Source organism: Malania oleifera, chromosome 7 (genome assembly GCF_029873635.1).
Source record: "Malania oleifera isolate guangnan ecotype guangnan chromosome 7, ASM2987363v1, whole genome shotgun sequence".
Lineage (NCBI taxonomy): Eukaryota > Viridiplantae > Streptophyta > Magnoliopsida > Santalales > Ximeniaceae > Malania > Malania oleifera.
Window position 1 is genome coordinate 18,568,837 of NC_080423.1, and position 144,179 is coordinate 18,713,015.

At 36.6% G+C, this 144,179-nt stretch overlaps 3 protein-coding genes across 5 annotated transcripts; 1 reads left to right on the forward strand and 2 right to left on the reverse strand.

Moving 5' to 3' along the window:
• The first annotated feature begins 4,234 nt into the window (after positions 1–4,234).
• Positions 4,235–23,952, forward strand: LOC131159412 (26S proteasome non-ATPase regulatory subunit 12 homolog A-like). The gene is made up of 12 exons (XM_058114297.1): positions 4,235–4,556; positions 4,703–4,897; positions 6,040–6,147; positions 6,238–6,342; positions 6,451–6,507; positions 6,693–6,889; positions 19,850–19,949; positions 20,015–20,127; positions 20,235–20,388; positions 20,488–20,565; positions 23,171–23,411; positions 23,507–23,952. Exons 1-11 carry the CDS (start codon positions 4,554–4,556, stop codon positions 23,387–23,389), a joined length of 1,329 nt encoding a protein of 442 aa, XP_057970280.1. The 5' UTR covers positions 4,235–4,553; the 3' UTR covers positions 23,390–23,411; positions 23,507–23,952.
• Positions 23,953–28,039: 4,087 nt separating this feature from the next.
• LOC131159690 (uncharacterized) lies at positions 28,040–72,062 on the reverse strand. 2 transcript variants are annotated; one of them, XM_058114782.1, is made up of 16 exons: positions 71,724–72,062; positions 64,874–64,918; positions 64,198–64,238; positions 64,002–64,083; positions 62,897–62,941; positions 50,089–50,145; positions 46,255–46,314; positions 46,027–46,154; positions 45,227–45,494; positions 45,072–45,138; positions 43,201–43,271; positions 43,033–43,122; positions 39,761–39,869; positions 31,280–31,371; positions 30,139–30,244; positions 28,040–28,457 (listed from the first exon to the last, which is right to left on the reverse strand). In XM_058114782.1, exons 1-16 carry the CDS (start codon positions 71,841–71,843, stop codon positions 28,369–28,371), a joined length of 1,470 nt encoding a protein of 489 aa, XP_057970765.1. In that variant the 5' UTR covers positions 71,844–72,062; the 3' UTR covers positions 28,040–28,368. The 2 variants fall into 2 exon arrangements, with proteins under 2 accessions (XP_057970765.1, XP_057970766.1); XM_058114783.1 differs by lacking the exon at positions 28,040–28,457 and having other exon boundaries at positions 30,140–30,261; positions 71,724–72,025.
• A 2,226-nt stretch (positions 72,063–74,288) lies between these two features.
• Positions 74,289–82,643, reverse strand: LOC131159819 (uncharacterized). Of its 2 annotated transcripts, none has more exons than XM_058114993.1 (2): positions 81,893–82,643; positions 74,289–74,529 (listed from the first exon to the last, which is right to left on the reverse strand). In XM_058114993.1, the coding sequence occupies exons 1-2, from the start codon at positions 82,467–82,469 to the stop codon at positions 74,507–74,509; spliced, it is 600 nt and encodes a 199-aa protein (XP_057970976.1). In that variant the 5' UTR covers positions 82,470–82,643; the 3' UTR covers positions 74,289–74,506. The 2 variants fall into 2 exon arrangements, with proteins under 2 accessions (XP_057970976.1, XP_057970974.1); XM_058114991.1 differs by lacking the exon at positions 74,289–74,529 and adding an exon at positions 75,403–81,021 and having other exon boundaries at positions 81,893–82,520.
• Positions 82,644–144,179: the final 61,536 nt, after the last annotated feature.

A 144,179-nucleotide genomic window follows, 5' to 3' on the forward strand; every position in this document is an offset into this window, starting at 1 on the left:
GTTGGTAAACTTATAAAAAGTGTGTAAAAGAAAATTAAGTGAATTTTTTTTAATATCCAATTCACCCCCCTCTTGGGATTACACCTTAATCAACAAGAAATTTTCTTCAAAAAAAAAGGGGGGGGGGGGAAGAAAAGAAAAGAAAGAAAGAAAAAAGAAGACCCAATAAGTGGAGTATGAATCACTTCAGATTTTGTTAAAGGTGTACTTGATACTACTTCATTGTTTACAACAACAATATTGTCATCAGTATGAGCATATTGTCGAGAGAGAGTTATGGTTTGAATCATGGGGATATCTCTTTGATTGTTCTTTCCACCAAGTATTTTTCCCAGTTTGCTTTAATTTTCCTTATCTATTTCTTTCGTAGCTCTCACCCAGTGGCCTGTCATTACAACCTTGATTAAAGACCTTTCGATCTCTAATTTTTGCATTTGACTACATTAGTGGAGAGGATTCCTGAAAATTGGACTTATGGGGTTAAGTTTTGAGAGAATTCTTTTGGTTTTAGTTGTTCTACTGTTATTTGAATTTGCTAGTGGTTTAGAGTTAAATTGACTATATCACACACACACACTCAAGGTCTTAGCCTTAGGTTGAAGTAAACACCTAACTAGTTGATGTTGTCTATAGTGGTCTTTTATTTTGTTTTCTTTTGTTTGAGGACAAACAAAGTTTTAAGTTCAGGGGTGTTTGATGACTGACATATATTAGAATAAATTATCACTTCTTAACTTTAAACTTTGGTATAATTTTATTTATTTTTGTCGATTTTAGGCTTCACTGCGGTCATTTAATTTTATTTCAGATTTGAAGAAAAGAAAGACCCAAAGCCGTGCATTGTGATCATTTTAAGTGCATCCGGCTTGACGTGAAGCGTAACCGTGTTTGAAGCTGCGTTGTGCATGGGCCATATGAGAAGCCATGTGATTTTGGATTAAAAAAAGGAGCAATTTTGGACATTTAAAGAAAAATTAAATATATATATATATATGTATGTATGTATGTATGTATGTATGTATGTTAGGTGCTATACACCAAGGAAAAGCTGGGAAGATTAATTTTGAAAAGTCAAAATTAGTGGTTGGAGTTGAGAGAATGCATCTGGGCTTTAAGCATTAAGCTTTGGCAGCCCATGCGTGAAGGGGAAAAGTTGGGGAGTCTCGGGTATGTGTGGAGGCTAGAAGAAAATTAAAATAGGCCCACGAGGTGACTTACCTATGTAGCAAGCCCATGTGGAGAGTGGAGGCGTTGGAGGGTTCTTTAGTTTAGGGTTTTAATTAAATAAATAAAAAGGAATGGGGGGCTTCTGTTTTTTGGATTTTGGAGGCGTCACTGAACAGAAGAGAGACACGCACAGCAGCGTGGGGGAGTGGCTGGCTGCATAAAAGAAAAAAATAATCCTTGGGGGAACAAGAAGGCTACACACGATAGTTGGGGCCGGGTGTGATTTTTCTTCTATTCTCTGGAGAAAAGAAAATATGGTGAATTCGTTTATGTGGAATTTAATTTTCAGCATGAACTAATTTTCTTTATTTTAGGAAAATGATGTAATATAGTTTTAAACTATGCTTACTTTTCTATGCTAATTTGAAGTAATTTTGTTCTACGATTGTCTAATTTATTTTGAGCTTATTGCTTTTAATCAGCTGACCATTAATTAGATGATTTTGATCTTGTGATTTGCTACCGAAAGGGGAAATTATAGGATAGATATTGGATATTTTAGCATAGGTAAATATAGAGATCGAAATACTTGTATGAACCTATGTAGTATTAAAATCGTGGGTCTTATGACATTCTTGTTTTATTAATTTGCATACTCTTATGTTAAATAATGAACAAGAATAGTTTCCAATTGACTATTGAAAGAGGCTTTTGGGAAGAATTGGAAATTTGCTAACAAACAAAGAAAATGAAATCTTATTAGTTAGATTAGTAAAGCATAGTGATAAACCAGGTGAAATCGATTTCCTAAAAGTTTTTTTTCTCATTAATTTGATACTTGGCAAACAATTTTATTTTCCTTTGAATAGTTTCTTTAAAGTGATTTTATTTCAATTTGCATTTACAAAACTCTTAGTTTCTTTCTAAATAAAGTCAAGATTAGTATAATTTTGGTACTTGTCAAAAGTAAGTTACCAATCCTTGAGGACGATACTCTTCTCATCGTTTTACTACAAAACTACGATACTGTGCACTTGCAGTTTTGCACCGATCATTAAAATAAAGGAGAATCTTCGTGCTTAGCTGAAGCCTCCCAGATACTTCCTTTTCTCAAGTAAACATGACTCACCCATCTTGACCACAAGAATCCTTCTAGTCTTGGATATTCCATAGGGTTTTTGTGAGAAGAGCTATGTTCCAACTTTTGAGGTCCATGACCCCAAGGCCACCCTCCTTTTTAGGCAAACACACATCTTTCCAAGCAACTAGGGTCTTCTCCTACCTCCCCACAGGAAAGCCCTATAGAGTTTGACCATATGAGTCATCATAGAGTTGGGAATGGAGAATATAGAAAGCCTAAAACATTCCACCCCTACGCCACTAAATTTATAAGTTCTAGTTTTCCAACATAGGATAAGGAGTACCCTGGCTAGGAGCCTATTAGGTTACCAATTCTATTGATGAGAGGAGAATAATGCATTGAATTCAATCTTGTGGATGCCAAGGGGATACCCAAATATCTGAAAGGAAATTCCCCCATTGGAAAACCAGTTAAACCTTTAATAGATTCCAGGTTGCTTCCATTAATGTCTGCACAGTAAAGGTTAGATCAGCCTTGAACATTCAGAGAACAAATTCAAACATTCCATGATCTTCTTTACTGAAGAGTAATCTCCCCTAGCAAACAAAATCAAGTTATCAGCAAATGCCAGGTGGGTGATCTTTTAATCCCCACATTTTGGATGGAATATGTAATCAGGGCTGTTATCCAAAGACATAAGCAATCTCAAGAGATAATCCATACAAATCACAAACAATAAAGGGGATAAAGGGCCTCCTTGTCTGAGCCCCTTCTTGTCTTCAAATAAACCATACATACCTCCATTTACAGATAGAGAATAGGTAGTATTTCCCACACATTCCATCGCCAAACCCACCATGACCATATGACACTTAAGGTATTCCAACGTACTTCTAAAAAAACTCCAAGAAATCGAGTCATAGGCCTTTTTGAGGTATATTTTAAGCATACATCTTGGAGAGACTCTCTTTATTGCATATTTCATAATCAGCTCCTGCACCAAGTAAATGTTTTCAATCATGTATCTCTAACTAATGAAGGCAGATTGAGCTTTATTCACCAGAACATCCAGCCACAGCTTAATCCTATTGGCTAAGATTTTTGCAATAACTTTGTAGACAACATTGCAATAGGAAATGAGTCTAAAATCCTGCATTGTGTTTGTATGCTATAACTTGGCTATTAGAGCAATTGCAATTTTGCTAATCAGTTTGAGGAGCTTCCCATTAATAAAAAAATCCTTAATTGCCAAAGTGAAGCTCTCATCCCTCTTTTGGAGGGACGCTCGGCCATGACTGAACCTCACTGTGGAGATCTTGATTTGATTTGATTTTGAAGTTGAAACACTGATGCTAAGATGAAATCTTCATTTTAAATTTATTTCTCTTTGGAGTTTCGAACCTATTTAATAAATGGGTCGGGTTTGAGTTGACTTGTTTATAAACGATTTAACTTGTATCAAATTCAAATCTGATTTAAACGGACAGGTCACGAGTTACCTATCAAGTTTCAACCTATTTTGCCCCCCCTAAATAGGAGAATTTTTGTGTAAGGTAATAGATCTACAACATAGATTTAACATGATTATTCTTTCTACTTCTTTTATCTTGACTTAAGTATTGCAAAGATTATAAGAATATACTTGGAACTTTCAACTTTTTCTATCACAGGAAATCAATATTATATATTAGTTTTACATATTTTGGAGGAGGTAATATTATTTATTTATTCGTAATATTTATCATTTTTAGTATATTTATCGTCTTATGAAATAAATTAAGCAAAAATAAAATAATATTACATTTTTTGTTGAAATGAATAAGTTAATAATGAATAGAATAAAATTTTGAATGGATTTGTGTTTAAAGATCTCTTCAAAATTAAGATGATTAAATAATTAGATGGGAGGAGATAGACAATTTTACAATTTTAGTTTAATAACTCACAAATAATCAATATTTATAGTTGAAAGTCTTCAAGACATCCAAACAAAAAAAAAAAAAAAAGAAAAAGAGAGAGAAGAAAAAGAGAAAGAGAAGAAAAAGAGAAAAGAGAAAACAGAAAAGAGAAAAGGAAAAGCGATGTTTCCAAATACGTTAAAACAAAATTCTTTTCTTGTGAGAGGGGTTTTTATTTTCTTGCGGGTTCCACACCTTTCCTCTCTCTCTCTCTCTCTCTCTCTTAGGGTTTCCCGGTTGCAAGTCGATTCCTTAGCGCTCGCAGTATCATCAATCTACTGAATCGACTGTTTGCTCCAAGATTTCTCCATTTTCTTCTGGATTTAGAGCTCATAGTTTGATTCAAAATGGTTATTGACTTCAAACCTTCAATTTGTTTTCAGATCTTATCTTTTTGCTTTTCAACAATTTCTTGTTTGATTTACTCGTAATTTACTGTTTTGTTATCATTAATACTTAGATTTAGATATATGTGTCTGGAATTTCATTTTTTCAGGAAGGTGGAGGCAATTTGGATGTGCAAATAGAGTCCCTCTTGAATGTGGAGAAGCAAATGAGGCTAGCCGGAGATGTCTCGGGCACGAAGAAGGCTGTGACGGACATTCTTCAACTCTGCTTCGAGGCTAGAGCGTGGAAGACCCTCAATGACCAGATTGCTTTGTTGTCCAAGCGGCGGGGTCAGCTCAAGCAGGTACGCTAAAAAATAGCGACTTTTAATTGTTCTGTAATGTTATTTTGAGTTCACAAGGAGCAGCGTTTTGTGGGTGCTGGTTAAATGGAGCATCAGGGTTTTGGGAGTTGGGAGTTGGTGATTGAAGATATAATTGGACTCTATATGTCTAGTTTATTGACGGTGCACGTGATCTGATCGTGCAATATTTATTTTGGCGCTGGGTTATGCTTATGATTTTTTGACTGGTTAGGTATATGGACTGCTGTCTATGTTTGAGCGCAGAAATTGGTAATTGTGCAGGCACAATTTTTTGGCTTCCACTGGTAACATTATTGGACTGTTAGTTTCTTATTAAGCAACTTTGTTCCATGATTATGTAAATTTATGTGAACTTGTGGGCTCTTGACTGTGATATAACAATGGGATTTGTATTTTGCTCACATGTACTCCTGCAATGCTGTCTAAATTGATTAAAGAATATGAAATTTGGGACCTTGAACTTTATTAAGACTTTGGATTGGTAATTTTCCTATATGCATCCACATTAGGGTGGGTGCAAATTTCTTATGGAAACTGAATGTCCAATAATTATTGGCTGTTCAAAGTCCATCATATTGATAGAGCTATTGGGAACGTGTGGTCAACTCAAGAATGATGATGTAAAATTTGAACAACGATTTTATCTTAAAGAAACACATAGACTAAAAAAAAAAAAGAATTTCAAATCATCTAAGTATGATGAGACAATGAATTCTTCCATTTGCGTAACTCATTTCGTTCAATATTAGGAAAATTTCACATCAAATGTTTTTATAAAATTGTATGTGGTTTTTTGGACATCTTTGTAAAGTCCAAACGTGGAAATATTCATTTCCGCATGCTACACGCGTATGCTTGTTGAAGACTTGATAATTGCTCTTGCTGATTAGTCATAAAATTTGAAGTTTTAATTGCTTTTGCTTTTCATGCTTAAATATTGCTACACGTACCATTGTATTGATTATTTTGGATGCACCGTTTCAATGTTTTTAGCAGATTATGTTAGCTATGACTTTGATCCTTCTTGTTCTCAGAAAGTAGTGTTCACAAACTTCTCTTTCTGTTGGTCAGTTGTAATGTTTTTGGCAGTGTTGTTCATGGGGTTATCTTTCCTTACACAGGCCGTTACTGCAATGGTTCAGCAAGCTATGCAATATATTGATGAGACACCAGATATTGAGACTTGTATAGAGCTCATTAAAACGCTTAATAGTGTTTCTGCAGGAAAGGTGAGTTTACTGCTGTTAGAGCTCCTACTTATACTAGTGAATTATTTTCTTGTTTATTTTGTTGCTTCATTCAGATTTATGGTTTTTTAGATATATGTCGAAATTGAAAGGGCTAGGCTGATAAAGAAGCTTGCAAAGATTAAAGAAGAACAGGGACAAATAGCTGAAGCTGCAGATTTGATGCAAGAAATTGCGGTCAGTGTCAACTGTGTAATTTGGCAATGGCTTGCATGGATTTTTCTGTTATTATAAGGAAGCTCAACAATTGCTGCCCACTCCCTTATTGATGGTATTGATTCGCAGGTGGAAACATTTGGTGCTATGGCAAAAACTGAGAAAATAGCATTTATTCTCGATCAAGTAAGGTTCCCCCCTTTTTGAGCCACACACACACACACACACACACACACCTACACCCACCCACATTCCCACTCTCTCTCTCTCTCAATCTATTAGGCTATCATTTTTCTTTAGTGGAAGGGCGATATTTTGAGGCACAATTGGCAATGCTAATTTTGGGCTCATATTTGAAATATTTTTTTTAGGTTCGTTTGTGTCTAGATCGCCAGGATTATGTTCGTGCACAAATTCTCTCAAGGAAGATTAGTCCAAGAGTTTTTGATGCTGATATTTCAAAAGAAAAGAAAAAACCTAAAGAAGGTGATAGTGTTGTGGAAGAGGCTCCTGTTGATATACCCTCATTGTTGGAGTTGAAGCGAATCTACTACGAACTTATGATACGGTACATGAGTGCTTTCCTTTCGTTTTTTTCTTATTTTATTTGTCCTGATAATATTTTAACAGTTTAAGAGGCCAACTTATGCTTTTAAATTTTTTTTTTTAAAGGGGTGAACTATATGTATTGCATAAACCTGCATTTTGATTAACACATTTTTGAAACTATAACTCCAGTGTGAGATTAATTGCATAATTACTCCCTGTGATGCAATGACCTATTGTATTGCACTGAATCTAAAAATACTAATAATTTGCATTTTGAGTAACATGTAGTGTTCTAGAATGCGGATACAGTCACAGTACATTTGAACATGTCTGTTCTAAGAAGAGAAATAAGTTGGAATTCCAAAGGCTCAGTGATCCAGCTATACCAACAATAATCTACTTGCTAGTTTTTCTTAATTTTTACTAGGTTAGTGCATGGTATGAATACAAATCGATAAAATTCAGGAGAACTATAATCAGTAAACAACTTGTGCATGTTAAAAATAAGAAATTCCTTTCGTGGAAGAATTTCCCCCTGGTTCTCAAAATCTCCTCATGCATTTATGAACAGTCATCTCACTTTTTAACTTGCTCTGCATCGTGGGATTCCCATAGGCATATTTTTTCTCAATGTTGAAATAGTATGTTTATGTTTTGCCATTTCAATAGCATTATATTGGTTATTAGGATTTAAGTTATTTAACCACTACCCTGAAATATTAAGATTTTCATGAAGCTGGTTGCTCCATAGTCCCTTACAAATAGCCCATGGCAGGTCTCATATCATTGTCAACAATCCGCAAACCCAAAGAGGCTATATGATCCTTACAATAGCAAACTCATTCCAAAACATTAAATCTAACACTAAATTGACAAAATTTTCCCTCTATTCTCCTTAGTATATGTTGAAATTTTTCACTCTCTAGATGTGATCTAGTTTTTCAATGTCATGGAACATCTAATTAATGGAGTGTGCTGCACATGTAGACCAATAGATTGTGTCAAACTCCTGCTATAGTGCCTCCTAGCAGCAACATAATATCCTTAAAATTAAAATGGAAGTTCTATAGGACAGCTGTAAGACTAGCTATGCTATATGGAGAATGTTGAGCGACTAAGAAACAAAATATCCAGAAAGTAAAAGTTCCAAGATGGGAATGCTAAGATGGATGAGTGGTATAACGTTAAAAGATAAATTGAGGAATGAACATATTCACGGTAAATTAGGCATAGCTCTTATAGAAGATAAGGGAGGAATGTCTAAGATTTTTCGGGCACCTGCAACGGTGGACAAATAGTGTGCCAGTGAGGAAGAGTGAGTTACTGTGAGGTCCAGTAAAAGGGATAGAGGTAGACCTAAAAAACTTAAAATGAGATAGTAAGGATTTAATAGCCTTGAATTTGTCGAAGGAAATTGTCCGTGATTGTGTAAATTGGTGGAAAAGGATTCATGTAGCCGTCTCGACCTAGTAATATGTAAGGCTTTGTTTGTTGTTGTTGCTGGTGTCCATGAGTACTATTTTTTTTTTTTTGGCTCAAAAAAACATACACTGCTTTGAACAATTTTTTGCGTAATAAACATGCTTTGTAAAGGTATCAAGTGCTCCAACAAATTTCAGAAGAACAGTTCCTATTGGATAATAAATGAGCATAAGCATTCTCCTGCATTGATCTGTCCAGCCACTCACTGTGGTTGTGCATCCACTTCCCTTCCATCTTTCACAAAAATCTATCAACAAAGTCCCTTACTTCTTCCACATTTTAGACAAGGCATTCATAACCAGCATCCTTACTAGCTTTTGCATCTGCCATAGTTAATACATGGATCTTATTGCTTCAAAGAGTGTGCAAGCATCGATCATCCACTTTGATACAGCAAGATCACATTTTCCCTTTGCTTTGTCATTTTGTCGCACACTCTTAGCTGTAGGTTGAGCTCTCTTAATTATAGGTTCAGCTCAAGGAGTGGTTCTTGGCATAAAATAGTTATGATAGATGCAGGCAACCTTCCTTTCTTCCCTGTTTGGAACTATAGCCCTTCTGTGCTGATTTTCTCCAATAAATGTCCTTTCATTTAGACTTTTTGGGTGGCATAGAACTTGATAAAATCTCATCATCATCATGTTTCATATGTACTTTACATAAGCTTTCCAGCATGGACAAAATGGGTTCTGTTCATCAGTCAATTTCTGTGTGTGTGTAACGTAGGACAAGTATGGAAAGTTATATATAGAGATAGAATTGGGAGAAGGAAGAAGAAGCACAGCAGAACCTGCGGGGGAGAGAGAGAGAGAGGAAAAACTGCAATATGATTCAAACAATAACTTTACATTGATGAGCATGTCCAGCAGTTAAACCACTAATATAACTAACATATATTTACAAATATGACCCAATTAAATGCATAATTACAATTACTAAAAGAAGTCACTAAAAAAATACGAAGAGGTCCTCCATGCATATATGCCCTAAACCTCCTTAAGCCTACACCTAACTTACGTGTGCCGAATGGGCAGCCAAGGGGATATAGGTGGTCCTCCATCAGTTTGTGTTGCTATATAGTCTACGAGAGCTTTCATTTGGTAAAATATGTTCGGGTACTCTCCTACAAGGTTCTACTTCACCATTTACATTAACTAAATGTTGTTTAAGGCAATGCATGCCCCTACCTGCTAAAAGTTTTGGGCATATCAAACAAGTAAATTTTTTGCCCCTCTTCCACATGCTTCATCAATCTCCCTGCATGATGTTGTTTAAAGCTATTCAATCCTCCACCTGCTAAAATGTTTGGACTGTACCATGCAACTTATCCCCTCTTCCACAGGCTTCATCAATCTCCCTGCAATGTCCTCATGCTGGAACAATTTTTTCCTTAAGAGCCTTTTTGAGGAGATGAACCTGTTGTAGATTCTGGTGTTAGGATGGCTGGTGTAGACATGCAGCACTACCAACACTATTTGTAGTCATTCTTGAATGCCAATATTCTGCAAACTGTCACAACTTAAACTTAAAATTAGTACCATTTGTTACCACTATAATCTTTCAGTTGATAAGGCTAGTTTATTTTTTAGATAACATAAATAAATATGAAATGGGACGAAGGTTAATTTATCAAGCACAAGTTAGGTATACACATATGGGCGTTGGCTTGGTTATTTTATCGAACGCATGGTATTTACTGATGCAGAGGCATAGCAGGTAGAGAGTTGGCTTAATTGTATATAATTTTAAAATCCAAAGAAGAATGAGAGGAGGAAAAATAGAGAGCTCAAGTGTGATAAATGGAAATGGAAAAATGCTTATTTGTTGACATTGAAACACTTGGATTTAGGAAATGCTCAATCTGCAGGCTGCGGCAAATTGATGATGAGCCAACAATGACACGATTCTGGTGTGTTTTACTGTTCGAAATTATTTGGTAAGCTTGCTGTTGCTAATGTGAAAACCCTCTCCGTTGTCTGCATCTTCTGCCCTGGGACATGAAGGTTGCCAAGGACTGATGCTATTCGTGTTCTGTTTCGAGGGTTTTTGTTTCATAATTTTTTTTCTTTTTTTGGTCTTTGTTTTTTCTCTGTTGCGAAAACTAAAGAGTACGAGATGAGAAAACACTTGTTTACCCATCTGAGTGTATCTAATTCAGCCAGGTCACACAGGTTCACCCAAAACTGCTGGGTTGGTCTGGCTTTGACTGGGTTTGATTTGTTTGTGGACTGGGCTGGGCTTGGTTCTATGACACAACTGAGTAAGATTAGTAACTACGGAGTATATAAAGGGTTGCACTGTTTTGATTTCTAATAAATGGGAAAGGAATTTTTAGCATCAATGTTTTCTTTTGGCCATGTGGATTTTGTTGCTGTGAGTGGATGTCGCAAGACCCTTGGTAGGTCAGTTAGGTTCTATTTTTTTTTTCTACTTTAAAATTCTTCTGTTATTTAGATCAGATGCCATTGCCAATTCTTTTTTTTTTTTTTTCCAATAATAAAACCTGAGTGAAAGCCCATAACTTCCTAAACTCATACAGACAACCCTAGAACCTCAAAGCTCTACAAAGTACAAACTAAACTTTAGAGGCTGTTTTCTGCTTTCTATTTTCACTGCTAAAGAAGATGGTGGCGACAACATGCATGTCTATGTTGTCAATTTTGAGTTTTGCTGTTGGTTTTCTACTTTTTCTGGCAACAAAGGACAAATAGAAAATCTGATTTTTTAGTTGTTGCAGGAACCTGCAATTCACTTTTTCCTTGTGCATTTAAAATAAAATTAAAATGAGAACTAACTAAATTTATAAAATTTTGAAAAAATAAAAAATATCCAAAAATAAATTTACCAAATTTTAACCTTATCAAATAGAATTGTTCTTGGAGTACTAAAATGTGAATTTAGAAATGTTATAATTTTGTAAAATATTTATAGTTAATTTCTAGTTTTTCTTACAAAATTTTTGTTTTGCATTTTCATTATTTACTAATTGTTGTCTTATGCAAGGAAAAAAATTTGCATGCACTGTTTTGAATTTGTTTCTGTTTTGGAATTATTAATTTTCAGCTTTAATTTTTTGTTTTCAGTTTTTGTTTTAAGTTTTTTGTTCTCCTAATCTCTGATAATAATACCAAATGGCTGCTTAGGTACTGTTGCTAGTACTGTTCACGGCCCTTATTTTCAGCATGTCTACAATTTTCTTGAGCTCGAAGTTCTATCCAATTAATTTTGATCTAAACCTCAATTAAACCCCTGGTAGCGTGATTGTGTGAACTAACAAGGATTTTAATGACAATTCTTGTCTAGTTTTAGCCAGAAAGTCACTAGAAACCTTCCCAATGGGGCCTGTTTAGTTGTGGAAAACAACTTTCATTTTCCAAATTTCTGAAGAATTTAAAAAATGCCATCTTATTATTCAGTTTTCCAACTTATTTATATGCTGCCTTGTTTTTTCAGTTTTCTATTGTTTATATTTTTTCTGAGCTTTCTGTGCATTTATTGGGGAATTAGAAAAATAGATGATATTTTTATAAATCTTTAGGAAACTGGGAATGAAAAAGAAAACATTTTTTTCCACAGTTAAATGAACCCTGAATTTCCAGATCTGTGTCTTTCCTGTGTTCCCTGCATTAGAGAATTGGGTGTTGTAGAATTTTTGTGATGACTTTTTCCAGTTCCAGTTTTAAAAGTTCATTATGATGAAGTTTTGTGTGCTATTTATTAAATGGCATCTTGTTATGTTCTTCTGTGGAAATTGCGGATAGGGGAAGGAGAAAGAGTATGACCCTAACTATGAAATATATTCATTTTAAACAGTTAACACAGTGTATGGCTTTACATCTCAAATGTATTTATTTTAAAAAGGTAACACTGATCAAATTAAAAGGATTGAGGTTAGAGAGTAACGTCATCTCCACTAAAGTTGTGGATGGGAAGTTACAATTTGTTCTCATGCAAATGAATGATCCAAGTGCTAATATTAAATGATTAAAAAATTAGCTATAACAATCCTCTCACTTTTCAAATTGTAAATCTTGATGGCAAGACTTATTGACTATTAATTCAAGATTTTTCTAGATCATAGTGGTAAAAGACTCTAGGTACAAAATACACTGAGGTGATGAGACTTGCACTTGATAGTGGTTGAGGCGAGGTGACATTCAAGAGGTGCACCAACGTGCAGAGAGGTGCAAAGATGCAGCAAGGCATGCCTCATGTATATCCACCTCATGGTTTGTTTTTGTTCCCCACCACCCCCCCCCCCCCCCCCCCCCCGCCCCCCCACAAAAAAAAATCCTTTTAAAATCAGCTGGAGATTAAAGCTAACTCTCATTCTTTTCTTTGACCATTTTTTTTTGTCCTTTTTCTTTTCTTCTTTTTGATCAACCAAAAACAGTGTTATGCTGCCCTAAATCTGAGCGGCTGTGGCCCCCATTTTTGCTCTTTTTTTTTTTCCTTTTTCTTTTTTCTTGCTATTTTTGGGGAATCTTTGGTACTTACGTTTGAAATTTCTGCTCTGCTGCTCAGTTTTCTTCTTTTCTTCTTCTTGCGGCTTGTTATGCTGATCCCAATCAGAGCTGTGAGGCCCCCCTATCCATGTTTTCTTCTTTATTTGTTTTATTTTTTAAATTTTTTTTTGAAATTATGCCACTTCCCCCCCCTGAAATTTCAGTTCTGCTGCTCGCAATTGTCTTGTTTTCCTCCTATTCTGGACTGCTTGCCCCCCTGGGCCCCCTTTTTGATGATCTTTCTTTAATTCCCTCTCTCTCTCTCTCTCTCTCTCTCTCTCTCAAATTTTAATAATTGTTTTATTTGGAAACCCTGCTGCTTTTTTTCAACGTAGTTCTTTTTCTTGGCATTTTTGCTTCTGTTATGTGGAATTTTTGGCATGAACAGAGTGCTGTGTCCTGGACTTTGTCAGAACTTCTCTGCTGCCTGTTTTGTTCTTTTGTTTGTTTGTTTGTTTTTGTTTTTTTTGGGTGTTTCCTGCTGCTTACTTCCACTTCTATTTTGTGGAATTTATGGCATGAACATTGAATATTATTGAAAATTTGTAATATATTATTCATTTATGTTCTAGTATTGATTATTTTGGTTTTTTAAAATCAAAATACTAGTTCTAAACGCTAATGATTTTACAAATCAAGACTATTAAATAGGGAATTTTACACAATTTTGATAAATGCATGCTTCACCTTCATAAGGTGCCCTGTGCCTAGGTTTTAGGTACATGTTGCGCCTTACGGCCTTAGTATGCCTTGCAAATTTAACTACTATATTCTGGTTGTTTCTAGTTACTATGATCTTTCACACACAAGAATTCTCTAAAGAACTCAAAATTCTTTTAATATTTTGTATTGGAAGATCACATTATGAACGAGAAACTTGAGGTTGTGTAGAGTTATTATGTAGTTTTGTGCACAAGGAGAAGGATGGAATTTTATTTTGGAAATATAATATTTACTAATAAAATTAATGTTAAATAAAAATACAAATACTTATCAAAAGCTGAGGCATGGAAGGACCACTGTCCTAAAAGGTGATCTCGCACCTACAGAGAACATTCTCAGTGCATATAGACATTGTGCGCCCGGCCTCCAAGATTACTCAGCTGGTTTGATTTTGTGTGCACTCACAAACACCAAAGTGATAGGAGATATAGCGTCATTTAGTTATATAACAAAATATAAATCTTAAGAAAGAGCAGAAGATAGTTATTTCGAAGAAGAAAAAATGTATATTGAAATGAAGCTGGATTACAGTTTATATAGATAAAATTAAGTGTAATTTCCACCATCATAATACGAAACTGGTAAAGTAATAGTTAATATTTTAAAAAAGTTATACTAATATATTAAGTTTAATGTATACTTAATTAAAATAAAACTGACGACTATTAAACAAATATTTTTTTAATTTAAAACATCCAACATTGATATGGTAATGCTAACATTTGACACTTCTCATTACTTGTTCTGAACTCATATGTATCAGAATCCCCCTCCACCACCCCCCCCAAAAAGGATTTCTGTTTTCGGGGGTATCTTGAGGGATTAATAGCATTGGGCCTGTGGTCCTACCATGTATTGGTAACAGCTTTGATGTTATTTAGTGCGTCTAGTGTAATGGTGGTTGAAGGTTGGCGTGGCACTACTATAAAAATATGTTCTTTTTTGGGTAGGTTTGAGTTCTGTTGGACCCAAAGCTATAGCATTATGACTAAGCCTAGCCATCAAAATATGATGAAAGCCTAGACCAAGCTTGGCCCATTGTATGTGAGCACACACAATATTCAGAGGGAACTTCATGTTTTTCCCACGTAGCATAATTTTGAAGCCTGAGATAAATGTTTTAAAGAGCCATTTAAAACCTCTCTCTTGTTAATAAAGCTCTAAAACTGACCTCCTTTCTTTTTGCATGCGGGGGCACACAATTTGTTCAGAGATGAGTCTTTGGTTTCCGCTTTGCTAGGTTTTATAACTCATATTGGAAGGAATTCCATTTTGTTAACAAACTCTGAAATTGCTTAAAGTGCATTCTTAAATACCCTCTCTCTCTCTCTTCTGGTCTCCCTCACTTGCCACACGATTTTTAAAGTAGCTTCTCACATCTCTGTTCATGCCTGCTATGCAAGCCATTTCCATTCAAGGGTGTTCAACTCTCTCTCTCTCTCTCTATATATATATATATATATATATATATATATATTTATATATCTACAAAAATGCACAAATATAAATATATAAAAGAGAGGGAGAGAGAGGGTGGAGGGGTTTCAAGTTAGATGATTTAACGACCGTGATTTTTCTTCCTACCGATTTCGCGGTGTGTAACGGTATCGGTAACCCAAAAAACCTTTATGTAACGGTGTTACGTAACGGTCGCGGCCTTTATTTAAAACCATGATCTGGACATCTACACGTTATGGGTTCACTATTCCTTTGTTCCACGATTCTTGAGACTTTCTGAAGGATTTTCTGATGGAAGTGTTTAGTGATTCCTTTCGTGAATGGGATTTAGGGTGAGCATTGCCTTATGTCAAATCGGCAAACTATATGAACTATTTGATTTGGTTTTAAAAATTGTTAGTTGGGTTATGGTTCTAAAAATTTGACAAATTGGTGGTTGAGTTTGGTTTGTGGTTTGGAACTTGCAAAAGCTGACCCAAAAAAATGCCTATATATATATATTAGTTACTTTTGTATATTATAAATTTACATACATAATATGCAGTGTAGTTTGTGCTGACATGTAAGTTTATTGGCCGATAGTTAAGGAAGATTATAACACTTCATATGTTATACACTAAATTCTTTATTATATTTCATTAATTTAATATTTGGAGATATATTTTTATTTTTCATCTTATATTTTTAGGTATACTTTTATGTTATAGTGTCTTAAATTGGTCTTCAATGAGATCTGCACTTTTTTGGGGTGTGTTTTGTCATAAATTATGTTTTCCTTTTGGTCAGCAAAGTGAGAGTAGACTAATATAGCACCAAGGGGATGCCATCCATGTGCAAATTAAGAAAAGAGAATGATACAAACTGTATGTTTGGATATCCAGGATATCAACAATTGTTTTGAATAATTTATTGTTATGTTGTTTTGCTGTGTTCCTAGTTTAAAGCCTGAAAGGTGGACCCAAATTCTAAACCTTCAGTTTGGCTGTAAAATATTTTGGTTTTAGTTTGTAATATCTCCAAACCTCCCATAGCTGGTGTGGCTTTGATATTGTTGTTCCCAAGAAAGATTGGTCTATATTAGGTTAGAGATTTCAGGGCTGTTAGTTTGATGACTACTATTGATAGATCCTTGTGAAGGTTTTGGCCAATTAGATTGAAGGTCATTTTAATGGGAATGATTTTCTTGCTTTTTAGATTGTTTTTGTTGAGGTCACTCAATTTTGGATGCAACTCTGGTAGCTGATGAAGTGTTGGATAACACTAGAATGAAAAGTAGGACAGTCGTGATGTTGCTTAAATATGCAAAGAAAATGCACTCCCTTTGGGGGCTAGGCTTATTGATGAAAATTGGGCTGCAGGAGATAGAGTGAAAACCAGTTTTAAAATTCAAATGGTTACTGTTTAGTACAGTACACAAAGAACTTGCTCATCCACCATTATAACCAAAACGAATAATTTGAAAATATATCTTCAAATTTCAAATATACAACAGCCCTCAGTTAACTGAACTAAAATTGCCATCCAAACTAAAATAGAAATCCCAATTTGTATAGCGATAGCTAGAATATGAGCATTTTTAAAGTTCTCCATTAGTTGTCCTCCATCACTCTTCTTTTCCTTGTATTTGATCCTAGCATCCTGTTTGAGATGTAATTATGGAAGTGTATCAAGTGTGTGAAGAGTATTGTTGAGGGTACTAGAGAGAAGAAGATTAAGAGAGGATGTGGAAGAGATAAGAGCAATAGTGAGACAAAAGGAGATGGATAATATGAGGATAATTAGCAACTATGCCTTTCTTTCATGCTTAATAATCAAACTTGAACACTCTTTTTTTCTTTGGTTGATACCTTAATTGTTTTGGCACAAATGACATTATTTGTTGTTGGAAACATTTTAAATGAGTCAAAATCTTCAAAAAAACTTGTCTAAAAAATCAATCAGTTTTCAATTTCTCTTGAAGAATAAGCTTCTCCTGTTTTTATATGCTTTTTTTGCAATCAATGAAATTACTCGTAACTAAACTCCTCGAAAATTGTGGAGTCATTGCTTTTTCTCTTTGTTATTTGTGAAGATTTTTGAGCCGATTTGTGAGGCTGTGGTTAATGTCACTCTTCAACTTATGTAGTTGAGGAGTAATCAAAAGAATGTACAGAGTAGGGCAAGATTTGGTGGAATGATACCCTCTTTGCAGTCCATACACAGTGAACTTTCATTTAGAGTCAAATCATTTGCAGGGCCTTTCTCTCTCTCTCTCTCTCTCTCTCTCTCTCTCTCTCTCTCTAACTAAAGAGAAGTATAATTATAAGGCATTAGTGGGGAACACATGTACATCAAATAATTTACAATGCAAAAAATTAACAAATTCTATTGTTCTAAATATTGTTGACTGTTACAGCGCTATGTTAAAAAATTAGCATTTAATCATGTCCCTATAATGACCCTGATAGGTAATTCAGTACCCTCAAAAGACTCCTATTCCTTTAACTACACATGTTCCAAACCATGGTCAGATGAATAAGGTTGATTGCTTTTTACCTTTCTTTACCAGTCCTTATTCCTGTCCAGGCCCAAAGCTCTTTACACACTCACTGAACTGTTATCTAGAGCTGTTCTGTCGTATAGCCACATCTCACAGCCCATTATTGCACCTCCAGTGCAGGATGCAAAGGTGGCTTCAATATACCGAATTCTACCCTCTTTTCTGCAGGCTACCTGAGGTTGAATTTCTCTGCTTCGGATGCTGGAAATCACCATGGCTGTTTGCCTTCCAGATCATTTCTGAACCTGAAATTTGAGGATAGATCTTGGCCTCCAGCTCTCAATCATGCGAACACTTTTTAAAATTAACATTCTAAGAGATTCCTCTTTTCATGGTGGTAAAGCAAGTTGTCACAAAGCCTCTACATCCATTGCTGCCTTGCTGACATTGGGAAAGATAGATTTTTAAGATTGATACCGTCACTGCCTATGATGCCAAAAAAAACTCCGCCATCTGTATGTCCAACGTGAAAAGCTAGACATTAGAAGAAGTCTTCCCAATCTTTCCTAATCATTTCTAGGCCTTTCATCCCATATGGTTCTCTTCTTTCCTTGTAGTTTACACATTCTTCTGTTTTTTTGGGAAGATTTTTATGTGGATTAAGGGTTCTGTGGGTGGTAGCTACCTTTTTGATCATGTAGCTGTGGGCAATCAGAAATGTGTGGGGCAAAGGGCAAGATTTTGAGAAGAGCTATTCTCTTTGCAATCCTATGGGCCATATATGAAAAAATAGAACAGAAGAATATTCTGATGTTATGGTTAGTGAGTATAAGATGTAATTAAAGCATCAATTAGTGCATTGGCTTTGTTTTATTTCCATAATCCCATCTAGACTTGGGGATGTGTATATTTGTATTCTCAGAGACTGGGGGATTCCCTTGTATGTTTAACTTATGTTTGTGGTGGTTTAAAAAAGCTGGTTGATACAGAGAAGTTAGGATTTTGATTAGGTGACCGGTGGATGAAGTTTCGGGTGGATCTTGGAGCTCAAGGAAACTATTGGTAGTCAGGTATGGAGAAAACTAAGGGTTGTAAACAGTATAGTTACCAGTTACTGGGGTTCTATTTTAAGGATTAGTTTTTAGGGTTGTGGATATGAAATTGAGAGTTTATGGACTTCACACTAGGATTCTTGTTATTGGAGAAATTTAGGAATTAGGGATGGAATCCTATCTGAAATAAGCAATGGATTGAAAAACAAGAGAGCGGAGGAAGAAGAAGGATAGAATAGGAAGTCAACCTAGGGTTTGTGAGAAATTCACTCATGACTACCCTGAAATTCACACAGTCAAGAGAAAGCATCAATGCTGGAAGTGCTTATTTATTCATGGCTTTGAAGTTAAATGACAAGTCTTTTATATAGACTCTGAATCTACTAATCCTTCTTGGCTCAACTTGCTTTGGAAGCGAGGAATTTCTAAAACCATCCAATGACTTTCTTTCAAGCACATATCTGACAATTAGATTTTCTAAGGGCTTCTAAAAATTTTCCTATGAAAATAAGTTAAAATTTATGAAAATTGCAACTATACCCCTGAAAATACTAAGGGCCCATTTAGTTGTTGAAAACATTTTCTATTTTTCAATTTTTAGTTTTCTAGAGAATTATAAATTTTGAATTTTTTTTTATAGTATTTGAATTATTTAAAATTTTTTCCAGATTCTTATTAGAAAAATAAGAAGTTTGTTTAACCGTACAAAATAATTTTTTATTTTTAGATTTCAAAATAATCACAAAAAAGAAAGCGTGTTTTCTAATTTTCCAAAATTTATGTAAGGTAACATTTATAATCATGAATTTTGGGGTTTGAAAACCACAGTTCCTCTCTTTCCATTCTTGTTGGCCCATAATTTTGTTGGTCCCATGGACAAATATCACTTTCTCAAATGGGTATCGCACATGCACACGCACACCCAGAGGGGGAGTGAGAGACACAACCACAAATTCTTTCATCTAAAGGCTTGTCAGGGGTCCTTACCATTCTGGATATGTCAATCCTGCCATTCTGAATTTGGGTCTCCTTAACGTAACCGGAAGGATGAGTGTGTTGCTCAATTGCATGATTAAGTGAATCAAATCAACTTGTGAAGAACTGTAAAGGAATCATAGATTTTTCATAACTGTGACTCTTTAATGATGCCTACATTATATGACATGCAGTATCTATTGTTTTTGTTTTATAGTTCGTTTTCTGTGGCAATAAATTGGTATCTTCGACTTTTGTTTTTAGCAACAAATGATCTTTTCACTGATAATTTCCCATCTGCATAGGTACCACTCACATCACAATGATTACCTTGAAATATGTCGTAGCTATAAGGCAATATATGAGATCCCATCCATCAAGGAAAACCCAGCCCAGTGGATACCAGTAAGTTTTTCAATTCATTGCATCCTTTAATTAGTTAAAAGTGTCTGATTATATACTGAATGTAGGTCCTGAGGAAAATCTGCTGGTATCTAGTTTTATCTCCTCATGATCCAATGCAGTCTAGCCTTCTGAACTCCACCTTGGAGGATAAGAATCTCTCTGAAATTCCGAATTTTAGGTATGTATTTTGTTTTATTATTGCTTGCATCACATCTCTTCTTCTTTTGTTGTAGGTCAGTATGTGAACATACTATTATTTGATGCCTGCTTTCAATATGTTTGTAGATTGCTGTTGAAACAATTGGTTACAATGGAAGTCATCCAGTGGACAACTCTTTGGGCAATATACAAGGATGAATTTGAGAGTGAGAAGAACATGCTTGGAGGCTCATTGGTGGACAAAGCAGCAGAAGATCTAAGGCAGAGAATTATTGAACATGTACTACCCATACACATTTCGTTTTTCACCTCAATTTCACCACAGACCTTTTTGATGGTTTGGTAATCATTAATTCACAAGAATTCTTTGGCTTTTCAGAATATCCTTGTTGTTTCAAAGTACTACTCAAGGATTACCTTGAAGAGACTCGCAGAACTGTTGTGTTTGAGTATCCAGGTTTGCTAGCATAACTTATTGCGAATTTCTTTATTATTATGATTTTTTTTAATTTCTCCATGTATGAGAGAAAAGAGGGTGGGGATTGATTTTCAATTGTTGAAAATTGATCTAGAAGAAAATTAGAAGTCATAAATTTATTGTGCGTTTTATATCCTGAAGCTTTAGAGGAAATTATGCCGGATGAAGTTAGTTTTTATGACATAGAACGGTGTACAAACTGCCATGTCTCAGGCAGTTGGCTAGGCTTGTGAACTCTGGTGTGTAAGCATCATTGAACTCGAGTTTCCCAGCTTCACTTTGATGTGCTTTATCAGGAAATTCTGCCTCAAGAAAGCTTCTAGGTGTTTGCAAAATTGCATCTGGGAAATATGACAGCCTAATTGGTATCATTTCTGTTTTCTGTTTTCATTTCTGTAAAGTGAAGAAATAGATTATGAAAATGCATTTGTTTAGGTTTTCTTTTTCTTCTGTCCATTCCCAACTGTTTTGGAAAAAAAAAAACTGAAAATCAGATTTTATGATTTTCAGTTGTTTTTGCTAAATTTCCAGAAAAATTAAATACCAGGATTGTAGATTAAATCATTCATTTTATGCATAATTTTTAATTAAAATTAAAATATCCATAAAAATTAAAAAACAATGAAAGCCATTTAAAAATGTTTTTACTATTTCTCCATTCTCATAACATTGTCCTTGTAAAGTGAATGGAATACAACAATTAAGAAAAATAGTTATACTAATTCCTATTTTCATTATAATATTTCTACTTTGAATTATTTTTGTATTTTTATTATTTTAATAATATTTTCAATTGCTATTTGATTCAAGAACAGAAGGAGGCATTTGTTCAATCAAGTTTTTAGTTTCTTAACCTGTTTATCAGTTTTTAGTTTTAGCTTTGGTTTTTAGTTTCCATATCTGGTTTATATTTTCATAATTTTTGGTAGTGATACCAAACTGCCTCCTGACATTTTAGATTTCTATTTTATTTGTTTTAAAATTCCCTCTAAATAGTTCAGCTCTTAAGGGGAAAAAAAATTGCTGCCTCTCTGCATACATTTATGCTTATTACTTGGATTTTTGCAGTATTTGGTTGCTTCCTTTTTCCCTTCCAAGTTCAAACTAACAACATTTCAAATTCCAGATTTTATTTAATTATTTTCTTACATTTTGGCTGGAAAGCTATGTACTTTTTCTCCCCTTCATTGCTTGCACAAAAAATAATTGTATGTGGATATTCATTCTAAATTTCTTGCTTGCAGCCCATTTTGCGAATTCCAATTGGCAACTTTCTTTTTGTTTTAGGTTTATGCTTTTGAGTGATCCCTTCTCATTACATGTTTGTCCTGAAGATTGATCTTGAAGTGTATAAATGATTTATTTTCTTCCTCGCGAATGAGTTCGTCTTATGAGCCACCATTCTACGCCCCCCCCAACCCCCAATCTTTTGTTTCATGACAGTGGAATGCCTCAATCTCCTTAATGAAGATGGGACCGCTGTGAACTTCATTAGTTTTGTTTCTTTCATTTTCTGAACACATTTGTTGTATAAAAACCCCCAAATATGCACAACGGAATATATATATTTGTATTTAAAGGATCAAACAAACAATGCAGCAATCTAATGGTCAATATAGAACAATCCACAACCATAGCAAGTAAATGAAAGTAATAACAATAACAATGACACCAAGAATTATGTGGTTCAGTAATGCCTACATCCAAGGGAGTAAAAGGCAAGGATTCACTATCTTCTTGTCCAAATTACAAGAACAATGCAAGAACCCTCTAAATAATACTCTCAACCACAATTGACTCACCATATACTACATATACTATGTATATATAAGCCTCCTTGGAGGTTTCCTCCCGAAACCCAACCGTATTAGCGTCCATTTTTCCAAAATTCAAAATCTGTGCTGGGTGTCCTGAGCCAAACCGTTGACAGTTTCAGGCAAAATAGATCACTGCCCCCAAACCGTCGACAGTTACAAGCTTACAAGCAAACCGTCGACGGTTTGCCCTGCTGCACTGCTGCACTCTGATTTCCTTCGTGCTTTCCTTTAGAATGTGAGCCATATTTCACAACATCTCTACTATTGACTAAGGGAAGATGTTGTTTTTAATTAACATTTTCCTCATTTTCCGAAAAAGCACCCTTAGTCTTGCAAGTTATCATTTAATTACAATGTTTACGAACGATTGACACAAGTAAACAAAATCATTTCAATTTTAAATTTTTGACGAGTCTCTAAGACCCTATTATGTTCATAACCTCCCAATCCCCATATCTCCATAGCTCATTATTTCCATAACATCCAGTCTTCATTAGAAACTGAGTTTGGGGCTCTGGAACACACATTAGGCATGTGCCGACAGCTCGACTGGGAAAAAAGGCATGCCAGTTGCGGAATCCAAATCACTTTAGGGGTCTGGCAGGGGCACAATGTAAACAAATTGCCTCTGCATTCGGAGAGTGCTTCTGGAGGATTGGGTAGAGCTCCATTGAGAGCTGCACGTGTCTAGTAAACATGAACATTACTGATATTTGTTGATCTCCATTTACGTAAACCCTTTTAATTTTTCATCTCTTTTGGTTCAGGAAGCTGAGAAGCATCTTTCAGATATGGTTGTATCTAAGGCGCTGGTGGCAAAGATTGACAGGCCAATGGGAATAGTCTGTTTCCAGGCAGCAAAAGACAGCAATGACATTCTGAATTCATGGGCAATGAACTTGGAGAAGTTGCTTGATCTTGTTGAGAAGAGTTGCCACCAAATCCACAAGGAAATCATGGTTCACAAGCCTGTTTTGAAAGTTTGAAAATTCAAGACATGAAGTGCAGGCATCTCTCTCTCTCTCTCTCTCTCTCTCTCTCTGTTTTCCTTTGAACAGGAATACATAAATGATCTGAGCTTAAAAATTTACTTCGTTTGGCAGGTTGGCCTCTATCCAGCTGTGTTTTGTGGATGCGTTGATCCCATCAATATTACTGATAGCCTTCAACCGATCAGTGTTCTGGCATGCATTCATCAGATTTTTTTCCCATAGTTCTTTCATTGCAGGTCAAGAATGGAAAGTTGGAATATGTGGTCTAAAATGGACAAACGAATGTTGTATACTACCAGCACGTAGTTTGGCTTCCCCACTATTGACAATATCCTGAACGGGGCTTGTTTTTATGTTGGGAAGAAAAAATCATTGTTCTGCATGCTCTATTCTTTGACCTCCTTAGGATCGCTTGCTTCATTTGGTTTCTTCCTCCAATCTCATGTGCTTTGTACTGTCTACATTTTTTTTTTTTTTAAAAAAATTTTTATAAAGCTTTATTTTTGCACTGATGATGATTCTGAAATCAGCAGAAATGATTTGATGCTTGTTGCCTCTGGACTTTTTCTTGATTCGGATGAATGATTTGTTGATTTGAAATTGAATGAAATTGATCTTTATAATTTACATATTCATTGTAATTTTTTATTTCATGTCACTCCCAATTAATCTCAATCAATCAATCAATCCATCCGAGCATAGCGAATGGCGAGGGAGATACTGACCCATTGTTGAATCCCTGGGGAGGGGATTGATTCACTGAGACTAGGCTTCATTTTGTTGTTCAGTTCTCTGCTTTGGTGGATTTTTCAATGAAACACAAATTTTTGAAATTAGTTCTCAATGATTTTGGTTGGATGGCATAATAAAAATTTATTAACAAATAAATCTTTTACTTGTTTACTATTACTTAATCGTTGAGTATATGTAATTTTTTATTTTAAAATGAAATTAATTTTAATAAGTTGGATTGAGAAAATTGGTCAATATAATGCATTTAAAGTTGCATAAGAAAATTAAAAACCTAACAAATTCTTAAATTTAATGTGTCTGGGAATATTGATGGACATTTGCCTGACGAATCATAAAATTTGTTGAAATTATTTAAAAAATTTTAAAATGCTAATAAATCATAAAAAAACATAGTAATTAGATTACTATAAAACTTTTGTTAGATGGTATTTTTATAAAAAATTAATGACTAAACACATTATAAAACAAATAAAATAAAGTTTAATATTTTTAAATTCAAGTAACTTGTCAAATATGGGGTTAAAAAAAATATAAATTAAAATTTCAAAACTCATACTTTATAAATTTAAATTATATAGTTGAATTTCAAGTCTCTTATATATAAAATATGAAAGCGGATGAAGAAAACTGAAATTTATAGTAAATGGTTGACCTTTGATTGAGCCAATTTACTATTTTTTCTCACATTATCCAAGTTACTATGTTTTTAAAATATGGAATTCAACTACTTAGAAAATAAGTCAAATATCAATAAACTAATATAAGTCAATTTTAAACTATATTTTATTTTTTAAAGATATATTTAATCATTAATTTGCATAAAAAATGAATATAACAAATGTTTTGGAATAATATAATTATCTAAGTAATTTTTATAAGTGGTGGTATCATTTATTTTATTTTAATATACTCTTAAATTTTTTGAAATAATTGTTCAATATCGATTATGCTTATGCCAACTGGTTGATACGAACCGGTCATGCATGTTAGACAAGTCAACCTAAGAATTAAGTGTTTAATTTACTTATAATTTCAATTTTCAAAACATACTCTACATAACTAAACAATTTCCCTAGTTAATTTATAAATTAATTTTATTTTCTTAAATTATTTTATCACAATTGAATAAAAAGGATAAGATTACCATTTTATTAAGGATAAAATTTATGTTCTAGTTGACTATTGATGAATGAGACAATTTTTAATAGTTTTAAAAAACTTAGAAGATGTTATGGAATTTTATCCATAAAAATTTTGCAAGGGGGCTCATTATTGGCTAATTAACAAGTGATCACATGGAAAAATCCCTGGCCTAATTAAGAAACCTCACCTAAATTGTGACCTTAGGCAAAAGTTTTACTCGCCTCATCTTGAAAGCTTTTGGTTACCACTCATTTCAAGATCTAATGCTGCTCAAAAAGGTTCTAAGAAGCATAAACGAAGTCAAGGACGAGGGATCTGTTCTTCCAATTAGAGACAATTGGACAAGGAGTGGTTAAGGGTACTTTAATTAGGGAAAAGAATTGAGGATTATATGTAACTCGAAGTTTGACTTGAAGAGAGAAGGGGGGGGGGGGGAGAGGGTAGTATAATAAATACTTGTTTTCATCAATTTTGGAATGAGCTCAAACCAATTTCATATTAGTACAAATAATCAAAGAGCTAAATAACCCCCACCACTTTATCCCTCTCTTTATTTCTTCTCCCTTTAATCTATTTCCCTTAATCCTCTTCGCCCCTATTTTAATTTGTGTTTAATCACCCACCTCCCCCATTTTCTCTCTCATTCCACAAGTTTCTATAATTTCCTAAGGTCCAATATAAATTATAATAGAGACATGAATTTTTTGAAGTTAGTTAGACTCACTGATATTGATTTAGCAACTATTTAGTGACAACTTGCCAAAGAAAATATCCACTGAACCCTTCACACCTCTCATGAAGTAGTACTACAATAGAGATGATTTTAATAATCTGTGACTGAAATGAGATTTTGGTTGGAAGTCATCATAAAAATATGTTTGAAGATATAGGTCCACAATATAACTACTATTGCAACTCTTGCCACAGTCCTTTGGCTAAACTAATGTCCATAACTATGTGATCAATATAGATTTGGCCAACCTACTATTTGTCAACTAGAAATAGGGGGCAAGTGTTAGTGACTCCATAACTTCCGCCTTGTCGAACCACTGTCTATAATAATTTTTGAACACACTCGACGATATGACCAATAAAATCTTTTTGCAAGCAATGTTGGTTTGTTAACCGATTACATTGGTTAGGAGGAAGAGTCCACGCCCACCATACATGAGACCTTTTGCTAGTTTTAATTAATTGTAAAGGAATTACAATAATTGGTAGAGTAAATAATTGTTATTATAAAGGTAAATCTAGAACCATAAGAAGAAAAAATATTGTAAATCCATTAACTAAGGCCTTACTAGGAGAAAGGATTTGGAATACATTGAGGATGGTCTTAAACCCAATAAATTCATAAACCTCGTATGAGAATACCCAAACTAAGGACCAAAGATCTTGTAATTAGGTTCAATCATAAGAAAGAATCATATGGTGGTTGTAGTCGTAGGAAATGCATTATTATTTTTTAGTTCATCCTTGTCATACAAGAACATTTATTTGGGAGGTTGAGTTTTGTAAATACTCAATGAGGAAAATATGTATATTTCTCTTATGATTAGGACGTCGGAGTTTTAATAATTATATGAGCAAACCTCGATAGATTTTACTTATGTGAGTGCAAAATCTTAAATATGCTTATGAAACGACTATTAACACAAGGTCTAAATGTGTTAGCTATCAGAGCTTGTGTCATTACTCTTTGATTATTATATTTGAGCATTAATTTTTTTTTTCTTTTAAATCACGGTTTAAGTCTAAGACCATTACTGACTATGAAGCATAGATAGTTATTTCACTAATTAAAAGTTCAATACAAAGCCTACCTTCATTATGATTATTGGTTAATATCTTGAGAAGGGAAATTTATCTTAGAAAGTGATACATATGCGCACGCATGCACACACACACACACACACACACAAAATATATATATATATATATATATATATATAATTAAGTCATTAATACAACAATTTCTTAAATTCATGAATTCTAAATATTAATTAATAAAATATTTTTATATCTGTTATCCGAATGAATTCCAAATTGCCAAAAGGCTCCTTTGAGATCAAACTTGACAAATATCATTGCCCGAGCAAGATGAACAAACTACGTCCTAACTTTTGGAATAAGGAACTTATCATCTAATGAACGTATTAAGAGGCTTGTAATCAATGACTAGTCTTTTCTATCCTCTAATCTTTTCTCAACATAAAATGCTTGACATGCCCAAGAAGAGCTGGTTGCTCAATGAGACCTTGTTTTAATAGAGAATGATATTGTTCCCTTGCAAGTTAAAGATCTGAGAAGGACATTCCTAGATGGGAGACTTTGGTAGGACTTATATCTTCATTCAATTTGAAAGGGATATGAATAAAGAATTCTGGATTTTTCCAAAAGGATGGTCATGGATAAACTGATCATGGCTTTTTGTTTTACATTTTTTATTAATTAAATTCACATACCATGAATCCCATCACAATCATATCACTCTCATTCCACTAATCATATCCTTCTCATCCAGCTCATCCACAATCAAAATCCCCAAGTGTTTAACAAGGTGTGAACATATATATATATATATATATAAAGTTTTGGACCCGTATAAATTTGCATAATCAGTAAATCATACAATTAGTGTATCATAAGTGGGTCTAGAAGTGTTATATTCCACTGATTCATAGACTAAACCAACCAAAACCATAGAGGACTTAAATCACGAAAGAGCCAAATTTCCAAGCTTAAGCCTAAATAGAATCATGGTTGTTCTTTACTTTTATTTTATTTATTTTTCTTTTGAGCTAAATTCATTAATTACTACATAATTACATTAACTCGCACTGTTGGATGCCTGGAAACACCATGACCTAAATACCGAGGCTCACTAGATATTGTACATGTCAACAGCACTTGCCGACTTTCGAAGTTCAACACAATGACATAACATGGCAAGACTGCAAAACCATGCTCTGATTTTTACTGAAATAGAGTTGACCGTGCTTGCCAGGCAGCATCGCCCCCATAGATTGTAAGCATACTACAGTTAATTCGGGCTAAAGCCTTCTTCAGTTACCACTCTAGTTGTAAGCAGCATCAGCTGATGAGGTGTCAATATCATTCAGACCAAACTCCTCATTCTGCTCCCACGACCTCTCATAGTCCTCAACTGGATAAAACACAATATCATATGAAACAAAGTATAAAGAAAGATGCAGAATGAATGCCAGCATAACTGCTGGGAGAAACTTGGAAGCATATGGTACAGCAATAGGGAAAATGATGGAGCAAGTGAAGCCACAGAAAGGACCCTCCCCCACGCCTAGAGTTGCATATTTATATACACAAATAATCAACTTTTACTATACAAAAAAATGCAAAAATGAAAATTACGCTAACAAATTTCAGATTTAGCTCCTCCCAACCAAGGAAAAATGATGGAAGATTTATCCAAACACTCCAATATTGTAAAAATAAATGAAACAGGAAACATACTAAAACCATGCAGCACCAAATGTTTACTAGACATGCAGATCGTACGCTAGGCCTCAAAGGTTTACTATCAAGTTCTTAAAACTATTCCTTTTGTGTTAGATGTGTAACGAATATTGTATTATATAAGTTTGTTTATGCAATGGTATCTTAAGCACAGTATTAAATTTGACCAAAACGAAAAAACCTCTAGATGGGCCCACTCTTAAGTACAAAGGTAATATTCAACAAAATTTTATACACTCATGAGTCTATGACCTAACCCCAAGCAATGATGCTATTATTATTTAATGACCTCTGCTAATGAAATAAATTTTGGTCTTTCATGAAATGGACTTCCTAGAACAGCACATCATCAAGCTAAAAAGCCACATTTTAACTGAAAAAGGCAAAACATGCTATAGACGTCTTTTCAAAAATTTTAACTACAAAAATTCTTCAATCCAAAACCATCATATCAAGCTATTGCTCAAATTTTTAACCAAATGACATGAAAACAAATATTTGTGAATGCGTTAATGTGCATAAGTACAGACATCTCCCCAGAAAATTTAGCACCATCATTGAAAAGCATGCTGATACAAAAAGATTGAGATTCATCTTTATCCATATCAAGATTAATTGGCTTCATTCAATCTGCATCTAACCTATAAAAATAACAATAAATAATTTAACTCCAAATAAACACTTTTTATCCTATACCAACATCTAAAGCTTTTGCTAATATTTTTTAAGTCTTATATATATGTAAATGGGACATGTACTTCAGTCAATTCACCTCATTACCGTTCAATTTTAGCATGCATTAAAATTTTTACATGATCTTGACAAGTATAAATAAAAGGGAGAAAAAGTACTTCGTCCAGGAACATTCCCCCCACTCTTTCAGATGGATTTGAAAGGAAGTTGGTTACTGCGCTAGAGATGTGTTTCCATGAAAGAAATATTTTTACTGGTATGTTGATATCCCAACCTATCTTTTTCCTCAAAAAGTTATATGAACAGTAGATTTGAAAACTACAACATATAGGCCTGAAGCAGTCAGAACATGAACTGCTGCTCTATTTGCAGTATGATTCTTGCAGTGTGGGTACACATGAAGAGTTAATACAAAAACCCAATGTACCCATCAACCTTCTTGCTTCTTCATATTTGCAAGCATTGTACTGTAAATTAAAAGACCATCTGCATTACCAACATGCTGTCCAGTGGTGGTTTAGAATATAGAATACACAGAACTAATTCAACAACAATGGTGTCCTCAAGGCACATCAAACTATTGGTCAAGAATCTGCGACAATTGCAACATTATAGTTACACTTCAATGGAGCACTTGCCATGGAAAGAGAGAAACTTACACATTAATTGATTGTCATCTTTAATATCATCAGTGGCCGGTGCGACAAAAGAGTTAGCTAGAGCATCATCAATAATTAGCGTCCAAGGCTCTTCCAAATCCAGAAGCTGGTTCATGTCAAAAACTTGCATCAACATGTTTATCAGAAGAGCCAACCCACACATTTAATTTTTTATTTAAGAAAAAAAAGAATTTGTCCATTTGTGAATATGTCAAAATTTTAAAATTATATATCACCAATATATAGTTCAAAGTATGACAACACTCACCAGGAAAAATATATATGTACATAAATCATGACTGCAACAGACATAATAGACAGAAAATATATTTATGGCAACTTATGAGGCTCTGGAATCAGTTTCTTCTTAAAAACACTTTCAAACTTCATTCAAATGCAACATAACAAATCTGAAAGCTTGGATGTGCACAAAAATGAAGTACTAAAGCCAGATAAAAGTTTTCAAAGTTTTCTGAGAGCTACAGACTGACCAAGCCAGCACAGGAAAAAGAAAGATACAAGAGTACACAGAAACTTCATACAAATATGTGTGTGCATACACATTGTTAAAGCTTTATATACATTGGCACACAACCTAACAGCTTCAGCTTTTTGGTGACGTGATAACCTAACATAGTATCAGAGCTATGATTTCCAGGAGGTCCTGGGTTCAAGTCTTGTTGCTTGCATTACTCTGTGGTGATTATAATTGATCTTGTTCTTCATAATGGGTGTTATTCAACATTTGTTTCTCTCCACATAAAATCAGGTTGCACATGTAGGGGAGTTAAAGGTTGATATACATTGTTGGTCCACAAAGCTCAAGTTTATGAAAAGTGGTAATCTAACACATGAATGGGGATGGAACGAAATCTAGATTCAAAATACAAGTGCATCTCTCAAGCCCAAAATAAAATATAGTTTATTTTATACCAATGTGCACATGGACATGCTATTTGGGCTGACATATTGGAGAGGCCAGAATACACTGAACAGCAATACTTGTAACCAAATTATAATTAAAAACAATGGCATGGCCACTGTTTCACAAAAGTCCAAATAGCTCCACCTCTATATATATACATGCCCATTTACTTTTTAGAATTTATTGAATAAAATATAAAAATTTGAGCTATGATACCTTGGTTAATCTTGTTCTGAACTCTTGCCATTTGGTTCTTTTATTATCATCAACACTATCTCCGAAAGTAAATCCATGTACTCTTTCAAGGTCTGCAAACATAGTTCATAAAAGTTATGATTCATTACCAGCAAATATATAATTTCTTGGCTTCGAAGGCATGATTCATAACAATAAAAGGACAGCAGCAGCATAACAAGTTAATTAGGAAAAAATGAAATAAAGTTCCACAAATTATCCGTACTAAAATTCTAAACAATTGCATCATAACATCTTATCAGGAATGAATCAAATAAAATCAATAGATATTCTCTCCACAGATCACACAAGTACATGCTCATGCCCAAAACTCATATACACCTTATGCAACTTGAATTTAAATAATCACATGCAAATTAAAGAAATTTGGTTGAACTGAGTTGAACATGGACTTATCTTGTTTCCTCCTCAAACATCACCAAATCCAAAATTACAAGACAAAACTATTCCGTCCAAGAAAATTTGTGCTCTAGATGTGTGTAATACATCTAGAAAGAGGGCATGACAGCATGTAATTCTTCTAGGTGTGTGTAAACTATTCTATGTGATGCAGGACAGCACGAAAGAAAGAGGGCAGAAAAAGAAGAAAAGGAGAAAAAGGAAAGGAGAAAGATGAGGAAGAAAGGGCAGCAAAGAAGAAGAAACTTAAAAGGAAAGAGAGAGGATCACGAAAGATGCACTAAGATGAGTGACAAATAGGCGGTGATCTACAGTCCTGGCAGTACTCTTGATAGAAGCAAACAGTACATAGCACAGTGAAACAGGTCTATACTGTGCTAAATTGCTAGCCAATTGTGACCCACTCACCTGAATTGGTGTCCTATGGTCAGTAGTCTTAATATACTTCATGGAAAGGGCCTTTCAGTAGGCATCCTCTATAGTGTCGAGAGAATACACCACTATCTCTAGGCTAAAGTCCTAATCATTGTCAAACCTAGAGACTGTGACATGCATCCTCCACAATGCCACTTCAGAGCATAAGCTCCTCAAAGGTCCATGGAGAGCTAGTCACAGTTGTGGTTTGTTTATGGTACAAAAATGTCACCCAAATATCATATTCCAATAGAAGAAGAAAAGGTATAATCTCCGCCTCATGACATTCCATTATTGAGTGACAGGAGGCTCCTCTGAGTGCTTGAGGTTCTCTTGTATATTTTGTCAATATTTCTTGGCTGGTCCAAACCACTTCATTTTGGTAAAATGACCTTTTCTCCTCCCACCTGGTGTGGTACACCACTCAAAAGTAGTTCTCCACCTCATCTACCCAAAATAAGAAGATGATTGATCTAGTTTTCCATCATATGTGCACACATTAGCCCTAAACCTAGTGTTATCCCTACAGAGACCATGGAGGGTTTGGAAGAAGCCTAGAATTAATTTAGCACTCTATATGGTCAATCACAACAAGAACACCATCTTCAACTCTGAACTCTAGATCCTCTTGAAGCTGTCTAGCTTGAATAAGTCTACTGGATGGTCTAGGGCATCAGTCCCCTACTGAGGGCCACTAAAACTCAGAGAGCATAATTTCTCCCATGGGCTGGCCATACAGCATATGGAGACCCATAGGGTTGCCTAGTACATATCTAAGTCTTCCATTATAAGGCATTTATTCAACAACTTTATGACTTGTAATAATCGATCATTGAGTTGCTCAAATTTTTGGTCCACACAGTCCTTGAGAGCTTCTAATCAAAGAGAAAGCATTTGGATATCAATCAATGTTGTTTCAACGGGAGTCAGTTCATTAGTCTTATTAGTGGCTGCAGAAAAGTGCAATAAGTGCAACTGAAAAATTGATGGCAAGAAACACTACAAAGTTGCCATGTGCAATATGAATCTTAAAATCACTACAATGCACACACAGGAGTAAACAAATTCAATGCACATGATTTGTCACATTGTATATTATGCAACAACAATTGGCTAAAAGTTCTAAAACATGGCATAAACAAGGATGATGTGAAAATAGGGCAGCATTAAAGAATTTTTTCCCTTTTTTTTTTGGTTTCTGCTTTCGGCTCTTTTTTAATGGGAACAAGGAAACAAGGAATTGGGACTGATCATTCATTAGTTCTCCTAATCACAGAGGCACCAATCAAGTCCTTAAATTCTATTCTATTGGCTTGAACAACTGGATGGCTTGGCTCCCACCAAGCCTTCAACCATAGGGCACTAGCCCAGCAACTCTAGGACGAATATAAATTGTTCATTGAGCTGCTCATATGTTTGGTCTATGCAGTCCCATAGGGTTGTCTAGTCAAAAGGTTGGTTATCAATCTATGCCGAATCAATGGGAGTGGGTTAATTGATATAGTCAGTGGCCACAAATAAGTGCAACGAAGTGCAACTAAAGAAGTGATGCTAAGCAAGACTAAAATTTGTTTGTTGGGGGAAAAATAATAAAAATAAAAATAAAAGAGAGAGAAAGAAAGAAAGAAACTACAATTTGCCACAAGTAATAGCAATGAGTACATGAGTAAATGAATTTGATAGTGATTTGCCACAATCATATATTACACAAGAACAAATGGCTAAAGATTCTAAGCATAGCATAAACCAGGACATAATTTGAGTAGAAACTAACTCGTCCACCATCTCTCTTCTTCTCTTCACCACCCAAGCGAACCTTCAACCACCACCTGCTTTTTCAGCCTCAAGAAAACAACACGAAGCTCACAATATTCACCTTTTTCCCTCCTTAACTGGTCAAGTAACAAACCATTATCAGAACCAAGAGAAGATAAGAAAGAAGTCTCATCCTACATCATTTTCAATTCTGATGAGGTTTGAAAAATGATTTCCAGCCCTAGAGTTCAATGCTCCCCATCTCCAAAAGAAAATCACGCTGGCCAGTCACCTGTTCACCACAACCTCAAAAAAGCCATATATTTGCTACTATTTGCAATAGTCAATCTCAATCAGGTCATCTTTCCCACAGCACCTCATCATGCAACAAGTTAATTGGGCAACAATCCAGAAACTCTCAAAATTATCATCCAATTTCCATCAAAACCTCCATCTTCCAATCCTAATGTTCTGTCCCCTCCTTGGATCCAAGGTCTCAAATTTCATTTTTTACTAAAATTTTGAAGCTTCAAAAGTACAAAAATTTTGAAGGAAATTTCGATTTCAATGTCAATTTTGATTTCAATTTAAAAAGTGGTGGAAACCAGTAATAGAGCATGGAATTATTTGGGAAAACGTTAGAAATTGTTAGCAGGCATAAAATTGAAGTTTTAGAACTAATACATTATTGATTAAAATTTAAATACATCAATGACCGGTATGCTGTGTATTGCACCAGCACTAATATAATATTTGTATAATTTATATTCAGTTACTATAATCTCAAAAGCCACTATAACAATATTTTTTTTCAATAAAAGAATTTTAAAAATGGGCAAAAAAAAGGGAGAAATTTTACTCATTTAAATCTCACATTTGAATTCCAAATATACTTCACTCCATGATTAAAATTTCAAGATTTCAATAAATAAGGATGATTTGTTGAAATCTTGTACAAAATTTTGTAAGACAGAAATCCACTAGCATTTCGATTTCAAGGGTGATGGAAAGCAGAAATTTCAACAGTTTTGTGGAAATTTAAGACCGTGCTTGGATCTAGCTCCCAAATTCCTTTGTCGTTCAAAATAAAGTCCTTCAAGCTCGCCAAGAAAAACCACCAAACAGAGGCCTCCTAGCTATCTATAATAAAAATTCATCTCAATAGCACCATAATTTGGAATCATTTTACAGCTCATATCCATTAGCTATAAGACAAAACAAAATCACTTAGATTTTAATCAAAAGGTTTAATCCCTAAGTGAATCAAGAACTGTTCAACTATGAGTCCAACTGCTGTGCTTTTTATGTCAGCAATGCAACAGTCCTCACATGGACTTGATATACATGGGCAAGCATCAACATGACCTAAAATCTTAAGCATTGGGGCTTGGATCGATCCATGTATATTAGGGAATCATCTAACACTCAATTTTCAAATGCAGGACAAGCACATAAGTAGACCCCTCACTTGTGAGTTTCAAGTTTCATCTACTCCCCCTTGGATGGAAGCCATTCTTGATCATTGTGTCATTACTCAGTCCTGGGAAAGCAGGAAATCGTAGGAGTCCATTCATCTGCTGCACTAGCAACTGTAGGATGCACCACTTGTCTTCCACAGGGCCTATGTCTGCAAAATCACATAGATGAACATTCAACCTCTAACTCAAAACTTCGGCTCTAATACTGCATGCTAGCACTAGGAAAGTCCTTATGTGAGCTTGGCATATATGGGCTAGCACCAACTTTACTCAAAATATTGATCCATTAGGTTTTGGCCGCATTAATGTATATAAGCCACTTACCCTCCGCTCAACTTACCAATGTGGGACTCATAGGAACTCCTTGACATTTTCCATGGTTAAAACTTAAAAACAACCAAATGCTTTTTCTAATCACAACTCTTTATAATCATCAAATAGTCATTCCTAAATGAGAAGTTACTGTGAAGTGTGAACCATTTCTTATACATCATCCCTCTAGGACCAACCATGCCATAAGATGGCTAGATCATAAAGGAAACTAAAGGACTCACAATTTCCCTTCAGTAAAGGTTCCCCACACACTCCAACCCCAAAATGTTGTAAAATTCCAAATTCCATCTTATGAGAGAGGGGAAGAGAGAAAATATATGGTACATTAAAATAGCGCTATATTTGTTGCAAATTAGCGCATTGGTGTGGGACAGCATCAAGGTTTTGCAGTCATGGAGAAATTAGAAGAGAAAAGCAGAAAGGAGGAGAGAGGAGATACAAGCGGGAAACTCACATTCACTTCAATTCAAATTCATCAACAACTGCTTACAACATGGCCTTCACACACAATTTATAAGAAAGCCTCTGAACACATGAAATTACACACATACGCCTAAAACCACATTGCATTACAAACATACCCCTAGAATACACTACTACTACAAACAAGCCCCCACCATACATAATCCTAGTACAAGCAAACTACACACACATACTCAAAACAACTAACTTACTAAGCACATTTAGGTTTTTGACCCAATAAACCATTGACCTTATTCTTTGACATAGGCCTCCAAATTCAATTGAAATGATCCATCCAAATACCTACTTCTTGTCCTACATCAATTCCCTCCTTCTGAAAAGAATTCAACTCCGTCAAGTTGGGGGAAGTAACAAGGAGCCCATCACCATGGATAGAGTCATCTCCTTTCATAAGAAAGGAACCAGCAATATGCTTCAACTTGGTGAGTGGAAGAATTTGAAATGGGATCAACTTATACTTCTTGTTGTCAATGGAGAGGGAATAAGAATTCTCACATTCATCATGTTTCACCTTCCTATCAAATAGTCATGGTCCACCCAAAAAGATATGACAAATTTTTAGAGGTAGGATGTCACATTGCACTGTCTCCACAATGGAACCAATGTTAAAGGGAAGTAAATAACGACCATGGACCTTCAAGTTGGTATTACTCACCCAAGCAATTTTGCATGGTTCAGGATGAGATTCAACGTCCAAATTTAACTTCTTCACACCTTCTTCAGAAACTACATTTGTGCAACAGCCAGGATCATTAACCAGAGTACAAATATGATTTTGGCATATCACCTGAGTTTGAAAGATGTTAGTTTGCCTCCAATCCTCTATTTCTTTACCCTTGTGAGAAGAGAGCATATGCCGAAGCACTAAACAAGTTTTCATATTGCCATATTCATCTAAGTCACTTGGAATTTCTGTTTTAGCTTCAACTACTTGAGTGTCATCATAATCATCATCTTCTTCTTTTTCGCAATAGCCATGAATTGATTAGGACATTGTGCAGCTTGATATCCAAAACCTTAACATTTAAAGCATGAGTGATGATTGGCCCTTAGAAGCTATTCCAAAATGCTCAAGCGTCCTCCAAGAGGTATTAGTTTGAACACCTCTACAAAATTGCCCAATTTTCTTCTCTCACACAGCTCCACTAGTACTCTTCTCAAACTGAAGGGATGATATAGCTCTAGGAGTGTGTTGGATGTCCTCCTCAATATGAGTGCCAACCTATACTGTATTCCGAACTGTAATGAGACATGGAGCAAGTTAGGATGTGATATCCAGCTTCGACTTTTTTTTTTTACAAAGATATCATTACATCCTCTTTCCATTCTATATCAGCACAAGTAGCCAAATTATATAATCTACAATTGTACTCCATCAGTCTTTTCTTCTTGCTTCAAATCAAAGATTTGGAGATGAACATGCTGCTGATAACTGGGAGGTGTGTGCTCCTGCATGGCTCACCTCATCTCATCCCCCACTGTTATCTTACTAAATCTCCTTCTTCTTAGGATTTCTCGCTGTTTAATCCACCAAATTCAAGCAGTTCGCTTCAATTATTATTCGGCAAAGTACAAATTTCTAGCCTCATTCATGTCATACCATCAGAAATAGTACTCCAAAGACTACAACCAATCATCAAAATCATCAGAAAAACCATCTCCATTAAAATCAGAAACTTTTAGTTTAATTCCCTAAAGTGATTATTTCAACCCTCACACAACTCAAAAGCATGAGAGACAGCAGCTATTCCACCATCTTGTTTGGTAGGAAATTCCATGACCCTTTTACCTAAGGCTGCAACTTCGGTTGTTAGCCTATTCAAAGCACCGGTAATAGTCTCCAAAGCATTTTCCACATTTTGTACCCTACCAAATAACAGCTCCACCTTTGCAGAAATTCAACATCAGTCGCCAATTGTCATAATGCAATTATAAAATGCAAATCACAAACTTCACCTTCAATTATTTAAGAACAATCTTCAAGTCCCTTTCATCTTGAGTACCATGCAGAAATGAAACAAATCCACTGATGGAACTCAAAAATGCAGCAATAATGATTTCCTATGCTGGCAGCAGTTATTTCTTGCTTTATCATAGCAAATTATTGTGCTTGCACAATATCAAGTATGGAACTAAAATATCAGGCTGCAAATCAAAATCTTAGGAGAAAACACCAATTTTTCTCGTGGATGGTACCAATTTCTCGTGAGACAGGCAAGTACAGAGCAATCTGGCAAATTTCTTCACATGCGTCGACAGCTTGTTGGTCGCCAGCAGTGACTTCCCGGTCTTGACAATAGGGCAGAAAGGAGATCAGGGGATGGGGAGTGCACTGGTGGTGGTAATGTGATGAGAAAAGGTCAGGAAGTTAGAGATTTGAAGGGGACGATGCTTGAATTTTTTGGCCAGATGTGGGGGGTTCTCTGTTGACCAGACGGCAAAGAAAATTCAGGGGCAAGTTTCAGGGTGTTCTAATTTCAGTAGGAAGGGTGGTGTTGAAGGATGGTGGCTGGAAAGTGGTGTATGAACAAATAGGGACACAGCTGGTATTTCAGAAGAAGTTCAGTAATTCACTTTCACTGGTTTTTTTTCCCCAATGAAATTTCAGGGCTTCTAAATTTGTTGAAGCGAATGAAATCTGGGAAAGAAGAAGTAGAAGAAGCAGCAGCAGCAGGAGCACAGAATCAGAACGGAGATGGGGAAGAGAGAAGAAGCAGCAGCAGCAGGGCAGAAGAGATGAGGAGGAGAAGAGGGGGAAGAATTAGAGTTACAGAAGGAAGAGAGAATCAGAACCAGCAAGGAAGAATTACAGAGAGATCGTTGGATAGAACAGAGCAGACATAAGGAGAAGAAGGGGAAGAGAGAAAGGAAGGAGGAGGAAGGAGAATGACTGGTAAAAAATGGGGGGATTGAAATGGAAGAAGGAAGATAGAATTTGGGTACTGATACTGAATAATGCAGGACAGCATCAAGGTTCTGCAGCCATGGAGAAATTAGAAGACAATGGGAAGGGAGGACAGGGGAGACACAAGGGGGAAACTAACATTCACTTCAATTCAAATTCATCAACTGCTTCCAAAATGGCTTTCACACGCTACTTATGAGAAAATCTCTAAAAACATGAAATTACAAACATACCTCTAAAACTACATTGCATTACAAAACATACCCCTAGAATACACAATTACTACAAACAAGCCCCGAACATACATAATCCTAATACAAGCAAACTACACACACATACTTGACAATTAAGCCCATTTGGGTTTTGAACCCAATAAAACATTGACCTTATTCTTTGACATAAGCCTCCAAATTAGGTTGAAATGATCCATCCAAATACCCACTTCTTGCCCTACATCACATATTCGCTCACAATTAAAAACATGTAATAAATTGGCCACGTCAAGAACACCAACCCATTAGCAAGCGTAATCCTACAACAGGGAAAGATTCCAATATCCTAAATATGATTTGAATTTTTAATACACATTGATGATGAACAAGGAAATGCAAATAGAGATTCACAACTGCAAAACAATAAATGAAGCACCATAACATAAAAACAAGAAATACTCACTTTCACTAATTTTCTTCATCAAACCTTCAATAGTTGTAACAATCCCACCTAGGGTACCACTAGCTAGCTCCAAATCAAGCTCTGGGACTTTGACACTTGCACTATCAGACTAATATATCAAATATGAATAGAAGTTAGACAATATTGAGAAGCCTAAAAAAAGTTTAAGCAAATCGAGAAGAGAAAAAAAGACTTATGCAAATTGCTCATTTGATTCTGTGTGTGTGTGTGTGTGTGTGTTACTTCGGAATGCAAAATTAAAGAACAAAGTATAATGCGACCAACAAACAACAAATACAGTGTTACATTTAAATTATACCAGTACCCAGTAAATTTGTCACATGCATTGTACGCAAGTTTTGTAATTAAACGTTGAACTCAAAGTTTCAAACCAAGAGTCTTGACAATCATGGTCTTAAATTTCCACAAAATTGTTGAAATTTCCGATTTCCGTCACCCTCGAAATCGAAATGGCAGTCGATTTCCGTCTTGCATAATTTCCGTCGAAATCTCAATGAATCATTAGAAATTTATCGAATCTCGAAATTTTAGCGAAACTTGACGAAATTTTAACTATACAATGAGATTTCGTCAGAATTCAAATGAGAAATTTAGGAGTGAAGTGAAATTTATATCTTAATTTATTTTATCGAAACAAAAGATTATTACAAGTGTTTTTGAAATTATATGAAAAAATAAACTTACAGTAACATTTTGTTTAACCATTCATGTCTAAATTATCATTATTTGTACAATAAATAATATTTAAATAATTTATGAATTTCATTTGTATTAACTGAATATATTTAATGTACATTATCCTACAAATATGTTTGATACACATACATTTTACAACTTTTCCACTTCATACAAAACATAGATGTATTTAATTTGTAATATATTAGTCCTAAAACTTATAACATTATGTTTGTTAACCATTTCTAAAGTTTCACAAAGAATTCCATGCTTTATTACAAATTTCTGTTATTTTTTCAAACTGAAATTGAAATCGAAATTTTCGTTGAAATTTCCGTACTTCTGGAGCTTCGAAATTTGAGTCGAGATCGAAATTTAAGACCTTGTTGACAATAATAAACGATGAATCATAACACAAATGTGTTTTCTTAGCATTGTGATGGTAACCACTCTCTTCTTTTTAAAGGGCCAGCAATAGACACGGAATGCATAAGTTTTGCGACTTTTGGAACGCATGCCATTATTTTCATGTGAAATTTCAAAAAGAAAACTTCACATAGCACATGCCTCTGACTAGTGAGATTGTTAGTTATTGGAAGGCATTGTTAAGGTAAACTCAAAATTCTTTTTCATGCCAAAAATGCAAATAGAAAATGTTTGATGAATTATTTAAAAAGGATCTAGTTAAAATGAAATTGATAAATTTGAGAGATGATGTAATATATTCATACTATAACAAATTGTACAAGCTAATTTTCTTTAAAAAAAAAAAAAAGACAGCTAGATGCACAAAGCTCCCACATATGCGGGTCCAAGGAAAGGGCGGACCACGATGGGTCTATTTTACTAAAATTTATTTTCCATGTTTAATATTCTAAGTTATCCCCAATTTAACTATTCTAATCAACTTTTTTTTTTTTCCTAATTTCTAGTATAATTCCTTTTTTTAAGAAGCATCAACACATCCAAAAAATTGGAAAGCATGTAACAGATATGTTCATGGCTACTTTGGATAGAAACCGCCACAAGAGGATTGATATTAGGGCTTTTGCCCTTTTGTTTGTTTAGACTCTAAAAGCATAGAGCCTCCGTCTTGCGCAATCGCTTCACTCTTAAGAGCACAAAGCTCTATTCCAAGGGGAACAAATTCTAAAATAATGTTTTGGGGGGAGAAATCTTGCCAACTCCGAACTAGGGCATTCATTCTGGTTGGCAGCCTCATATACAAGTCATTCCAATTGGCTGCCCCATCTGGGCAACATTTCATGTATTCAGCTGCTAATTTTTAGCCTAGGTTGAAAGAAGGATAGGCTTCTCTGAACCAAACAACACAAAGCCTCACTATAAAGTTGAAACTACTTTACAATGCCATTGCTATCACTTAGAAAAGAAAAAGAATTGAAAAGGTTATGAACAACACATTGAGTGAAGGTAAGAACGGTCAGCAAGTTTAACAAATGCAGCACAAGGCCCAACTTTGATACATAATCTCTCATTTCTTAGTGAATTTGAGTGACTAAAATGCCTATGGGAAGCTCATTGGAACTAGTTTCCAATGCAATTAGCTTTACTCAAATGCTCCAAGCAAAGATGAAGATATGATTTAAACACTGCACAAAGGTTGAGGCCAACAATGCAAGATTGGAACCACTCCTCTACCAAGTTTATACACAAGCCAATTGTAACCAGCTAAATGGGCCAATAAAATGGTTTACAACAATATTTGAAATATCAAATGCACTCCAACCTGTTGTAAATAAGTCATTGGACCAATTAAAAGGCAACAATAGTGCTCCTAGGTTACTTTTTGTTCACAAAATTATATTTCTTAGAACATAATGGAGTAAGACGAAATGTAATAAAAAATAATATAGGGATCAATAATTTAGAAAAAAATCACTCATGTAAAAGCTTGTGTTTTCATCCAACATGGAATAGGATGGAAATAGATACTGTGGTGAAATTCAGGAATAGTCATTGTCTATTCTCCAAAAGTTTTCACATTTTGACTCTGCGATGGCAATACTTCTTTCGTAAGCTATTGAATCTTCTTTATATTATGACCATTCTATTCCTAGGAATAGATATTTTGCAAACCAAACATAACCTTAAAAACATATGATTTCAAGGTATTTCTATTGGTTGTGCATGATTGGATGCTTTGATATGGCATTATCTTTCAAGGTTATGTTTGGTTCGCAAAATGATTATAGAATGGAAAAAGATGAATGTAATAAAAATTATATAGGGATTTGATAATTCTGGAAAAAGTCACTTGTGTAAAAGCTAGACAGACCCAGTCCTTGACTAACCCTTACGTCAAGTTTATAAATGTTTTTTTTTTTTTTCAACCAACTATAAGCATCATTATACATGGCAAAAAGGAAACAGACTTTGAAATTTAAGACGAAAAAATCATATGAAAGACAAAATATAATTATATTTTTGACAATAAATACAGTTGTCGAAAGCAAATAAATACCAGCATAAGTATTAACAAGTACAAACGTGAACTTTCATTGTAATACATGATAAGAAATAAACTAAATAATATTCAGAAAAGGATAATAACAAACCTTTATAACATCACGGCTTAGATCATTAATATTCTTGACACATACTGTGATTTTTTTTCCTTTATTAGGAATTCGGCCACCAGGTTTTAGCTGCATAAAGAATGTAATTATAAATACTCAACTAGTTTGGAAAACAGAAAAGAAAATAATAAGCATATTGCCACAAACCTCAGAATTGCGGTAGCCACAAGCATCACAAGAAGATGCCATAATAATTACTTCTTGAAAGTATGGAATTTCTGTCTATCATTAAGCTCAACAAATCTCAATCATAACCATTCCGAGCAGCACACTAATACATATGTTGCTAAATATATACCTTGTTTTACTTTATTTTACATGCAAGAAAAATTTATTAGAGCAGCATGAAATATTACAAAGAAATATCGATAAACAACCCCCTCAACCCACATACAATGATCCCCAAGATTCAATAGGAAATTTAATATAGGGGAGAACTAAGAACAGAGCCAACTAATGAATAGACAAATATATTATGCTTAAAGAAAGACTTGCAAAGAATGGTCACTCCCTGAGGGCTTTGAAGCCCAACAATTATTAATTGCCACGTTAGTACATGAACCCACACAAGTGAGAAGAATGCTCTGTGTAAAACCAATGATGTGAGTTCCATGCAACTTTAAGGGTACCATGAGGCAACGAAAAAAAATAAATCATAAATAAAAAGAATGCCCTTTCGTGTTCCCTGGTTGTAGCAAGGGAAAGATATACTTCTTTTTTTTACACAAGTATTCTTTCGAAATTCTCAACAATTCAATCCTTAATTATTATATCTTTAAACTAGGCCCTAAAAAAGTCCTAGTTAAGTAACAGCCAAGGGAAACATGCCACATCCCAGCCAATCTCTGATCATTTTACTTCCCAATGATCTTGATACTACCAACAAGACTGATGGTCGGCAGTGACGTCCTTAGATCCATTCTTCTTTAGGATAAAAGCAATGAAAGTCCATCGTAAGCTTGGCACAAAAACTCACCAGTACTGTGGACTTCCTCAAAACAGCTCCAAAACAATTTTTTGGATGAGAAAAGAAAATATGAGAGAAGAAAAAGGAACTACAAGAGGAACAAGTCCTTAAAGATAAATAAATAAACAAAACACAAAAGCATGAAGTTCGACTTCAACTAAAGTTTTGAAGCTTAAAAAAGCACGCAAATTTCAAGAATTTTGACTTTGATTTTAATAAATGATGGAAAATTGAAGTAAAACTTTTATGAAACTTTAGAAATGGTTAATAGACATAGTAATGCAAGTTTTAGAACTAATATAGTATCAATTAAATAATCAATGACAGGTATGTTGTGTATGATGTACAGTTGCTGTCATAGTGTAATGTAATATCCATATTAAACATTCAGTTAATATAAATGAAATTCATAGATTAGTTAAATATTATTTATCATACAAACAAAGATAATTTAGACAAAAATGACCAAACAAAATGTTGTTGCTAATATTGAAGTTTAATTTTTCACATAACCTCAAAAGCCCTTGTAATAGTTTTTGGTTTCAATAGAAACAATAGGATAAATTAAGAGAGATATTTCACTTTGTGTTTAAATCTCACAAATGGTTTCCAGGAAAGTTTCATTCTATGGTTATATTTTGACAAGTTTTGCCAAAAATTTCAAGATTCCAACAAATTTCAGAAGATTAGTTGATTTCAAAGGTCTTAAATAGCTTTTAGATATGTTATGTCTATGGGAAATTAAAAACAAAAAATAATTAACTGAAGTGATTTTTTTCAGAGGGGCCGACTGGCAGTCATGCCCATTCCAGGCTTCTGTATCAAATGATACAGGGTATGTCTCACATATCGCACAATACAAACTGTATATTGCCAGGCCCTCTTTAATACTGTGAAAGCAACCCTCCGAAAAACAAGCATCTAGAGATCCACCCCTCGATTCATATTAATAAGCCATTTATGCAGTCACTATCAAACAATACATATTGTGTACTGCAGGATATTAACACCAATGATTACCAAGTGAACATCCATGATTTAAGAAGGATACTGGTAACAAACATTCGAGTCTCACACCTAGTCCCACAAACTCCACATGTCGATGGGAAAGTCATTACCTACCAAACAACAATAGACAATAAGTACCGTACCATAATAGACATAAACAAAGAGTGCATCTATAGAGAAAATTTAACGACTGTTAACCTCTTCTGGTGCTGAGTAATGAAACATAGCTCCGGCAATATCAGTGCTATTACTCTGGGCAATAGCTCGATGGCCAGCTGCCGCCCCAACTAATCCATGTGGTGTATTTTTTAATTGCCTGGATGAACTATCAATTTCCTCTATTGATTCTTGTTCACGAGGACCTGCCAACTGTGATGAGTCAACAAGGTATCCCAAGGAAGACTGTTGCTCAGGAGTACGCTCATAGAGCTTGATGGTCAATGATGGATCCGGAGATGGAGCAAACCTAATTATATAGTAAGGAATAATAAGTGAATGTGTAGAGAAAACAAATAAAAGGACTAACAAGTGAATAAGTAAATCCATAAGTATCCATTTGGACAAAAAAATTGAAGCAGTATGCACTAGCTAAGACAAGGCTAAGAGAGTCGCTCAATTGACATATACCACTGAAGGGTAATCACATCAAACAATAACCTTTTGTAACCAGAGGGAACTGGCAAATCCGATTAAAAAATAATTCTGGAAAAAGAATCAATCAATTTGAAACAGAAGATTCTTTTTGCTTTTTCATGTGTTTCTGCCACACCAACATCACCACCAATATAAGAGGCAGCTGAGCGACAAGAAGCATTTGCTTCTTCACCAAAAGAAAGAATCGAGTCCAGAAATAATTTCTGTTATCTGGATTTTAAGGAGTGTGATCTTCAAACTGTGCACATTCAAAGAAAGGGAAAGCCGAACAAGCCTGATCAAGGGAGCAATCCATCCAATTTACAGAGTCAGTGATTTTAAAGGAATTGTGGTTTGTTTCTTACGGATTCTCGATGAAGCTGTTACCAGCCGGATCGTCCAGGAAGAAAGTAAAAGATGAATTTCCTGTTTTGCAATCCTTAAGTTTTAACAAAAACTGATCTATAGCTTCAGCTGTTTGAGGATCCACTCTCTGAAAAGCCAAAAGATATATAAAGATACAGGTAAAGAAAAAACAAATATATATAGATGCTGCATCAAACAAAGAAATATTGTCATTCTAAAAAATGCACCTTGCGTTCTTCTTGATGCACAAGCAAGTCATCTATAGCTCTCATTAATATTCCTTCCACCTACAATAATTAAGACCAAATATAAGATTGCGCAAAAATGGAAATTCTTAAAACACAACTACGAGAAATGCATAAACCAAAAATTAAGATGCGTTGGATCATCTCCTGATCTAAACCCTTAAGCTATTGGGTCATGGGCTAATGATGCGCATCAAGCTTTAACACTTCTCTGCACATGCAGCCCCTGTTGCATGTGGAGAGAAAAACAAATGACGAACAATGAGAATTATAGGGAATAAGATAGTTATTTTTTAACATATTATTAGATTACCACTTTACCTAAAAGCTTAAGCTATTACGGTGGGCCAATAATGTAAAAATCAAGCCTTAACATTTACAACCTAACAGCTTAAGCTTTTAGGTATAATCTAACACATGTAATAAAGTAATAAACACAGAATTGCAGAAAGCGAGACTACAGCCCAGCTGACACCATTTTGATCTGTTCTCTACTGTATACCATGATGCTCCTATGTTTCCTGTGGTGCCTTGTGTTTATGGCCGCACCTGTTTGGTTCATGTTCAGCCTGCTCATCAATACAAGTTATCTTTTCATGCTGTTAAATGTACCTTTTTTGTTGGGTATTTTAGAACCCAAAAGGGATATCAGTGCTATGATCCTCAGTCATAAGCATTACATGATGTAACCATTTTTAAGGAAGCATCTTATTTTTTGAGTAATGGATATTCTAGGCACATCAGCTATCAGTGATTTACTTCTTGTCCAGATCCACTATTTTTCGCTCTCATTTCTTTGCAGGAAACTTTGCTATAGTTCCACGTGACACATCCGTGACTGCACCAAAGAAACATTTGAAGGTATACAAACATTGTAGAAGGAGAACCAACCTCACTACAGCCGTCCAGTTAACACTTTAGTCCTCCACTGTATCAGATTCTAGTTCTCAACAATCAAGAAGATTTAGATTTGCCCATTTCTCATAAAAAATGTACCAGATCTTGCACTTAAAAATCCTTCATCATACGTCCTATTTAAAATTACGTTTTCCTAACTTATCTTCCTCTTATTTTCTTTTCTTTCCTTTGTTTATTTCTTTTGTTTCTATCCCATCTTCTCACATTGACGGGGTAGCTAATTTTGGGTGGAAGCAAACTATGGACTCAAAGATGGAGGTGTTTACTTCATGAGGCACAAGAGAATTGGCAGATATTCTTCCAAGTGAAGAGTTGGCTTAGCGTCACTGGCATTTACTATTATCTAGACTCAAACTTATGGTGTGGATTACTTTTAGACATTGAATTTAGTTGAATTCTATCCAATTTATAATCCCTTTGGCAGTTAATTTCATGTGGCCCTTGTACCAGTTCAATGTTAAAAATGCATTTTTGCACAAATGTGGAGGAAGAGGTATGCATGGAGCAACCACTGGGAAATGTTGCTAAGGAAGTGTGGCAATGTTTGCTTGTTGCTTACGACCATTTATGTTCTTATCCGAACCCCTAAGGCCTGGTTTGACAAATTGAACAAGTGGTATCTTCGTTCAGCTTTATATTGTGTTATTCTAATCACTGTCTTTGTCAAGACTTAAGATAAATGAGATGTGTAGTGCTTCATGTTGTCTATGCTGATGATATTATCATCATAGGAAGTGATCCTAATGGAATCGCAGATGTCAAGTGTTTGGCTTTAGAATCAATTTCAAGTCAATGGTCTGGAGACCTTTCCTTCAATATTTTCTTGGTGTTAAGGTCGCTGCATACAGAAAAGGCTTAATCTATCTCAGTGGAAGTACACTCAAGAATTACTGGCTAAAACAGGTACTTTTGGAGCTAAAAGAGCAAATAATCCGATTGATCCAAATATGAAGTTGTCCAATGATGACAGAACAGATTTAAAAAAAAATATCCATAAAAAAGGTTGGTCGCACATGAATATCACAGAGACCAACGTATCTTTTATTAAGAAGTTTACGGAGAACTTGAAGCACCCACATTGGGATGCTATTTGTAGAAATCTTTAGTACCTCAAGAGCTCTCATGGTAAAGGACTGGTGTATAAGTTTGATAGAAGTATTTTTTTTTTTAATTATGGGATACTCTAAGGCAGACAAGGCTAGTTTTTGGCAAAAGATTAAAGATCGATGAATGAGTTATTGTTATATTTATTTGTCTTTTCTGGATTGTCCCAGTTTGTCCAGGGAGATATCTCATTTTCCCTCCAGTAAATTCTTTTATCTACTAATGAAATCTTTTTTTCATTATAAAAAAAAACATCAACGATCAGGTGCTGTACATTTTCTGAGCGATAATCATGTCAATTAGAGAACGAGGGGATAATATTGCTGTAGATATTTCTATTGCTGATGAAGGGGCAGTCAATCAGTTACTGTGGTTGACATGTTTTACATCAGAAATGGGTCTTTGTCTGACAAAACCTATGAATATCGTTTCTGATAATGAGGGTACTATCTAGATTGCAAACAATCCTGTGTTCCATGAGAGGACAAAACATATCCACGTTGACTATAATTTTGGGAGGTGCTGTAATGAAGAAGGTTGTATCTACTCCATTTGTGAAATCCTATAACCATAGGAGATTTGTTCATAAAGTGCTTACTACACAAACTTTTATGACCGCTTCTCTTTCTGCAGTACCAAACTGGAGTTGGATGATATTTAGACACCCTAGCTTGAGAGGGAATGTAAAAGTGGGAGCAGCTTATGGTGTAAGGTATTAATATTTTATCTTACTATCTCAGATGTATTTTTGCCGTTGGTGTATATAAAAACGTTGGCCAGTCTATGAGAATTATTCTCTTCAGATAAAAAATACACTCTGAATTTCAATCTCAACTCTTGTTTCTCCTCCTTTATTGTCCTAACATAAACTCACATATGATGTAGAGAACCAAGTTGGATATCTCAAGTTTGCAGCTAGACGACAGGGGCAGTTAAACATCATGCTGCACAAATTTAATGTGCTAAAGAACACACACGATGCAGAAACTCGACCAGTCAACCAGGAACACCATAGAATCAGCTGCTTCAGAACCCCCCCCCCCCCCTTGATAGTCAAAAATGACATAACAAACCATTAACATTTGCATATAATGACATCTGTACCCTCTCTAGCATGAAAGCATAAATCTGCTGAATTGTTGACAGTGTTCTCGTTAAACCTCATTCAGGAACAATATCTGAGTATTTTCAGCATTATGGCTTCTTTCACTAACATATTACAATTTATATCACTGTCATAGGGGTGAACTGCCAAAGGGTATAATTTACTGTATGTGAACGTCAGGAAGCCAATGTTACTTTTTCAATGTCAGAGCAGTCTGCATCTTTTCGGCAAACCTCAAGGGAGTCCAGTCCTCAAGTAACTCAAGGGAGGCCAGTATGTTTTGCCCTAACTATTAATATGAATAAATATCAATGATATCTGAGGATAAAAAATGGAAGAATGAGTCACCAAGCTATCAAGGAAATTATCTATTACAGAGGTCAATCAAGCATATTTTCTCATCTAAAATCATTGACACCTCTAGATGAACATTAGAAAATTTGAGCATCACAAGTCAATGACATGTTATAATCAAGCAACAGCTAATCTTGCCTGTTTTCTTACAGTTGAGTGCAAAATCAAAAAAGGATTAAAGTTGAGATTTGGGAAATTCAGTTACAAGTTATCACCAGGATTTTCAAAGGTGATATCAAATTAACCCTAGTATCAAGAAGACATGTTCCTGTAGTTTAAGTTAGAGAAAAATCTATGCCATATAATGTGGAACAAACAGAAGATCAGAGAGATACTGTTGAAAGAGTTCCGCGATGAGCCTCTGGAGGAATCTCAAAATCAAGCTCAGGTATCTGCAAATAAAACAAAATGGTGAGAAAAAACATTGAACTTTCTCTTGTGATAAAAATAAAAAAAATTACCTTTACATGTGAAAAATTGAAATGGAAAATGTAGGTCATCAATTTCTATTTAAAAATATGCACAAATCTGTACTAGAGAAAATAGAAGGTTCAGGATTATTTTTTCATGCATGACAAACTGATGATCAAACTTCTGAACTCTAAGAATAACAAGTTCTGAACTAATAACGTAAAGGTCTGCAATTTTTTCTCCATGCAGGACAAACTTGTCATCTTACTCATGATTTCTGACATTAACTGAATTTCTCAACAATATGATAAATCTGAAAATCAATTCTAGTTCATGATTATGCTTTGGCTTCCTTGCCATTGGGACTCTATTTTTTATGGCAGAGATTATCTCACTCTAAACAAATAGTTGTCTGGTTTGGGAGATCTTTGAGAATTACCTATAATCTCAGAGGGGGTATCTTCTATTCCTCAATTTGATTATATTAGGAAACTCACATGTCTAATGCCCTCCTTGAATTCCCATTATCCATTGAGGGTGATGCCCAAAAGTCTCAACAAGTACACATGAGGTGAATTGCAATTTAGGATAAAAACACCCCATCTGCTCAAAACCAAATACAAATCGCTCAAAATTGTTGGAACCCCATACACTGACACCAAACAGAAGATCAAATATCTCAACATCTCATTCTATTTGTTGCGCAACTGAGAAGGCTTATAGCATGAATAGATCACAGCATTGTGTCAAGGAGGAAGAGTTGCACAAATGCCCAATCAAGACTTCAGGGATAGTAATGCAGGGTAAACTAGGGTTTCATAAGTCCTAGTAGGAGAAGAAGCGTTGTGTGCACACAGGTGCTTTCGGCTTGATTATTACAGAGGAGGAAAATATTGAGCTTTAATGGTTGGCGATGGCTCAAATACTCCCAAGTTCAAATTATAAAGTCCAAAATGATTTAAATGTTGGTCTTGGGCTTAAGGAATACTCACCACAAAAGTGGAGAAACTTTAAAACAGCCCATAGTCAACAATGAAGCCCAACCAAGGTGGTTTTTTTCTCTTTGGTGACACCACTTGAAGGTTTGCGATCCAAATAGCTGGAAGGGATGCAACCAGGATGAATGGCATTTGCAGCAATCGTCAGACCCAAATCAGTGTGAAGATCAGGTTCTCTCCCCCCCCCCCCCCCAAACTCCCCCTACAAAGCCAGTTGCTTCAGTAAGCAATCTTCAGCATCATGGGGACTCATGCAACGTGTTTTTAAGGAAATATGGAACACCGTTAGAGTTAAGAGGAGACCAAGAGTCAGCTCAATCCAAAAACTCCCTGAAATTAGTAGTCATAGATCAAGCCAAGTTGTATAGAATACACCTGAAGAACTGATTAAAAGTTCAGGAAGCAGTGGAGACTAATCAGGTCTGAAAGGAGAGGAATCTGCAGGCGAGGTTGTCCAATCATGTTGCTGATCATGATGGAGAGGTGCCTTCTACAGCACCAGTTCCTTGTCAGTTCCAAGAGAAGAATCTGCTGGTGTATTTACCAAAACAGGGAGGTCATCAACATGGAAATCAACAAAAGAATGTGATTCGCGGTAGAAAATGTCTAGTCATTGGAGAAAAGAGGGATTCCAGACTTATGGTGATAGAATTAGGGTTGAATTGCACAAAATTTTTTAAGAATGTTGGGTACATCCAGCGAACAAGGAAAATTCATAAAATGAATGGGTATGGGAGCTTCTCACAACTGGATAGCCCACGGAAAGAAAGTATTCTAGCTGAAAAAGCCAATTCAAATGCAAGCGAAAGAGGTAAGGAGAAAGTTAGGTGCATGAATCAAGTGACGACTGTGAGTATGATAGTTATTTTGTTTGTGATAATACTTTGTTGATAGATGAAATCTGTGCCTAGGCACACTTCTACTGTTTGAGAGACCACAACTGTAGATTTGGAAGGGGATCCTAATATTGAATAATGAAGAAAGTATCTTGAAGGTGATCAGCAAATGGGTATTAGGGTATATATGCAGTGGGATTTGTCCCCAAAGTGACAACAAATGATATGTAGTATAAAGACGAAAATCAATTGAATCGGGAGTTTAGAATTGCTAGAATTTGCATGTAAAAGAAGGGTCAATGAGAATTAGATAATTTGAGTGCACTATTAACCAAGATAGAAGGGGATTGGAGAAGAGGTTTTTCATTAAGTTGTTTTAACTAGTTTTATTTTCAGTTTACTTCAGTTATTCTAGAGGACTACATGTCCAGCTTTAATTTGTATTCTTCTCTCTCTCTCCCTCTCTTAATCAATTTTCTTTTTATTAAAAAAAATCATTCCATGAAAGGAAGCACAAGATACACAACGGTGCTCATCTTGATGTCAACCATTGAAAGGAATATAATTAATAAATTACTTCAAATGAGAAGGGTAGTGGAAATTAGACTCACATCTTCTTCTTGGCAAAGAGAAATTTTTTCATTTGACCATGTCCACATTTTTTCACTACTCATACTAATCAACTAATATAAAATTAAATTATGCAAAATATAATGAAACATAAAAAATACGTAGTATTTATATAATGAAAAATATAGTACAAGTACATAAATAATTCATATTCTGTAATAAAATAACAATGTTAAACTTACATATATATATGTGTGTGTGTGTGTGTGTGTGTGTGTGTGTGTATCTATGCATGTGCTTCTATTTGACATCAAAAGTATAATTTAGTAAACTGTCCCCACCCCCACCACACCCAAGAAGGAGCCCACTGGTCATAGGCACATTGTGAGATTTCCCAATAGTAGGAGTGTTGGAAGAGATAGGCTATTTTAGTCATTATGCAGTGCAAGTGGGGTATTTTTCTCTTTCACGTTTTTTATTATTAATAATATAAAAGGTCAGACCTGGAGCTGAATGTAATGCTCCAGGAAACTGCTGTGTTACCACCTACTTTCTCTTGCTTTTTTCTTCTTTTCTTATTTTCTTCTCCTCTCCTCTAGGTATAACTTTACAACATGATTATTGACTTTTTGAGTCCGATCCCTCTTTTGATTATGACAAACCACAGTATCTCATCTATGTACTAAGTGTATGAACAGGTTCATTTTTCTAAGCACGGATGATAGATGAGAAATGGAAGCTGAGAAGTACTTAAACGCGCACACCATTCAGCGCAATTCATGAAATTGCAAAGGAGCAGAGTATGAAGATTTTTGTTTATTCTTTCAAGATGTATTGTAATAGTACTAAGCTTTATGATCTGTAATAATTGCATCTCATGCATGATAAGGATTAGATGCTCAATATATGAAAGACCATAGACTAACCATTAGGACCCAAAACCCTTAGTACAAAATGTTATAACTTATTCACACATGGTTGAATAAGTTCAAGGACAAAAACAGGACAAAATATGCAATTTCAAAGAGCACCGGTCGACCGAACTAAATGCTTAATGCTTTTAAAATTGCTCGCCCGACCGTCCCTTTAAGCTCTATGTGCCTCGGCCACCCAAACTCGTTTTGGTAATTTTTTATTACTCGGTAGGCCGGCCTTCATGTTTTAATTTGGCTAGCCGACCGAACTTGGTCTCTCGGCAAACCGACTCTGACCTACGGTCGACCGAACTTACAAAGGTTCGGGAAATCGCCATGGCTAGCCAACCGGCCATCTTCCACGGCCAACCGGACCCGAAATTCAATTCAAAATATCTGTCTATTCGGCCGACCGACCCTATCCCTCAGTCGACCGTACCTCTTGGGTTCACAATTTTCTTACCGTGATAATCATAGTTAATTTTTAATTAATTTTTTTCAAAATGACCGCCGTGTCCCAAATGGTAATATTTATAGGGGGCTTTCACCATTTGCCCTGATTAGAGATAGCTTTAGCAATTTAATTAGCAAAAACACTAATAAGTTTTTTTATACTCCATTGCTTACATCTTTCAATCAGAAAGCACATTATACATTCTCCCTTGCATTCATTCTTGCTAAAATCTTTTTCAAGAAGAGAGAATCATTTTTGTAGAGAGCTTGATTATATTGCTATAAGCACATTCATATATCATCTTCAAGCTTACTACTCTCTCATACTTACATTGTTTGATCTTGATTTTTGAGAGTAAGCTAAAGTTCTTTTCCCATCATATTTTATTGATAAATATTGTTTGGGAAGAACTCATCTTTGCTGGAGAACTTGCATCCTTATTACAAGGTTCAAAAGCTTGCATATTATTTTTGATAAAAGTTTTTGGCAAGCTTAAACCCTAAATATCAGTTGTGCTTAATATATATATCTTTGAGATATTTGCTTAGGGCTTCTTAAAGTTCCTTTGATTATTCATTTATTGAATATACTATATTGAATCAAAGGTTTCACTCTCACATATATATATATATATATATACACACACATTCTTGAGAGTTATCATATAGCCTGAAAAGGTCTCACTTGAGCATAAATCTATATCATTTGTGAGTGCATTGGTTATATTGTTGTACATCATCTGCTTAACATAGAAGCATTAGTTTTGTACACAAAAATTTATTATCTTTGTATTCCCGACGTGTGGTTGGAAGAAGATTGCACTGGCTTGTAACGTGCACCGGATTGCTTAAACCCGATTAGGAAAACCAGGTACACCTTTCTAAGGTGTGGTCGTAAAGGTTGGGGTCAGCCCTGTGAATCTGACCTGGGGTATTCCCTTGCCCAGCAAGGAGAGGGTGATGTAATCAGTGATGCTCCACTCGTTAAGCGAGCACTTATTGGAATCCTCTTACTTGTTAGCTTGAGGCGGGGACGTAGGCAGTATTGGCCGAACCCTGATAACATTTCTAGTGCCTAATTTTAACTTCCGCAAATTTAGTTCCTGCACTTGAATGTTCATGTTTCTTACTTGTTAGCTTGAGGTGGGAACGTAGGCAGTATTGGCCGAACCGTGATAACATTTATTGTGCCTAATTTTAACCTCCGCAAATTTAATTCCTGCACTAAAATGTTCATGTTTTATCATTGTGTATGATTGTGAATTATTGAGTCTGCTATATGTGCTTTGAATATTTGCTCAGTTAATTGCTTGGGGAATTGAGACTATTTTAGAAAGACCCCAGGTTGTGTATTACTGACTGCGTTTTGAACCTAACCTAGGAAGGATAATTTTTAAATACCCAATTCACCCCTCTTCTTGGGAATACACCAATTCCAACAATTGGTATCCCCAAGTACTTTTTGAAAACATCAAAGGGGGAACATTTTTTTACAGCAAGAAATATTTTCCAAATTAAAATTCATTATCTCTTGCCTCATTATTTATTTTTCAATGCATAACTGGTTCAGTAATTATACATGAAAATACAAACTAGTTAGACTAATTTTATACTCAAACCTACACCTTGCTATCATATGTCGTACATTTTAAACTCCAATCTTTTACAGGTCTTATGATATGTCTTAATTGCAATGGTTTGTGGATAATCCTGGTCTAACCATGTTTATCATGTGTTTTTAATCTCATATGACCAGTCATATTGTTTATTTTTGTGTGTGCATAAATTGCCAAATCTTTCAAAACAAAAATAAGATGCTTATATATGCCCAAAATTCTTTTAAATAAGGGGAGTTCTCTTAAGCTAAGAATTTTTTTTAAATGCTCAAATATTTTTCTTAGCTTAACCCTTTTGCTAATGACAAAAGGGGAGATGTTTTGTGAGAGCAAAATTAGTCCTTTCTCTCAGAACTTTTGTTACATAAAATGAAAAATGATAATTGTACTTAAATGCACAACTTGAAAAATTCTGAAGTCTTCATGCTTGTATGTGAACTTTATTGAATATCATTTTTTTTAATGCATATTGTTAGGGGGAGCCTTGTCAAACAAACCCAAATTTTGCTCTTGTGTTTGTTATCATCAAAAAAGGGAAGATTGTTGACTTTTTGAGTCCAATCCCTGTTTTGATTATGACAAACCACAGTATCTCATCTGTGTGCTAAGTGTATGAACAGGTTTATTTTTCTAATTACGGATGATAGATGAGAAATGGAAGCCGAGAAGTACATAAATGCGCACACCATTCGGCGCAATTGATGAAATTGCAAAGGAGAAGAGTATAAAGATTTTTGTTTATTCTTTCAAGATGTATTGTAATAGCACTAAGTTTTATGGTCTATAATAATTGCATCTCATGCATGATAAGGATTAGATGCTCAAGATATGAAAGACCATAAACTGACCATTAGGACCCAAAACCCTTAGTACAAAATGCTATAACTTACTCACACATGGTTAAATAAGTTCAAGGACAAAAACAAGGCAAAATATGCAACTTCAAAGAGCCTCGGTCGACCTTAGGAGTTCAAATGACCTCGGCCGACCAAACTAAATACTTAATGCTTTTAAAATTGCCCGGTCGACCGTCCCTTTAAGCTCTATGTGCCTCGGCCGCTTGAACTCATTTTGGCTTAATTTTTTATTACTCAGCAGACCAACCTTCATGTTTTAAATTTGGCCAGCCGACCGAACTTGGTCTCTCAGCAAACCGACTCTGACCTACGGTCGACTAAACCTATGAAGGTTCAGGAAATCGCCATGGCCAGCCAACCGGCCATCTTCCACAGCCAACCGAACCCGAAATTCAATTCAAAATATCTATGTCTGTTCGGCCGACCGGCCCTATCCCTTAGTCGACCGAACCTCTCGGGTTCACAATTTTCTTACTGTGATAATCAGCGTTAATTTTTAATTAATCTTTTTCAAAACGAACGTTGTGTCCCCAATGGTAATATTTATAGGGGGCTCTATATATATTCCACCATTTGCCCTGATCAGAGATAGCTTTAGCAATTTAATTAGCAAAAACTCTCTGAAGTTTTTTTTTTACTCCATTGATTACATCTTTCAATCAGAAAGTGTTGACTTTTTGAGTCCTATCTCATTTTGATTATGACAAATACAAAGTATCTTACCTATGCATTGAGCTTCTTGAATAGATTCATTCTTAGCATGCACTGATGGTAGGAACACAAGGAAGTCATACGGTCCATAAAGATCAAGCCTCATATGGCTCTTGAAGAAGCAAAAGGAATAAAGACCACATTTTCTTGTTGTAATTGCATTCAATCTTATTTGGGTTTGTAATATAATATGGTCTGTAATAATGCATCTGCATGCATGATAGGACTTAATGCTCAAGATACAAAAGACCATAGACTGACTAATAGGACCCTAAAATCTTAGCACAAAATGTTATAACTTATTCACACATGATTGAATAAGTTTAAGGTCAAAATCAGGGCTTACATAGACGGTCGACCAAAACCAGATTTTTTGGGCTTAATTTAAAAGTTATACATATGTGAACAGGGGTGATTTTTAAACAAAATCAGGACCTAACTTAACTTTGAAAGAGCTTCGGTCGACCGAACCTTGGCATTATAAATGTATCGGTCGACCGAACCAGCCCAAAGTCAAACTGTTGACTTGGCTCGGGTGACAGACATAGATTTGAACGTATCTTCCACGGTTGAACAAATTCTGGTCTTGACTTTTTCCAACTTCCATGGGCGCCCGAACTTTTAGTTCAAAATCACCTCAGGCAACCGAATTGTGAGGTTTGGCAAACCAAACTGTTCACCGGGCGACCGAAACCACGAAGGGTTGGAAAATCGCCTGGCTCAGCCGACCGGTCGTTGCCCACGGTCAACTGAACATGAGAAATTTACTTTTCTCCTTGTGTATGTTCGGTCAACCGACCCTAAGGGTCAGCGAACCAAACCTCTCAGGTTGCCTTATTTTTACCGTGGTTAATTGAGGTTATTTTTGGTTAAATTTTAATTTAACAATTTCAAAATACCCAATAGGTCCCCAACGGTCATTTTTAGGAAGAATTCTATGCATACCCCTCATTTGCTTAAATTAGCAACTAATTAGCAAAGTGATTAAGCAAATTTTCTCTTAAATTTTTTATACTCCCTTTGCTATATACTCAAACTTTTCAAGTATAATTTCATATACTCTCTTACATACTTATTTGCACATATCATTTTGAAATAGAGAGTTCCTTTTTATTATTCTCCTAACTTGCAAATCAATTGCAAGGTGTATGGAGATTTGATTGTGTTATTGTGCATCATTTCAAATCATTTTCTAGGCATTACTCTCACATATTCACACATATTTGAAAAATCTTTTTGAGAGTCTTGCTTGATTGTTTATTCCCATTATATTTCGTATATAAATATTTGATTGGGAATAACTCGTTTTAGCTTCCTAGTCTTGGCATTCAAATTGCAAGACTTGAGAGCTTGCATTCTTCATTTGAAAAATCTTTTGCAAGCATAAACCCTAAGTATTTGCTGTGATTATACAAACAAAACAAAAAAAACAAACCAACAAAACCAAGCCTTAGTCCCACTAAGTGGGGTTAGCTATATGAATCCTTTTCCGCCAATTTATGCGATCATGGAGCATTTCTTTTGGTAGATTCAAGGATATTAAATCCTTATCTCCTCCCAAGTTATTTTAGGTCTACCCCTACCCCTTCTACTGCCCCCCACAATAACTAAGTCACTCTTCCTCATAGGTGCACTATAAGGCCTACGTTGCAAGTGTTCATACCATCTAAGTCATCCCTCCCCCATTTTATCTTCTATAGGAGCTACACCTAACTTACCACGAATATATTCATTCCTTAATTTATCTTTCAATGTTATACCACTCATCCATCTAAGCATCCTCATCTCGACAACTTTTACTTTTTGGATATTATGTTTCTTCGTCGCCCAACATTCCGATCCATATAGCATAGCTGGTCTTATAGTTGTCCTATAAAACTTCCTTTTCAATTTTAAGGGTATTCTACGATCACATAGCACACTTGAAGCACTTCTCCATTTTACCCAACCTGCTTTAACTCTATGCATTACATCATCTTCAATTTCTCTTTCAGCTTGCATAATAGAACCAAGGTATCGAAATCTACAACTACTATTTATTTCTCCATCATCAAGTTTAACTTTGTCTCCAATATTCCTCATATCATTACTAAAATTATATTTCATATATTCTATTTTATTTCTACTTATCCTAAAGCCTCTAGATTCCAAAGCTTTTCTCCATAATTCTAACTCAGCCTCTATTCCATCCCTAGTTTCGTCAATTAATACAACATCATCTGCAAACAACATACACCATGGAACCTCCTTTTGAATACTCTTAGTCGATTGGTTCATCACTAAAGCAAAAAGATAAGGACTCAAAGCAGAACCTTGATGTACACCTATGGTAATTGGAAATTCTCTAGTTTCTCCATCTATAGTCTTTACACTAGTCATTACTCCATCGTACATATCCTTAATGACATCAGTATACCTACAACATATACCCTTTTTTTCTAAAACCCACCATAGAACTTCCCTAGGTATTCTATCATATGCTTTCTCAAGGTCAATAAATATCATATGCAAGTCCCTCTTCTTTTCCCTAAACTTTTCCATTAATCTTCTTAAAAGATAAATAGCTTCTGTGGTAGATCTCTCAGGCATAAAACCAAATTGATTTTCTGAGATCTTCGTTTCTAACCTTAATCTTTGTTCAACTACTCTTTCCCATAGTTTCATCGTATGACTCATAAGTTTAATTCCACGATAGTTATTACAATTTTGAATATCTCCTTTATTTTTGTATATAGGTATTAAAGTGTTTTTCCTCCATTCATCTGGTCATTTCTTAGTTTTTACAATTGTATTAAATAAATTAGTTCACCATATAATTCTGTTATCACCCAAGCATTTCCAAACTTCAATTGGGATGTTATTTTGGTCCCATGGCTTTCCCATTTTTCATCTTTTTTAGTGCAAACTTAACTTCGTTAACTCTAATTTTGCGAATAAATCTTATATTTTTTGTGATACTTGATTAGGGTTTTAAGGTAAACTTGAATATTCCTTTGTTGAATATATTATCTTGAATTAAATTTTCAAGATCTCACTTGAGCATTAATTCTCTACCATACTTGAGTGCATTGATTATACTGTACTGAATTATGGTACACATCTGCTTGTATTAGAAGCATATTTTGTTGTATAAAATATTTTATTTGATTATCTGTTGTACTCCTGACGTATGGTCGGAAGAGGGAGACTAACCCTATGAATAGTCCCGGACTTGCTCAGACTCGGTTAAGAGAGCAACAAGACTGGTTTAGACCTGATTAGGAGAACTATGTGCACCATCCTGGTAAAGTATTGTAAACGGTGTCGCTCCACCCGCAAGTGAGCAACTAGCAGAATCCTCTTACTTGTGAGTTTGAGGTGGAGACGTAGGCAGTATTGGCAGAACCCTGATAACATATCGTGTGTCTGCTTTTAATTTCCTAGACGTTATATTCTTGCGCATGTATGTTATATTCAATATATTGTGAATGTTGCGCATGATTTAATTTCTGCATATTATATTTTTCTGTACAATTAGTATTTGTTTAGACAAACCTAGGTTGAGCTATACTGAATGTGGATTTAAATTAAACCTAGGAAAAAAATTTTTAAATACCCAATTCACCCCCCTCTTAGGAATTCACCAATTCCAACAGAAAGCATGTTATACATTCTCTCTTGCATTCATTCTTGCTAAAATCTTTTTCAAGAAGAGAGAATCATTTTTGTAGAGAGCTTGATTACATTACTATAAACACATTCTTATATCATCTTCAAGCTTACTACTCTCTCATACTTACATTGTTTGATTTTGATTTTTGAGAGTAAGCTAGAGTTCTTTTCCCATCATATTTTATTGATAAATATAGTTTGGGAAGAATTCATCTTTGCTGGAGAACTTGCATCCTTATTACAAGGTTCAAAAGCTTGCATATTATTTTTGATAAAAGTTTTTGGCAAGCTTAAACCCTAAATATCAATTGTGCTTAATATATATATCTTTGAGATATTTGCTTAGGGCTTCTTAAAGTTTCTTTGATTATTCATTTATTGAATGTACTATATGGAATCAAAGGTTTCACTCTCACATATATATATATATACACATATTCTTGAGAGTTATCATATAGCCTGAAAAGGTCTCACTTGAGCATAAATCTATATCATTTGTGAGTGCATTGGTTATATTGTTGCACATCATCTGCTTAACATAGAAGCATTAGTTTTGCACACAAAAATTATTATCTTGGTATTCCCGACGTGTGATCGGAAGAGGATTGCACTGGCCTATAACGTGCACCGGATTGCTTAGACCCGGTTAAGAAAGCACCGGATTGCTTAGACCCAGTTAGGAAAACCAGGTACAACTTTCTAAGGTGTGGTCATAAAGGTTGGGGTCAGCCCTGTGAATCTAACCTGGGATATTCCTTTGCCCAGTAAGGAGAGGATGTTGTAATCGGTGACACTCCACCCGTTAAGCGAGCACTTATTGGAATCCTCTTACTTGTTAACTTGAGGTGGGGACGTAGGCAGTATTGGCCGAACCCCAATAACATTTCTTGTGCCTAATTTTAACTTCTGCAAATTTAATTCCTGCACTTGAATGTTCATGTTTTATCATTGTGTATGATTGTGAATTATTAAGCCTGCTATATGTGCTTTGAATATTTGCTCAGTTAATTGCTTGGGGAATTGAGACTATTTTAGAAAGACCCCAAGTTGTGTATTATTGACTGCGATTTGAACCTAACCTAGGACGGATAATTTTTAAATACCCAATTCAACTCCCCCCCCCCCCATCTTGGGAATACACCAATTCCAACAATGGTTCCAAAGCTGGTTATCAGGAGGGCCTGGGTCTAGTCTTGTTGCCTGCATTTATTGTATGTTATTTAAAAAATTATTATATTCCCTGTAATGGGTGTTATTTATCATTTGTTTATCTCTCTATGTACTATCAGGCTGCACATGTGGGTAAGTGTTAAAGCTTGATATACATTGTTCGCCCACAACCTAACAGCTTAAGCCTTTAGGTAAACTGGTATTCTTACGAGGAGATCTCAGGTTCAGTTCCACACTGAGTGTGGGCTGTCATGCTGGCGTGTGTGGCTCCAGTACCTCTTCTTTATCCTATTATACCCAGGGGCAGGAGGTATATTATCTGAGTTTATAGATGGTTGGGTCCAGCATGGCTCTGGGTTGGATGGGTTCTCAGTTACCAATATATATATAAAATTTAGAAGACAGAACCACTGGCCACTGTTCACAGCATCTGCTGATTTTGCGAGGTGCTGCCAATTGCATTGGCAATGTTAACAAGATCTGAGATACACCAATTACGTAAAGATCACAATCCTAGATGAATCATCTCAGGAATAAGGAGCTACATTGTTAATCAAAAAAACATATCACTGATGAAAATACGTAACAAATATACCTGTCTATTTGATAAATGACCATGTAAATTGTTCTGGATAAGAAAAGATAGATTAACAGAAAAAAAAAAACAAAGTACAATGAGATGAGAGCAAGATATCCTCCCGAGAAGAAAAAAGAGAAGTTACAATCGATTACAATAGAGCTGCCCTCCAATCAAGACTTGGAGGGGCTGCTTCTGTGACTTTAAACACATAAGATTCAGGTTTGGATGTAACATTCCTACCATTGTGTCAAACCTCAAAATGTAGACAGGTATAATTAAAATGCCAATAGAAGATAAGAACATTTACAAAATGAATAAAAATATGGAAAGAATTTGAGCATGGAAAAACCTCAGTGGTGGAATCTAAACCAAATACCTTGATGGTGGCAGAATCCGATTTTACCACTTGCCGATTGAGCATCTGCATTGAACTAAACCATTAGCACTCTCACAGAAGATACTGCATGTGAGAGAAATGACAACAGCCACACATAGGACAGTTGAGAACAAGCTACTATTGCAAGAAGGAGAGAGGGAGAGAGAGAGAGAGGGTAGAAAAATTGCAAATTTGCTATTTGTTTTAGAAAGAATTTAAAATTAAATGAATTATATTTATACTGTGCCTCATGGAAATTTTCTATCTGTTCTACAAAGCTAAAATGAAAAAAATTATATATCCACCATGTCCCCCTCTTTCTTTCCATGGAGCAGATGAGGGGGTATTGAGAAGCTTATAATAGAAAATGTAAATTTTTAAAAAAAAAAAAATAACTAAAAGTTAAGTAAAAAACAACAGTAACAACTAACCACAGGGATCAATAAAGTAATAAACTACTAGAGCAAAAAAGATAGAACAATTCGAAAGAACAATGATTGCAAAATTGAGGAGACACTGAACATCCAAACTATAAAGTTGGTAAACCAAGGCTGCTAATAACAGTGATGATGACTAATAAGAATACATTAATAGTCAGATCTTCCTAAAACTAGGCTTTTCACAGAGTGACTAGAGTATGCATGTTGCCAACCAATAACTTGGAGACAACTATGCATTCAGCATGGTAGACAAGTAATGAAGGGTGTCAAGCTTACGAAAGTCAAAATATTAGGAAAATTTGGAAAAAATAAAATAAAAAAAAAATAGTAAAAGAATTTATACCCACTAATAAATAAAGACATAAATAGCCTTTTTCTTCAACTTCAAAACATAAGGAGAGTTCGGTGGACAAGAAAATTAAGTCATAAAACTGTGGAAGAACACCTATTTAGATCAATCCTTATCATAGATAACTAGATAAGCCATGTGCTCCATAGTTAAATGACAGTTCCAGTCAATTTGTAACAATAATTGTGCACATTTTGTGGCATGTCCATTGAACTGGATCTACTTTGATTAACATTTATTGATAAGATAGGACATAACATAATGTGATGAAATATAACATGATGAGTTTCTTTAAGAAATTTGAAGTTGACATAACCTGCAGATTGCCTGATGAAATTTGCAAACTGTAACAGGACCCTCGGGGCTGGAGTTCACCGGCAAACTGGACTTCATTGTTCCTGGAAGAAAAGTAAAGTTAAGTGCAAAAACAAAAACCAGGGGAAAAAAAAAACTAGAATAATAATTAACCTAAATATAATTTATGTCACATTTTTAAACAGAAAATAGTTTACCTCTCACCACAGTGCGGACACTCAAAAGCTGATAATAAAATCTGCATGCAGATTAAATTTTCGCACGTAAATAAACATGCGTGAAAAGAAAGACTTCCAGCACTCAAATCTAGAACTTCAAGACAAGTGAGTGTTATAAATAAGGTAGTCTATACACAAGTTTTACAGTGATTATTGACAAGGGACAATTACTCAAGTGGAATTTCCACAGAGTTAAAGAAAATAAATAAATAATACTGATTGAATCCAAATGGCTAGGGAAGCTAAAATCAGACAAGCACTACTCAGCCAGGTGAACACCATCTTCTTAGATTTAAAAAATGGCAAAAGACAATAACTTCCCCTGAGGTTTGCCAAAAAGACATAAACCTCCCATTGCATTTTGCAAAAAACGAGTTTTTTTAAGGGGAGGTCTTTGTCTTTTTGCTAAACCTCAGGGAAGGTGAATGTCTTTTGCCCTTAAAAAAATATCAAGAAAGAAGAAAGTCCAAAAGTAGGACAAGTTGTTGCCAACATTACAAAAGAGCTGCTCTCCAATCCTTTTGCTTGTAAATCAAAATAAACACCCCAAAACATCACCAAAGCTGACACCCTGAGGAAAGGCAATAAAAAACACTCTAAACAAGCAAGAAGGCAACTAGAGAAACACTACTGGTCCAAAAAATGTGAGGTATACCTTTCTGAAGTGTGGAATGACTGTAAATAAAAACCTGGTTATTCCCTGTTAACAACAAAGAAATGAAAGAAGATGAAAGGTTTTGAGTTGTAAAATATTAAGCAACTTAGCCAAGAAACACTATCTTCATCATGAACAAAAGACAAAATATGAATTTGTTTCCCAAAAGTAAAAGGATAAATAAAATTGACTTAAAGAAATATTTTCAAAACACAAAACATAACTGGAAAAAAAAAATTGCAACCAAATTAAACCTGCAAACTAGGGGCTTGAAGAATGTCAGCATATTATAATCATTTTAGCCAATGCAAAAGAATAAAACTGTATGCGCATTTGTATGTGCCCATGCATCTGCATGCGTAAGAAAGTTTGAAGAGGGAGCCCGCATACACAAGTGTGTACATGAGACTGGGAAATTTTGGTTTGTATAAAACAAGCCTCCCTCTGTGTGCATGCAATAAATTGATTCATATTAAAACCTGATGTGCAGCCTTATTATTATACCTGCAAACTAGGGACTAGAAGAAGGTCAACACATTATAATCATTTTAGCTAATGCATAAGAATAAAACTGTGTGCCCATTTGTATGTGCCTGTGCATCTGCACATGTGTAAGAAAATTTGAAGAGGGAGCCTGCACGCACAGTGAGTGCCTGAGACTGAGAAAATTTGATTTGTATAAAACAAGTCTCCCTCTGTGGGTGAGATAAATTGATTCATATTAAAACATGATGTGCAGGCTTGTTCCTTTCTTGAGCTTTGTATATTTTATACGCTTGGCTTTTGGTCTTCTTTCTCTGCATCCGTTACAACTGCATGCACATGTGAAGAGAGAGAAAGAGAGAGAGAGTGTGCGCTTTTTGGGAGGGGGGATTACATGCAAGTAAGTAAGCAAGCAAGAGGGGAGAGAGTTTTTTTTTGCATTAAAATAAAATAATTCCACCTAAGCTGTAGGCTTATTATTATCAATCATTGGTAGATATTTGTGTTTTCGAACCTTTTATTAATAAATCAGAATTAAACTTCTACTTGTGCCTGCAAACATGTGCACGTGTTTGTGTTTGTGTAAGAGAGAGAGAGAGAGAGATTAAACAAAAACAAAATAGTTCCACAAGAACTATAGGCTCATTACTCATAATAATAAAAAGTTTTTTTGATAGAAGAAGAAATATAAATAGAGAAACAAAGAAAAAAAACAGCTAAAATATCAAATCCCTCCAATCATGTTGCGCATCAACCAATGATAGAACTATAAACAAACCAAATGCAATACATGTGAAGCCAAATATAGAATCCTACTCCGCATATACACAAATGAAACCACTCTTCCATTGAAGATTCTAGATTTGCGCTCCAAAGAAATATGCAGCACCACAATAGTAGCACACCTCCACAAAATCTGTCCCTCCTCTGGTCCTCTATAACCTTTAAACATCTGGATAAAAATCCTTCCAAAGGAGGACATACCCAATACTCCCAGAAAATATCAGAACGCTTGCCCCAAATGTGCTAGAAGAAAAAGAACAATGCAAAAATCATGTGCAGTCATTCACTACCCTAAGGAGAGAGCTTTAATTAATCTTCAAGCCGAAAGCAAATCATTTGTATCCATTCTATTAAAAATAGGAGACCAAATAAAAGCATTAATTTAGGAAGGAGTCTTAGGATTCAAGATCAAAGAATGCAAGGAAAACTGGTAGCCACAAGTAAGATGATCAAAAAAATTCACAAAAATTATATGAGCTGTCCAAAAGTCAAAACCTTCAATTAGGTCAATAACCAAGCACCTGTAACAACTGAACAAAAAGAACCAAGCACCTGTAACAACCGAACAATATCAATTGTTTCCTCTCATTGTGATTTCTGCAAGAATTTCTCGGACACAGAATCTCCCCCGGAAATTGAGACAGCAGTAACAGGGGCATTATGTCAACTTGACAGACAATATAGTTACGGGAAAACAACAAAGAAGGGAGCATCCCCAGCACAAAGCTCCTCCCAAAGCCCAACTCTTCCCCCATTACCAATGTGGAACCTCATCAAAGAAAGGTAAAGATAGAAAATCTAAGAAAGAAACTTCCAAGGATTGGCAGGAGTGATCTTTTATGGCAGTTTGACCCACTCCATTTTAGCTTTTTGCCTCAAACTAATTTCCTCTTTCAAAATAATCTCATCAAACACATTCGAAATCCACCATCATATCCAGTGAATCCACCAGCAAAGCCCCCACCTCCGCCAATCTATCAACATCCTCATATCCTAAAGGTTATCATTCTTCCTAATGCAAAAATTCCCAATCAGTGCCTTATTCAACACCTTTAGTTTGTTTTTTTAAAAACCTAAATTTTTTCATAAAACAAAAACACTCCATGACACATTCTCCCAAAAATCATTTACCAAACTAACAAGCACAATGACCCAACCAAATATCCTCAAACCTAAACAGAGTATGTCCACAATTCACCAAACGAGGATAAAGAATAACAGGAGAGTGATCTAATGCCACAAAGTATGGCCTCATAAGAAAAATTAGGGAAAGCATTTCCCAACTCTTTCACAACTAAGAACCTGCCAATTAAAGTAGCAACAGAGCGCTCACCTTCCACAAACCAGGTAAACTGCACATTATTAAGTTCTATATATATCAAATCACAATCTTTAATAAAATCATTGAAGGCCCTCCCGCTAGAAGTAATCCTAGAACCCCCAACTTATCATCAGAAAAACCAAATAACAAATTACCCACCCCACCACGCAAAAAAGAGAACAAAGCCCAAAAATTGCAAACTCGTCCCTAAGAAAATTCAAACATCTAGGACAGTTAATACCAAAAACTGACTTAACCACCACCAGCCCCTAGTCATCACTTCCAACTAAAAATAAATAGGAAAAGACCACACATTATTAATTAGAGTATCAACTGTAATATCCCACATAATAAGGATTCCCCTTAGAATCTTGAATCATGACCAAATCAGGACTAGCCTTGAGAATATAACTTGTCTAAACTTACAACATTTCCAAGGATGTTCGAGACCACCAATTCCAGCTCAAGATTTTCATTCTGAAGGCTAACTACCCTCCACCCCTGCTCCTTTTCCTAGCTCCATAAATAATAGAACCAGCCAACTTCTCCAATTCCCTCTCTACCTACTTCTTTGCCTCCTTTGACCTACAAAAACAGCCACCCTATGTTGTGCCTAATCAAACTCATCAACCTAATACCCAAGTCATCTAATTGGGCAACTGAATCCCTAATGTCTCTTCCATCACCAAATGGATCAAAATGCGTAACATTGTCTTTTTAAGCCAAATGCCCTGGGCAATTTGGTGCAACCACTGGTTTTTGGAGTCCTTCAGGAATAGGAAGAATACCAGCACTAACGCTCTTCAAGAGAACACCTAAAAATTCATTTCAGATAAAAAAAAAAATTAACAATAGAATGAAAACTAGATGAAAAGGAATAAGGCTGAAATCAAGATTATCAAGAAGAAAACAAGGAATAGCAGGCTCCTCTCCTATCAGGAACTGAAACCTGACCTAGCTGAATTGTTCGCAAGATCATACCTTAGTTACACAGCAAAAGAGAACTTCTTGAAGCCCTTGCCCTCCAAATGCAGTATGGCTTTCAATTCTGATCATCTCCTTCAAAACTCATAGGCAATTCTAGGACCAACATGATCCTTCAGTCCACCCAGTTACAAGTTCCATCTCCCTCCAAATTATAATCAAATGACGAAACAAATCATTAAAATTATCTACAGCACATCAATCTGTGTTTCGCAACCCAAAAGACAAACCCAACCTGCTCTAACCATTAAAAAAGGCCTTTACTACAGCAATCTCTTGCTCAACTACGGAACTCTCACTCATGCCCAAATCTTTGGTCATTGAATTTGATTCCAATCTGAAACCTACTGAACAGAGTTTCTATCCCGATCATTCAGAATAGACCCCAAATGATCAGCTTTTTGGCTCTCCAACAGAAGCAGGTCACCTGGTACACCATTCATTCGCATAGCTCTCTAGGAAGACAACAATACTTCAATGCTTACAGCTCAAATTGAAAGGGCTTTTGAAGCCACTTCTTTTTTTTATAAGCCACCAGATAAATGGGCCTCAGCACTAACCCGTCTAGCCCAAAAGATTTATCACCTGGTTCTCTTTGCATTTATTAATCGTAGTCCTAGAATCATTAACTCAAGCAGGCCTATTAAAACTCTGGCACGCCTATTTAGTCAAGGCCCATCATCTTTAAAATTCCAACCAGATTTGGGCCAAGAATCTCACCCAAACATCTCCGCTTCCCAATTGTAACAAGAAAAACCCCATTGCAACAAAATCCACCATTACTGACCTACTTATTCCCCTCTATAAGTCATTCCTAAAGTGATAGCCATTAAAATACACTCCTTTTTTCTCTATTACAAACATCAACCCAGCCAACACTACGCGAACCACAGTGATTTACATCACAAGCCAATAGTCCCTGTACCATTAAACCCCAATGGTGCACCTTTTGAAAAAAGAACCCTTATTCATCAAATCACCAAACACCAACTCCTTCAAAAGCAACGTATGAAGATCACAAATCTTAAGCATCAAAGCTATCTGGAATGTGAATAGAGTGGCAACCCCCTGCATCCCCGAATTTCTCTGCACAGGAATCTACCCATGTTCTTCACCAACAGTCTAAGAAGCTTGTAAGAACCTGGCAGCATTAGGGGCTGCATAGTATCATCGTCAATAGAATTCTGAAATAAAAACTAAAACAAGAAACAGAAATCAAAAACTAAAAAAATGGAAGCCTATTTAGATATATCCCCAAAACTAAAAAAAAATTTAAACCTGATTAAACATATTTTCATGTTTGTTCTTGGATCATATAAAAATTATCACATCATCCTTCAACCACTAAAAGCTTTTTACCATCAAGTACTAAGCAGTTCAGCAGAATACTATTAAACTTTAATAAATCAAATTTTTATAAAGAAAGAGATTTAATAAGGTAAAAAAAAAACAGATTATGCAAAAAAACCTCATGAGTCAAGACAATTGAAGGAAGAAATAAAAAACAGTAAGAAGTAAAATAAGGGAAAATCTAATACTTAAGCTAACAAGGTCAACCAATCAGAGAAAGCCATGCTTGAAGCAAGGTTTTGTCTTGACAGGAATGAGGTTCTATCAAGGTTCTGTTCAAGAAGCACTAAATCAAAGTTCTGCAATAGAAATGGCACCTACTTATGAGTTTTGTACAACTAAACTTTGGACATTACTTTTTATAATCCTTTTCACATTAGCTTATTCCTCTTTTGTGCACCTACCATCCAACGACATTAAAATAAAATAAAATAAAATAACTGTATTGATCTGCTTGTACTTTTTTACTTTACATTACCAAATGATAAATAATTTATTACTCTTGATAAAGTAATTTTAGATGCTAAACATGCTGCACCTCCGAAAAATGATGTGCAGCAGATGACACCACTCACAGCAGTGCAACAAAAGAAACAAAAATTGAAAGAAATATATGTTTAAAACAAAAGTTTCCTGCTTTTCCTTTTTTTATGTTGGGGGGGGGGGGGGAGCAAACAGAATTTTCCTCCACCCATTCGCTCTTTATTTTCAATTTTTCCTTTCGGAGTTCATCATTCACTGAAGCATACCATTCAGTATTCAAAATTTCTTTAAAAATAGATATTGGAGCATTATTGTGTAAATCACCATACAACATCATTTTGGTTCCCAATAACCAACGACAAAGGACCAAAACAGGGTACCAAAATGAGTCAATTATTTTCCCTATCTTCCCCACAAAGAAGGTGCAGTTGAAAAAATAAACTCATTTTTTGTCTGTGAAAACCCCACGCTAATTATGAATGGTATGATTGCAAGAAAACTGACTGCCCTGTACAAAAACATGTATGGATCAATGTCATAGTACTCAAGAATCTGACAGATCATAACAGATACCTTCAAAGTATTTTGTTTGTACAAATGACAAGAAGAAAATAAACATGTAAAAATTCACAAAATCATCACATCATTTAGCCATAAGTAAGAGCACTCTAGAAAGTAAAAAGAAACATGCAACTCCGCAGAATAATTTTATAATTTTTTGCAATAATCATCCAGTGACGAGACTATCAAATTTGTTCAGAAATTGGGGTGTTAATAAAAGATAAGGGGTTGCAAGCTTGGTCAAGTCTGAAGTTACAGCCAAAGAGAGCCATATCACCCTCTTTCTCAGGCTGAGAAATTACTGACAGCATTTTTTTCCTGGGCTGTGTCCAATCTACACTAAAACCAACATTGTGAAAGCAAACCAAATTTGCTGAAAAGTTTAGGAGGTAAAACAATGTAGATAATGCAAGTTAAATTGCCAACCATGACATGGTGCTGGTAAAACATTTAAACATAACAGAGTGCTGGTAAAACATTTAAACATAACAGAGTGCTGGTACTATATTTATGCCGCTTAATCCTTTTATTTCTTAAGGCAGGCTGTGCATCGCCCGTATGGTTTTCACCTTTATCAATGTTGCATTTGGCAAAACAATTGTTTCGCTAATAAACAGTCACCAACCACCAATGCAAATTTATATCACTAGATGAATCAAACACTTCGTCCGGCAATTCAATACCATAAAAACTAGAAATTTCCTTATGAACTATACAGCCCAATACCAAATTACACATCCCTCTACCTCTAGAAGCCTATTTCAAACATCACAAATCATTCCTCCAATGAATAGAATGTATATATTTTCTGCACGCACACACACACATAAAAACAAGGAATAAATTGTTTCGCACGTATCTAGGGGATTGTAGGAAGAGGAATACATTTTCGCCGCAACGCATGCAAAGGCTTTCAATCTGGTAGAGAGGAGCATCGTTGTCGTCTGCAGAAATTGCTTCCACGACTGATCTTACGTCGGTGATTGGATCTCCGCCGCCCTCCATCAGCTTGTCTTTCTCAGTAGTAGGCAGAGCTAGGGTTCACGGCTTCACTAGCACGGCGGTCACTTACAGCACACGGCCCTTTGGGAGGGGACGGGGAACAGCCTGACCCCCTTCCTTTCCCGGAGAAACTTCACGTGTCGGCGACGAGAATGAAATAAGCCTAGAAACTTAATCACGTTCAAATTTAAATAGAATGGAAAGCGTAATAATCGGATTAAATTTACTCATTGAAGCAACCCCAGAATAGCTTAAAGTAAAAAATTTCATTCCAAAAATTATCCTTAGAATATCAACAAAAAATACGATTTGACCATAAATTTTAAATAATTATAGAGATAAATTTATTATTTTTAAATAATCATTGATAATTATAGAAATAAATTTGACATTTTAAAAAAAATAGTAAAAAAACTTCTCAATAAAGGTTATATATAAAAAAATTCATAATTAATTTTTCTTTCCAAAACAAATCACAATGAAGTTCATAATTAATGCATGGTTCAAATTACCAAAAAAAAAAAAACTCATTGTTAATTAATTTATTTAATTAAAAAAATTAAGATTTAAATGTTGTTTGATTAGCAGTTTTAGCTGATTAATTGTTTGTTCATTGAAATGTTTAAAGTTTATTTAATAAAAATTTTGAAAGTTGTCAAGCTAATTTTTTATAAACAAATTAATGGGCTTATTTAATCTTCAGACATATATCTATAAATTTATTTGATCGCATGATTATTTTAAATATATTTAAAAACACTCTTTGGCCTAATTATACAATTTTATAAAACATAAATATAATATAATATTGTACTTTTCATACTAAAGAAATATATTATGGATTTTTTTAATAGTTTTATTTAATTTTCAAATACCTATAAAATTATTTAATTATGTAATTATTTCAAATATATTTTAAAATTTTCTTTGGCCTAAGCAAAATGGAGGGGACATTGATTAGCTAAGGAGTGGAGTGACTCACCCTACCCTTCCTTCTCCCTAACGATTTAGTTATTGGCTTTTACTTTTCATGCAAAAGAAATATAGTTTGTTAATAATAATAATAATAATAATAATAATAATAATAATATTATTATTATTATTATTATTATTATTTTAGTTAAATAATTATTAAATAATAACACATTTTATATTTAATCTACTACTAGAAATGGGAACATAGTTTTCAAAATATAAAATCTACCATTGAAAAGGGGATCCCCTTGGTTCATTTTTAATACCTAAATGCCTTTATAATTATCCATAAATGACAAAAGTATTTTATAACTATCTATAAATATTTTAAAAATAATCTTACAACTATCAATAAATATTTCAAAAATATTTCACAACCTATAACTACCATAAAATAATATTTTTCTTCAAACATATTTATTTATTATTTAAAATACTTTTTATTTTTAATTATTTTGTTATAATTATCACTCAAAGCCGCAGAGCACACGCATTGTGTGTGCCCATGGTTATTATTAGAAATAGATTTTTATTTTTCTTAGTTTGGGTTTTGACACTCCCAAAAAAACCCTAATTGGAAAGTAAATTTACCTTTCTATAACTACCCACAAAAATTTCAAGAAATCCCCTATAATTATCCATAAATATTTAACCCCCCCCCCCCCTCATAAGTACCTATAACTAACCTAAAGTAATATTTTTCTTTAAGTATATTTATTTATTATTTTTGAGAGATTATTTATTTATAACCTATTTTATTACAATTATCACTCATAAGTTGCCGGCACGCGCAAGTTTAGATGTATATTATTAATAGACTATTAGGCATGTGATATAATTTTATTTTAATTAATAACAGAAATAATTTTTATTTTTATATTAGGCAATCCACATTGTTTGAGCTTGTAAAATTAAACTTCAAAGTCTACGAGTAGGGCTGTAAATGAATCAACTCATTTATGAGTGATTTAGGAGTTCGACTCAGTTAGAGCTTATTCATTATATAAATAAATTCAATTTAACGACTTGTTTAATAAATGAACCATGAGCATGAATGGACTCAACTTAGTTAGACTCATGAGCAGTTTGATTAAAGGCTTGATATTGACTTGTTGAATAGGTATGAACAATGCTCATTTATTACCTAAGTTTAATAAAGTCAAATTGGGGTTGATTGAGTATATAGTATGCTTAAATAAGAATTGTTTGGACATGGGTTTGTTTAACTTAAATTTCAAAACCTAAATTTAGTGATATGATCAATGTCCAAGGTCCATAGCAGCTTAATAGGGTGCCCGGGGGGGGGGGGGGGGGAACTGGATTTATGGGGTCACACGTGCGTTCCTCACCATAGCTAGTGTAATGCCCCGGCTTACAATACGGTCCAGAGTGCTACTATACATACATATCCTGTACAAATCCTGTAAACATACATAGCCACCCGCCCTAAACAGGGACATACGGGTATTCAATAATGATCTGTACTCACATATCTTGCGGAAAACATAAATCATTCATATGGATTCTAATAGACATACCGGAGTATCTAAATGTTCCTTACATATATTCAACCGTACGTAAAACAAAAACTATATTACATTCCCAAAAACCAACTAGGCTAACAATCTAATACTCATACAGAAACTTACGCTAACTAACAGGACCCTATGCTCCATAACCTCTCTAACCGACTAAAATCGATTTCTTGTAGCTCCTGAAAACAAGGTTGTAAGATTGGGGTGAGACACTTCTCAGTAAGGAAGAAGATATTACATTAGTGTGTGACTGTACAATTATGTTCTTATTTGAAAACAGTTACATAAATTGCACATTCTCAATACTAATATATATTCATGATAATAGGTAACTTATTATCATTACGAGTGAGAGTTCTTGAGGTTAGGGTAGGGTACAGGCCCATACACTGTACAATCTCTTCGCCCGATACTCAGACTTGTGACTCTGCTCAGTAAAGCTTTTAAATCATGTATATGCCTATTTAGAACACCGACTAGCTCGAAACTATCATAACTATGCCAATAATTCCCCGTGGCAAGGGGTTGTGCGCTAAGAAAACACTAATAGAGCCCTGTAAGTACAGGCATCGTCAGGCATCCTATCATATTGCAGTCCAACTTGGCCATCATCACCTTGATCCCTTTTGACCAGTGGCCCTTCTTATCAAGCTTACTACTAGGCACCCACACTGAACAATAACTACGTGTGGTTGCACTATACCTTTGTTTTGGCAACGGTACCGAGCCTACATAATAAAAGCTTTTTAAGGCTTCATATACTATTGAGACAAGTTGCGGTCCCAATATCATATATACAATTTACATTAAAACATAATAACCTATGCAATTTCAGTATTTTCACAATCTCATTCATGCATACTTTCATTCATACTGTGGTAAAAATCGGCTCGTAACCTCTTGATTTTACCATTTTCTCATACTTGGCACAATATCTAACCGGCACCTATTTTTTGCAATTTCTGATAACCACTTGGAACCTGAGCCCCCATAGTTTATATACATTCATCTCAAATCAGTATAGAATCAATTCATATCATACGTCACACTTATTTGCTCATATATATACATTTCATATAAACTGGTTCGTAAAATATCGTTTCTGCTACTAATAAGAGTTTCAAGTATCTCCTACTTTAGTTTTAGTGCAAATAAAGTAGTTTAAGAAATTTGAAAAATCATAAAATTGTGAAAAATCGTAAGAATCGACATTTATACCTGGTACAACTTTGCAAATAAGCAATAAATAAGTACATATAAACATAAGCTACATATCCTGTGGTTTCCTTTTCTAAAAATACCTAATGTAAACAAATCCCCTTACCTTAATACCAAAAATCGAAACACGAACGGATCGATCTAAAACAACGACCCGGGATCCCCGAAACCTAAAAACCGAAGATTATTACTTCACTATAATTTTGACTACTACATAACTACAAAATCAAAAACGAAATCGGACCCTTACCTTGATTTTAGGGAAAAACCCGAAAATCCTCAGATAGAAAATTTGATCCGCTATAACTGTAGAGATTCTCCTCTTAACCCACATAGTGATGTCGAATTGTTGATTACAACAACAGACGACACAGAATCTTAGAGAGAGAGAGGGCTGGTTCGTTCCTAGAGAGAAAGAGAGAGAATTGAGTTTCTTCTTCATTAAGCAACTAAATGATATTTATAAACAAGGTTGACCTGGCAAGCCTTGCCAACGAGTCGGAGTTCTAGTTGATGAGCCGAAGAAGGTCGCTCATGGCCGTGAACATTACCTCGTCGATGAGCTCTGCTGATTTATCATTTTTTAATTTTCCTTCTCTTTCTTTATTTATTTTTTCGGATTCGAGTCCCTATAGCCATTCAAGCGAGGAGGCTACTCCTAGACAGACATCAGGGGTATATAGCTTGTGTAAAGGAAGTGCCAAAGAAAGAATTGAAACTTACATATATTCCAGTGGTGAAGGAATTTTCAGCTGTCTTTCCAGAGGAGCTACCGGGATTGCCTCCCGACCGTGAAATTGACTTTGCTATTAATTTGCTTCCGGGGACGGCACCAATTTCTAAAAATCCTTATAGAATGGCTCCAATAGAGTTGAGAGAGTTAAAAGATTAGTTACGAGACTTATTAGATAAAAGATTTATCAGACCCAGTGTATCGCCCTAAGGAGCGCCAGTTTTGTTTGTAAAGAAGAAAGATGGGACAATGAGGATGTGTATCGACTACAAAGAAATAAATAAAGTAACACTTAAGAATAAGTGTCCTCTTCCCTGTATAGATGACTTATTCGATTAGCTCCAGGGGACATAGATCTATTTTAAGATTGATCTACACTCTGGGTACCATCAAGTGAGAGTCAAGGCAGAGGATATCTCCAAGACAGTGTTTTGAATTCAGTATAGCCACTATGAGTTTTTGGTTATGCCATTTGGTATGACAAATGCTCCTGCCGTGTTTATGGACCTAATGAATAGGGTTTTTTATCAGTACCTAGATCAATTTGTAGTAGTTTTTATAGATGATATTTTGGTGTATTCAAAGAGCCCTAAAGAGCACGAGGAACATTTGAGGATAGTACTTCAGGTACTGAGGGAAAAGAAGTTGCATGTAAAGTTCAAAAAGTATGAATTTTGGATGGAGTGAGTTTCTTTCCTCGGACACGTGGTATCCAGGGATGGCATTTCGGTTGGTCCAAGCAAAATTAAGGCGGTAGTGGATTGGAAAAGACCAGAAAATGTGTAGGGAATCAGAAGTTTCTTGGGATTGGCCGGGTACTACCGCAGATTTGTTGAGGGCTTCTCTAAATTGCCAGGTCCTTTTATGAGATTGATCAGGAAAGGTGTGAAATTTGAATGTACCGACGAATGTGAATGGAGCTTTAAGGAGTTAAAGCAGCGGCTCATCATTGCACCAGTTTTGACGATTCCTTTAAGAGAAGAGGGTTTCGTAATTTACTGTGATGCGTCACACAAAGGGCTCGGATGTGTTTTGATGCAGTAGGGGAGAGTTGTAGCATATGCCTCCCCAAAGCTGAAAGAATATGAGAAGAATTACCCTAGTCATGATCTAGAGTTAGTAGTGGTAATCTACATGTTGAAAATTTGGAGACACTATTTATATGGGAGTAGGTGTGAGATTTTCACCAACTATAAGAGTCTAAAATACTTTTTCACACAAAAAGAATTAAACTATGACTAAGGCTAATAAAAGATTATGACTACACCATCAATTACCACCCAGGAAAAGCGAATATGGTAGTTGATGCTTTGAGCCGGAAGTCAGTGTGAGCAGCAGTGTCAGCAGGGATGATTCAGCATCTGATTCAGATGTATTTAGAAAGGTTCAGTGTGGAGCTGATGGGGGGTGATCACTAGGCATTTATTGCCAACCTAGTATTACAGCCTACCTTGTAGGAAAGAATTAAAGCTGCTCAAAGGAGTGATGTAGAACTAGTAAAGCTTATGGATAAAGTGTAGAATGGATAGCGGACGGAGTTTAGTATCTTAGATGATGGAGCCTTAAGGTTCCGTACTAGGCTGTGTGTACCTGTCGAACCTAAGATTAAGAGGATTATCTTGGAAGAAGCGATTTGATCCCTTTATACATTGCACTCGAGAAACACAAAAATGTATAGGGATCTTTGGGAGTCATTTTGGTGGGGCAACATGAAGAAAAAGATAACTGAGTATGTAAAGCAGTGTTTGACATGGCAGCAGGTGACATCTGAGCATCAAAGACCGGTGTGATCATTGTAGCCACGCTGCATCCTCGAGTGGAAGTGGGAGTGTAGAGACCCAAAAACTTATAGTAATTAAATAATAAAAGAAAATAAAGAAATAAAGGAAAATTTAAAAAGGGACTGAGCAGGGCTTCGTTGATGAACGCAGAGCGCTCGCTGACGAGAAGCCTTCTTGAGCTCGCCGACGTGGACTCGTGTCTCGTCAACGAGAACTTACCGAGAAGGCTAATTTCAGGGCCTGAAACTCGTCGACGACTCGTCAACGAAGCCCCTGCTTGGACTCGTTGACGAGATGACGTAGCTCGTCGACGAGGTCAGGTGGACAAGCATTCTATATAAGGCCAAAAATCATATTTTCTGCGAGGACTTGCATGCCAAGCTCTCCCTATCTCTAAATTCTTTCCCCTCTCCTTCCCCACGAGCAATGCAGTTACCAGACCATCAAATGAAGCTGGTAGAGATGACAAAGTAGAAGCGCCTTATTCTCTTCATCAATTTTCATGTTGAGGCTCAATAACTAGGTCAAAATCTTATTAAAATCATTTGTGTGATAAAAAAGACTACTTCCCTCGTTCATTCAGAGTTGATAAAGTTTCTTCTTCAGAAACAACTTATTAATAAGGGACTTTGATATATATCTTTGCTCCAATTTCTTCAAAACCTCTATTGGTGAGGTTTTGTCTAACACAGAATATTTAACTTCATTTGCCAGACACAATCGGATTGTGCCGACCGTCTTCATCTCCAATTCAGTCCAATCATCATCTTTGATATCATTGGACTTCTTCCTAATCAATGGCTTGATCAAGCCTTGTTGAACCAAAATATCATTCACTGTGCTTTGCCACAAGCTGAAGTTGCTCTGCCCATAAAACTTCTCCACCTCAAATTTTGAAGTGCCAACACTTATCATTTTGCTCCAAATATCACAAAACGAACAGCGCCAATAGCTCCGGAACGGTCGAAAACCTTAGAAATGGTTCAATTCGTTCAAAAACTAACCCAAAATGGCTTCAAAAAGCCCAATCAAATGGTCAAAACGGTTAAACTCTAGTCAACTCTCCATTAAACCTAATGGAATATTCCCTCTGTTAAAGAATATACCTGACACTGTTAACTATCACTGACGTTGTTACTTGACACCGTTTGCTAGCGTTGCACTGTAGGGCCCACTTGCTGGCGCCGCACTATAGGCCCCACTTGCTAATGTGGTGGCTAACATGGCACTACTTCACCGGCTGCTGACGTGTCGCGGATCCCGGCTGATGTGGCTTGCTGACTCGATGCTGACGTCAACACCTTCGACCTCCATACGCTCGCCAGACGATCGCCGGTGTATGGGAGCGCATGATCCCACCTTCCAATCACTTGCTAGCGCATGAGGGCGCGTGAGCCCCCCTATAGATCACCTATTGGCGCATGGGCACTTGTGGACGCGTGGCACTGTCTTTTGGCCGTTTGTGGCACGTGTGAGCGCGTGCAGCCTCTTCTAAGCTCCATTCGAGTTCTGATTACTGTTGTTGGCTTTGTCCCGACGGGAGGAATGTTTTAGGGGCCTCAAAATTGAGTTTTGAGCTACTGGGCAGAGACTGCAATCAGAGAATTTTGCTTCGATTTGGCAATTTTGCTCCAACCTCGCTCATTCCAATTGTTGGGGTGTGGATACAAGCAACAATCACACAAGCAAAATACACAACCACAAATACAACACCAGATTTACGTGGTTTGGTCCACTATGACCTACGTCCACGGGAGCACACACAATCCACTATAACCGGGAGAATTACAAGGAGGAAGAGGAGGCTACTACCCTCAACTTCATTCTCTCTCTCTCTCTCTCTCTCTCTCTCTACAACACACACTTTGCCTCACACTACTCTACACACCACCACACTGCACTCTGCAACTCCCTCTCTCTGCACACACCACAGTACACAACTCATAACCTTTCCATTATCAATTACGCACATACATCACATATATATACACAAATGGGAGGGGGAAAGTCACAAAAGATGGCTGTAATTTCAAACATGGTAGGCAGAGTTTGGCGGAGGGTTGCTAGTCTCCTTAGCAAAATCAACATAAGCTGTTAGATGGTGCGACTGCCTAACCAATACGAGCCACACCCTAACAAGAAATCACTACAGCTTTCTAATTAACTACACATAGAACAACAGCTCCATTGGAACAAATTATTGAACTAACGATCACCAATGCTTCCATATTACTGAAAAATTGTGTTATTTATCTCCCTCCAAATTTCCCAAATGATCGATTGTAACTGGAATAGGACCATGGCATGTAATGGTGTTATTTATCTCCCTCCAAATTTCCCCAATGATCGATTGAAGTTGGAATGGGACGATGGCATGTGTACATTGAGCAGCGAGCGAGCTCGAGGTAGCATGGGAGAACCTAGAGTATGTTTAAACCATAGAATAAAGATGCATGATTCCAAATGAGCTTGCTGAACTCAGCTCATAGTGAAGAAGAAGCGAGTGAGAGATGTCGTACTGAGTCGGTATGGGATGAGGAGGAATGTTAGAAGAGAGAAAGGTGGGAGGATCAGGGGAAGGCGCCGGCGGAGTGGGCACTGCCCGAAGAATCGTTAGAGGGCAACGGGATATCGTCACTGAAGTTAAGCCTAGCCGTGTCGCCCCTGAAATGGACAGCAGCGACGTCGCACGCCATTGCCGCTGCTTTGGGGGAGAGAAACATGCCTAGATAGTCTGTAACGCTTGTGGGGAGCTCTAATTCTAGCCGTCCATTTGTCCCGTTGCTTCTTCCTTAGCACTCTATACTCTTTTTCTATTACTACATTTCCCTCCTCTCTTTCTCTTTCTCTTATTCCTCCGTCTGTGTCGTTTAGGAATTCGAGTGGGGGATTCACTGCTGCACCACCACATTCTGTGGAAATAGTATTGATTGAACCATCTGCATAAGGGGAGATGAAAGCTACAATTAGTTTTAAGATTTAACTTGAATAAGAGGTCAAATTTCTAGGGCTTCACATAATTTCAGTTACAAGTGTTATCAGAAGAAAATGCTGAAAAATTCAACTATGCTAGCATTATATATATATATATATATATATATATATATATATGTATATATATATAGATACCTTTTTATACCAAGTAGATGAAACACATCCATACATGCTTTTTCTCCAACCTACAATTAGTTTTAAGATTTAACTTGAATAATAAGAGGTCAAATTTCTAGGGCTTCACATAATTTCAGTTACAAGTGTTATCAGAAGAATATGCTGAAAAATTCAACTATGCTAGCATTATATATATATATATATATATATATATATATATAGATACCTTTTTATACCAAGTAGATGAAACATATACAAACATGTTTTTTCTCCAACCTCATCTCGTCAGCCACTTTGGACACTATAGTGCGATATTAAATTCAAAAGAATGAAAGCTGCCCGCTTATTGACACATCCCTGTGAATTCATTGGGATAAACGCTAAGCAAAAATCAAACCCATAACTCTTATCAAATCCACAAATAATCCTTCCAACTTAAATCAGATGAATGAAAATGATGACTTACCTCCAATTCAACAACTTGAATTAGGTTTGAGAATTTGATAAAAAATGTCCAACTACTCAAATATTCATCACTTCCATAAAATTTATAATTAGAACTACTAAATAAATAAACGTACATATATTGTAGTACTAACATGCCTGCACGAGCATAGGCCAAAATAAAATAAGATGCGCATAATAATAATGATTAAAAGTTAATGAAGTGAAAAAATAATTAAAGCTTTAATTAATTACCTCTCCTCAGAGATGAGGATCCAGCAGCAGGCGGTGCACGGTACTCATGAGCTGCTGCAAATTTCCCACGGGGAACAGTACTGCTTATACATGCCATCAATTCTTCTCCTTCACTACGGGCTAACTTACCCCAGCCGCCCCCTTCACCGCGGCCAGTAGTAATCGCAGTCTTCTTGCCTTTTTCATCTTCTGAACGGCGGCCCCCCTTCTGGCCGGCGGAACACGGTGAGGAGGAGGACGACGATCCCATGGTACCATAAACCGTCATCAATTCACTCAGTAAACCATCCTCATCGCCGCCGATGCACGCTACCGGCCAACTCTGGGCGGACGCCATCACCTCCATCTCCCACAACGGATCCGCCATCGTCGTGAATTCACTCAGTAAGCTATCCTCGTCGCCGCCGCCGCACACTCCCGGCCGACACAGGGCGGATGCCATCACCTCCGTCTCCCACTCTGTGGTCATCAACGGCGCCGCCGCAGTCCAAAACACGTCTTCACCGCCGACGCTGTAGTCCCACACCGGGAACACCCCTTCCTCCTCGCCGAAACTATACTCTCGCTGATTCTCCATCTCGCTAGCTCTTCTTTGCTTGATAACCAGGAGAGGGCAGAGGGAACAAATTAACCCGTATCAGTATTTGTCAAGGATCGAGCAGAGGCGGTGTATAATTAAATTAAAAGGAAAAAGACAAATAGCTGGGCGTTCTGGTGAAGATATTAAAATGACATAAAATAGTTATAATATATCTATAAATTATATATATATATATATATATATATATATATATTCATCGATGCATTTAAGGTTTCAGTTATAATTGAGTAGAGCAGGAATCATGTTTCTATGTCCGAATTGAATACTGGCAGGGTGAACAGTCCACCCCATGTATCCTTTTAAACTACCAAACTCCATAAGTTTAAATTATTGAGAACATAAATCTTATGCTAATTAACAGTTGGCCAATCATTTAATACATGAGAAAAAATAAAATTTTATTTTTAATAAAATAATATTAACTTAAATAAATTAAACTAAAAAAATTGACCAATATAATATCTTGAAAACAAATAATAAAATTGAAAACTTAATCGATTCTCGAATTGAATGGTTTACTGGTCTACTCTCTTTGAATCAATCAATTCACATAAGTATTATCATAAAATAATTTTATTATTATTTTTAAAATTTTAAAATATATATAAATAAAGATAAAATGATATCAACTTAAATAAATTAAATCAAAAAATTGACTAGTGTCATATCTTGAAAAGTGAATAAATGAATTGGAGATGTAACCAATTTTTGAATTGAATAGTTTACTGGCCTTATTGTTTTGGATCAATCAATTGATATAAGCATAACAAAATAATTTTTTTATTATTTTAAAATTTTCTAAAAATATATAAAAAAAATAAAAAATACTAATAAATGATAACAACTGCTTAGTAATTATAGTATTATAAAATGTTTGTTAGGTGTTCATAAAAATTCAAATGACTATACACATCATAAAACAAAAAAAAACATAATTCAATATTTTTAAATTCAAGTAACCTATCAAACATAATACTAAAAAAATATAAACTAAAATTTAAAAATTCATACTTCATAAATCAAAATTACTTATCAAACATTATGCTAAAAAAAAAACATAACTAAAAATTTTAAATTTATATTTGAAAAATTTAAATTATAAAGTTGAATGTCAGTTATTTTTTATGTAAAATATGAGTACTAAATAGATAAAGAACATCCAAATTTATGTTAATTGATACCAATTCACCAATCTTTTTTATATTTTATCCAAGTTGCTATATTATTAAATATGAGATTCAACTCAACTTGAATAACAAGTAACAATTTGACTAGCTGGTTAATATGAGTATATTTTTAAATTGTAATTTAATTTTAAAAATATATTTAGTCATTTAAGTAGCATGTAAATGGTATATACCAAATTTTGGAACAATACAATTATTTAAGAATTTTTTTCTAAATTATTAGATTACTTAATTTACATATATTTTAAATTTTTTAAATAATAGTTTAAGTATATTATCATGCGCTTGACATAAACCAGTCAAACTGGTTAAATCGAAAATTGTGTTCACAATTCATTTACAAGTTCAATTTCCAAAAATATTCTACTTAACTGAACAATTTTTTCGACTTAATTTATTAAACTAATGTCATTTTCTTAGGTTATCTTTGTTAGAATTAGTGCATTCCTAAGAGGGGGCGGAGATGAATTGGATATTTAAAAAATTTATTTTTAGGTATAACTATCCAGCAACAGTATATACACAACTTAGGATCTGTCTAAGTATTTCCCAATATCACAAATATTATACTGAGCAGATATTTAATCAATTTAAAGCAATCTCAGTATATCAAACATTCAGCGCAATAAATATTAATATACAGGTGCAAAAAGTAAATTGCGGAAAATAAAACTGACACAAAAAATGTTATCAGGGTTCGGCCAATTATGCCTACGTCCCCGTCTCAGCTCACAAACCCAAGGATTCCACTAATGCTCACTTAACGGGTGGAGCGGCACCGGTTACAACCAAGTCAAATTACCAGGGCTGACCTCAACCTTTACACACTCTCCTTACGGGGCGGAGAAGGCCTTACCGATCCTTATGGGTTAGATTAAACCCCTTAAGTCACACCTGAAATACAATCAGTAAATACAAATTTCGTGTACAAGATAAATGCTTCTCCAATAAGCAAATTTGTACTAATATCAATCAATGCACAACAAGCAAATAAGAACTATAAGTTTAGTACAATACTTGTGTAATAACACTCAATCTAATATCAATATTCAATCAAGAGCAAGAGTGTACTATAATAATATCTTTGAAATAATATATGTAAATATTTCAACCACAAGTAGGGTTTCAAAAATTTAGAAAATATAACCAAATATCTCAAAAAGATTTTCAGGAACTCAAGCACAAGAGATATTTAAAACCAATCTTGTAAAAAATATTTTCTTAAAACAAACAAGACAAGCTCAAAAGTCTGGCAATAAGAATGCAAAGACTCACAAGTTTAACAAGTTCCCCCAAAAATGAATTTATGAATTAAATTACTGGGGAGAACTTTCTAGGCTTACTCTCACTAAAATCAAAAATCAAACTACACATATGAAAGTATGAGCTTGTATAAATACTATGGAGTAACTCAAGATACTCTCACTTAAAATGGTTTTTCAAGGGAATGAGTAAAAGTGAGAAGTATGGCTTGAATATGAATGTGGAGCTCAAAGGATTTTAGAAAGAAAAATATTTAATTAAAAACCCTAATCTCTACTTAATCTTGCAAATGAGGCTATATATATAGACATGCCCAAAATTTTTACCGTTGGGGACATAGGGGTAATAATTAAATTTGTTTTAAAACTTGTTTAAGCCAATTAACCCTGATTTACCCTTATTAATCCGCGATAAAAATTGGCCAACCCGAGAGTTTTGCTAAACTGAACTTAGGTTCAGTCGCCCAAACAGACACATGAAGAAAAGTGCTTTTTATGTGTTTGGGTGCCCGAAAAATGGTTCGGGTGGCTGAGTCTAAGGCGATTTCCAACCTACTCGAGGTTCAGTAGCCTGGGCCTAAGTTCGGTCTTGTCAAACTTCAACTTTTGGTCACCTGAGGTAAAAATGACCATAAAGTTCGGGTGCCCGGGTTGTTGGAAAAGTTAAGATTAAATGTTCAGTCGACCGAAGACACTTAGTTCATTTCAGTTCGATTGCCCGAAGTTAGGTCAACGTTTTGTCTTTTCACACTTTCGCTCGACATAGGCGTTTTCAATGCCAAGATTCGGTCACCCGAACCCCTTACATATTTAAGACATAAGTCATATTTTAAATCATGAGTTACCCTTGATTACATAGTTGATAGTGAGAATTTTCCTAAGTGCTAGTGCAGGGACCTAAGATCTTTCTAAGGTCGTTTCGAGCTTTAGTTCTTACATGCATGATATGCATTACTTATTACAGACTTTGGCTTAATAAATATTATAGACCTGAATTAAAATAAATATAAAATACAAGTGTTAAACATTTTGGGTCTTCATTTCCCTTCAAGTCTCCATATGACGCCACATGATTTGCCAATACATGCAAAACTGATCTTGCACACAAACTCGGCAAACATTAAATACCAAGGTATTTGTCATAATCAAAACGGGATATGACCTATAAGGTCAACAATCTCCCCCTTTTTGATGATGAAAAATACATCATGCAAAAGTGGGTATAGCCAAGAAAAGCTCCCCCTAAGAATATGCATAAAGGAAATTTAAAGCACAAGCATTTATCCATTTACCAAGTTTTGCCTACTTCTCCCTCTTTTTGGCAACAGCAAAAAGGGCCAAGGAAAAATTGAAGCGTATTGGCAAACAATGGATAAACATCATTCAAATACAAGATTATGGTTGAAAAAAAAATTTAGAAATTTCAGCAACATGTCTATGAAAGTGGAGCATTTCCCAAAAAAAAAAAAAAAAAAAAAAAAAATTGTATTTCAATGATCTGATTGAGTTCAATTATCCACAGTAATCAACTTAAACATCCCAGTATGGATCAAAATAATAAACAAAAGTATAACTTTCAATCATCCAAGAGATAGAATAGCTATACAATGCAAAATGAATGACAAAGATAACCTCATAAAGTATGAAATACAGCAATTAAGCACACAAACTGTAACCAGAAAAACACAACCACAATAATCCTAAAGATATCAGACAATTTACAGCAAGGAACATATGGCTACGCAAATGACTGTGGTAAAACAACATATTTCAACTTAAAAATTTCAATCAAGCCAATAGAGAATTACAACAAAGATCTATGCCTCAAAAGTTGGTGAGCAAATCAAGATGGAATTTTATTTTGGATGCTTCCCCTATCAATTTGATTTATAGTTTAGATGAAATAAATTTCTTATACTTTACAAGGAATTGATTTCATTAGATATGTCAAAGTATAAGCAAGCACTCAAACAATTCTTCAACAACTATACCGGATATTTCTTAACCATATTCATATCTATGATCAGTATAGTCGTCCCTATAGACCATAGATGTATAAGAGAATATGTATTAAGACATGCTATGTAGTTCATGACCCAAGAACATTTCATATCAAATTCAGGATATAATGTTCAAGGATATCAGAAGAGCCTCAAGATTTCAATAGACAAAAGTGATGCATGACGATCATTTATGTTCTTTTTATAGGGATGGAGCTTAACTCCCCTAAATGTTCTTGATGATTATGTAAGGATGAAATTTAATATTCAATTGATTTGCACTCATCCTTTCAAAAATATTTCAATATTTATTTTATTATAATCATCTTTGACACAAGGTTTTATGTTAGGAAAAGTTTATTGAAATTTCGACAGCATGTCATCTGTAAATCGGACATTTTTCCATAAAACCTGTACCTAAAATGTGGTTGTTTTTGGCAGATAAATCATATTAAGCATGCAACAACCTAAAAACAACTACTAGCATGTAGTTCACATCCACCGCATCTGCCATGCAGGAGGCATTTAACACAATCATGCAATCAGGTAGCAGTCAACAAATCATAATATATAATCTATCCATCAAAGAATATAAGCAGTAGATAACAGAGGATAGTTATAAATTCATTGTAGTATTTACATGAACATTTAGGCATAAAATAAATAATAATAAAAATGAGAGCATTTTAATTTATATAACCACGAAAGAATATATGCTCCTCATGAGTTATGCACTTGACTCATTTTATGCCTTTCTTTCATCTTCAAGTTCAATAACCATGAGTTATAATATTTCAGTGATTTTGGCTTGGCTTTGAGTTCTTAAACTTATCGGACCAAAAAGACACAATGAATATTCAAAAAGGTGATAAGCCTATGTCTGCCTCTTTTCTTATGAATCTTAACACGTGAGAGGCCCAAGTTCAAATGACTTTTCATTTTTAAAGTTAGTGCATAGGTTTCCAGTCATATGTTGAAACCTATAACAATCATATTAGCCATTCAACTTCATTGAAGGATATAAAGTTCTAAAAGTTTTGACTTAAATTTTGAGAGCTTATGAAGGAATTTGAATAAATACTCTTAAGGATTAAATTTCTATTAAAATCAGAAGAGGATTTATTACAAGTGAACATGAATTAAAGTATTTTCGTGGAAGTAATCATGTCTAGGCTTGGGCAAAGAGCATATTGGAGAATATGAATATTTTTGAACAATGCTTTTTGGAGAATGGCAAGTACCCTTTGGATATAATTATGATTTCTATCAGGATACGAGCCAATGGATGGATGGAACTTCACCAGATGTGATTGTGGTTTGGCAAGGAGTTCCTATGAAGGAGATGGTGAACGAAAATAAAAGATTTTTATATTTCAAGTACGAAGGGAATAATTTTATGAAAACTAGATGAAAACTTGATTCCCTTAGTGGATGCCTCTAATTTGGTTGAGAAAGGATGTCTTGTTAATTAGCACTAGTGGATATGGAATTGATTATCATTGGTGCTTATACCTATAATGATGACCGGATTTTGATTAATGAGATTAGGGTAAAGTTATATAGAATAGGATGGATCCCTAAAACTCATCTCTGTGCAATGGACAATAATTGCTTAACTTAAGATATTTACATTTAAGTATGAGTTAAACATTTGAAATTAATTACTTGACAAAGATGCCATGTCCAATTGGAAGTGGATGCAGATACTAGGTGTGATTCCCCGATTTTCATATCATTTTTTCCCCATAATCAACGTATAGCCACATATCGGCCACGTCAACCATTGATACCATATTACATAACCCGACCCGAAAGTGGGTATCGGGTATACCATCATACTCATATACACAACCCTAACAATAGAAGTCATTTCATATATATATATATATATAACCCAACCTGAAAGTGGGTACCAGGTATACCATTATACTCATATACACAACCTTAACAGCGGAAATCATTTCATATATATACACATATATATACATACCATAACGAATACACATACCAGAGTACTATCATACACACATACAAATCCAATACAAAACATAGGGGAATCAAACCTCCCTAGCACAAATACTCACCTTGTCTACCCAGGGTATCTGCTCCCCTCTATCTCGAAGCTCTATCACTAGGTCTATCACAGTTTCCTGAAATATTTAAATGATTGGGTGAGACACATCTTAGTAAGACGGAATAAATTATCTATAGTGTGTGGCAATATGAGATTCATTAGATCATATCATATATTCATTTCAATAATAATAATAATATCTTCTGAGAAAATAAACCATTTCCACAATTATACTCATATAGGTATAAAACACAAGCTTTCATAGGCTTTTACTTCCATTTCCAAAGTCATTCATTTGTAACCCAAATTTATCGGTGAAGTACCTAAAAATAGGGAAGCTTACCCACCTATACAAGTAGTTTCCCTCTGCCCTAATATCGTTTGCAGCCTAACCCAATTTACTCGGGTTCTGCTACAACTGATAATTATCAGAGCACTCATCTTATTTAGTAAGCCTTTAGGCGGTGTGTTTTACTTCGGTTTAATTATTTATTAACTCACGCTATGTTATTTCTCATTTCCTTTCTCATTTCCGTTCTCATTTCGTTTCTAATTTCATTTCATTTCCATTTTCATTTCCCTTTCATTTTTCCATTTTAATATCTAGCTCACAAGTGTCACTAGTTACCAATACATCCATGTCTATACTCATGGCTGTCCTGAGGATATCTCTCCACGTCATGCTTCCCCCCATGAATATGGTTGTACGGCCCGAAGGCTGGATCTAACCGCGGTTGGCCAACCCGGTTAGGTCAAATATTATCATATATCCCGTGTCTGTAGTACGTCTGGCCAGCCAAAAGCCATGATTCGGACTCAAGGGGCATAACAAATTTACTATACAACTCAGTCTACTATCACGCCACACGCTCCATGAGCCCGTGTGGTTACACTAACACCACTAGCAACGATACCGTGCTTAATATCATTACCCATCATTAGGGTTTTCATATCCATCCATCAGGGTTAACACTACCACATACTAGCAATGATTATGCGATATTGGTGTTTCATCAATCACATGTCCGTATTCCTATTTCAGAATTTCACATTTCAATTCTCACAATTCAATAATCATATTGCGGAATTAACGGTGCAATATTCACATTTCTCATTTCCATATTTCAATATTTGTATTGTAATATTCACATTACAATACATACGTTCACATATTCTCATTTTCATATTCTCATAACAGTATTCACATGTCATTGTTCTCATTGTAGCATTATCCTTGCAATGTTCACTTTTTCAGTATACACATATCATATTCGTATTGCAGTATTTGTGTTGCAATATTTTCATTTCTCTTTTTCACATTTCAAAGTCTGCATTGCAGTATTAACATTGAAATATTCACATAATCAGTATTCTCAACTCAATTTTCGCAATTCAGTATTCACAACTCATTTCATTTCATATTACCATATACATATCTCATATTCATCATTTCTCAGAAGATGTACATCTTTCAGTACATTTCACTTTCATCAATTTTCCCCTTTTCAAATCTCATATCTCATTTCACATTTCGTAATCTCATAATCCCAATTCACATTTTCAGGGTAAATCATTTAAACCTGTTTAAACATTTCTCAATATAAATCATACGTCACACAATTTCATCTGATATTTATATCATAAATAAATTTTAGGTAAAATATCATAATTCCATTTCTTATATTTCTCAACCCATAATTTTCAAAAAAAGATTGCTATAATTTATTCCCTTACCTGGCTTACTAAGAGATCCATTAACACCCCCAAATTTGACGCTCCTCGGTGTTCACAGCCCAAAAGCCTAAAAATCACATTTTTACCAAATTAAACAACCCAACTCCCAAAACATTTATCATTCAGAAATCTCTAAACTCCATATACTCCAAGTTAACTTAAAAACCTTTGAAGTATATTACTTACCCTGGTTTTGGGATGGTGCCCCAAAACTCCAATTTGAAAATTTACTCTGCCTATGTTGCAGAGAATCTTCCTAGAAACCTCGCCTGTGACGGTTCCTGATCGTCAATCCGGGCTTTAACGAAGCCAAAAATGAAGAGAGAAGGAGGGGATTTCGTGGATCTAGAGAGAGAAAGTGTGTGTGTGTGTGTGTGTGTGAGAGAGAGAGAGAGAGAGAGAGAGAGAGAGAGAGAGAGAGAGTGAGAAAATGCACGCTGAAATGATGGATTTGCACATTTATTTTAACGACCTGATTTTCATGCCATTTTTTTTCCACATATATAAACTGTAAAATTTCACCGTTTTGATACCTTCTAATATAAATCATAACATCATCACAAACTAGGTAAGGACCGTGGAACCTAACCATATACTACCTATGCAGCGAAAAGCGGAAAGCAAATATCCACATCAAATATATACAATACCAGAGAGTCAGTATCTCTCCATAATATACATATTTAACCATTCCCAAAATGCCCTCACCTGGATCTAAGGACTACTCAAAAAGTGACTTCCCAAAATACTTACCCTCCAAACAAGGCAGTACTGCAGTCCCCTCTACCTGCGAGCCTGATCTGCTTGCCTATCTGGTTCACCTGAAAAATAATGGAATACTAGGATGAGACAACTCTCAGTAAGATGAAATATGCTATTACCAGTGTGTGGCAGATGAGTTTACATAATTGTAAAATCTGATTTAGAAGTACTGCAAATAACTGAGTTTGAGGAAACACGTATAAATAATACACAATATAGCTCATACCTATGTTGCTTAACTACATAAACTATTTTTCTAAATATTATATTCATAATACTTCTAATATTTATAGGTATGTATACGGTTTCTGTAAATCTGGGTATATATAATAACTGAGAAAACTTCCTGAATGGATAACTGAAAGTCATGATTTAACCCCTCATGACAGGGTTGTGCGGCCTGCAGGCGGGACCTATCACTGGTTGGCTGACCAAGATAAGTCAACTGAACTCCGAAAGTCAGATCAGCCTCCTCAACCCTAACTAATGGGGAGCCTGTCCACAACATAGGCACGATCGACTATTGAAAATCCACATACTATCTGAGTTATGTGGTTGCACTCTGAACTGAAAATAGCTACTGTACCGTGCTCTGAAGTTGATCTAGTCCATCAGGGTCTGATACTATATACATGTAACTGATATTTCTAAATTATTGTTTTACCATGATTCTGATATAACTGAAATAACCATAGCATGAAATAACTGATCTGAGTATGCTATATAATCTGAATACTAAATATCTGAAGATTTAAATACTGAATATTTGAAATGTTATGGTTTTGAAATTTGTAAGTCATGCTATACTGAAAATGTTGTATTATTTATTTTTTTGAATATATTCCATAAAAATGTGATTTTGCAAAATTTGAAAATATCTATCTATCTGTAGATATTTTTACATATATATATATATATATATATATATATATATATACATATATATTATACATTATGATATTTTGAAATTCGTATAAATTCTATATAATAATATTTTCTACTAATATGTTGTAAATCATGATATCTGAAAGTTATAAAAATACTATACTAATATGATACTAACTCATGCCACACAACTAAATAAAGAACCTCTGTACTGAAATCTATACTTTCCCGAAACACATAAACCTACTGATAATATTACTAATTTAACTGACATAGCATATTTCCCTTACCTGACTATCTGAGCACTAAATGCTATTTACAATCTCACGCATACGACGTTCATAATTTCAACATCTTGAGATGACACACGTATAATTCCCCAATCATACAACTGAATTCATCTAGATAATTATCACATACATATTCTCCCCAAATCCACATATGCACTGCCACACCCCGAACTCGAGAATGGGACTCAAGGGTGAAAATGTAATTTAACCTGTCCCTGTATCCAATAAAACATCCAAAGATACAGTACAAAGGATGAGGGTCCAACCCCGTGGGGTTCCCAGGCACCCTACACATCCTATACCACAGAATATACGTAACGGAAAAGGTCATTCTATATATATATATATATACAGTACCATACCAGAGTCTATACAAGAGTAGAAACAGGCTCTAACAAAATGTACAAATGGGTGCCCAATACATCTCAAAATGGTAACCCACCAAAACACAGTCCTAGCACTTACCCAAGCGCTAACAGCAGTACACCGGCCACTACACTCCCTACACCAGGATGCTAGTTCCGGTTACTTGAAGGACCTGTAAAAATATACGTACAGTAGGGGTGAGACACCTCTCAATAAGGAAGAACACATGTTATATCGGTGTGTGGCATTTGAGTGTTATCATGATGCAACATACACGCAGTTAAATGCAGTCCAGTTCTAATTTTACATAGTGCATACACGCACACACACGCATACGCACGCCCATGATCTACGCGGTGTCGTCACACCCCTTGGCTCAAAGCTGGTCCGTGACAATCCCGCGTTGGCCCGTAGCCAACCCGAGAAGCACGGCGCCATCGGCACATGGCTAGTCCCAGACTCCTATGACATCGTATCAGCGCTAACTGGTGGATCCACACCCTTCGGTGATCAGCTGGTATAGGCTCACGTCCTTGGAAATAGAGTCGAACACTCTTGCCTACGTGGTAGGCAATAAACACATGCCCTCGGATATAGAGCCGGACACTCTCAGTACTTGGAACAAATTCGAAACCCCGTTCCTACTAGCAATTTAACCAATCACACACACATGCATGCTCATATAACCAAACAAACCACACCCATTTGGTAATTTAAAATCATGGTTTTCCAAACACATACAACTTAAACAAGTCAAGGCACGACCATCCCTATAACACAGTATAAATTAACATATACGCTCGGTTTTCAATAAAACCAGGGATGCAGCCTGTCGCCCCCTTTTTTCCAAAACTGTAATCATGAAAAACCCATAGTTTTCCCCTTTAGATCCCCCCAAATGAGTAGCCAAAACGCACACAAGACCATGAACCACAGTTCTACCGAGTCCGATTTAAAAAATAACCGATATAAACACAATTCCCCTTACCTTTTCCCCGAATAGCAATTCCCGAACTCTAAAGCCCCTAAACAGCGAATCGAGTTCCAAAACCTACAATCAACAGTATAGAATATACTCACAACATTGTTCTCTACTAAACTACAGGATCAGAATTGAAAACTGAGCCTTACCTCAATTTTATCCCAAAACCCGAAAACCTCTGAAACGGGATTTCGATCTATAGAACTCTTAGAGAATCCTTCCACGATCCTCGTGGTAACTTCAGATTTACGATTCTCGTGACGAACGGTGAAGAAATCTAGAGAGATAGAGAGTAAGGAGAGTTCTAGAGAGAGAGAGAGATATATATTTGAGTTTTCTTAGCTTGGTAATGAAACTTCTATTTATAGCCCTTTGACTCGGGCGTCTTCGTCGACGAATTGGTGTACTAGTCGACGAGTCTGCCATTGTCTTTGTCGATGAAGCAGTGGCCTCATTGATGAGCCTGAGATACCCGGTTTCTCGAATTCTCTTGGCTTCTCTTTATCGATGAGCCTCTGAACTTCGTCGACGAGAGATACATGGACTTTGTCGATGAACTATGGCTTTGTCGACGATCCTGCTAAATTCCCAATTTGCCCATCTCTTATTTAATTAAACCCATATATCACGGTTCGGGTTCTTACAGCCTCTCCTCCTTAAAAAAATTCATCCTAGAAATTTGCCATCTCTTATTTGCAAACTCATTCATACAATCAAATACATATACACAACTCTAAGAAGAAACTGGCAACTACTACAGTGTAGCCCCATCATACAGATATAAACACACCCTCACTTATGGCGGAGGAATACCGTGGTTACAACATAAACTGTCTCAGGAGTTCACAATGTACACACTCTCGACGTCTAACCACCTATCCCAACCCAAAATAGGATGACGTACAAATACTGAAAACAACTGTGGATTCTTCCGGCGTATTTCCGTTTCTAGTTCCCAAGAAGCTTCCTCAACCTCGTGGTTTCGCCATAATACCTTCACTAATGGTATCTCTTTGGTATGAAGCTTCTGAACTTTACGATCCAGAACCTGAACAGGTGTCTCCTTATACGTTAAGGTATCCCCAATTTCCAACTCATCATAACTGATAACATGTGATGGATCCAGCACGTATCTCCTCAACATGGACACGTGAAACACATCGTGGACCCTCGAGAGTGCTGGAGGTAGTGCAATCCTATAGGCCACCGGACCCACTTGCTCAAGAACCTCGAATGGTCCAATATACCTCGGGCTCAGTTTGTCCTTCCTCCCAAATCTCATCACCCCTTTCATCGGAGTGATATGTAGAAATACCTTACCCCCCACCTCGAACTCTAACTCATGGCAGCGAACATCTGCATAACTCTTTTGCCAACTTTGAACTGATTTAATCCTCTCCTGGATCAAACCCACCTTCTCAGATGTCTGTTGCACAAGTTCAGGTCCTAACACCTGATGTTCACCAACCTCATCCCAACACATAGGGGATCGACACCTCCGACCATACAAAGCCTTGAACGGTGCCATCCCAATACTAGCCTGGAAGTTGTTGTTATAAGCAAACTCTACTAGTGGCATAAACTGTATCCAGCTACCACCGAAGTCTAACACACAAGCTCGTAACATATCTTCCAAGATCTGTATCATCCTCTCCGACTGTCCATCAGTCTAGGGGTGGAACGCTGTACTGAAAGTAAGCTTCGTCCCCAGTGCCTCTTGCAAGCTTGTCCAGAATTGAGACGTAAACCTTGGATCTCGATCTGACACAATGGACATCGATACTCCGTGCATTCTCACAATCTCATGCACATACATATCTGCTAACCTACTCAAAGAATAACCAACCTTCATTGGTATGAAATAAGCATGTTTCGTCAATATATCCACGATCACCCAAATAGTGTTCTGCCCTTGAAGTGCTGGTGGCAATCCGGTCACAAAATCCATGGAAATATGCTCCCATTTCCATACCAGAATGGGCAAAGGCTGCAACAGCCCTTCCGGCCCCTGATCTTCAGCTTTCACCTGTTGACACGTTAGACACTGCTCCACGAACTGAGCAATCTGCCTCTTCATACCAGACCACCAGAAGGTTTCGCGCAAATCATGATACATCTTTGTACTACCAGGATGTACCGTATATAACGAGCGATGCGCTTCTTCCAGAATTGTCTTTCTGATCTTATCATCGTTTGGAACACATAACCTGGTCCCAAACCTCAGCACACCTCCCTCAGAGATGTTAAAATCTATAGTCAGTCCTGCTGTACCTTTTCCATAACCTCTGCCAACTCTGCATCACTAGCCTGCGCGGCCTTTATACGCTCAAATAAGGTTGGTTAGATCACCAAGCTAGCAATGAAAGCCTGATGATCACCATGCACTAACTCTATACCTGAACTCTCCAAATCTCGTCTAATGTGACACTGAGTTACAACTGCAGATACAGCCGCAGGTCCTGACTTCCGACTCAACGCATCGGCTACCACATTAGCCTTCCCCGAGTGATAATTGATCGTGCAATCGTAGTCCTTAATCAACTTAAGCCACTGTCTCTGCCTCATATTCAACTCCTTCTGCGTGAAAAAGTACCTGAGGCTTGTGTGGTCGGTAAAGATCTCACACCGCACACCATACAGATAGTGTCGCTAGATCTTCAGTGCATATACAACAGCAGCCAATTTCAAATCATGCGTGGGGTAATTCTTATCATACTCTTTCAATCGCCGAGAAGCATACGCTACCACTTTACCCTGTTGCATAAGCACACATCCCAGACCTTTCAAAGACGCGTCGCTATAAATAAAAAACCCACCATCCCCCGAAGGAATGGTCAACATTGGAGCAGTAACCAGCCGGTGCTTCAACTCCTGAAAGCATTGCTTGCAATCACTGGTCCACTCAAACTGTACCCCCTTCTTGGTAAATCGAGTCAGAGGTTTAGACAGTTTAGAGAACCCCTCCACGAACCGACGATAGTAACCCGCCAGTCCTAGAAAACTTCGAACCTCCTACACATTCTTCGGCGTCACCCAGTCGATCACAACTTCAATCTTGTTAGGATCAACTGATATACCATCCCCAGTCACCACATGTCCTAAGAATGCAATCTAACTCAATCAGAATTCACACTTCTTCAGTTTAGCATACAACTTTTTCTCCCATAGAATTTGTAATATTAACCTCAAGTGGTCCTCATGCTCTTCCGAACTCCTTGAGTATACCAGAATATCGTCAATGAATACCACCACGAATCGATCCAGGTACTCATAGAAAACCTTGTTCATTAGATCCATGAACACCGTCGGAGCATTCGTCAACCTAAAAGGCATGACTAAAAACTCATAGTGGCCATATCTAGTTCGGAAAGCTATCTTGGCTATATCCTCAGCTCTAACCCTCACCTGATGATATCCTGACCACAAGTCGATCTTTGAAAAAACCCGCGTTCCCTACAACTGGTCAAAAAGATCATCTATACGAGGTAAATGATAGCGATTTTTCATAGTTACCTTATTAATCTCACGGCAATCAATGCACATCCGCATTGACCCGTCCTTCTTCTTCACAAACAGTACTGGAGCTCCCCAAGGCGAAACACTAGGTCGAATGAATCCCCTGTCCAGTAATTCCTGCAACTGCTCCTTCAACTCTCGAAGTTTTGCTAGAGCCATCTGGTACGAAACTTTAGAGATCAGCACCTTGCCAGGCAACAACTCTATAGAAAACTCCACCTCTCGATCTAGAGGTAAACCGGGTAAATCATCTAAAAACACATTCAGGAACTCGCTGATTACCTGAATATCCTTGAGTCTCAACTCATCCTACGGCGGTTCCTTCACACAAGCTAGGTACCCCTGACACCCGTCCAAGAGTAGCCTCCTTGCCTACAATGCTGATAGAATCTGTGGCGTTGGACGCACACATGATCCCATGAATTCATACTCCTGCTCCCTAGGAGGTCTGAAAACTACCACCTTCCTACGACAATCAATCACAACATAACTAGAGAACAACCAATCCATCCTTAGAATGACATCAAACCCCGACATGTCATATACCATGAGATTCGCTGGTAGAAACTTTCCCTGAATTACTACTGGGCAATCTACCAACATCCTCCCACAGAATGATACACTCCTAGATGGTGTAGTCACCGATAACACCCTGCTCATGACTTGGGTCTCAACCTCACACCGTCCAACAAAATTCACAGATATAAAGGAGTGGGTTGCACCCTAATCAAACAAAATAGAAGCCTTATTTGAAAGCAATAATAAGGTACCTATCACTACGTTCCCTGCATGCTCAGCGTCTATTGGAGTAAGAGAGTATGCTCTGGCCGGAGCTGTATTCTTCTGAACAGTTCCCCGAGGTATCTGATTGTTCCCTTGGTTCACATTGGAAGTAGGCACGTCTTGTTTTAATGCATGATAGTCGCGAGCCATGTGACCTGGCTGGCCACAATTGTAGCAGTTACCCTCGAAAGATTGACACTCACCCTTGTGCCTTCTGTGGCATCCAATACAATGATCCCTAGTCTGGATCCCCTAGAAACTCTGGTGCTCAGTGTTCTGATGGTAACCCGAGCCCTTGCTTTTTTCCTTCCACTATCCCTGACGAGATCCTGTCTGCGAATCAGAAGGCACTATCCTCTTCCTCGATTTTTGATCCACCTTGTTTTCTCGGATACCAATCTCAATCACAGTGGCATTATCCACTAACACCAAGAACTCGTGAATCTGAAGCATACCCACCAATCTGTGGATATCCTTCCTCAGGCCCTTCTCAAACCTCTAAGTCTTCTCATACTCACTCGATATTAGACACGGTGCAAACTGGGACAGCTCTATATACCGAGCCGTATACCTCTGCACTGTCATACTCCCTTGAGTCAAAGCAGAAAACTCATCCGCCTTCGCATCGCGTACAGAAATCGGGAAGTATCTGTCAAAGAACACCTCCTTGAAACAACTCCACGTCATCTCCTTAGAACCACCCCTCTGCTTCTCCAGAAGATTCACTGTAGTCCACCATCGACCTGCCTCCCCAGATAGCTGGAAGGTAGCATAGAGGACTCGCTGCCTATTCGTACAGTGCAGGACCTCCAAGATCCTTTCAGTCTTCTCTACCCAATCCTCTGCTATCGTTGAGTCAGGTCCTCTAGAGAATGTCGAAGGATGCATGTGTGTGAATCTCTCAATGGTGCACCCCACAGCAATAGGAGAGCGCTCGCGTCTCGTCACACTCTGCCCTATCTCCCGTAAAACCTGCCTCGTTAGACCTTGAGGCACAAAAGGAGACTCATCACTCATAGTCTCCTCGGAGCCACTTCCCAATTCATTATCCTTGGGCTCCATTCTGCAACACAATAGGAATCTATCAGTATCCCTACAACACATACAGTTAACACAATGATTTACACTAATCGTGTTAACTACTTCCTGCCAGGAGCAGGTTTGTCCTATCACACCGACACGAAAGTCATCAATGATCTGCCCTGCTTTTACTGGAATCGTCATTCCAGGAAAAGCATGGAATACCATCGACAAATCCCGGTTTAGCAACCGAACAACCCTCAACCAACTCTACCCTTATTCAACATCCTATACTCTCATATGTACTCACAACTAAGCCTAACCAAGTCTACAAGACCTAACAACTTGGTTAGCTTTAATACCAAGCTATCACGCCTCGAACCCGGGAATGGGACTCAAGGGTGAAAATGTAATCTAACCTGTCCCTGTATCCAATAATACATCCAAAGATACAGTACAAAGGGTGAGGGTCTGACCCCGTGGGGTTCCCAAGCACCCTACACATCCAATACCACAGAATATACGCAGCGGAAAAGGTTATTCTATATATATATATACAATACCATACCAGAGTCTAAACAAGAGCAAAAATAGGCTCTAACAAAATGTACAAACGGGTGCCCAATACATCTCAAAATGGCAACCCAAGAAAACATAGTCCTAGCACTTACCCAAGCGCTAACCGCAGTACACCGACCATTATGCTCCCTACACCAGGACGCTAGTTCCGGTTACTCGAAGGACCTATAAAAATGTACGTACAGTAGGGGTGAGACACCTCTCAGTAAGGAAGAACACAGGTTATATCGGTGTGTGACATTTAAATGTTATCATGATGCAACATACACGCAGTTAAATGCAGTCCAGTACTAATTTTACACAGTGCATACAAGCACACACACGCATACGCACGCCCATGATCTACCCGGTGTCGTCAAGCCCCTCGGTCCAAAGCCGGTCCGCGACAGTCCGGTGTTGGCCCGTAGCCAACCTGCAAAGCACGGCCCACCCGGCACATGACTAGTCCCAGACTCCCATGGCATCGTACCGACAATAATTGGTGGATCCACACCCTTCGGTGATTAGTCGGCATAGGCTCACACCCTCGGATATAGAGTCGGACACTCTTGCCTATTTTGTAGGCGATAAACACACGCCCTTGGATATAGAGTCGTACACTCTCAGTACTTGGAACAAATTCGAAACCACGTTCCTACTAGCAATTTAACCAATCACACACACACGCATGCTCATATAACCAAACAAGCCACACCCATTTGGTAATATAAAATCATGGTTTTCCAAACACATACAACTTAAACAAGTCAAGGCACGACCATCCCTATAACACAGTATAAATCAACATATACGCTCGGTTTTCAACAAAATCAGGGATGCAGCCCGTCGCCACCTTTTTCCCAAAACTGTTATCATGAAAAACCCATAGTTTTCCCCATTAGATTCCTGAGTAGCCAAAACGCACACAAGATCGTGAACCACAGTTCTACCGAGTCCGATTTCAAAAATAACCGATATAAACACAATTCCCCTTACCTTTTCCCTAAATAGCAATTCCCGAACTCTAAAGCCCCTTAACAGTGAACCGAGTTCCAAAACCTACAATCAACAGTACAAAATATACTCACAACACTGTTCTCTACTAAACTACCAGATCAGAATTGAAAATCGAGCCTTGCTTCGATTTTGTGCCAAAACCCGAAAACCTCCGAAATGGGATTTCGATCTGTAGAACTTGTAAAGAATCCTTCCACGATCCTCGTGGTAACTTCAGATTTACGATTCTCGCAATGAACGGCAAAGAAATCTAGAGAGATAGAGAGTAGGGAGAGTTCTAGAGAGAGAGAGAGAGAGAGAGAGAGAGAGAGAGAGAGAGAGAGAGAGAGATTCGAGTTTTCTTAGCTTGGAAGTAATGAAACTTCCATTTATAGCCCTTTGACTCGGGTGTCTTCATCGATGAAATGGTGTACTTGTCGACGAGTTTGCCATTGCCTTCGTCGACGAAGCAGTGGCCTCGTCGACAAGCCTGAGATCCCTAATTTTTCGAATTCTCTCGGCTTCTCCTCTTCGACGAGCCTCTGAACTTTATTAATGAAAGATACATGGACTTCGTTGACGAACTATGGCTTCGTCGACGAATCCTGCTAAATTCCCATTTTGCCCTTCTCTTATTTATTTAAACCCATATATCACAGTTTGGGTTCTTACATGCACAATTTCTAAACTATAAACCATTTATCATTTTACCTGGGTTCTTGAAATATCACCCACTAGGGTCCTCAACCCATGCTTGCAGGGTCCCAAAACGCCCCATCCCTGAAAATATAATACCTTAATTTTACTTCACAAAACTCCAATATATTCTCATATAATACAAAATCTAGACTCAAATAAACCTGGTAATACTGAAAATACCCAAATAATCTTCTTACCTTGGTTTTGGGATGGTTCCCAAATTGCTCAAATCAAATTTCTACTTCAACTAGGTTATAGAGAATCACCCCAGGATTACCGTGGTTGCTTATGATCGTCGAACCGGGGAGAATTGAAGCCGAAAATCTAGAGAGAAGGAGGGAAAACTGACTTTTAGAGAGAGAAAGTGAATTTGGACGAAATTATGCTCCGAAAAGTGAATTTTTGGCTATATATAGGTGGTTGACCACGTGGCCTCGTCGACGAGCCACATTACCTCATCGACAACTTCATAAAGGAGGTTTGTCGACGAGCACTTAACCCTCATCAACGAGTTTTAGACCCAGAAACAGGCCTCTTGGTAAGTTCTCGTTGACAAGACACGCGTCCCATGTCAATGAGTGTGAGGCCCCGATTTTTGTACAATTTTTTTTCCAATAGTAATAAATAAATACTCACTTGTCCTCAATAACATTCATAAAACGGCCACGTCAACCACCATATTACCATTCATAAGAATCGAACCGCATTGGGTACCGGGTTAAAAATTATTTCATTATACAACCTAACAGCGGAAGACAGTATATACATATTAGTCAGAATACAATACCCAGAGTATCAATATACATCTATATACATCACCATAACATAATTAAAAACAACTCTACTCTAGGGGAATTACACCTCCCCTAGTCCAGAAACTCACCCTGTGTGTTAGGGTCCCAGCTCCCTATGATCACGGAGCTCTATCACTCGGTCTATCCCTGTTCCCTAAAAAATTTAGATAATTTGGGTGAGACACATTTCAGCAAGAAGGAATAAATTATTTACAGTGTGTGGCCTTCTGAGTTCAGTTATAACATGTTTATTTTTTTCCAAAACAACATTTCATTTGAGAAAATACATTGATATTCACATTCTCATAATCATATAGATATACAACACAAACTTTTATAAGCTTTAAAACCATTTCTCAAGTTTATCCATTTCCAACACATATAATTATCGGGGAAGTTCCTGAGAATAGGGAAAATTGCCCGCCCATACAGGTAGCTTCCCTCTGCCCTAACACGTTATACTGCCAGGAATGGCCACATCTGATACCTATCAGGGCACTCACCTTACTCAGTAAGCCCTCAGGCGGAGAGTTTCACTTCGCTTCAATTATTTATTTTATAAAACACACACTCTTTCATTTCTCATAATCATTTCCTATTTTAACTCATAACATATCTATGTATACATAAATTCACATTTATGTACTTTACATAATACAATAGATCACATAATTCCAATTCTCAACACATTCCTAATTTCCATATTGAGCATACCTCCCCAACGGCATCAGTAGGAACCTCACAACACAATTTCCATTATGAGCATACCTCTCCAACGACATCAATAGGAACCTTATAACACAATTTCCATACTGAGCATACCTACCCAATGACATCAGTAGGAACTTCACCACACAATTTCCATACTGAGCATACCTCCCCAACGACATCAGTAGTAACTTTATACACACAATCTCCTTACTGAGCATACCTCCCCAACGGCATCAGTAGGAACTTCACACACACACACACACACACACACATAAACACACACACACACACACACAATCTCCATACTGAGCATACCTCCCCAACGACATCAGTAGGAAAGGAATACCACCCACCCGCAATTATTGTGCGGTATTGGCATATCATCAGTCATATTTTAGTATATCTCAATTCAGTTCAACATAAATATTCTCATCATTTTTTGTGCACTTTCCATCATCTCATAATAGTACATATCATATTTCACGTATTTCCACGTTTCCTAAAATACTCATATCATTAATTTGTACAATCTCATTTTTCATGCAAATAATTTCTACTCGCGTATAAATATCACATTTCATTATTTTCCACTAACCACATCAATCATTCACGTTTCAATATTTTCTCAAAAAATACGTATCGTTATATTTCACATTTTTCAACACATGTCATGTGCCACACAGTTTTCATCTAATATTCATAATATATTAATTTTACACTCCAAAGCATCACAAATTAATATTACTCAAATGCCACACAATTTATCTGATATTTATATCATAATAATTTTCAAGAAAAATACATTATGCTCATTTTCATATATTAATTCAAACGGTAATTCTAAAAATACTGCTATAATTTATTCCACTTATCTGACTTACTGAGAGTCTCGTTAACATCCAGATTGTACGCCCTTGGCGCCCGAAACTCAACTCTTGTAATTTGCATTTTTTCCAGATTCATTAACTTATTTTCCCTAAAATAATACCCATCTAACCTTCCCCAGGCTCCATATACCTCAAATTAACATTTAAACTAACATTTAACAATCCCACTTAATTTCTTGAATTATGCCTGCGGGTCTTGAAATTATACCCGCGGAGCTTACTCGGGCCATAAATTTCAGAAATCCTACTTCAACCCCAGATGCTCAATATTTTAGCATTTCTAAATTAATGCTAATTAATTAAAAATAAGTCCCTTAATAACTCCCATATCCCAAACTTGGGGTTATGCCCACGACGACCCCATAAGAATTCCGTCCCGTTAGACTTGTAGAGAATCATCCCTAGATTCTCATGCTGGTATTCGTTCGTTAATCAGACTTATAATTTGTAAGAAATGAAGTAAAAAGAGATTTGACTTACCCTAGGAGATACGTCTACGCCACTCCTACCACCGATCCGCTTCGGTAGAAATGACAGCAACGGAGAATGGAACCCAGCGGTATCTTCTGATTTTCGATTGGGCGAGTATTTGTCGGGAAAAATGAGGAGAGAGGGAGAGAGAATGAGAGGAGAGAGAGAGAGAATTCAGAGAACTAGGGGGGTCTGCGCCAATTCTGTAGATGCATCTTGAAGCTTCAAGCTTCAGGATGTTAGATTTATATATATATATATATATATATATATATATTAATATAATAATAATAATAATAATAATAATAATTTATTTAATTAATATTAATAATAATATATTTTATTAATAAAAATAAAAATAAATTTTAATTAGTTTTTTTTCTTTTTTTATAATTCCGATTAATTAATTAATTAATTAATTTTTTTTTTATTTTTTTTATTTTTTATTTGGAATCACTCCACTAATCTTTTATAGCCCTTTTTAGGGTTATTACATTCTCCTCTCCTTATAAAAATTTTGTTCCTAAAATTTGCTATTCGTTTACTTCCCATCCTTAGAGAAAACACTTCCAATTTTATTAATTACCCTTATGGCGGAGGAATACCGTGGTTACAACTAGGGTTCTGGGAGATTACAACTATTCCAAAATTCTCCCAAAGCCATTCATATTTCAAAACTAAAAACTTTATCTATCCTATGTTACATTATATAAATAAAAATACACAGTATTATTCACTTATTCTGATTGGCTCAATACTAAATTCCACTGAATAAGTGTGGATATCTATGGTGCATCTGATCCTCTAATTCCCAAGAAGCCTCCTCAATGGCATGATTGCGCCACAAAATTTTTACCAGTGGAATCTTCTTCGTGTGTAGCTTCTGTTCCTTTCAGTCAAGAATCTGCACTGGCACTTCCTCGTAAGTTAAAGTATCTCCCAATTCTAGTGCTTCATAGCTGATCACATGAGAGGGGTCTGTGACGTATTTCTTCAGCATAGAAACATGGAATACATCATGGATCCTAGATAGGATAGGTGGTAATGCCAATCGATAGGCAATTGGACCCACTATGTCAAGAATCTCGAATGGTCCAAATATTTAGGACTCGACTTACCCTTCCTACTAAACCTCATAACACCTTTCATCGGTGCCACCTTCAGGAATACATGATCTCCTGCGTCAAACTCCAATTCTCCCGGTGAGTATCTGCATAACTTTTTTGCCAGCTCTGTACTGTTCTGATCCTGTCTCTGATAAGTCTGACTTTATCCTGAGTCTGCTGTATCAGCTCTGGCCCCAATATCTGTCTCTCCCCAATCTCATCCCAGTATAACGGAGATCGGCACCTCCTACCATACATCACCTCATATGGTGCCATTCCAATGCTGGCCTGGTAGCTGTTGTTATACGCAAACTCGACCAGTGGCAAATACTGCACCCAACGACCTCCAAAGTCCAGCAGACATGCTTGCAGCATATCCTACAAAATTTGTATCGTCCTCTCCGTCTGCCCATCTGTTTGAGGATGAAAAGCTGTGCTGAATGAAAACTGAGAACCAATGGCCCCTTGCAGACAGTTCCAAAAACGAGATGTGAACCGTGGGTTTCTGTCTGAAACTATGGACACTGGGACGCCATGGAGCCTAACTATCTCCTAGATATATAACTCAGCCAATCTGTCCATGGAATAGGTAACTCTGATCGGAAAAAAGTGGGCAGCCTTCATCAGTTGATCCACCACTACCTAGATAGCATCCTGTCCATGCAATGCCGGTGGTAATCCTGTGACGATATCCATCGCTATATACTCCCACTTCCACTTAGGAATGTGGAGTGGCTGGAATGATCTCGCCGGTCTTTGATGCTCAGCCTTCACTTGCTGGCACGTCAAACATTGATCCATATACTGGACTATCTCCCTCTTCATGTTGCTCCACCAGAAGGACTCTCGAAGATCCCTGTACATTTTAGTACTACCTGGATGTACAATATATAGGGACCGATGTGCTTCCTCCAGAATAACCTTCTGGATCTCAGGGTCGGCAAGAACGCATAACTTGGTACGGAACCTCAAGGCTCCATCATCTGAGATGCTGAACTCTGTTTCCTGACCATCCTATACCTTCCCCAAAATCTCTACTAGTTCTACATCATTTCTCTGGGCAGCTTTAATCCTCTCTTGTAGAGTTGGCTACAAAACCAAGTTAGCAATAAACACCTTGTGATCACCCTTTACCAACTCCACACCAAGCCTCTCCAGATCCATCTGAATCGGATGTTGAATCTCCACTACAAACATAGATGAATCCACTAATTTCCGACTCAAAGCATCAGTGACCACATTAGCCTTTCCTAGGTGGTAGCTGATAGTGCACTCGTAATCCTTTATTAGCTCCAGTCATCTCCTCTGCCTCATATTTAATCCCTTCTGCGTGAAGAAATACTTTAAGCTCTGATGGTTAGTAAATCTCTCTCACCTACCCCCATATAGATAGCGCTTCCAAATCTTTAGTGTGTAAATAACCACTGCCAACTCCAGATCATGGGTAGGGTAGTTCTTCTCATATTCTTTCAACTGTTATGAGGCACATGCTATCATTCTCCCTCACTGCATCAACACGCATCCAAGCCCTTTATGGGATGCATCACTGTAAATTACGAACCCCTCTTCTTTTGAAGGAATCGTCAATACAGACGCAGTGATGAGTCACTGCTTCAATTCCTGAAAACTTTATTCACATTCATCAGAACACTCGAACTTCACTCTCTTCCTGGTCAATCTGGTAAGTGGGCCTGATAATCTAGAGAAGCCCTCAACAAACCTGCGGTAGTACCAAGCCAATCCTAAGAAACTCTTGATATCATGCACATTCTTTGGTCGTACCTAGTCCACTACTGCCTCAATCTTACTCGGATCAATAGAAATACCACCCCTGGATATAACGTGTCCAAGGTAGGTAACTTGTTCCAACCAGAACTTGAACTTCTTGAGCTTTGCATATAGCTTCTTTTCTAACAACACCTACAACACTGTACTCAGATGCTCCTCATGCTCCTCTGGGATTTTCGAATACACCAGTATATCATCAATAAATACTACCACAAACTGGTCCAAGTACTGGTGAAAGACCCTGTTCATCAAATCCATAAACACTGTAGGAGCATTTGTCACACCAAACGGCATAACCAAAAATTCATAATGACCATACCGTGTTCTAAATGTCGTCTTCGAAATATCTTCTGCCCTGACTTTCACCTAATGATACCCAGAGCATAAATTTATCTTCAAAAAGATTTGTGTCTCCTATAACTAGTCAAACAAATCATCGATACGCGGGAACGGGTATTTATTCTTGATAGTTACTTTGTTTATTTCCTGGTAGTCAATGCACAACCTTATCGACCCATCTTTCTTCCTCACAAATAAAACCGGTGCTCCCCAGGGCGACACACTAGGCCGAATAAACCTCTTATCTAACAGTTCCTGCAACTGCTCTTTCAATTCTTTCAGCTCTTTCGGTGTCATTCTATACAGCGCCTTCGAAATTAGCGCTATCCCTGAAACCAGATCAATAACGAACTCTAACTCATGATCAGGAGGTAGTCCCAGAAAATCCTTGGGGAATACATCAAAAAAATCCCTCACCACTGGGATCTCCTCCACCCTCAGCTCCCCTTTTGATACTGCCTTCACACAGGCTAAATATCCCTGGCAGGCTCCTAATAACAATCTACGTGCCTGAACAGTAAATGGTAACTGAGGTGGGGTGCACACACGTGATCCCACGAATCTATACTCTTGTCCCTCTAGAGGTCTAAATACTACCACTCTTTGATGGCAATCAATGCTGGCATAGTGGGCAGCTAGGCAATCCATACCCAAGATTAGCTCAAACCCATGCATGTCTAAAACCACCAAATTAGCTAACAAAGACCTCCCCTGAATACCCACTGGACAATTCCTGAGTACCTTTCTACATATCCCTACAGCCCTAGTTGGCGTAGCAATAGAAAAACTAATATCTAACTGTTGAGGTTCAAATCCACATAACTTCACATATTCTTGGGTGATAAAAGAATGAGTCACCCTAGAATCAAACAAGACAGTAACTTTAAATGACAGTATTGAAACAGTACCTGTCACCACATCTCCCGCAGCCTCAGCATCTCTCGGTGTCAATGTATAAACTCGTGTTGGGGCAGTATTCCTTTGCTGTCCACCTCGAGGTGTCTGATAGCCTCCTATGTATGGTCGAGGAGCAGTCGCTACCGCTGGTGGTGCTTGACAGTTTCTCGCAAAATGCCTAGGCTGGTGGCACTTATAGCAGACAACCTCCCTCGTTTGGCACTCTCCTGGGTGCCTCCTCAAACATTTGGGACAAGGAGGGAGCATCTGTATGCCCTGTACTGCTCACTCTCATCCTCCCTTTCGTCCTCCTCCTCTGCTATCATATCTCCTCCACGGCCCTCGACTGGACCCTGCTTGAAAATCAGAAGGCGCGGGCCTCTTCCTCTGGCTTTGAGCTGCTGCGCCTCTCTGTATCTTCTCTCAATCACCACATCTCTGTCCACTATCTCTGAGAAGGTCTGAACTCGGAAACCTACCACCTACTTATACAAGTTTTGTCTCAGGCCCTCCTTAAACTTCTTTGCCTTTCTTTCCTCATCTGACACCATATACGGGGCAAATCGGGACAGCTCAACAAACCTCGCTGCGTATTGTTGCACTGTCATAGACCCCTATGTCAGATATAGAAATTTTGATGCCTTTGCGCTTCTGACTATAGCGGGAAAGTACCGCTTGAAGAAAATCTCCCTGAAGCGACTCCACGTCATCGCTATAGGGTCAGGCCTCTGCTCCTCAAGTAATCTCATTGACCTCCACCAGCACTTCGCTTCCCTGGTCAATTTAAATGTGGCAAATAACACCCTCTACTCGTCTGTGCATGAGAGGACTGCCAGTATAACCTCTATGTCCTAAACCTAGTTCTCTGCTACCAGTGGGTACGCTCCTCCAGCAAAGGACAAGGGTCGCATATGTGTGAACTGCTTGATCGTGCAGCTCCGCTCCCCCGAGCTCCTAGCCATCTCAGCCATCACTTGCTGAGTGACGCTACACAACACCGCATTAGGATCTACACCACTCATACTGGAAAGTCCTACTCCATCACCTCCCGCATTCGTGTTACTATTCCCCGGATCCATCTTGTAAAGGGAGCAACTAATCTCATCATACAATTACTATCACACAACCCATACACTCTAATAATTCATAAGTTACCCTTCTACGACCATTTATCTCCACATCCCTAATCCCCATTTAAGATTCAGTCCTACCACTCAGAAAAAGATCCAGCGATAGTATCCATGGTTTTCCTGAAATTGTCACCCTAGGAAAAACATAGAAACAACCTTGGTACTCCTGTCTCTAGGTCGCAAGATAGAACCCTAAATTCTCACCTTATCCTTAAACAACCACTAACTCACATTTCAATCTACCCATCTCCTATTTCCCTTAAAATCCACTCCTATACTCTGGTATTGTATTCTGCTGTTTACTAAAGTCTGCAGAACCTAGCAACCTAGGCTCTAATACCAAACTGTGACACCCCAATTTTTGTACAATTTTTTTCCAATAGTAATAAATAAATACTCACTTGTCCTCAATAACATTCATAAATCGGCTACGTTAACCACCATATTACCATTCATAAGAATCGAACCGCATTGGGTACCAGGTTAAAAATTATTTCATTATACAACCTAACAGCGGAAGACAGTATATACATATTAGTCAAAATACAATACCCAGAGTATCAATATACATCTATATACATCACCATAACAGAATCAAAAACAACTCTACTCTAGGGGAATTACACCTCCCCTAGTCCAGAAACTCACCTTGTGTGTTAGGGTCCCAGCTCCCTATGATCACGGAGCTCTATCACTCGGTCTATCCTTGTTCCTTGAAAAATTTAGACAATTTGGGTGAGACACATCTTAGTAAGAAGGAATAAATTATTTACAGTGTGAGGCCATATGAGTTCAGTTATAACATGCTTTATTTTTTTTCCAAAACAACATTTCATCTAAGAAAATACACTGATATTCACATTCTCATAATCATATAGATGTACAACACAAGCTTTTATAAGCTTTAAAACCATTTCTGAAGTTTATTTATTTCCAACACACATAATTACCCGCGAAGTTCCTGAGAATATGGAAGATTGCCAGCCTATACAGGTAGCTTCCCTCTGCCCTAACACGTTATGCTGTTAGGAATGGCCACATTTGATACCTATCAGGGCACTCACCTTACTCAGTAAGCCTCTCAGGCAGAGAGTTTCACTTCGCCTCAATTATTTATTTTATAAAACACACACTCTTTCATTTCTCATAATCATTTCCCATTCTAACTCATTACATATCTATGTATACATAAATTCACATTTATGCACTTTACATAATATAATAGATCGCATAATTCCAATTCTCAACACATTCAAGATTTCCATACTGAGCATACCTCCCCAACGACATCAGTAGGAACCTCACAACACAATTTCCATAATGAGCATACCTCCCTAACGACATCAGTAGGAATCTCACAACACAATTTCCATACTGAGCATACCTCCCCAACGACATCAGTAGGAACTTCACCACACAATTTGCATACTGAGTATACCTCCTCAACGGCATCAGTAGGAACTTTATACACACAATCTCCCTACTGAGCATACCTCCCTAATGACATCAGTAGGAACTTCACACACACACACACAATCTCCATACTGAGCATACCTCCCCAACGACATCAGTAGGAAAGGAATACCACCCACCTGCAATTATTGTGCGGTATAACATATCATCAATGATATTTCAGTATATCTCAATTCAGTTCAATATAAACATTCTCATCATTTTCTGTGCACTTTCCATCATCTCATAATAGTACATATCATATTTCACGTATTTCCACATTTCCCAAAATACTCATATTAGTAATTTGTACAATCTCACTTTTCATGCGAATAATTTCTACTCACCTATAAATATCACATTTCATTATTTTCCACTAACCACATCAATCATTCACGTTTCAATATTTTCTCAAAAAATACGTATCGTTATATTTCACATTTTTCAACACATGTCATGTGCCACACAGTTTTCATCTAATATTCATAATATATTAATTTTATACTCCAAAGCATCACAAATTAATATTACTCAAATGCCACATAATTTATCTGATATTTATATCATAATAATTTTCAGGAAAAATACAATATGCTCATTTTCATATATTGATTCAAATGGTAATTCTAAAAATACTGTTATAATTTATTCCACTTACATGTCTTACTAAGAGTCTCGTTAACACCTAGATCCTACGCCTTTGGCGCCCGAAACTCAACTCCTGCAATTTACATTATTTCCAGATTAATTAACTTATTTCCCCAAAATTGTAAGAACCCGAACCGTGATATATGGACTTATTATGCAAAGAGGGGTGAAAATGGAATTTGCACAGAATTCGTTGACGAGGCCATAATTCGTCGACGAAGGTTGAAGGCTTCTCGTCGACGAAATTCAGAAGCTCGTTGACGAGTGAATGCTCAGAGGTTCAGAAAAATTGAAATATCTAGCTCGTCGACGAGGCCACCGACTCGTCGATGAGGCTAGTGAAGAATTCGTTGATGAGGACAACAATTCGTTGACGAATCCACCTGGGTCAAAGGAGCTATAAATGAGATTTTGGGTTGCTTTGGGACTAAGTTTCCCTAAACTCTCTCTCTCTCTCTAGAACTCTCCCTACACTCTTTCTCTCTAGTTTTCTTTGCCGATCGTTGCCCGGTTCGTAAATCCAATGATACTGTGAGGATCAGGAAATGATTATCTACATTTCTAGCGGATCGGAATCTTGTTTTAGAGGTTTTCGAGTTTCAAGTTGAAATAGAGGTAATGCTCGGTTTTCGTTTCTGATTCAGTATATGTGTAGTAGTACGGATTGTAAGCATGTATTGTATTGTGGTTTGTAGGTTTTGGAGTCTCGGTTCGTAGTTGGAATTCGGGTTAAGGTAAGGGGGTTTTGTTTACATCAGTTTATTTTCGAAATCAGGATCGGTAAGCTTGTACGCTACGATCGTATGTATGTTTTGGCTACTTATTTGGGGAAATCTATCGAGTAAAATACGGGACTTTTGGGTTACAGTTTTTGGGAAAAATTGGGGATTTCGGGTATCATCTCTACTTTGTTTTGGAAATTGTTGGTTATGTTAAAATTGTACTATTGAGGTGACCATAATTCATATTTGCATAAACTGTATACTTGAAATTGTAATTGATATGATTTTCCGTAAACCAAATAAGTGTGGTATGTATGGGTGTATGTATTTGTTCTAGGTATTTGTAAAACAACTATGTGGCGGCTAATTATCGTATGCTGAAATGTATAGGAACGTGAGTTCCAAAATGATTCTAGGGATTTGTAAAACAGCCATGTATCGGTTAACTACCGTAGGCGAGAGTGGCCGGCTCTATATCCGGGGTGTGAAATATCACCAGAATGTTCCGGCTGGTCACCGAAGGGTGTGTTCCACACTGTATGTAGCAATGTAATCACTATGGGCCTAGGTCGTCGCAGCGTAGTTGTGCGTGTGGCAATGTAATCGTGGTGAGACTAGGTGACCTTGTGTAGTTGCATATGTGGCAATGTAATCACTGTGGGCCTGAGTCGTCGCTTCGTAGTTGCATATGTAGCAATGTAATCGCTGTGAGACTAGGTGACCTTGTGTAGTTGCGTATGTGGCAATGTAATCATTGTGGGTCTGATTTGTCGCAGCATAGTTGCGTATGTAGCAATGTAATCGCTGTGAGACTAGGCGACCTTGTGTAGTTGCGTATGGAGCATTGTAATCACTGTGGGCCTCGGTCGTCGCAGCGTAGTTGCGTATGTAGCAATGTAATTGCTGTGATACGAGGTGACCTTGTGTAGTTGCGAACTAGTGTGATGACACTGACCGTATGTTTTGGGTATCGTATGTACTGGAATGGTTTTTGTGAAAATACTGGGACTGTATGGAACTGTATGTATATATATGAAACTGTATATAAATGTTTCGAACTGTATCGTATTTTATGGTGTTATGAAGTATGTAAAATAACACTGGTATGCCACAAATTGATATAACTTGCTTTTTTCCTTACTGAGAGGTGTCTCACCCCGAATGTACATACAATGTTTTTTAGGTCCTTCAAGTAGCCGTAAGTAGCATCCTAGCATCTGGAAGCAAGGGTGTCGTAGCTACTGCAAGTACCTACTAGGTACGAGTTTTGGTATCCAGACTGTCAGGATGGTTTTTGTAGACACCTGGGGTATGTTTTGTATAATGGGAATGTATATCCTAGCTTGTATAGACTCTGGTATGATACTGGTTATGTATAAAAGACTGTATTCCGCTGCATATTTTGGATGAGTATGGATATTCGTGTGTATACTTGTGGGCTTCCGTTCACCCCACAGGGTCGGACCCTATTTTGTATCGTATCATGTATGTTTTAAATTGATACTGAGATAGGTTAGGTTATTTTATTCACACTTGGGACCCACTTGCGAGTTCGGGGCGTGACAAAAATAATGCCCATCTAACCTTCCCTAGGCTCCATATACCTCAAATTAACATTTAAACTAACATTTAACAGCCCCACTTAATTTCCTGAATTATGCCTGCGGGTCTCGAAATTACACCCGCGGAGCTCACCTGGGCCTTAAATTTCAGAAATTCTACTTCAAGCCCAGATGCTCAATATTTTAGTATTTCTAAATTAATACTAATTAATTAAAAATAAACCCCTTAATAACCCCCATATCCCAAATTTGGGATTATGCCCACGATGACCCCACAAGAATTCTGTCCCGCTAGACTTGTAAAGAATCATCCCTAGATTCTCATGGTGGTATCCGTTCGTCAATCGGGGTTATAATTTGAAAGAAATGAGGTAAAAAGGGAGATTTGACTTACCATAGGAGATACGTCTACGCCACTCTTACCACTGATCCACTCCGATAGAAATGATGGCAGCAGAGAATGGAGCCCAGCGGTATCTTCTGATTTTTGATCGGGCGAGTATTTGTCGGGAAAAATGAGGAGAGAGGGAGAGAGAATGATAGGAGAGAGAGAGAATTCAGAGAACTAGGGGGGTTTGCGCCAATTCTGCAGATGCATCCTAAAGCTTCAAGCTTCAGGATGTTAGATATATATATATATATATATATATTAATATAATAATAATAATAATAATAATATATTTAATTAATATTAATAATAATATATTTTATTAATAGAAATAAAAATAAATTTTAATTATTTTTTCTTTTTTATAATTTCGATTAATTAATTAATTAATTAATTTTTAACTTTAAAATTTTAATTTTTAATTTTTAATTTTTATTTTGGAATCACTCCACTAATCTTTTATAGCCCTTTTTGGGGTTATTACAATGAGCCCTAGAAGCCAATTCGTCGACTAATGTGGAGCGTTCGTCGACGAGACCCTGTTGAGCCCCCTTTTTAATTTCCCTTTTCTTTCCTTCTCTTATTATTTAATTGCTATAAATTCTCTAGGTCTCTACATTTATACCCCAACATTTGTCGATGAATTCAAGTGGTTCGTTGATGAATACATGCAGGCACTTATTTCGTCGACGAACCTGAAATTCCCTAAACTCTCTTAGTAATCTTGCGTCGACGAGACATGTGTACCTCATCGTTGAAATCTATGGGACATTCGTTGACGAAAACCTTGGGTTCGTTGACGAAGCCCTATTTTCTCTCCCTTTTAAAATTCTCTTTTTCTTTCTCTTCCATTTCTTTGTTACTTTTATTAATTTAATTTTCCAAGTCTCTACACTAGGTTTATATGTATTAACCTCAAACCACTCCCTAAGCCTACAATCATCACAACCCCTAAACCTAGGAACTAAGGGAAGATTAAAATATTTATATAATTTCTATTTGAATAAGATTTTCCTTAGATCCTACGGAGTTAGCTTTGCTAATTATCTATTTCATTTCCCTATCTAATTCTTTGGCACCTCTAAATTTACAAGAAGATTTGATATGCCCTTTCTTTTTGTAATATAAGCAATTATCATACATATGTGAAGAATTTTGCTTATATCTCCTATTTTCATTTGATGAGGCAGTTGAATGACTATGGTCTTTATGAATCAAGCCTGAACCCTTTTTGAAGTGATTTTTCTTTCTAATTCCTAAGGGTTTATTATGATTATCTTTTCTTTTTCAACTTTGATTATAACTCTAGAATAATCATCTATTTCTTCCTTTAAGCAGAAAATTCTCAATATCTTTCCAATCTTTTTTCTTTTCAAGGATGGTATGATACTCTTTCAATTTGTCCAATTGATTTTCCATCCTTTTAGTTTCATTTTTCAAAAACATTTTCTTCTTAGATAACCTATCTAAAAATTTATGCATTTTCATTATAGCAATTTCGAGTTTTTTATTACATGCCATGCTTTCATCATTGAATTCAACACATGATTCATTACAAACTTTAACACAATCATTATATGAATCATTGCATGCTTGTTCAATAGGACTATTACAAAGAGTATTAGACGAGTCATCACATACATCATTAACAGTATTACCAATAGATGATTCAGCACATGACACAACACAACATTCAACATAAGAATCACCAATCAAGCTAGAGTGAGAATCATATACCTCCTCGTTAATTACTAGCTCATGATTTACTTGCTCCTGATCGTATGGAGTTAAAGTGCTCGGAGTAGTAGACTCCCCCTCTTTTCCTTCTCCATATCTCCTGTCCAACTCTTCCCATATATCCTTTGCACCAGATATTGCCATAATCTCAAGTAGAATATTAGACTCTAAAGCGCAATACAGTAAATCCATGGCATATGAATTCGCATGCATTAACTTACTATTATTTTCATCCAAGGGCATACGAATTCCATTATCAACCACCCGCCAGGCCATCCAATCCATTGATTTTATAAATATGCTCATTCTAATTTTCCAAATGGTGTAATCGACCCCACAAAACAATGGAGGACTTGAAGGTGATCGTCCCTCTCTGAATGGGGATACACCAATATGAGTGATCTCAATCTTTAGAAAAAACGTTTAAGTCAATTTCACGAGTCTCTGATACCAATTCTTAGAATTGGTATATTCCCAAGAGGAGGGATGAATTGGATATTTAAAAAATTTATGTCTAGGTATAACTATTCAGCAGCAGTATATACACAACCTAGGGTCTGTCTAAGTATTTCCCAATATCACATATATTATATTGAGCATATATTTAATCAATTTAAAGCAATCTCAGTATATCAAATATTCAATGCAATAACTATTAACATATAGGTGCAGAAAGTAAATTGTAGAAAATAAAACTGACACCAAATATGTTATTGGGGTTCGGCCAATACTGCCTACGTCCCCGCCTCAGCTCGCAAGCCCAAGGATTCCACTAATGCTCACTTAACGGGTGGAGCAGCACCGGTTACAACCAGGTCAAATTACCAGGGCTGACCTTAACATTTACACACTCTCCTTACGAGGCGAAGAAGGCCCTACCAATCATTACGTGTTAGATCAAACCCCCTCAAGCCACACCTGGAATACAATCAATAAGCACAAATTTTGTGTACAAGATAAATGCTTCTCCAAAAAGCAAATTTGTATCAATATCAATCAATGCACAACAAGCAAATAAGAACTATAAGCTCAGTGCAATAGGTGTGTAATAACACTCAATCTAATATCAATATTCAATCAAGAGTAAGAGTGTACTACAATAATATCTTTGAAATAATATATGTAAATATTTCAACCACAAGTAGGGTTTCAAAGATTTAGACAATAGAGTCAAATATCTCAAAAAGATTTTTAGGAACTCAAGCACAAGAGATATTTAAAACCAAGCTTGTCAAAAATATTTTCTTAAAACAAACAAGACAAGCTCAAGAGTCTTGCAATAAGAATGCAAAGACTCACAAGCTTAATAAGTTTCCCCAAAAATGAATTTATAAATTAAATAACTGGGGATAACTTTCTAGGCTTACTCTCACTAAAATCAAAAATCAAACTGCACAAATGAAAGTATAAGCTTGTATAAACACTATGGAGTAACTCAAGATACTCTCACTTTTCAAGGGAATGAGTAAAAGTGAGGAGTATAGGCTTGAATATGAATGTGGAGCTTAAAGGATTTTAGAGGGAAAAATATTTAATCAAAAACCCTAATCTCTACTTGATCTTGCAAATGAGGCCATATATATAGACATGCCCAAAATTTTTATCGTTGGGGACAAAGGGGTAATAATTAAATTTGTTTTAAAACTTGTTTAAGCCAATCAACCCTAATTTACCCTTATTAAACTGCGATAAAAATTGGCCGAGAGATTCAGTTGACTGAACTTGGATTCGGTCGCTTAAGCAGACACATGAAGAAAAGTGCTTTTTGTGTGTTCGGGGTACTCAAAAAATAGTTTGAGTGGCCGAGTTTAAGGCGAATTCCAACCTGCTCGACGTTCGGTCGCCTGGGCTTAAGTTTGGTCTGCCAAACTTCAACTTTCGGTCGCCCGAGGTCAAAATGACCATAAAGTTCGGTCGACCAAGGACACTTAGTTCATTTCAGTTCGGTTGCCCGAAGTCAGGTCAACGTTCTGACTTTTCACACTTTCGGTCGACCGAGGTGTTTTCAACACCATGATTCGGTCGCCTGAACCCCTTACATATTTAAGACCTAAGTCATATTTTCAAACATGAGTTACCCCTGATTGCATAGTTGATAGTGGGGATTTTCCTAAGTGCTAGTGCAAGGACCTAGGATCTTTCTAAGGTCGTTTTGAGCTTTAGTTCTTACATGCATGATATGCATTAGTTATTACAGACTTTAGCTTAATAAATAGTACAAGCCCGAATAAAAATGAATATAAAATACAAGTGTTAAACATTTTGGGTCTTCATTTCCCTTCAAGTCTCCATACATATGATTTTGCCAATGCATGCAAGACTGATCTTGCACAAAAACTCGTTAAACATTAAATACAAAGATATTTGTCATTTTAATCATTTTTTTCACCGATCAACTAACAGAAGGTTTATTTTGCCACTAAATTTAAATCTTGTGAGGTTTTTTGATAGTTTTTAAAAACACAGATGATGAAGTGTCTGTCATTTTCAAAAAATTCAAGGGGTGGTCGTTGGATTTTACTCTAAATTTTAAAATAAATATTATTATATTTGGGCCTTTGTGCATGTTAGTATATCTCCCTAAAATATCCTTGTACCCTTGTATGCCTCCTTCTCCCATAAAAGGATGGCCTTATACAGTTGTACGTGTACAAAAAGATTAATAAAATTTTTTTATTAATAATAACATGGTATTAGAGCCAAGTTAACCTAATTTTATTTTCTTAAAACCTCCTTCCCCCGCTCGGTCGCCGTTTCTAATGACGTTGTCATCGCCTTCAGCACAATCCTTGTCTGGCGTCGTTTCCTGCTCGCTGTCGTCCCCGTTCCTGCTCGCTATCATCCCCGTCTGGTGTCGTCTTCGTTCCCATTTGCTGTCATCCCCGTCATTTCCTGCTCGCTGTCCGCCATCGCCATTAGAGATTTGCTTCAGACTCTCCGTCATCGCTCAATCGTCTGGAGCTCCTCAGTCACCGTAAATCTTCAGACGATCCTCTACAGTGGCAATGATCGAAAAACCCCTCTCCCTCTGTAAACGATGCCGCATCTACCGTAGAATTCGTAACCTACATTTAAGATTCCATCGCCTCCATTACGGGATCCATCGGGGAGGACTCTTCGGCCAACGAAGTAGAGGAAGCCATTATATTCCCCCTGTGCGAGAGCAAGAGAGGGTACAGAGCCCAGAGCAGAAGAAGGGTAGGGCCGCGAAGCCACCTCTCGTCAATAAGGCGACCTTGCCTTTCAAAATATCCACCTTGATCTTTTCATTTATTTGCAGTCCATTCATGTCCTTCTTCCCCGCTTCGGCTTTACCTGAACTGGGGCAACAACACGATTTCTTGTATTAGAATAGGTGTGGATTGCTAAACAAGGTCAGTGAATTTGAAGCTTTCTCTAGGCTATGCACTCCACACCAAGCGGGTCACCATCATGCCTAAGGTTATCCAGCTTGTGCGTCCCTAAGCACTGACAAGCTACTTGAAGCCAGGCTACAGAGGCACAACCAAGGCATCGAGGCTTGTTTAATTTTATTACTGTGCTTCAATTTTTGCTATTGTCCTTGCATTATGTTGAGACTTGATTAATTTTATTACTGTGCTTCAATTTTTGCTATTGTCCTTGCATTTTTTTTTTGTCTACATGGCCTCTTTAACTGATGTTGCTCGCCTTATAGAGATTGTTTTGAATGGCTGCTACTACAATGCATGGGCCCAAAAAATGTCAATTTTTTTGATTGGTCGGAGATTATGGCGTTTTGTCACTGGAACAAAACAAAAGTAAAACTGACACACAATCAACAGAAGAGTTTGATGAGGCTCTTGATGAAGAGAAAAGTACTCACTGTAAGATCCTTTCCTGGTTTATTAATACATCCATTCCTACTATTTAGAGTCAACTTCCTAAATTTCGTAATGCCAAATCTATTGCCGAGTTTCATGCTCAGGTTAGTGGCATTTGGGATCAGCTTTCTCAAGCTGACCTTGCTTTTTCTGATGAGCACTCGATTAAACTTTTTGCTGCATATCGGGATCGTCGTCGGTTTATATACTTTGTGATGCATATCTGGGATGAATTTGAGAATACTTTAGCTTCTTTGTTACCTCGATCTCCTCTTCTTACACTTGAGGTTGCTCTTATGGAGCTCATTTCTGAGGAGACATGCCAACAAACTCATCGGGTTCATTCTACTGATATGGTTTTAGCTATTGTTCCGTCTCGTTCCTCTACTCCGGCTTCTTCTGCTGCAGCTGTTGCATCTTCTAAATCGCGTTGTTTCAATGGCTAGTGCCACTATTGTAAGGAAGACGGTCACCGTATTTTTGATTGTCCTAAGAAGAAGGCCAAGGATGCTCAGGATGCTCTGAGGCTAAGGCCTCTTACTCTTCCAAGCCCATTGCTGCTGTCTCTACCAGCTCCTTAATTTCTGCTCCATCTTCTGCACCTCCTTTGTCATCTCTTTCTGCAGCTGACCTTGAGGAATTTATCACCCAGGTTCTCTCCCGCACTTCTACTGCCTTATCATTCTCCCAGGTACCTCTACACCTTGGTTTATTGATTCTTCCTGTTGCAATCATATGACCTCTGATTCCTCTTTAGTGACACATAAGCAGTCTTTAACTTCTGTTCCCTTAATTTATACTGCTGATGGTTCACATATGTCTGTTAGTCATCTTGGTCATCTTTCTACTCCCACTTTTTCTGTACCTGATACATATGTTGTGCCTAACTTGTCTCTCAATCTCCTTTTTTGTTGGTCAACTTGTTGAATGTGGTTTGATCTTAACCTTTTCTCACAAAGGTTGTGATGTGCAGGATTCGAAGACGGGCCAGCTTGTTGGGACCAGGTGTAAAGTTGGTCGCCTTTTCGAGCTCACATCTTTGCATTTGCCTCGTTCGTGTTCTCTTCTGCCTCTTTCTGCTACAGTGTTTTCCAGTGTTTGGCATTCTCGTCTCGGTCATGCCTTGTTGTCTCGTGTTCAGTCTTTAGCTTTTAGTGGTTGCTTAGGAAATGTTAAATTTGAACATTTTGATTGTATGCATTGTCAACTTGGGAAACAGAAAGCTTTACCTTTTAATGAAAGTAATTCTTTGTCTTCTGCACCTTTTGGTTTGGTTCATTATGATATTTGGGGACTTGCTCCTATCCTTACTAAGGGCAGGTCTCGTTAGTTTGTCATTTTTATTGATGATTACTCTCGGTATACATGGATTTATCTTTTGCATAATCGCATTGGGTTACTTAATGCTTTTCGTGACTTTAAGCAGATGATTCAAACTCAGTTTACTCACACCATTAAAATCTTTTGGTCTGATAATGCCCTGGAATATACTTCTACCCCTTTCATTGAAGAACTTCGAGAGGCTGGCACCTTATCCTATCGATCCTGTCCATCCACCTCCCAAAAGAATGGTCGTGCCGAACGTAAGCACCGTCACATTCTTGACACTGTTCGCTCTCAACTCTTCTCTGCATCCCTTCTAGAATCCTTTTGGGGTGAAGCTGCTCTTACCTCTATTTACACTATTAATCGGGTTCCAACCCCTACTTTTTCAAATAAATCTCCATATGAGGCTCTATATGGAAAGGTACCTGATTATTCTCTTCTCAAAGTCTTTGGTTGTGCTTGCTTTGTTTTGCTTCCACCTCATGAACATATAAAACTTGAACCTCGTTCTCGTCTCTGTTGCTTTCTTGGTTATGGCATTGAACACAAGGGTTATCGGTGCTATGACCCCATAGCCAAGCGTCTTCGAGTCTCTTGACATGTTCAGTTTTGGGAACACAAAATGTTCGCTAGTATCTCTTCATTTCTTTCGATTGTCTCTCATACTCCCCCATTTTCACTGTTTTCTACCCTTGACTCCCTTTATGAGCCTCGTAGTTATCGCGAAGCTTGTTCTGTTCTTGTTTGGTAGCAAGCTATGTCTAAAGAACTTGACGCACTTCACAAAACTTCTACTTGGGACATGGTTGACCTACCTCCTAGTAAGACTGTAGTTGGGAACAAATGGGTGTATAAACGAAAAACAAACTCTAACAGTTCTGAAGTACGACAAAAAGCTCGTTTAGTGGCAAAGGGATTTACTCAGGAATATGGCATTGATTATGAGGAGACATTTGCCCCTGTTGCTCGTATTACCTCCGTTTGCTCCTTTTTTGCTGTTGCCTCTGCTCGGCAGTGGCCTTTATTTCAAATGAACGTCAAGAATGCCTTTTGACATGGTGATTTGGCTGAGGAGGTATATATGCAACCCCCTCTTGGGTATCCTCATTCTCCTGGTCAAGTTTCTCGTCTTCTTCGTGCTTTATATGGGCTTACGCAATCTCCCTGTGCTTGGTTTGCCAAGTTCAGCTCCATTATTGCCCAGCTTGGGTTTGCCTCTAGCCTCTATGATTCAGCTCTTTTTACCCATCACACTGCTACTGGCATCACTTTTCTTCTACTTTATGTTGACGATATGATCATTACCGGTGATGATACTTCTGGTATTCATGAGCTTAAGCAATTTCTGTGTCGGCAGTTTGAGATGAAAGACCTCGATTCTCTTCACTACTTCCTTGGCTTAGAAGTGTCTCCTACCTTTGATGGCTACTCCTTGACCCAAGCCAAATATGGCTCTGATCTTCTCACACGTGCTAGCCTCACCGATTGTAAGATAACTGATAGTCCGCTGGTGCCCAACATCAAACTCAGTCCTATTGATGGGGAGCTCCTTCTCGATGCCACTCGTTACCGATAGCTTGTTGGGAGCTTGATTTATCTCACTATCACTCGACCGGAAATTGCCGATGCAGTGCACCTTGTTAGTCAATTTATGTTGGCTCCTCGATTTGTTCACTATGGAGCTGTTCTTTGCATCTTACTATATGTGAAGGGCACCTTATTTCATGGCCTTTTTTTTTTCCTCTCACTCATCCTTGACATTATAAGTTTATTTAGATGCTGATTGGGCATATGACCCTATTGATCGTCGGTCTACCACTAGTTTTCTTTTTTTACTTGGTGACTCTCTTATCTCTTGGCAGAGCAAAAAGCAGACTGGTGTTGCTCGCTCTAGCACTGAGGCTGAGTATCGAGCTCTCGCTGATACTACTTCTGAGCTTCTTTGACTTTGTTGGCTTCTCCAAGACATGAGAGTTCCTCAGCCCTCGAGCACTACACTTTATTGTGACAATCATAGTGCTGTCCAGATTGCTCACAACGATGTCTTTCATGAACGCACCAAACATATCAAGGTCGACTGTCATTTTGTGCGTCATCATCTTTAGGACGGGACACTTCGCCTCTTGTCAGTTCCTTCGGCTGATCAGTTGGCTGATATCTTCACGAAAGCTCATCCACCTGGTCGTCATCGTGCTTTAGTCTGCAAACTCCAGATGTCATCTTCAATACCACCTTGAGTTCGAGGGGGGACGTTAGTACATCTCCCTAAAATACCCTTGTACCCTTGTATGCCTCCTTCTCCTATAAAAGGATGGCCTTGTACAGTTGTATGTGTACAAAAATATTAATAAAGTTTTTTTATTAATATTAACAGTGCAGAAAACCCATATATTCATTTGAGTTCATTTGCATCCTCAACCAATTTGTTTTGAGGTTGGGTTCGTATAATAAGATTGAAAAATTATTTACAGTGTGTTACGTGACATGCTCGCCGAAGCTCCACTCTGATAGACTCTCCATCTTACCGAAACAAACAAAAACTTAAGGTAAGAGTAGAGAAGAATTTTCTTAATCGCAGATGCTGAGAAAAATGGCTAAACAAGAAAGTTGGACCCTTGATAACTAGGAAAGTGGAGAGGGAACAGAATTATAATCCCAAGTTAATTAGCAACAGAACACACTCCCTTTACCTCATATTATGGAAAATTTTATGAATTGAACATCGTTGAGAAGAACTCATATACGTATTTAGATGGCAGAGACGGCGCTGTTGAATTGGAGGTGGCGTGCGATGAGTTAAAAAGGAAAAAAGACAAGCTGGGCAAACTAAAAAGGAATAAAAAATAGTATAAAATAGTTATATATATTCATCGATGTTTGGAAGTGAAGTGAACGTAGTTAAGTAGGAATGGAAGTTTGTAATGTACAATGAAGAATGAAGTGTCATTGTATGAATGCAGGGTGACAATTAAGAGAGAGAGAGAGAGAGAGAGAGAGAGAGAGAAAGAGAAGGGGAGCTTACATCAAATTTTAATGGAAAGTGCTTGTGATGATTGCACTGTGTTTTAAATGAGCCCTTGTCACAGGATTTGCGTCATTACAAGCCCTATATAAAATAACACAATTTTAAAATAAATATTATTATGTCTGGGCTGAATTTCTTTTATTATGTTTGGGTCTTTGTGCAAGAAATCCATATATTAATTTTTCATTTGCATCCTTAGCCCATTTGGCATTGGGCTCATGTATATTAGCGTTGAGAAATTATTAGGCATCAATATCATTTCAATATATATCTATTTTGTTAAATAAAAAAATTAAGAAGGGTATATTAAAGTTTGATATACATTGTTGGTCCATAACCTAATAGCTAATTAAGCCTTTAAGTAAAGTGGTAATCTTACATGGCATCAGAGTTCATTACTAGGAGATTATGGGTTCTAATTTTGTTCCACGTGTTTATTTTGATATTAGACATGTCAATTGTACTATTTAGCATGATAATTGGTAAAACGGGATCAATATGATTTTACCATGTATTTATATTTTAAATGAAGTTGACACTTAAATATAGGAAAGACAATAGTGCGACTGATTTTCTCGCTAGAGAAGGAGAAATGGGAAATAATGTCATCTACGAAAAATAATATATTTTACCACGTTCTTTGAAAGGTATTCTTTGGATGGATAGGTAGGGTCTTACTTCCTTTCGTCATTAGTTCAACCTCTCGATTTTTTTTTGGTAGGCTTAGATTTTTTAATTTTTTGATTTGATTTGATTTTATTATTTTTATTTTTGATAGGTCTATTTAGATTTGTTTCTTATTTAACTTTGTTTGGGTTTGTAGTCTTATTTTGGTTGGTTGTTGGTGTTATTTTTGGGAGGTCTTTATTTTCTTTATCTGTAATCTCCCAATACTTATCTTGTAATCACGGTATTCCTCTGCCAAAAGTGAGGGCATATCAATAAAATTTGCGTTTTTTAAAAATAAAAAATAAATAAAGTTGGCAGTTATAATTATTTTTCGTCTAACAAATCATATAAATGGTATAATTATATTAGTCTTGGTGTATGAATCAACAAGTTAATTAGGTTATACACCTGGTATGCCAACAAGAATTATTTATATATTTCATTAAATATTGAGCTATATTTTACTATAAAATAATTGATCTATAATTGTAGAGACCTAAACCCGTAATAAGCTGGGTTTGTCGACGAAGGAGTCACGTTCGTTGATGAAGTCCTTCAGAGTCTCATCGACGAGTAAATACCAAGCGGGTCAGAGAAATATTCGGAATTGGGCTCGGCGACGAAGGAATGGCTTCGTCGACAAGTTGTGTGGCGGATTCGTCGGCGAAGACGCCACCTCGTCAACGAGTTTGACTCGATCAAAGGCTCTATAAATATCCATTTTGGTTGCTTAGAAGCTAAGTTTCTCTCCAAGCTCTCTCTCTCTCTCTAAACCAACAAAAACTCTCTCTCTCTCTCTCTCTCTCTCTCTCTCTCTCTCTCTCTCTCTCTTTCTTTCTAAGGTTCTTCACCGTTTTACGTCCGTTTCTAAAAATGGAAGTTCTTACGGGGGTCTGAGGAGGAAATTCTACAACTTTAGCAGATCAGATCGTTGTTTTGAGGATTTTCAGGTTTTTCCAAAAATCGAGGTAAGGATCTAATCTCAATTTTGATTGGATATATGGATAGTAGTTGAAATTATAGTAAGATTATGTTCTGTGGTTTTTAGGTTTTGAAGATCCCGAGTTGTCGGTTTGGATCGGTTTCGTACGTAATTTGGTGTCAAGTTTAAGGTAAGGGGAATTTGATTACAACAGTATTTTTGGAAAACTAAACCACTGAAAAGCTAGTTTATACTTATATGTATGATTTAACTGTTTATTTGCTAAATTCTACCGAGTAGAAATGCCGATTTTTATGATTTTACGATTTTTGGTAAAAACGAGAATTTTGGCGCATGATCTCCAAATTTTACCAAAAACACTTATTTGCATTTATACTGTAGTAGGAGATGCTTGAATCCTTTACTTTTCCATGTTAATGATGTTTACTGGATTTTTATCATTTAGCAGATTTTTGGATTAAACTCATGTGATATATGTTGAAATGGAAATGTATGAATTTTTCTATATTATGTATATGGATTATAGGAACAAAGTTCCAACTTGTTATATTGAAAATGTGGAAAACAGAGACCAGTTATACACCGAGCTGTATCAATGAAACAAAAAGGGGTAAACCGAGTGGATAGGCACCGGTTTGTACCCGATGTGATTATTTGAATTTGTGAAAATATTGGAATTGCACAGGTTACTATATTTTACTATAAATTGTACATATGATACTAGAACCATGACTTGCTACCAAAAGAAGTTGAAAAAAACTTCAGTGATGGGGTTGAAAAACACTCTAAACTAATATAAGCATGATTCTGATGCTGGTAGTACAGTGCAACCATACATAAGGAATTAGTATGGGTACTTTAGATGGTCGACCTGCGAGGAGTTAGTAAGCTATTGGTAAAAATAAACCAGGGGGCGGTCGGACTATAAAAAATGCTTGACTTTGTCTGCACGAACAGGACACTGTCAGAGGTATCAGTGCACAACCTGTGCCACGGGGGTAAACAGGCAAATTGTCATACCAAGCTAGAAGTGTTCTAATATTCATATGTATGATTTAAATACTTGAATGTGCAGCTAAATTTTTTATGTTATAGTATTATAAACAAATGTTCCAAATGTATGAATTTGTATGAAAATATGCATATATGCAGTCACACATTTTGTAACACTTTCTTCCTTACTGAGAGGTGTCTCACCCCATTCTACAACCTTTGTTTTCAGGTCCATCAGTACGTCAGTCCTAATAGCTAGAGGGATCGGAAGATAGTGTTTGGTTTAGCTTGTGTAAGCATTCCAAACTATATACTAAACTTTGATGAAGTTCCTTTTTGGAGGGTTGTAATAACAGGACATATTCTATGTTTGAATTTATGTACTTGAGGAGGTAATAGTAAACTCTGATATAAGTCTAGCAGAAATCCCAATGAATGTTTATGTTTTTCCGCAACATTTACATTGTAATTATGCATGGTTTACATCCGTATGTCCCTGTTTAGGACGGGTTGTCTACGTAACTTGAACAGGTACAGGTATTTTGTATTTAGGTTAACGGTGCTGGTCCGTATAAAGGGCGGGGTTGTTACAATAATTATTTTCCAAAACTCACCATAGTATCATGTTGCATGTATGTTTGCAAGAAAAAGATTAACATTTTGTAAAAGAGATGGACACGATTTTTCGATTCAATGAAGTGCCCCAAAGAATTATGTAAAAATTATTTTTAATAAAATAAAAAGTATGACGATAATATTGTTTGCATTGCCAATTTTGAAACACATTGACTATAATTGAGTTTTTTTTTTTTCTAAAAGAGGGTGGCACCTCCTATTATTTATTGATGTGTCCTCACTTTTGGCGGGGGAATATCGTGGTTACAAGATAAGCAAAAGGGAGATTACAGATAAATAAAATAAAATCCTCCCAAAAACAACACCAATAGTCAAGCAAATCAGGACAATAGAACTAAACAATGCTAACTAAGAAAAAGGCCTAGATAAAAAAAAAAAAAACCTTATACAAATCAAAATCCACCTAAAAAAACTTGAGATTTAAATTAACAACAAACGGAAATGAGACTCAACCTATCCATCCGAAATATACCTTTCAGATAACATGGTAAAAGATGTTGTTATTCGTAAATTACATTGTTTCCCGTTTCTCCTTCTTTAGTAAGAAAATCAATTACACTATTACCTCCCCTGTATTGATGTATCGTTATGAAGTTCACTCCTTCTAGCTCCACTACGAGTTCCTCCCAAAAATCCCAACGATACCACAAAGTACATCTACTTTTTCGAAACCAATCAACTACAATTCGCGAGTCACTTTCAATAATTACATTAAAATAATGTAGTCGTTTGCACAAACGAATTCCTTCCCGAATTGCTTTTAATTTTGCACTATTATTCATATCATTGCCAAAGTATCTTGAAAAAGCTGCTCTTGCCATGCCATAGCAATCTCGAATAATTCCTCCACCTCCTGAAATATCCGGATTGCCTCTACAACTCTTATCACAATTAAGTTTTATCCACCCTGCTAGAGGTTTAACCCACGAAATAATTTTTTTAAGTTTGGCACAAATTCTCTGATGCTTAATTTGAAACTCTTCCAAAATTGTAATGTCTGACTTCTTCAATTTTTGAAAAGAATTGGTGCTCTAAGCTATAAACCTAACGTAGTATCGAAGACTTCTCCACATCTGATCCGCACTTTGATAAACTCCTTCCAATCTCGCTTTCCATCTTCGATTCCAAAGCCACCACGTAATTAAACACGAAATCAGTCCGATTAAAATACCTTTAATAGACAATTTTCGAGCATAGTGGAACCAATTTGTCATTTTGTTTTGATATATGAATTCAAGAATGCACTTTGTACAAAGTTAAAAATAAAAAGAAAAAAAGAGGTAGGAAAGATGTAGGAGGGCATTAATGACAATAGACAATTAGTATTGATTGGTTGATTTCTCCGAATGTCTCGACTTATAAGAGATGGTGAGGCACAAGGATTTGTATCATTTAGATTCGATGTAGTCATCACTAACCTATTTTTTTATCTAGGCGTAGTTTGTTCATCAGTTACTACACATTGATTGGTCTCTAGGGTAACTTAAGATCAATAAATCAGTAAGCTCAATCTACTCTTACCAGAGTTGCGTTCGAGGGCGCAGTTATTCAAAAGAAAAGTACTAGTAACCCTTACACACTAGTTCTATTAGTGATACCTAATTAATCTAAAATTAGCTCAAATTGAATCAAACCACTCTCAATTAGCTCCAAATATACAATACAATTAAGGAGTGTCTAACAAAACCAACAGATTTAGGTAAGCTCTAAAAATCTTTTTTCCCATTGTTTCTATCGTAAGGACTCACTCATGCACATGCACATACAAATGTGTAGCATACTAATGCTAATCATGTAAAATTAACATGCATGTAAAATACAACAAAAATGGACCAAATAAGTTGAAAATATTTCTCTAAAATTTTTGAAATTGTTTTTGCACAATTTTCAAATTCGGGGTATTTTTATAAATTTTGATAAGTTAGGAGCATTTTTTCAATTTTCAAAATTTTCTTGGTTTTTGATGAAGTTTTATTATTTTTTTTATTTTTTTTGGGTTTTCAAGCAATTTTCAATTTTTTTTTTGTGATTTTTCAATATTTTTATTAAAAAAATTATTTTTCTAATATACTTAATAACACCCAATTTAAAAAATGATTAAAAACCATTAAAACTAATTAAAACATGAGGATGGCCACGTTGAGAGGCTTCATGCATGGCTCATGCACGTGGCCGCCCTCCACTCTACATGGATTCAACTCAGACCACCTGTTAACATTCAAACTATAGGAAACATGCAAAGAGAGACAATAGGCCACGTGGGGAGGGGAGCATGCATGGCCACGTGCTGTTTTTATCAAAAGGATTATCCTTGCAGCAGATATATTTTTTTTAAAGGTTATTTTATTAAAGAAGAGGTGCGACGATGGCCAAGTAATTAAGGAGTTAAAAGAGAGATCCAGTCCAATTGACTTTAGAAAAATAATTGTACCACACTTTGGACTCGACCGAAGCTTCTATAAACGAAAAGGTCGAAAGTTCACAAAGAAACACATTTCTTTACTTGTCAAACTCTCTATACTTGAAATAAAAATGACGTGATGAGAATGAAGTGAAGAAATTGAATAAGGTGCATATATATTAAATAGGTACACTTAGATTTGAGGTACACTCACATAATTAATCTTATGAATTTATGAAAGATATGAATGAAAGACCTAATTAAATGTAGATATATAACACATTTTAAGGTATATACTTTTATTCAAGATAATTAATAAAATAATAATATTAAAATACTCTAATAATTCTCCCTCATTTTAATGTTATGTATGTACCATGCATGCAGAGAGTTTGACCATCAAAAAAGAATAATTACACATGATGAAAGTGTGCTCTGCAATGAACCTTCACTTAGTGAACAATAATCTTTACTCCAGAGCCAATAGTTGCCTCAGACTTGAACTATGATTACTTAAGGGAAATAAAATATTACTGTTCACACATAATCATCTAGGTGCTAACACGAGCTTTCACAGCCAGCACGCCTCGGCCTTGTGCAAATCCTAGTTTCATAAGCATATTAGAGAGCAAGCCCATTTTTTATGGAGAGCGGCCCCACTCTCATACTCACATAGGTAAAATCTATCAAGAGTACTCCTGTAATTCTAACACTCCATTTATAAGAGATACACATTGTTGATACGAATGTGCAGCAAAAATTTCGCACAACTTGAATCCAGAACAAGTAATGCAAGCACTCAATGATGAATATATGGAAATTAACAATCAACCACAATATGAATAAAGGAAAGAAATAAAATCAATGACACAAGAATTTATGTGGTTTGGCAATGTGCCTACGTCCATGGGAGCAAACAGTTGATTTTCACTATCTCATTCGTGAAGCTTGTCAAGCTTACATCAAGGGTTACAAAATATGGTTTATATTCTAACCCTATGCGTGCAAAAGACTTAGACTATAACTGAAACAATTATGTAGCAATCCTCGAAGGAAAATCCTCCAAAATCTCCCAATCTACTTATCTCCCAATTCAAAATCCGTAACTTGCGTTGAACAAAACTGTCGACGGTTTGATCCTACAACTAGCTTCTTTGTTCTTCACGTCACTATGCTTTCTCAGCACATGCGTTCACTCAAATATAAGTCATAACTCCAACAGAGATAATCATTAAGAGCTTCAAAAAAATAATAATTCAACCTTAACTCCTTTATTACAGGATATATATATATATATATATATATATATATATATATATATATATATATATATATATAAATGCACTTACACCATAGGGTGAGCTTAAAAATAATAGTGTATTTCTTACGACCACCATATGATTCGTTCTTCCATTTGAACTCAATTATAGGATCTTTGATTCTTGGGTTGGGTATCCTCATACATGGCTCTTGATTTTATACTACAAAAAAAAAAAAAAAGGTTTTTAGTGGCGAAATTGATATATCCAAAATATATCACCTACTATAAGTCAAGAGGGAACCCAACATTAATGAGGGTCGTTATCGCCCAAGTCAACCACCCAAAGAGAGCAATTGATGCTATAATGACGAATCTCCTCAGGGTCAAACACCATCACTATAAACAGGGATTCAGAGGAGAGGCAAAGGCATTTCATTCTAACCCAAATTTACTATTGCATAAAACCTCTCAAGCCAATCCCTTACTTAGGCATTGAAGAGATCCCCCGGAGTACACCCCAAGTCCTCAAAGCTTTGCTTAGGTGGTCGTGATCAGGGATCGTGAAGGTCGTTCGATTTTTGGCTGCAACAGTTGGCGTCGTCTATGAGAACTTCTTGAGAGGTTTTCTCTTTCAATCCTTGATCATGACTACATCAAATTATTGAAGGTTGATGCATTGGCTAGATTAAGATTGTCCAAAATGCCGTCGTCCGACACCTAGACGTACTCGATGCCATTCTATCCATCGCCAATTGAGACCCTACCCAGCGCAAGCTCTTCATTCGTGGCCTTGGATGAGACACTACCATCAAGAACCTTTGCAATCTTTTCTCCACCTACAGTGACCTTGAAGAAGCCGTCGCGAACCTTGGCAATGTCATCGGGAAGAGTAAAGGGTACGGGTTTAATTATCACGTTCAAGCACGTCAACGCTTTGCTCGCATTAAAGAAGTCAAGTAAGAAAATTGACGGACAAATAACCGAGACCCTGTAATAACCCCAAAAATGACTATACAAGATTAGTGGGGTGATTCCAAAAAATTAAAAAAAAAATTAAATTAAAAAAAAATTAAAATTTAGTTTTATTTTTATTAATAAACTATATTATTATTATTATTATTATTATTATTATTATTATTATTATTATTATTATTATTATTATTATTATAGATTCATTCACCTGAAGCTTCAAAAGAAGTTTCAAGAGTTGTCTTTAGAAAAGAAGCCACGCAGGAACCCTAGGATTCCTCTGTTGCTCTCCGTTTCTCTCTCCCTCTCTTCTCATTTTTCTTGACATATACTCGCTTGATCGGAAATTGGAAGATACCTTTGGACTCTGTTTTCTGCTACCATCATTTCTATTGGAGCAGATTGGTTGCGGGAGCGGCATAGGCGTAACTCCTAGAGTAAGCCAAATTTCTGCTTTTACCTCAATTTCTTGTAAATTATAAGTCCAACTGACAATCAGACACCACCACGAGAATCTAGGGATAATTAATTAATTAATTAAATTTATAAAAAAGAAAAAAATAATAATAATTAAATTTTTTTTATTTTTATTAATAAACTATATTATTATTATTAATTAAACATATTATTGTTATTATATATATATAGATTCATTCACCTGAAGCTTCAAAAGAAGCTTCAGGAGTTGTCTTCAGAAAAGAAGCCGCGCAGGAGCCTTAGGATTCCTTTGTCGCTTCTGTTTCTCTCTCCCTCTCTCATCATTTTTATCGATGAATACTCGCCTAATCGGAAATCGGAAGATACCGTTGGACTTCGTTTTTCGTTGCCGTCATTTCTATTGGAGCGGATTGGTTGCGGGAGTGGCATAGACGTAACTCTTAGGGCAAGTCAAATTTATGCTTTTACCTCAATTTCTTGTAAATTATAAGCTCAATTGACGATCGGATACCACCACGAGAATTTAGGGATAATTCTCTACAAGTCTAGTGGGACGGATTTCTTGTGGGATCGTCGTAGGCATAACCCCAAATTTGGGATAAGAGGCTTATTAAGCGGCTTATTATTATTTAATTAATGTTGATTTGGAAATGTTAGAATATTGAGCATCTGAGGTTGAAGTAGGATTTTTGAAATTTAGGGACCGCGTGAGCAGTAATTTCGGGACCCGTAGGCATAGTTCAAAAAATTAAGTGAGGGTGTTAAATATTAGTTTAAATGTTAATTTGGGGTATATGGAGTCTAGGGAAGGTTATATGGGTATTATTTTGGATAAATGAGTTAATTAATATGGGAAAAATACAAATTGCAGGATTTGAGTTTTGGGTGCCAAAGGCATAGGATTTGGGTTTTACCGAGACTCTCAGTAAGCCAGGTAAGGGGAATAAATTATAATAGTATTTTTAGAGCTACTATTTGAATTAATATGTGAAAAAGAGCATATGGTATTTTGTCTTGAAATTATTATGATATAAATATCATATAAATTGTGTGGCATTTGAGTAATATTAAATTGTGATATTTTGGAGTGTGAAATTAATATATTATGAATATTAGATGAAAACTGTGTGGCATATCGACATATATTAAAAAATGTGAAATATAACGATGAGTAATTTCTGAGAAAATATTGAAATGAGAATTATTGATGTAATTAGTAGAAAATAATGAAATATGATATCTATATGTGAGTGGAAATGATTTGCATGAAAAATGAGATTTTGGAAATTACTGATATGGGTATTTTGAAAAATGTTGAAATACATGAATTCTAAAATGTATATATTGAAATATGATTGATAAAATGCCAATACCGCATAATGATTGCGAGTATGTGGTAGTGAACCCTGATGGATGGTTATGGGAATCCTAATGATGGGTTGTGATATTGAGCACGGTACCATTGCTAGTGGTTAGTGCAACCACACGAACTTTTGGAGCATGTGGTGTGATAGTCGATTGAGTTGTTTTGTAGAGTTGTTGTGCCCCCTGAGTCCAGAGCAGAGCTGTAGGCCGACCAGTCATACTACAGACGCGAGATATGTGATATGATATTTTGATTTAATCGAGTCGGCCAACCGCGGTTAGATCCAGCCTTTGGGCCACACAACCTTGACCATGGAGGGAAGCATGGCGTGGAAAGAAAAATCCTCAGGGTACCCATGAGTTACAGATGTGATGTTGGTACTAGGTACCAAGGATACTTATGAGCTGGATAGTGAAATGGAAATGGAAAGTGAAAGAATGATAAAATTGGCTAAAATGAGAAATGAAAGAAATAATGGAAATTGAGAAATAAAGAATGATAAAATTGAGGAATGGATCCATGTGAGTTAATAATATAAATAATTGAGGTGAAGTGAAGCTCTCTGCTTGAGGGCTTATTGAGTAAGATGAGTGCCCTGACAGGTATCAGATGTGGCCATACCTGACTGCATAACGTGTTAGGGTAGAGGGAAGCTACTTGTATGGGTAGGTAATCTTCAATATTCGCAGGAACTTCGCGGGTAAATATGTGTGTTGGAAATGATTGAATTTGAGGAATGATTTTTAAGCTTATAAAAGCTTGCTGTATATCTATATGATTATGAGAATATGTTTTCAATGTATTTTACTCAAATGAAATGTTGATTTGAAAAGTAAAGTGTGTTATAACTGAACTCATATGACCACACACTGTAAATAATTTATTCCTTCTTACTGAGATGTGTCTCACCCAAAATTATCTAAATTTTTTTGGAAACAGAGATAGGCCAGGCGATAGAACTTCAAGACCTTAGGGAGTTAAGACCCTGACACAGAGGATGAGTTTTTGGACTAGGGGAGGTATAATTCTCCTAGAGTTGAGTTGGTTTTGAGCATGGGATGGTAATGTGTTTATATATGTATGTTGATACTCAGGGTATTGTGTTCTGGTTGTTAAGTATATATTATCTTCCGCTGTTATGTTGTATAAATGAAATAACTCTGTACCCGGTAACCAATGCGGGTCATGTCATATGAATGGTAATAGAGTTGTTGACGTGACCGATTTGTGAATGTTGTTGATGACGAGTGAATATTTATTTATTATTGTAAAAAAAAATTGGTACAAAAATTGGGGTGTTATAGTTTGGTATCAGAGCCTAGGTTGCTAGGTTCTGTAGACTTTAGTAGACAGTGGAATACAATATCAGAGTATAGGAGTGAATTTTGAGGGAAATAGGAGATGGGTAAATTGAAATGTGAGTTAGTGGTTGTTAGAGGATGATGTGAGAATTTAGGATTCTATCTTGTGACCTAGAGACAGGAGTACCAGGATTGTTTTTGTGCTTTTCTTGGGGTGACGATTTGAGGAAAATCATGGATACTATCGTTGGGTCTTGTTTCTGAGTGGTAGGGCTGAATCCTAAATGGGGATTAAGGATGTGAAGATAAATGGTCATGGAAGAGTAATTTATGAATTATAGCAGTGTATTGGTTGTGTGATAGTAATTGTATGCTGAGATTAGTTGTTTCCTTTACAGGATGGATCTAGGAAACAGTAACACGAGTGTGGTAGGTGATAGGAGTAGGACCTTCCGGTATAGGTGTTGGAGACCCTGACGCAGTGTTGCATCGCATCACTCAGTAGGTGATGGCTGAGATGGCCAGCAGCTCGGGGGAGCAGAGCTACACAATTGAGCAGTTCACGCGTATATGACCCCCATCTTTTGTTGGAGGGGCGGACCCACTGGTAGTAGAGAACTGGGTTCAGAACATAGATGACATACTGGCAGTTCTCTTATGTACAGATAAGCAAAGGGTGTTATTTGCCATATCTAAGTTGACCAGGGAAGCAAAGCGTTGGTGGAGGTCAGTGAGGTTATTGGAGAAGCAGAGGCCGGACCCTATAACGATGATGTGGAGTCGCTTCAGGGTGATTTTCTTCGAGTGGTACTTTACCACTATGGTTCGGAGTGTAAAGGCATCAGAGTTTCTATATCTGATATAAGGGCCTTTGACGGTGCGGTAGTATGCAGCGAGATTCGTTGAGTTGTCCCGATTCGCCTCGTATTTGGTATTAGATGAGGAGAGGAAGGTAAGGAAGTTTGAGGAGGGCCTGAGGCAGAATTTGTATGAGTAGGTGGTATGTTTCTGAGCTTAGATCTTCTCAGAGATAGTTGACAAGGCTATAGTGATTGAGAGTGGCCTATAGAGAGGCACAGTAGCACAGAGTCGAGGAAGCGGCCCGCGCCTTCTAATTTTCAGGTAGGGTCCTGTTGAGGGCCGTGGAAGAGATATGATAGCAGAGGGGGATAACGACAGGGAGGAGGAGATCGAGTAGTACAAGGTTGACAGATGCCTCCTCCTTGTCCAAGATGTTTAAGGAGGCACCAAGGAGAGTGCTGAGCAATGGAGGTTGTCTACTATCAGTGCCACCAGCCTGAGCATATCGTGAAGAACTGTCAGGCACCGCAAGTAGTAGTGGCTACTCCTCGACCATATAGATGAGGCTATCAGGCACCTCGAGGTGGACAACAGAGGAATACTGCTCCGACACGAGTTTATCTACTGACGCCGGGAGATGCTGAGGCGATGGGAGATGTGGTGACAGGTACTGTTTCAATATTGTCATTTAAAGCTACTGTCTTGTTTGATTCAGGGGCGACTCATTCTTTTATCACCCGGGAATATGTTAAGTTGTGTGGGTTTGAACCTCAGCAATTTGATATTAGTCTGTCTATTGCTACGTCGACTGGGGCTGTAGGGATATGCATAAATTTACTCTGGGACTGTCCAGTGGATATTCAGGGGAGGTCTTTGTCAGTTAATCTGGTGGTTTTAGATATGCATGGGTTTGAGGTAATCTTGGGAATGTACTGACTAGCTGCCTACTATGCCAACATTGATTGCCATTAGAAAGAGGTAGTATTCAGACCTCTAGAGCAACATGAGTACAGATTCGTGGGATCACGTGTGCACATGCCACCTCCATTACTATCTGCCATTTAGGTGCATAGATTGCTATCAGAAGCTATCAAGGATATTTAGCCTTTGTGAAGGCAGTATCAGAAGGGGAGCTGAGGGTGGAGGATATCCTAGTGATAAGGGATTTTCCTGATGTATTCCCCGAGAATTTGTCGGGACTACCTCCTGATCGTGAGGTAGTGTTTGTTATTGATCTGGTTCCGGGGACAGCACTAATTTCGAAGGCGCCGTATAGAATGGCATCGACAGAGTTGATAGAATTGAAAGAGCAGTTGTAGGAACTGTTAGATAAGGGGTTTATTCAGCCCAGTGTGTCGCCTTGGAGAGCACCGGTTTTATTTGTGAGGAAGAATGATGGGTCGATGAGGTTGTGCATTGACTACAAGGAAATAAATAAAGAAACTATCAAGAATAAATACCCGCTCCCGCGTATCGATAATTTGTTTGATCAGTTAAAGGGGACACATGTCTTTTCGAAGATAGACTTACGCTCCGGGTACCATAAGGTGAAAGTTAGGGCGGAAGATGTTCCGAAGATGGTATTTAGAATACGGTATGGACACTATGAATGTCTGGTTATGCTGTTTGGGTTGACAAATGCTCCTATAGTGTTTATGGATTTGATGAATAGGGTCTTTCACCAGTATTTGGATCAGTTTGTGGTAGTATTTATTGATAATATACTAGTGTATTCGAAGAGCCGAGAGGAGCATGACAAGCATCTGAGTATAGTGCTTCAGGTGTTGCGAGAGAAGAAGCCATATGCGAAGCTCAAGAAGTGTGAGTTCTGGTTGGAACAAGTTACCTTCCTTGGACACGTTATATCCGGGGGTGGTATTTCTATTGATCTGAGTAAAATTGAGGCGGTAGTATACTAGGTACGACCAAAAAATGTGCACGAGATCAGGAGTATCCTGAGATTAGCTGGGTACTACCATAGGTTTGTTAAGGGCTTCTCTAAATTGTTAGGCCCGTTGACCAGATTGACCAGGAAGGGAGTGAAGTTTGAGTGGTCTAGTGAATGTAAACAAAGCTTCTAGGAATTGAAGCAGCGACTCATCACTGTGCCTGTTTTGACGATTCCTTCAGTAGAAGAGGGGATTGTAATTTACAGTGATGAGTCCCATAAAGGGCTTGGATGTGTGTTGATGCAGCGAGGGAGAGTGATAGCCTATGCCTCACGACAGTTGAAAGAATATAAGAAGAACTACCCTACCCATGATCTAGAATTGGCAGTGATTGTTTACGCGCTAAAAATTTGGAGGCACTATCTATAAGAGGGTAGGTGTGAGATATTTACCTACCATAAGAGCTTAAAGTATTTCTTCACATAGAAGGAATTAAATATGAGGCAAAGGAGATGGCTAGAACTAATAAAGGATTATAACTGCACTATCAGCTACCACCCGGAAAAGGCTAATGTGGTTGTTGATGTTTTGAGCCAGAAATAAGTGGATTCATCTATATCTGCAGTGGAGATTCAGCATTCGATCCAGATGGATCTAGAGAGGCTCGGTGTGGAGCTGGTAGAGGGTGATCACCAGACATTTATTGCTAACTTGGTTTTGCAGTCAACTCTACAGGAGAAAATTAAAGTAGCTCAGAGGAATGATGCATAACTAGTAGAGCTTATGGGGAAGGTACAGGATGGTCAGAAAATAGAGTTTAGAATCTCAGATGATGGAGCCTTGAGGTTCCGTACAAGGTTATGCGTTCCTACCGACCCTGATATCAAGAAGGTTAATTTGGAGGAAGCACATCGGTCCCTGTATACTATACATCCAGGTAGCACTAAAATGTACAAGGATCTTCAAGAGTCCTTCTGGTGGAGTAACATAAAGAGGGAGATAGCCCAGTATGTGGATTAGTGTTTGACGTGCCAGCAAGTGAAAGCCGAGCATCAGAGACCGGCGGGATCATTGTAGCCACTCCATATTCCTGAGTGGAAGTGGGAGCATATAGCGATGGATTTTGTCACAGGATTACCGCCGGCGTTGCATGGACAAGATGCTATCTGGGTAATGGTGGATCGATTGACAAAGATTACCCATTTTTTACTGATCAAAGTTAGCTACTCCATGGACAGATTGGCTGAGTTATATATCTAGGAGATAGTTAGGCTCCATGGTGTCCCAGTGTTCATAGTTTCAGACAGAGACCCACAGTTCACATCTCGTTTTTGGAAGAGTCTGCAAGGGGCCATAGGTTCTCAGTTGTTGTTCAGCACAGCTTTTCATCCTTAGACAAATGGATAGACGGAGAGGACAATACATATTCTGGAGGATATGCTGCGAGTATGTGTGCTGGACTTTGGAGCTCGTTGGATGCAGTATTTGTCACTGGTTGAGTTTGCATATAACAACAGTTATCAGGCCAGCATTGGGATGACACCGTATGAGGCGCTTTATGGCAGGAGGTGCCAAACCCCGTTATACTGGGATGAGATTGGGGAGAGGCAGATATTGGGGCCAGAACTTATACAGTAGACTCATGACAAGGTCAGACTCATCAAAGACAGGATCAAGATAGCACAAAGTCGGCAGAAGAGTTATGCAGATACTCACCGACGAGAACTGGAGTTTGATGTAGGAGATCACGTATTCCTGAAGGTGGCACTGATGAAGGGAGTTATGAGATTTGGGAGGAAGGGTAAGCTAAGCCCTAGATATATTGGACCATTCGAGATTCCTGAAAGAGTGGGTCCAGTTGCCTATCGATTGACATTACCACCGATCCTGTCTAGGATCCATGACGTATTCCATATTTCTATGCTAAGGAAATACATCCTAGACCCCTCCTATGTGATCAGCTATGAAGCACTGAAGTTTAGTGATACTTTAGCTTACGAGGAAGTGTCAGTGCAGATTCTTGACTGGAAGGAACATAAGCTACGCAAGAAGAAGATTCCACTAGTAAAAGTTTTGTGGCACAATCATGCCACTGAGGAGGCTTCTTGGGAATTGGAGGATCAGATGCATCAGAGATATTCACACTTATTCAGTGGAGTTTAGAGTTGAGCTAGTCAGAATAAAAGGAATAATATTGTGTATTTTTATTTGTATAGTGTAACGTTGAATAGATAAAGTTTTTAGTTTTGGAACGTGAATGACTTTGGGAGAATTTTAAATAGTTATAATCTCCCAAAACCCTCTTTGTAATCACGGTGTTCTTTCGCCATAAGTGAGGGTAATTAATGAAATTGGACGTATTTTCTTTAAGGATGGAAAGTAGACGAATAGCAAATTTTGAGGACGAAATTCTTATAAGGAGGGGAGAATGTAATAACCCAAAAAATGATTATACAAAATTAGTGGGGTGATTCCAAAAAAAAATTAATTAATTAATTAAATTTATAAAAAAGGAGAAAATAATAATTAAAATTTATTTTTATTTTTACTAATAAACTATATTATAATTATTATTAATTAAATATATTATTATTATTATTATTATTATTATTATTATTATTATTATTATTATATAGATTCATTCACCTGAAGCTTCAAAAGAAGCTTCAAGAGTTATCTTTAGAAAAGAAGCTGCGCAGGAGCCCTAGGATTCCTCTATTGCTCTCCGTTTCTCTCTCCCTCTCTCCTCATTTTTCCTAACGAATACTCGCCTGATCAGAAATCGGAAGATACCGTTGGACTCCGTTTTCTGCTGCCATCATTTCTACAGGAGCGGATTGGTTGTGAGAGTGGTGTAGGCGTAACTCCTAGGGTAAGCCAAATTTCTGCTTTTACCTCAATTTCTTGTAAATTATAAACCCAATTGATGATCGGACACCACCACGAAAATCTAGGGATAATAATCTATAAGTCTAACAGAACATATTTCTTGTGGGATCGTCATAGGCATAACCCCAAATTTGGGATAAGGGGGTTATTAAGAGGCTTATTATTATTTAATTAGTGTTGATTTGGAAATACTAGAATATTGAACATCTGAAGTTGAAGTGGGATTTTTAAAATTTAGGGTCCAAGTGAAAGCCGTGAGTGTAATTTTGGGACCCGCAAGCATAGTTTAGAAAATTAAGTGAGGGTGTTAGATATTAGTTTAAATGTTAATTTGGGGTATATGGAGCCTAGGGAAGGTTATATGGGTATCACTTTGGGGAAATGAATTAATTAATTTGGGGAAATGCAAATTGCAGGATTTGAGTTTTATCGAGACTCTCAGTAAGCCAAGTAAGGGGAATAAATTATAACAGTGTTTTTAGAGCTACTATTTGAATTAATATGTGAAAATGAGGATATGGTATTTTGTCTTGAAATTATTATGATATAAATATCAGAAAAATTGTGTGGCATTTGAGTAATATTAAATTGTGATATTTTGGAGTGTGAAATTAATATATTATGAATATTAGATGAAAATTGTGTGGCATATGACGTATATTGAAAAATGTGAAATAAAACGATGAGTAATTTCTAAGAAAATATTGAAATGAGAATTATTGATGTGATTAGTAGAAAATAATGAAATATGGTATTTATATGTGAGTAGAAATGATTTGCATGAAAAATGAGATTTTGCAAATTACTAATATGAGTATTTTGAGAAATATTGAAATACGTGAATTCTGAAACGTATATATTGAAATATAATTGATGAAATGCCAATACCGCATAATGATTGCGGGTATGTGGTAGTGAACCCTAATGGATGGTTTTGGGAACCCTAATGATGGGTTGTGATATTGAGCACAGTACCGTTGCTAGTGGTGTAGTGCAACCACACGGATTCTTGGAGCGTGTGGCATGACAGTTGACTGAGCTATTTTGTAGAGTTGTTGTGCCCCTTGAGTCCAGATCAGGGTTGTAGGCCAGCCAGTCGTACTACAGACGCGAAATATGTGATGTGATATTTTGATCCAACCGGGTCGGCCAACCGAGGTTAGATCCAGCTTTCGGGTTGCACAACCTTGACCATAGGGGGAAGCATGACATGGAAAGAAAGATCCACAGGATAATCATGAGTTTCAGCTATGTTGGTACTAGGTACCAAGGATACTCATGAGCTGGATAGTGAAAAGGAAATGAAAAGTGAAAGAATGATAAAATTGGCTAAAATAAGAAATGAAAGAAATAATGGAAATTGAGAAATAGAGAACGATAAAATTGAGGAATGGATCCGTGTGAGTTAATAATATAAATAATTGAGGTGAAGTGAAACTCTCCGCCTTAGGGTTTACTGAGTAAGGTGAGTGACCTTATAGGTATCAGATGTGGCCATACCTGGCTGCATAACGTGTTAGGGCAAAGGGAAGCTACCTGTATGGGCGGTTAATCTTCCCTATTCTTAGGAACTTCGCAGGTAAATATGTGTGTTGGAAATGATTGAATTTGAGGAATGATTTTTAAGCTTATAAAAGCTTGTGTTGTATATCTGTATGATTATGAGAATATGTTATCAATGTATTTTACTCAAATGAAATGTTGATTTGAAAAGTAAAGTGTGTTATAACTGAACTCATATGGCCACACACTGTAAATAATTTATTCCTTCTTACTGAGATGTGTCTCACCCAAAATTATCTAATTTTTTTAGGAAACAGAGATAAACCAGGTGATAGAGCTCCGAGACCTTAGGGAGTTGAGACCCTGACACACAAGGTGAGTTTTTGGACTAGGGGAGGTATAATTCCCCTAGAGTTGAGTTGTTTTTTAGTATGGGATGGTAATGTATTTATATATGTATGTTGATACTCTGGGCATTGTGTTTAGGTTGTTAAGTATATATTATCTTCAGCTGTTAGGTTGTATAAATGAAATAACTCTTTACCCGGTACCCAATGCAGGTCGGGTCATATGAATGGTAATAGAGTTGTTGACGTGGCCGATTTGTGAATGTTGTTGATGATGAGTGAATATTTATTTATTATTGTAAAAAAAAATTGGTACAAAAATCGGGCCGTCACAGTAATCCCCTGAACACACTTATTCAATAAACAAGGCAAAATAAAAGATCTCTCTATCTGCGAGCCTGATCTGCTCGCCTAATTGGTTTACCTGAAAAATGTCAAATCGCTGGGATGAGACAACGCTTAGTAAGAGAAAATATGCTATTACTAGTGTGTGGCGACCGAGTTGCATAAATATTATAATGACAATATCTGAAACTGTATAAGCTGGTAAATCAATATATGGTATAACTCACATTTATCATAGTTTAAAGTATAACTGTAACATCTGAGTTTTCTACTTTTCATACTTCTAGTATCATACTATATTTGCTGAAATTCTGTAAATTTGTATATATATATACATAACTGAGATTTTACCCTGAAAAAACTGTATGTCATGATTTAACCCCTCATGATAGGATTGTGCGGTCCGTAGGCAAGACTTAATCCTCGTTGGCTAACCAGGTAAGTCAACTGTAACTCTACCAATCCTCAGCCCGGCCAAACTGCTTCATCTCCTAGGCACGGAACTGGTACCTACCTCGTCAAACCAACCTCCTCAACCCAGAGTACTGGGAGACTGCAAACTCTCCATAGGTAAGGTTGACAGAATCCACATACTATCTAAGATATGTGGTTACACTCTGATATGAAAATAGCAACAGTACCATTCTCTGCTAACTGAACATGTAGAGACTCGGATAATTTCCATGAATTAATAATAGGAGGAAGAGGTAAAAGGAATTAAAGTTGGAAAATTAACACAGGGTCTCGTCGATGAATACAAGGGATTCATTGATGAGAACACATAAGGGCCTCATCGATGAGAAGATACCGAGAGGGGGTTTTAGCAGTCTATAATTCGTCGACGAGGGGTCTAGGTTCGTCGACGAGAAGACGTGTCTCGTCGACGAATCTGGGGCTATAAATAGTTAAAACCCAGATAAATGTTGGCGCATGAATTCTTCCTCTCTCTCTTTCTCTAAACGTCCCTCTACTCTTCTCTCTTCGATCCTGGTTCCA

What these genes read in the sequence shown, in the direction of transcription:
- LOC131159819 (XM_058114991.1), bottom strand. Translation starts at nt 82,469, where the DNA reads ATGGAGAATCAGCGAGAGTATAGTTTCGGCGAGGAGGAAGGGGTGTTC. An exon ending in ATCCTCATCTCTGAGGAGAG is followed by an intron (nt 81,022 to 81,892) that starts GTAATTAATTAA and finishes CCCCTTATGCAG; the next exon opens with ATGGTTCAATCAATACTATT.
- LOC131159412 (XM_058114297.1), top strand. An exon ending in ATAGTGTTTCTGCAGGAAAG is followed by an intron (nt 6,148 to 6,237) that starts GTGAGTTTACTG and finishes ATGGTTTTTTAG; the next exon opens with ATATATGTCGAAATTGAAAG. An exon ending in TCTGAAATTCCGAATTTTAG is followed by an intron (nt 20,128 to 20,234) that starts GTATGTATTTTG and finishes ATATGTTTGTAG; the next exon opens with ATTGCTGTTGAAACAATTGG.
- LOC131159690 (XM_058114782.1), bottom strand. Translation starts at nt 71,843, where the DNA reads ATGGAGGGCGGCGGAGATCCAATCACCGACGTAAGATCAGTCGTGGAA. An exon ending in GACTCGAATGTTTGTTACCA is followed by an intron (nt 43,272 to 45,071) that starts GTATCCTTCTTA and finishes AATGATAGACAG; the next exon opens with AAATTCCATACTTTCAAGAA. An exon ending in GATGAAGAAAATTAGTGAAA is followed by an intron (nt 31,372 to 39,760) that starts GTGAGTATTTCT and finishes CTATGTTTGCAG; the next exon opens with ACCTTGAAAGAGTACATGGA.